The following is a 132,434-nucleotide window of genomic DNA, read 5'->3' on the forward strand; positions in this document are numbered from 1 at the left end:
ATTACCACAATTTTACAAAATGATCGAAAAGCTATTGAACAGCAGATTGGATTTATTAGTAAGAATGAATTACGAACAGCCAATACGGAGCTAACATTTCAACCTTCATGGCACTGATCAAAATTACAGAGGAAATTACCAACGCTATAGACCACAGAAAGTGTGCGGCTGCAATATTTATGGAACTGAAAAAAGCTTTCGATACAATTAATCACAACATTCTAATTACAAAAGTAGAAAGGTATGTAATCAGAGGGTTGGTTTTGAATTGGGCCAAAAGCTACGTAGCAAACAGGAAGCAATATGTGAAGCTAGGAGAATACACATCTGCAAGTTTAAATATTATGTGCGGAGTACCCCAGGGGTCAATACTGGGACCAAAACTGTTCAACTTATATATTAACGATATATGTAAAGTGAAGGTAGTATAATTTGCAGATGATACTACTGCTTTTTGTTCTGGGGAAAGCACACAAGAGCTAATGAAAACAGTCACAGAGGAAATGACTATACTAAAAAGATGGTTTGATAAAAACATTATCCTTGAGCCTAAGTAAAACTAAAAGAGTGCTATTTGTGTTACACTGAGCCGTAGGCCGAAAAAGGAGGAGCAGGTCACAGGCAGACATCAGGTAACAACCTGGCAATGATTGCAGGTCAAACAGCAGCTTAAGAAGGTAGGTAATTGTCCACAGGTGTGCTAATTAGCTCCTCCCGGTAGGCTGGGTGGTGTGCTGCAACACATGGCAGACAGAGGGCAGCAGAGCAGCACACAGAAAATGACAATTTGGTCATAGCAGAAAGGATACGAACGCACAAATACAAATCGACGGTGTGAATATTGAAAGGGTGAATGAAAATACATTTTGTGGGATCATAATAGATGAAAATATGTACTGGAAATCTCGTAAAAAATATACAACATAAGCTGGTGAGAAATACCTCAATATTGAATGAAGCAAAATTTGTCCATGATCAAAAGTCACTTCATACTCCCTAGCTTTCTCTGGCATTACGATATCTAACTTATTGTGTGGAGGTATGGAAAAAAAACTATAAAACTAAACACACACACTAACTAACTAACTAAATAAAAAGTAATCTTAATTCGCTAAATGTACTGCAAAAAAGATCAGTTCGGATAATCCATAACGCCGCGTATAGAAAACATACAAATCCTCTATTTCTAAAATCACAAATAGTAGAATTTGCCGATCTAGTACATTTTCAAACAGCTAAAATGATGCATGAAGCAAGCAATAACATGCTACCCAAAAGTGTCATTTACACCCAATATCACAATACTTTTCAACAACAGAGGACAAATATGATCTCAGGGAAAAACTAAACTTAACTTAAAACACTTACTGTATATGTGAGAACAACACTAAAAAGCCACAGCATTTCAGTATGTGGAATCAAATTATGGAATGGAGTGAGTAAGGAACTCAAACAAAGTACCAAGATGAGCGATGTCAAGAAACGACACAAACAGTTGATGTTTGCAACATACAAGGAAGAAGAGTTTTGAACCACTGTGTACAAAATGCTATGCCTAACCACTGCAATACTCATTACTCTTGTGAGTTCATTGCCAGTACTCCCCTATTATTACAACTAAGTTCAGTTATATCTATTTAAACGGATTATTATTTATTATTAAACTAATTATGTGATTATTATTATTATTGAGGATTATCGTTATCACTGTATTATCATTTTCCATTGTGTAATTCTCTCATGTATTAACTGGTAAAGACTGCATTGGAACACAGGAAGTGAATAAATGTATTGCAATTGATTGAAATGGATGAGGTGTAGGATTATATAAGCTTTCTGCGAATTTAACTATGTGATGTCTTCCATTGTAACTTGTATGAATGTTCAAATAAAATGAAACCATGACCATTACTATAAACTGTCTAGAGGTATGAATGTGAATGGTTGTTAAGACTGTATGTGACCTGTGACCTGTGATTGGCTGGCGACCAGTCCAGGGTGTACCCTGCCTCTCGCCCAAAGTCAGCTGGGATAGACTCCAGCCCTATATAAAATATTAAGGCAGAAATACAGTAAAACAACTACTTTGATTAGTGTAAATCAGAAATTGGTCTAATTTGGCACATATAAAATGTAAGATCATTTGTGTTGACAAAGTGGTGATGTAATAGACTATTTGCTAAAATAATACGCCCGCAGGAAAGATATGCAAATGTTAACAGTGAGTCATAAGTTCAGCCCAAAATAACATACTCCTTCTCCCTGTGCACCAACAATGGTCCTGCAGCCCGTGGCTCATCACTGCCCTTTACCTGTCGTTGTTCATCTCCAGGAGTCAATTGGTCTGCTTCTGCAGGGTGCAGAGGTAATTACCATTTGGCTATGACTAACGCCTGGCACGATGGTATGATTGCGTCCGCCGTCGTGATGGGATGTCAGGGACTTGAAGCTCAAAGCTCATTCAGGTGAGAGACCCCAAGAGAGTAGATAACGAAACAGAGAGAGAAATATTTTTTTATCTCCTACCTGGAGCGGCATATTTGTTGTTACAGTGTAGACTAGGAATCAAAATAATTCTCTCTTTTTGACTCTGTTCCAGTTTTGTGTGATTAAAAACGCTGCAGGAACAATTTCCTCCTATTCCAGTCGAATTCCCCAAGCGAGTCAGAGCTTTTCTTCCTTTCACACACACACACACACCAGAGACCTAAAAGAGATCTGCTGAAAAAAAAATGTTGCAAAGATGGCTGCATTATACCTTTGCATTAGGTCTTACATTCTCAAGCTTTACACATGCATACCAACAGGTGACGACATAAAACTGCTCTCCAAGCGAGTCAGAGCTTTTCAGCCTTGAGGGATAGAGAGAGACTGACCAAAAAGAGTCTTTCTAAGGTGATGTTACCTTGTTTACACTCGCATGCATTTTGCTTCCGCATTATCCCACAATTAGTCGTGGCAATGAGTGTCATTTATTTATTATCCGCCTAAAAAGCATGAAGAGACTAGTTTGCGCACAGTTTGCGTTCTGTTTACACATAAATTACACACCTGGCATGCAATTCATGACTAAAAAAAGGTGTGCATTAGCACAAAATGACCACGCTCCCACACAACTTATTTACACCTTGTCAAGTACTGTTTACGTCTAGTGCACGACATGTGCACTGTTCCTGCATGGGTATGCATTGTCATCGCCACTTCCTGCAACTGTAAAACAGTCGTGGCATTATTAGGTCTCACTGTGTCCCATGTGACCCCACGCACTCCTAGCTTCATTGATTATTCTATTTAAAAGGGACCTACAAGATGTTGAACTCCAGAGAAGAAGCTCTCTCGGTGCAGAAAAGATATGTAAGTCCATATTATCTCGCAGCAGCAGAAGGAGTTATGTGGAAAGAGTTGGAAGGAGGCATAAACTAGAAAAAAAGGAGGCACAGACAGTGTGGGTGAGTGAATGGCTACTAGAAGACATCACTTTGGGCATTATGATCTCATTATTAACAGAAATTCACAAGTTAGATGCAACAGGCTACAGAAATTACTTGAGAATTTCCCCCAACTTGGTCCATGAAGTGAAGGAAAAGTTAATTCACCATTCATGTGAACTAGACACGCTTTGATACGCACCGGCCGCATTGTTTTGTCACAGGTTGCAGTGCATTCACGTTGAATTCACAACTAGCTCACGGAAATTATGCGTGCCTCAAATGTTGAACAAATGTTCTAAATTTTATTTGCGCACGGGCATGCAGCCTCACACAGTTTACGTATATTTCACACCTGTTTCGGACATATTTACTCATTGGCGCGCAAAATTGCATACCACTGCGAGGACAAACTGCGTGTAAACGTGGCTTTAATATTATGCCTTTGTGACCGTATTGACAAATATACCGTTTCACTACACATTTATAAATGCATTACTACACTGAACTGAATATAAGCCTATTTTCTTCCCCAGAAAAAAGTCTGAAAAAGGCAGGTCATTTTCCCCCAAATGGAGTCAGAGCTTTTCTCCCCGTCACTCACACACACTGTGGCCCTGGAGAGATGGAGCAGCAACACTTTTATGTCGACTGTATTTCCTGTCTCCTCTGTAGCTTTTATTTTGGTGTTCTGCTCCCTACTTGCAGTTCTCTGTTCTTCCTTCCCAGATCATGTCACTTCCGGCCAGGGAGGAGTTTCCAAGTCACACCAGCGGCGGCTTAGCAATCAATACGATTCATAGCTGTCTACTGCCACAGCTCGTCACGGAATTGTCACTCTATAATGGACATCAACTCGTTGGACATTCTTGGACTACTTCTCGCCAGTGGCAGAGCCACAGAAGCACTCTTGTTTTAACTCTAAACTCCTTGGTTTACATGCCCACTCACACTGCTACAGAGAGCTTCCATTATTCACAGATTTATGTGCTGACTCACACTTCAGAATTTAAGTCCAAGTCAACATAGTGAGAAAACTTGACCAACTGACCGAAGTAATGGTGGAAAACTTTCCTACCGCTTGCAGTTCATGCAAGATGCAGTTTTAATGACAGCTCCTCCAGCCGTTAGGCTGAACTAATGTTCTGCCGGAGAGCTACAGCCACCCCTGGCCACCCCATAGCTCCGCCAGTGCTTCCCGCTACCTTGTCAGGACCTAGCCCTTTTGCAGTTAGTTGAGTATTAATTATTAGCCTACCTGTTCGCTATTTAGCCTCGCCCCCTACATGCTCTTGTGTGCTAGCTTAGCATGTAGCTTCACAGTGCCTTTCCTTTTACTTTTTGCACCGTCACCCTTTGTGTCCAGTTTCTTAGTTTTGTTGCTACTTTGTATTCTTTGTTTGCCTCTGTGATACCAGTAAAGACACTTTCGAATCACAAGCTCTCTTCATTGTCAGCTCTGCATTCTGCATCTTGGATCCTTGACTTTTATGCTAAACACCAAACGTAACAAACACACAGACCCGCCCAAGTGTCTCAGACTCAAAGGTGGTCACATTATGTATCTGCATGAGTCCTTTATTAGTGTTTTGACACTAATATAAGACGGTATTTTTTTCCTCGAAAAGTTTGACAAGTACTTATATCATCAAGATAATTTTCAGAGGAATGCCCCCTCTTCAAATCCAAAATTGTGTTCATTTTTAATCGCATTAGAAATTGCACAGGGGAATCGAATTATATAAGTAAATACATCTGTCTCTCCAAGCAAGTAATGAGAAAATTCCCTCGGTGAGTGGCAAGGTGAGATGTGGGAATTGACTGTTAACGCGTGGAGCTGCGTAAATCCAGCACATTTCTATTCATTTAGCTCCTCAGTGTGTCAGAGGAAGTCCTCAGAGATTGGCCTTGGTTATTCTTCTCTATCAGATGTTTAGTCTTCGCTTTGAACAGTAGTGATGAAAGGGAGCAACCAATGCTTCAGCATATTAAAAATGTATAAACAGGCTTTCCATCTTGCGCTCTGTCACTGCAATTATCAAGTAATTTGTGCTAGAGGTCTACAAATTGTTGAGTCTTGTTGGACTAAATAATAGGCAGCCCCATTTTCCAATTGTTAAGACAAATAGATGCTTTAAAGTGTCAGATTTCATGACTATACAACATGTATTTAAAAAAACACCAGCCTTTTGCCGTCATGAGACCTGTCTTCAGGAAGCATCGAAGGATTGAATGTTTGTTTTGCTTTTTCTTCAAATTTGATGTGGCTATCTTGCAATTATTAAAGGACCGACATCAACAGCCATACGGCACTAATTAAAAATGTTAAGAAGGACTGTTTTATAGTCTTTCTATTAATGGTGGTTAATTTCTTCATGCACTTGTGTGACACCGAGGCCATATTTATATTTATTACATTCTGTGGCTACATTGTCTCCTGCTAGGCTTATCCTGCAGTGTTTTTTGGTTCCTCGTTTTTGTCATTTTTTTCCTGACAGCCTTTGCTGACGGTGTTTTTGGTTTTTCTACTTTTGGACTCCTGTGTTGCTTACTCCATTACCTCCCGGTGAGGACACCCTTTGTTCTATTAAATATTTTGCGTTACTTCACGGACTGTGTTTCTCTGCACTGGGATCCACACACACGCATTGGCTAGCGCCAGACCTGACAATATTATTATTATACCTTTGCAATACACCTTGACCCATATATAAGACACAAATTTTTCCAGAGAAAAAAGTCTGGGAAAGACACGTATCTTTTATACATGTGTAACCCGCCCTGTTTCGCACTGCCCGCACCGGGGCTGGAACACAGGACCTTCATAATGGGAGGCGAGAGCGCTGACCACACGGCCAAAAGCCCGGACTGTCGACCGCGTGTTCAGCGCAGCTCTTAAGGCAGAGGGAGTGAGGTTAACCAACGTACACGAACACAGCCTCACAGGCTGGCATCCGTTACACATGCTAACATACAACTTCACCCCAAACGAGTCAGAACTTGTCTTCTTTTCTTCACACACACGTACACACGCCAATGACTGGAGCAATGCACCACGAGACTGGCTTGGAGAAAAGTCAAATGTGGTCATATTATACCTTTACATTAGACCTTTGTCAGGGGAGTCACTACAATTGTAGGCCCCATAAAAAAAAATCACATTGCCTCCATTTTTATTTTGTCATTTTTACCTATTTTTTGGGGCCCCTGCCAATGAGAGCCCTTCCAATTATCTTATCTTTCTCCCCCAAAATGGCGCTCTGCGACCAGTAGAGTAATGTCTTGTTTATAGCGGTTTCAGACCCAACCATGATAAGTAAGATTCCTTATTTAGATACAGAATATTTAAAATAAATATCTAAATAAGTTTTTTTTACATTTTTAGTGCACTCTAGACATGAAATGGCACCCCTATATTCACCTTTTCACTCCTATTACCCAATATAGTGCACATAGTAACAGAAAATAAGCCACTTAAGACATAAATAAGACTCACACTTGTTATGTGCGTTGCTGTAAATGAGTTCTGGTGCTAGGGGAGATGAGTGGGGGTTCACAGGAAGTGACATTGGGGGTTCAGAGTTGAGTTTGCCGTGGGTTATGGCTGCAACAGTAGCTCCTTTCAGGCATTATTGTCAGATCTGTGTTGGTTGCTCTGCTGCCGCCTGTCTGTTATGTGTTGCAGTACACTGCCGTTGTTCCAACAGTGGTCTTTCTGTTTACTGCAACTGATACATTTTCCTGCCTGGGTTTTTCCAGCAGCGACTTCTGTTTAGCTTTTTGGGTATTTTTCCCTGCTTGGCCTTTTGCTTGCAGTGTTTTTTGTTATTAATTTTTGGGGGCTTCGCCCCGTCCTTATGTTTTGTTTTTATCACTATTTTTGTATTTGTATTTTTTCTTACTGAGGACTCTTTGTGTATTAAATAACTTCTCGTTTGCCACTACGTGTCATTCTCTGCTCTGGGATCCAAACCAGGCTACAGCCGTCTCGTAACAATTATTGTGCCTGTTGTGAGATAATTCAAACATGCAATAAAAGCCTTTTGTTCCAGCGATCAAGTCTGGTGCTTGTGTGTCTCACCGAACATTACAGTAACATTACTGACACTGAGTGACCAGTGTAGAACACTACATATCATCACAGCGTCTTTAAATGCCTCTTCGGAAATGACTTATATTTTATTTTAGTTAATTTAGCCATTTAATGCTTGAAAATGCTTATTTAGGCAAAACATCCGTAATATTTGCTTATTAAATATGCATATTTTTTACTGTAATAATAGGTCGTATTCAACCACAAAACAGCATGATTTATTAATTAATAATAATATATTATAATAAAAAATTGACTTGACTTGACGGCTGCATTACCTTTGGCATAATCATTTTCATTTCTTGTATCTGTAATGTTTGATAGCAAATGCTAACTGGACGTAATACATGAACTGTATGCATGATTAACGCTACGTAGCCATTTTGAACGACACACTATTCAGGTTATGCAGACAACTATTGAGGAGTTGTGTGTGATTAACTTTATTGCCATATTGACTTGAATTATGAATTACTGATTATCAACTATTTTGATAACCTGTAAACTGTGAATGTGAAATACTTGTATTTAGTATAGTAGTTTCAAAGTTTACTGGTTAGATTTTATATATACAGTCAAACTTGTCTATAGCGGCCACTAGAGGGAGTCTGCAAAAGTGGCCGCTATAGACAGGTGGCCTCTATAGACAGGTTGGCGTCCAGTTTGAATGTTGACCAGTAGAGGAAAAAAAAAAAAAGAAAAAAAGGGGGAAAAAATAATAATGTTGATCAGTAGAGGGCACAGCGGACTGCGGATAAAAGTTGTACAGCACTACTAGGCTTGTTATTATCATGGTTCATGGTTTTAATCATGCATATGAGTCAAACAGTAGCACATCACATAGTACAATTCACAATTTTGCATGTCCAAAAAGGAGTAGGAAGAAGCAAAGCTTATTTAATCCTACCCCTCATCAGTTTCACATCAGTTGCAATACATTTATTCACCTCTTGTTCTTCCAAGTGCACTTTGTAGGTCTACATGACAATGTAGTGCAATCATAGCCAAGGTTTTTACTTACTAAAAGGAAGCTAGAGGCTTAATAATAACTGATAGAATATATCCAAGACCCACAGAACAAAGCTGTGCTAGTAATGTCTTACACTTGTTTTTTATATTTTACTTTTTATACGGCAGTGTCATTACAGCTTTAGCTCATCAGGAAGTGACGGGTAGTGACGGTGGGCGTCCCGAGCAGGAGAGCTAGGCTCAGTGCTAGCTGTGAGTTTTGAGAGAGTTGGGAAGTGTATTTATGTTGGCGTGGATGTAAAGTCCTGCAGTGTTCTCCGCTGTTAATAAAGCCATTAAAGTGCATCGGCGACGTGAGTCTCTGCTTCCCCACAACAAGCAGCATTACAGTATTGACCAGTGCACATTGTCTCACACCAGGAAATAAACGGTGTCACTTGTTACAGGCATTGCCTGGACAGCTATGTAGTGGGGCTTGTTTAACCTTTGCCTTGTGGGCAAGCAGGAAGGAGAGACGATGCTGAGAGATGTGTGTTTGCTAAACTGCTCTCTGGTGGCCGCGTTCAAGAAATAAAGTCGGCAGAAGCAACAGGAGAAGTTTAGTTTCTGACAAGTTAACAGACGAACGGAAAAGAAGACGGCTTTTTTTTGTGTCGAATACAGAAGATGAGGACTTTGATGGATTTGTGGATGAGGATTGATGAAAAATAACGTGAGTACATTCTAAAATACTTCAATTAAGTACAACCGAACTCAGATTTGCTCCCGCTGCCGCATGCATGCTAGCATATGTTTTTTTTTTAAATTGTAGCGTCGCTGGGAGCACGTCCTGTTCCCAGCCTAATTTGCGGTAATGTTTTGGTGCAAATGCTCTTAAAGTTACATGTTTGACCAGGAAATAGCAAGCTCAAAAGAAGACGGCTTTTTTATGTGGAACAACTGACAGTTTGTGTGGATCTTGTGAATGATTGTGACTGAGCTAGGACTCAGTAATTAAAGTCTACACACGACGGCTTCATTGATTGAAAAACAAAACTTTTTCGTGCATGAAGCTTCTACTTGAGTCGGTAATTTGGCCGCTATATGCAGTCAGATATTGACCAAGGGAGACAAAATGGGTGGCCGCTGGCCGCGTTGGACAGGTGACTGCTATACACAGGGTCTATAACATGTAAATTTGCTGGGGGGGATTTTTCAGTGGCTGCTATAGGCAGGTGGCCGTTCTATAAAGGTGGCCGCTGGTTTGACTGTATGTTATACGTTTTATAGTAAGAGGTAGATCAATTTGACTTCGTCCCTGATATACATGTACAATGTACACAAATACTCATATTTATAAATATACAAAATCTAGATATTTTCTTTACATTTTAAAGGTAGATGCCTGGCAATGAAAAATCTTGGTGAGGTGATGTTGCTGGTCATCTTTATTGTTGCCCGAGCAACATCACCGAATGAAGATTTGGAAGGACTTGCACAACAGAAAGCAGAGCTGGCGAGCAAACACAAGTGGACAGAAATGAAAAGAATTCGACCCGCAGACCAGCTGATTGCCAAAACTTGGAATGCACTTCCTGTGATATAACACACACTGCAGGGTGTGGGTACTGCCGTGATGACCATGTTTGGCTTCAACACCTACATGAAGCTTAACCTCACCACATATCAACCAGACTACAAAGCCATCAACTACAAAACAAAGCCATGCAGCACCATAAGCCACGTTAAGGGTAAGGGATATTCTATTTATTGATTAGCTTCAGCATAACATTATTAAAAATAATAAATGCAAAGACTCACTACATTCTAAAATGTTTGGTCTTGTCTAAAAATGCAGGCATTTAGTGTTTATTCAGTGTTAAAAAAATATTATATGGCTCTCACGGAAATACATTTTAAAAAATGTGGCTTTCATGGCCACAGCCAAAAAGGTTCCCGACCCCTGCTTTCGAGCTTCCACTTTATAAAATAATGCCACTATTTTGAAGCTAGCATTGAGTATGCCCACAGTGAAGACGAGAAAGGTACAGCATGTGTTGACTTTTTATGTGGCAATGATCTTTCCCTTGAAACCCATCATGAAGCTTGTCGTGTTTTGACAAGTTAAAAGTGGAACCTGTGGAACTTGAGGCCCGAACTGGTTCCTCTGTGAGTGTTTTGCACTTTTGAAGCAGTATTTCATCACCATGTGTCAGAACTTTCCTGCAGCCTGTAGACGAGTCGAAGAGGGTCCCCTTGGAAACGAAAGAGCAAAGTGTAAACTTCCTGCACAGGGGCATGCTTCCTTCCTGCCTCTCTACTTTCAATGGATATATGGAAAGATGACAGACAGTCTAAAATCTTTCTGTGGTAAAGATGGTAAAGGTGAGTGCCAGTCCACCCCGACGATGCTTGGTTCTCTTTAATGAAAGCCTGAGGAGGTGTAGCTGCATGGAGGCACGAAGAAGATGATTAAATCAAAGAGAATTGCTTGTCATATATGACCTGAATGCACCCACAGGAGAGGGTACAGGTGGGAAACACACTGCACATTTTCAGCCCCTCTCAGGTTGTAAGTAAAAAAAAAAAAAATAAAGACATTTGGATGTAATAAAACGGAATAAATGGAAAAAAAATAATAAAATAAATAAATAAATCTCTCATGCAATGTCCTTGTACAGATCTCAAAACAGCGTGGACAGCATCATCGTCTTAATGCTATTTTGTGGTCATTTGACATTATATAAAGGCATAAAGTCTGAATATTGAACAGTTACAATAAAAAAAAGCTACTAACAGTTGAAGCAAATGATGAATGAAGCAAAAAAAATGTTTACCCTTTGCGAGATACTCCGAATCACCTGGCGAGCTAGGAGACCCCTGTGATAGTATGATCATCATAAGGCTGGACACACTATGTGTTTTCGTTCAATAAACAACGGCACACAAATAGTGTTTTGAGGACAACACATTTTGTGATTGGCTTTGGTGATCAGCTTTGAAAGACATTTATTGGCATATTCCGATCACGTGTTTTGTACGGAAATTGGCAGATACTAATCGGTGGCCTATCGATCGGAGCATCCCTAGTTCACACTTGACCAAACGAACCATGCTATCAGAGTAAACGAACCAGAGTTTGTTTGAACTGAACCTCACATCACAAGTGTGACTGCTGCCTTAACGAATGAGGATGAAGTGGTCTTCTCCTTTATGGTTTTTGATGAAATTTTCACAAAAATGTTGCCTTGATTCTTGTACAATGTGTTATCGTACAATATTGCGCACAGTAAACTGTTTTATTTTACCCTTATTTTACCCAACAATAAGTTCCATCTGCTGCGAAAGGGGTAAAGGTGTTAACAAAACAGAGATCACAAAGATTTTAAGAAGTTTCTGTTGGTGTGGATCCCTTTCTGTCTCTCTCACCTCCCCGATGTCTTCGCCAACAAGATTCTTCTATAAAGGTAAAAGTGATGTTAAATCATTTATCCATTTATTTGTGATTTACAATTATTTCACATTGTTTTCTGCATGTACAACTACAAATATTCCCTATAAAATTTATTTTTGGGTGTCTTGAATGGATTCATTGGTTTGGCATTATTTACCATGGGAAAAATTGATTCAGTTTTCGTACGTTTCAGTTTTCGTAACAAATTAGTAACGAAACCCGAGGTACCACTGTGCAGTAATCCCTGCGGTTCTGGACCCAACCGCGAAAAGTGAATTTCCGCAAAGTAGGATTCCTTCTTTATAAATTTTATATTTTTGTAGATATGGCATAGAAAACATGTTTACGATCTTCTAATATATATATTTTTTACAGTATTAGAGCCATCTCCAAATGAAACAACAACCATATAGTCACTTTTACATTCATATTACCCAATATCATCAGAGAAAATAATGCATTTAAGACAGTTTGCCTTGTAGGGGAGAAGAATTGATGGCAGGAAATGACTTCCGGAGTTCAGAGTTGAGTTTTAGCTTGTTGTGGGCTATGGCCGCAACAGTAACCCGTGTTATTATTCTGATTATTACTGTTATGAGGTTATTATAAATGTGCCTGTTGTGAGATAATTTAAACCTGTAATAAGTAAGTCTGGTGCTTCGGTGGTTGTCTCACAGAACAATTACTGACACCTGGTGACCAATGTAGAATACTTGTCTTAATGGCTTACACTGTGTTTGTATTTTAGTTCATTTAGTCATTTTTATGCGAGAAAATACTTCATTTGGGAAAAACATATGTATAATTTGCTTAACTATGCATATTTTCTGACTAATACTAAGCCGTAGTCAACAACAAAACAGCGTTTATTGTAGTGAGGAACAACTGTATATTCCTATCTGAGTGACTGTCTGAGGCTAGACAGGGAAGTTGTTTGGGGGTGGGGGGAATGGAAACAGCTTTTTCCAGATGGTCAGAGCAAGACAAAAGCATATATATGCTTCACAGGAAGGAAGCATCTGCTTAAAGCAGTGTTCTTCTGTTAGTTTTAAACTATGGCTTTGTCAAGAAACGAGCTTCTCTCCTGGTGATGCAGCACAACCTGCTTGGAAAAAGAAACCAATCAAAGCTATAATGAGGAGCACAGATTGAGTATTTATTTTACAATCTATGCACTTCAAATGAAAGCGTTTCTATTCCGTGTGTTACCAGAGGGAATGGAGGTCCTGGGATGCTCAACACAACTGCTGACACAACACAAATCCTGAAAGAGCTGCCACTTGATTTACCAAAGCAAAATGTCACAGTAATTGTGAAGATTTATATCAAGGCTTAGAAAGAGCTGACGAGGTGGTGCTGTTATCAGATGTGACAAGAGCTATATGAGCTCAAATGAGGCCTGCTAAACTGACCACTTCTGCACAAGACAGAGCTGATTTGAACCTTCATTTTTCACCCAACTTTAAAAGCCCTCACGACTTCCAAGACAGTTGGTTTGGATTTACATGGGATCATGTAACATCCTCCAGCCCCTGTAACAAAATACACTCTGCAGTTCAAATTCATTTGTCTAATCTGGTAGCAGGAGTCCTCCTATAAAAGATGCTGCCGATGATATCTACAACAAACGATGATGTTTGAAGATAATGATCACATAAGGATGAAAATAACATAGGATGAAAATAACAGACTGTTGTATGATAGCAGAGAAAGGCTACTGTCGAGACAGCTGAGGCGATAGCAACACATTGCTAATGGTTGTTTGCAAATTCATTAAAGACATCTACCGCCGTCTTATATGTAGGTCAACATATGAGACGACCCTTAATATAAGACAACCACTGTTTTCCTTGACCTGTTATTTTTGCAAACACATGTCATATTATTTTAAGAACATGCCTGTCACTATAAATTTTGCTGGACGATAATTGTCCTATAAATGATTGCCGCTAAACCATATTATTGTCAACATTATTTTGAGACCATTTTTTCATTAATGTAATGATAATATATGGCATAATAATGTCAGTACACTGTATCAAAAGTTATAAACTTATATTTCCCAAGGGTATTTAATAGGGATGTCCGGTATTGGCTTTTTTGCAGATAACCGAAATGCTGATATTGTCCAAATCTCGTTTTCCGATTCAGATATCAACCGATACCGATATGTGTAACATCACATATCTATTTCTGGAGTAAAATTGATGTAAAGTCAATATACTCAAATGGGTACACTTGTTTTGTTGGCTACTCCAGCCATCTCTGAGTAGATAATTAATGTATTACATATTTTATATAAGAATACATTTGTGTTTCTTGTGCCTTGATTTATGTTGTTTTTGGAAAGATTGAATTTATTTTTAGTTAAAGGGGTATCGTTTAAAATAAATGAATTTGCTGATTATTGTTTTGACTGATTTCATGTTCTCATTTTATATTGTTATTTCATTATATACTTATTTATAACTACTATTGCAGTATATTTTCACATGGCAACGGCTTGAAAGCTCATAGTTGTGACTAGGGATAAGATACTCGTCTAAAAACGAGTATCCGTGACAGATAATGCATTTTTGCAGAGTACGAGCATGAAATGAGTACAACTCATCATTATCCGTAATCGTGATGAAGGAAAATCCTCATTGGGTAACTGCTTATGTATTCACTCTTCACGCTCTATGATTGGCCAGTCACACACAGCGACCGCCCCTCCCTAGACAGACTCGCTACAGCCAGAGAGAGGATCCATGTCTATCACTCTTTCCAATCCTTTCACTCTGCTTGCTTGGCTCGACTCCAGCTCACATTCTCTATTCAGTTTGTATGATATTTAAAGTTAGTTGGGAGGCTTGTTTCGTCACGTACGTGGTGCATTTGACAGCAGTTGTCAATGATAACCACCACTTTGCATAACAGAAACAAATATTGTAATTCGAAATAAGCCACATACCAATGGTGTGCATGTTTATACGTGAGCACATTCGAGACATGTTTAAATTCAATGCCATCGATCCCTTGCCAGTTATTAATGAAAACCACCACCGTGCGTAACTGAACCAAAAAACAACTTGAAATAATCCACAAAATGAAAACCCCATGCACATACACTGACATGTTGTATAACTAAAATGAGAAATCCTCCCACCAGTTATTAATAACTGCCACCTTGCATAATATAAATAAACATAACTACTCAACACACAAATCAGAAAACAAATAGTACTCAAGTGTTGGCACACATAAACTAAAGGTAAGCCAAATGCTGCTGATGAGTATAATGATCTTTATTAAAGGCTGACTGCACTCAAAGTAACCAAAGAAAAACACTCTTTTTACTTGTTTACTTGTACATGTTTTTTTTTTTCTTTTTACACCTCTGTTCCAGACAAGGAAAGGTGCAATCAAACCTTTTGTTGTGGCATTTTCAAAGCACAGATCAGATAAATAACTGGGTGCCATCAGCTGACATTATCAAGCTAGCCAAGAGCTGGATCAAGTTTTAGGGTGGAATTATTTGTGAAGGGCTCGCATGTGCTGTTGTTTGGTGACTAAAACTAGTTCAATAATTATTGCATTTAGGAAAAAAAACTATATTGCTAAAGAAAAAGTGGGTTAGATCATTTTATACACTAGAATGTTAGCGTCTTTCTATTTTATTGTGTTGCTGGTGTTAAATAACTGTGTACAGGTGCATATTTTTATTCCATACTCATATTTTCATCCTCCCAGCAGTGTGTTATTTCTTCAATTCAGGCATTCCACCTTTGAAAAGGAGAGCAGGCAAGCAGGAGACATCTGCCTCACTTTTAATGACTATCACAAATGTTGCAGTAATTCCACTCCGACTAAGAAACTTCCCGCCCCTTCAGCGTACTCCCAAATTACAGCAATGGAATGGGGTCATTTTTTTTCACCCAGCTTGGAGAATCGGAACAATTCCTTCTGTAGGCTTGCATCATGGAGGCTCGCAGCCAGTCCAGCAGCCAACAGGTTCTGTGCAAAGATGTGAGTACTTCTTTTTTTTTTAATATACAGTATATATATCATTTTATTATATTAAATTGTATTTGACATTTATCTCATTTTTGCACTCCTAAAAACTAGGTGTTGCTTTCTGGTTCAAGAAAAAGTAGACACCTGTAAAATATTGATCCAACTCCACAAATTACAACGATACAATCTGAATAACTCTAAAAGTAACCTCTATTTGCTTTATATCTACAATATCCTTGTGTCACTCTATTATAATCCATCCTTCTCTTATCCCTTGCTGCACACAATAGAGTAACCTTGGATGCTATATTAATACTTATACATTTGTTTTTTATAAAATTATGTGAATCACAAATGTTCTATGGGGTCATGCAAACAATGTATTTTTGAAACAATAGCTATGTGTTATTTTGAAAGAGGGAACAGAAGTAATTTTCAGTGTTGATTAATTTCATGCATTAGAGCTCAATGAAAGACACAACCTGGACATACTGAATACTCAATGTGATCGCTCCTCTCTCCAGTCAATGATAAACATCACCCAGTGTAACAGAAACAACAAACAATTCAAAATAATGCAGAAAGTCAAACTGGAATAGCGTGCTTCATTATACACACACTTGCACAGGCTCCCAACCTGCATGTGCTGTACCTCTTCGATTACTTCTTAACTATTTATTTCTTAAGTGTTGTGTATATGTACAGTGAGAGGTAATTTAACCGAAGTCAAATTCCTTGTTTATGTAAGCATACTTGGCCAGTAAAGCTGATTGTGATTCTGATTGTACTGTGTACTCAAAGTGATCACTTCTCCGGCCAGTTATGAATAATAACCGCCACCTGGAATAACAGAAACAAACAACTGTAAATAATGCACAGTCAAATCGCTACAGTGTGCTTGATTATACACAAGCACTTGCGCAGACACCCAACTTGGACATATTGTAAACTCAGCGTAATCGTGCCTCCCGCCAGTTATGAATAGTAATAGCCACCTTGTGAAACAGAAACAAACAACTATAAATAATGCACAAAGTCAAATTGCAATACTATGCTTATTATTAAAAAAACACTTGCATGGACACCCGACTTGCACATATTGTATACTCAGTGTACTCGCTCCTCCTGCTAGTTTTGAATGATAACGGCCACTTAACCGCACGTTACACAAGTGTGGCCCCGAGTGGTTAGCATGTTGGCCGCACAGTCAGGAGATCAAGAAGATCTGGGTTAAAATCTCCGTTGGGCATTTCTGTATGGAGTTTGCATGTTCTCCCTGTGAGTGCGTGGGTTTTTTTTCCCGGCTACTCCGGTTTCCTCCCACATTCCAAAATCAGGCATTTTAGGTTTATTGGAGACTGTAAATTGTCTATAGGTATGAATGTGAGCGTGGATGGTTGCTTGTCTACAAGTGCCCTGCGATTGGCTGGCACCCTGCCTCTCGCCCGGAATCAGCTGGGATAGGCTCCAGCATACCTGCGACCCTAGTGAGGATAAGCCGCATGGAAGATGGATGGATGGAATATTATTGTATATTTTGGGCTATTATTGTATATTTTTTAGATACATTGAGTGTTAAGTTGTTGTGTGATGATCTTAGCCTTCTAAGATGACACCGTGAGTCAAACTGTTATATTGAGTAATGACCTCCTGCGATTTCCAATAAATTGACAAGCTCGACATGACTTCCCTTATAGCTCGTGATTGACTCCTGTCAATGAAAGAGCTACCGTTTCCTCACTGACACGCGAGCGGCACGGTATTTAAACGATTACTAGTAGTTCAAAATACCTTGTGTAACAGAAACAAAAAACTTTAAATATTGCACAAAGTCAAACTGCAAAGTCAAACTGTGCTTGATTATACGAGCACGTGCACATACTCAACGTGATCGCTCCTCCTGCCAGTCATGAATGATAACTGCCACCTTGCATAACAGAAACCTCAACAATGCACAAAGTCATATCACAACAGTGTGCTTGATTGAAGTCGTCTTCACTGTTCAAATTTCGAGTGATCACACGATCGCAATTTTTCAAAATAAATGACATCATAAATTATTGTTGTCTTGTGGTTGACTACTAAAAATGCATATTTAACCAATTGTACATATTCTTGGCCTAAATTAAGCATTTTCAAACATAAAATTGTCTAAATACAAATATAAGGCATTCATAAGACGAATTCAACGACGCAATATATATTATTCTACACTGGTCAGTCATGTTACATTGATAAAACAATAGCCACAGCAGGACATATGCCATATTATAAAAATATTGTATTTATAAATAAGGAATCCTACTTCACAGAAATTCACTTATCACAGTCTGGTCTGGAACCAATTAACCACGATAAATGAGGGATTACTGTAAACAAACGCTTGCATGAGCGCCCAACTCAACATGGTCTCTATTCCCGCCAGTTACAAATGATAACTGCCATCTTGTGTAACAGAAAGAAACAACTCAAAATATTGAACAAAGTCACATTGCAATGATTACACTTGTAGAGGTACCCAATGTGGACGTGTCGCACACCCATAGTGATCAATCCTGCCCCTTATTAAGTGTTGTATCATGAAGTGGTGGCACACATAAACTAAAGCTAAGCCAAATGTTGCCTATATAAGTGGTGGGTGTGGAAAGATCATCCCAGCTGTGGATTTGATTTTAAAGTATGGTTCATCTATTCAAATGTATGAACACGAGTGCGTCCCGGTGTGATAACGTGTGCCACCTCTTGCTTGCTGCTTCTGTTGTTTTCCTGGGGAAGCGTTCACTCTCTGCACACTAACAGCAGGAGGCTGCAGGCGGTCTTCTTCTCTATACCTCTGGAGGGATTGTCTGGCTGATTCTCAACTCCAAAAACCTTTAAACAGTAGCTGGCGGGGGGGGACGCGTGCTCTTTCACACCGCTCAGGCGGTCGCCGTTGCTGCCTAGCTGCCTGCCTGCCTGTCTTTGTCTTCACCGGCCCACCTTCCTCTTGCTGAGACGACTCGTGATTGCAAACGGTAGACCGTTAAGTTTCCACTCTGCTTAAGTTGGCAGCGCTTATGCAAGCTGCCACGGGAGAGTCATACGTTCACTCTGCAGACCTGGTGGACACTTTGATGTGCCTCACGTTTTTATGGTCACTGTCACTGACATGTCACATCTTCCCAGAATACATTAATGGCAAATGCATTAATGGGTCTTTACCAAAGTCATGCTGGAGATCAAAAATTCCATTCATAATATAGGTAAATGATCTCTGCCACTGCCTTCAACTGGAAATACCGGACATCCCTTCAACTAAAACAATGCAAATGGCAGTGTATAGGATTATGAAATAGTCATCCCTCATTTATCACGGTTACAGACCCGACCGCGAGAGGCGAATTTCCGGCAAGTAGCATTGAATAGTACTAAAAGGAATATTTTTTAGTTAGTTAGAGTTAGTTAGAGCATACTAACCCTGTTAATGACCTTCTAAAAATGTTTTTTAACATTAGACATGAAATAACACCCCTATAGTTGCCTTTCTACTCATATTACCTAATATAGTAGACATGATAAGCGACAAGACATAATAACTCACACGTTAGCATTGGGAAAGTTCCTTGTTGTTGTAGTATCTCAGAAGTAATGTGGGTCAATCGTATGGCATTCAAGAAAAAATTATTTGAAAAAATCATCCATCCTCATTATGATGTTTGTCACTTGATTGATACACAGGACAGCCAGTCTAACATGAATCCGGCATACATCGTCCACTCCGACACTACTACTAACTTTCTTTACACCACGGAAAATGAAATAATCAATTTCGGGGTTAAACTGTTCCTATTATAAAAACGTAAGTAACTACACTTTTAAGAAACATTTTTACATTCTAATTCTAATACAAGAGTAAAAACTTTTGAGTAATAACTTCCTATTCTCAATAGTAATGTACTTCAATTCAGGGGGGTTTACAGGTTTTAAATCACCTAAAGCATCAAATCTTTCCAACATTCTTGTTATATAACAAATGATGACACTGCTCTTAATGCATAACAGGAGTTCAAACTCTGAAGCTTTGTGTGACCTATTGATATATATATTTCCCCAGAAAATCTGGGTTGTATTCAACATATTCCAATTTTAATTTCAGATAAGCATTTTTTCAAAAATGTGCTCATAAATGCTAACTGTTTTGTGGTTGATTGTGGCCTATTATTATTTAAATAAATATTTAACGTCACGTTGCACGGTGGTCTAGTGGTTTGCACGTTGGCCACACACAGTCACAGTCTGGAGATCGGGAAGACCTGGGTTCAAATCTCCGTTGGGCATTTTCTGTGTGGACTTTGCATGTTCTCCCCGTGCGTGGGTTTTCTCCGGGTACTCCGGTTTCCTCCCACATTCCAAAAACATGCATGTTAGGTTAATTGGCGACACTAAATTGTCCATAGGTATGAATGTGAGTGTGAATGAGTGCGATTGGCTGGCGACCAGTCCAGGGTGTACCCCGCCTGTCGCCTGAAGTCAGCTGGGATAGGCTCCAGCATGCCCCCGCGACCCTGTGAGGGAAAAGTGGAATAGAAAATGGATGGATGGATGGTCACTAGGCGTCAGTAATGTTACATTGATGAGACATTACCTTAATTTACCTTAACAGTGCATGGAGTCAGTCACTGCATATCCGACATGATAGAGTGAAAAAAAGTTCTCCTCCCATTGTGTGTTTTTGGCTTCTTACTTTGTCCTTTTTCCCAACTCTGTTTGAAACACTTAAGTTTAGAACAAATAAACTGGAGCCTAACTAGTTAGCTCGGTAGCTTGCTATATGCTATGAGCAGCGGCCGTCTCTTATGTCTCTGCAGCGATCCCCTAGCCTGCGCATTAGTGTTGCGCAAGGTGGCGTAAACAAAGAATAGTAGGAGTGTGAAGGTAGGCGTGTTATTTCATGCGTATAGGGCTCTAATAATGGTAAGGTGTTCAGGTATATTAAAGGTATTTAAAAGTCATTAACAGATTTTCGAAACTGTACTACGAAAATATTCAGTTTATTAATATTGAAGCCTACTTTGGGAAATTCACTTATAGCAGTCGTGTCTGGAACCAATTAGTAAATAGTAGATAAACGAGGGAGGGCTGTACACAAACAGCAGTGCTGGCTGGAGCTACATTTACAAACAAGTCAAATGCAAGCTCTGCTGAATGAATGCATGAATTTGACTGTAATAAAGTATCAGAATTTTCCCTGGAGAAGTAGGGTGCGTGTACAGATAAAAGGTGAGAACACAAATGTTTTTCAGTTGATAAAAAAATAAATAAATAGGAATAAGAAGTATTTTTTTAAAGTGAACTTTTTTTTGGTTATCCTCATTAAGAGTCAGCTCACCAGCCATGAACCCCATCGGACGTCACTGGTTAAATGGCAAAAAAAAGTCTCATACATCTCATTTTCCAACATTCTTGTCATGGAGGTGTAAAAAGCAGTTATCAAAAACAATTTGAAGGAGAGTCTGCTTACTCCCATGATCTTCTCGACACCTCTTTTTCAGGCTTCTTTTAGAATAAGCGTTGCAAAAAAGCCAAAGAAAAAGCAAAACACATACAGCTGACGCCTCACACAGAGTCTTTGGATGTGTTTTTCAAAGGATTTGAGTCCAGTCTTGAGAAGGCCAACTTTTGAGCTCGATTGTGTGTTTCTGTATTAAAGTAAGTCAGCAGGCTGTCAAACCTACTGCGGCTGAACAGTCACAATAGAAAACCAAAAGTGCAAATGAGAAGCTTTCATTTTTCTCCCCGCAGAAGGTCTGCTGGAACAAAAGCCCGCCTTTATTAATTTGTGCTGTCGGGCTGAGGGAATTGCTGACAGCGGGCAGATTAAAATTAAATTTGAGAAGAAGAAAAAAGAAATTAATAATTGTAACCTTTCTGTGTGGAACATGTTACAATCTGCTCGTCCCCGTGCTCTGTGGCGGTTGGAGGCTGCTGCTGCAGCGGAGTTCAGTCATCAGGAGCTTTAATGGTGGAGAAATCCTGTAGCATGCCAGAGCCAAAAGGTTATTACTTGTTTTAATATACTGAGGGACCAAAGAAGACAAAATTAGATATATCTTTAATGACTGTGTGAAGCTCCAGACATTCGATATTTAGCTTGCGATACGGTGTAAACAAACTTTAAATAACTTTGTTTGATCATCGAGTGCCAAGCTAAAATGAATATAGTCTTTCGCATAGCTTTCAAGCAGGGGTTCTAAACTGGGTATACTTAAAACTTATATTAGAGCAACATTTTTTGTTGCTTTACTGTATCTAATCTAATCTATATCTAATTTACAATTAAAAGGCTTGAGAATTTTATGTTGAAAATAATTTTAAAAATATATTTTTTTTAAATAGCATTTGTGGCGCCCACTATGGGTTGTGCAAGAATGTTTGACATGTTTTTGTTAGCCGCAGATCAGGAGTAGAAAAAGACAAGTACAGACCATATAATCATGGGGGAGTGCTTTTCACATGACCAGTGGAATTGTCCCTCGTTTATCGTGGTTAATTGGTTCCAGACCTGACCGTGGTAAGTGAATTTCCACTTAGTTGGATTCCTTATTTATAAATGTAATATTTTCATAGTTACAGCATAGAAAACCTGTTTATGACTTTCTAAATATGTTTTTTAACATTAGTAGAGCCTTATAGACATGAAATAGCACGCCTATAGTCAGCTTTACACTCCTGTAATTCATTGTTTATAACACATTGCGCAACTCTTATGCAACAGGGACTCAAGAACGCCACTAGCTAGCAAGCTGGTCAGCTAACAAGCGAGCAAGCTAGCGAGCTAACCAGTTCACATCAAATTTCACATCTACTAAACTGAAGAAGCCGAAAACATACCACTTTCACACAGAATGAGGAGAACTTTTTTCACCCTGTCATGTCGGACATGTCATGTCCGACTTCATGACTTCATGCAGTGTTAAGGTAGTGTAATTTAAGCTAATGTCTCAATGCCTTGTGTCATTACTGCCGCCTAGTAAGACAGAATACTACAGTACATAATACTTGTATTTGTATTATGTTTTCACTAATAGGATACCAGGTCTACCACAAAACAGAAATCATTCGTCATAGTCAATCTTCATATTAATTAATTTCTGGAAAAATGCGATATAGCGAGGGAGAAATAATCGAACTGCAATATCACGAGGGACGACTGTAATAGACTTGTAAAAATGCTGAAAAACACTTAAACCTAAATGCTTCCACTTGCAATGTGGGCAATCTCAGCCTTATACCAGGACAAACATAAAATGAGTGTACTGTAATAATTCAATTCAATTCAAAAGAAACTTTCATTCTTAATCTGACACAGTGTAACTATTTTGGTCATTTTTTAAATGTTTGTGTTAATTACAGTAATCCTTAAATTAATTGGTTCCAGATTGAATGGTGATAAGTGTAAGTGAATTTCCGTGAAGTAGGATTTCTTATTTATAAATGGAATATTTTCGTAATTAGAACATGGAAACCTTCTAAATTTAAGTTTTTAACATTATTAGAGCCTTCTAGAAATGAAATAACACCCCTATAGTCACCTTTACACTTGTATGATGCATTACAGGAGACATAATGAGAGAAAATTAGCCATTTAAGACATAAATAAGACTTGTGCTCTTGTGTGTTGTTGTAAATGTGCTCGGGGAGCTGAGTCGGGGGCCGGCCAGGAAGTGAAGTTGGGGGTTCAGAGTTGAGCTTTAGCTTGGCTGAAACAGTATCTCATTTTAGGGATCGTTGTGCCCGTGTGAGATACTGTAATTCAAAACTGCAGTAAAAGTCTGTTGTTCTGGCAATCAAGTCTGGTGCTTGTGTGTCACCAAACATTACAGTAACATAACTGAAACCAAGTGACCAGTGTAGAACACTACATATCACAATGTCTTTGAATGTGTCTTCTGAATGTTTTACATTAGCATTTTAGTTCATTTATGTGCATGGCTCAGATCAAGGGTACCCAAGTGTTACATTTAAAATTTCAAACTCGTGGATAGACCTTGGTAATGTTATCAACACAAACTTCAAACATTGCAAAACACACACCCAACATACCAGAGCTCGAGACATCTTCCATTTCCCATAGCACCCCTCCAAAGTTCACTCTTTCTTAAATGTAAAGTACATAACTCGGTGTCCACTCGGTGTTAGACTTTTGTTCAAATAATCTTATTTTACTCTTTTATATACAAAAAAATCACCTTAGTTGCAGAGTTGAGTAATTATTCCATGAATATATATCATTTTAATCATCATGGGGTTTGTTTTTCCATGGAATTATGTTCTTCAAAATTTTCATTGGCAGGCAGACACCAAGGTTATGTACTTTTCACTAATGATTACACGATAGTTATTTTTTTTTACACTGAGAATATTTGAATAAAACACATTAGAAACCAATTTCAGACATCATTCTTTAATTCTAAGTAGAAATCATGACAAAATTATCAGAGAAAATATTGTTAATTTCACAACAAAAGTAGACATGCTTTACATGTAACATTTCAATGTCCAAATACAGACACTTTTTTACAACATGGCCGTGCTAGCGCAAAATAAAAACATGAACAGGCTTAATTTATGGTTTGGTAAGCTTCCTCACTCTATAAACGTCAGAGTGATAGGGATAGTACACATTGTTAGAAGAACAATTTCAAATACTCCTCAAGTGAAGTTGAAGACGGCAAAGGGTACCCTTGATCTGAGCCATGCACTTATGCATTTTCTATGCTTGAAAACAAAACATTTGCTGATCTATCAATATTATTTAACTAATAATATTCAACAACAAAACAGCATGATTTATTAATTAATATATTTTTGTAAAACCGTGAAGCCGCAAAATTCAAAGTGCGAAATGGCGAGGGATTACCGTGTATTTTCTTACACACTGCTGTGCCTCCTCTGAAGTTCAGCACGTTTCACATTCAAAAGATGCTGCTTGAAAGTGATGCTTTTTCTTTTTGAGCAGTACAAAAGATTAAAGCTAAATCTCACCATTTGCAGGTGGAGGGGTCTAAAGAGAAGAGGGCCAAGCACCACATCTACCAGCGTGTGGCACTAATTATGGCTCTGGTCTTCCTCATTTTGTGTCTCTGCATTTTCAGCTTGGCCTATCTGTGGAGCCCCACCCTGGGAAAAGTAAGACAAAGCATAATAGTTCATTTCATTGTATGGCTTGGCAACCTTTCAGTGTACTTAGCAAACTGTGATTATGGCGTACCGTTACACCCCTACTATTCGGAGATGGAATATGACTTTTAGCATGTAATGTGCTGTATGACTTTGTCACACACAATGTGTGTAGTAACAACAAGATAAATTCAACTTTGCAGTGCATGTGTGACAGCAGCCTCATTGTCCCGACACGTGGTAAATGTTATCGAGATGAAAGTCAGATGAAAAACACCCTGAGTTTCCATTACAGCAAAAATCACACAGGTTGCATCAAAGCAAAACAACATAAGTACTCCTCGGGATGTATTCATGCCGTCTTGTAGAAGGGCGGGAAAAAAAAACATGTTTTTGCCTGTTGTATTTATCTACTTTTTGATCACACTGTCAATGTCTTCTTCTTCTAATGGAACAAGCTGACCACAGTGGCTGCAGCAAGACGCGCACAGACCTCCTGGCAATGTAATTGTCCTGGCAATTTATCTTCAAAAAATCCAATCCAATCACACTTGATGGAGAATATTTTCACTCAGCTGCTTTTCCCAAGGTGACAGAAGAAGAAGGGGAAAAAAAAAGCTATTTACCCAAACTAAAAGGAAAATAAATCAATAATCTGGCATCTAAAAATATGCAACACGATGTCAGCACAGTTGAAAAGGAAATTATTGAAAGTAACTGCGTTTACATTTGTGGTTCTATATTCTGGTCCAGATGCAACATTTTTGTAAGTGCCTAGTGTGCACTTTGGTGTGGTTTGCTTAGCTTTCACACTAGGGGTGGTACTGCCAATTCTGATACCAATCATCCACAAGTCAGATCAGCCGATACGGATCACATGGATTAACTGTCAATTTTTCAATGTAGAGTATTTAAAATAGGGTATCATATGGAGGGAAAAGTTAGGATAATTCCAAGGGCCCCTGACTGCAGGGGCCCCCAAAAATAAGTAGTTATTAAACAACAAAAAGGCGGGGCGAACGTGTATTTTTTTTTTTTCATGTGGCCCAGTATTCTTGGCTGCACCCCTGCTATTGGTTATATGATCTGAAAAAAAGTACCATAAAAAGCATCTTAATTTAGACAAAAACATATATTACATTGTCTGGTGGAGCTCTATCAGGGCTACGTCTGTGAAATTTTTCTTTCTAGGTAAGCACGTTGCAGAGTTCCAAGTGAGAGACCAGTAGGCAGAACCCGGTGTCTTCCACCTCTGAGAAAGGCTGGCCGTCTAGTCCAATGCATTCAGTTATTTTTCCTGTTTTTTGCTTAGCCTTCTGACTTACGGGCGGTTGTTGCCCAGCGACGCACCGTGAGCCTTGAAAACTCACCATAGTCTGACAAGTGCTTACTCTAAATGCCATATTCAATTAACGGTATTTAACAGGCTACCTCCCCGAGATATTTTTTTTTTTGTGATCGACACTGAAAGGCATTGATCCACATGTGGCCATCACCTGATTTCCTACGATATTGATCAGTGGCTGATTGAACCGAGCATCTCTGGTTCACACTGGTATTTTTGTCATGGGACCAAAGGCTGCACAGGAAAGAACATATGCATAAAGTATGAGGAGCTTTTGTGGCATAACTCAAATATTCCAAACCAAACTGGCATCTGCTGAGTTGAATACATAGGTTATTTTTATATTCTCATCGTTTTAGCAAATTAGATTTCACAAAAAGCTTCACCAAAACATACTTTTAAAGGGCACTATTTGCCACACACACAGAGGGAGCGAGCAGAGCAAAGAGACAGCACTTCCAATGCATTTTCTGTTACATATTTGGCATTTCTGCATGCTTTTTGATGTCAATTTAACACTGACCCGTGTCTCAGGTCCGTGTAGCGTTCACATATGAGCTCAAGTGAACCAAAATCACTTACAAGCGGACCATGACCCATTTCTCAAGCAGTCTAGGCCAACTTATTTGGTGCACACCAGGGTTCAGATGATTTGACCAAACGAACTACACTAGCAGAGCAAACACGCCAGAGTTCTTTTTAACTGAATCAAACAAAAAGTGCGAAACCCTAAAGCCCTAAATGATGGTTAAGGATAAGTACATACAGTGGGGAAAATAAGTATTGGATCCCCTGCTGATTTGTGATCATGCACATCATCTATCATTTTTATGGTGGGTTTATTGTAGCAGAGAGACAGAAAGTAAAATAATATCAAGAAAAAAATAACATGAAATAAAGGTTATAAAATCATTTGTATTTGATTGACAGAAATAAGTATTTGATCCCCAAGCTAAACGTTAGTTGGTGGAGAAACCCTTGTTGACAAGCAGAGAGGTCAGTCGTTTCTTGTAGTTGGTCATTATGGTTGCACACATTTTGGATTTTGGTTCACTCTACAGATACTTTCCAAACCCTGAAGGTTTTGAGGCTGTCACTTGGCATCTCGATGTGTCTGCTACTGCAGTCACTTAATCTTAATGTGCTTTGTTTGAGCCACTCCTTTGTTGCTTTTGCTGTACGTTTTGGATCATTGTCTTTCCAGAAGACACGTCCACTACACATCTTCAGTGTGTTTTATTCACATAACCAGTTGAGCTAGGGAGCACTTTTCTAAAAAGACGGGACCAGTGTGTGGGAGTCAGAAGGCTTCCTGCTTGGCAGGAGATCAAATGCTGGTGGAATTTCTTGTGGAAGATCAGACTTTCCCTTATTTTACAATGCAAATGTTGACAGGTATGAATCAAATACAAATTGATCTGTAACCTTTAATGTTATTGTATCTAGTATACCATAGTCTCTGTTACAGTAAACCCATCATAAAAATTCTGGACTACACATTTCCTTGTAAGGGGGTATACAAAATCAGCATGGGTTCAGACATTTATTTCCCCACTGTATATAATATTCTGTAATTGACCGGGCATAATGGTGAATTCCATATATGCCCTTTGCCGTGCTATCATTACTTCCATGACTTTTTTAATATCATAAAGATGCCAAAGTCTCCTCTAAGCTCATATTAAATAAAGTTCATCTTGACTTGCTGTGTGGGCAGTGTTGTCCACGTCCGCTGCTTTCAACATAGATATGAATCACCTTTGAGCAATCTCCTTTGTCCTTGTTAAATTTTTCATGCTGGAGGTAGTGCAGTCATTATTTCCACTTTAATAAGCTGTGATCATTCTCACAAGGCACAAAATGTGTTGATGGCAGAGGTTGCCAAGGCAATGAATAGCAAACCTGAGGATCCAGGGTTTTGCTTTAATGGGGTCTTTGGGGGTTGGGGGGTTCATTCTCTGGCCTCCTCATCAATCGAGCGTCATGAAGCCAATTTAAAGAGGAGAGCCAGGCTGTTCCATCTGATGGACAGGTGCTTCTCACATACAGTGAAAGCACAATTCTCCAGCTTGTCTCCTTAGCAAACCACCGAGGACGCCATTCTGAGATGGATTTACAAACAGGCGGACAGATGGATGGAAGGATAGGTTCTGCTGGATGGATTGGTTCTGCTGTGATAATGTGGCAGTCAGTCAGCACCGCGATTGGTGAGCAAGTGTAAGCTGCCAAAAGGTGGAAAGCAGCTAATGGCTAACATTTGGGTCTGTCCGACTGACTTGAGAGTATTCTCCGACAGCAGAATGTGTTTCAGGAAAATCGTTAGGAACAAAGATAATAAATCAGACAATAGTAACAATTTCCCTGCTTATGTCCTCAGGCATAAAGACAAGTACATACTATTGTTGTCAAAGACAAAGAAAATTTTGATGGTCACGCTATCTCCAATCGAACTTTGTGTTCACACTTCATGGAATGGTTCTGGTGTGATTTCTCTGACTGAACAAGTATGAATACTCATTTGAAAGCTGTTCCAAACAAACAAGCAAACAGAGAATGCTTGGTCAGTTTAACTAAAACAAAAACCCAGTAAAAACCAAACCACAATCTAAGCATAACAAAAACACAGGCACTAATTTTTAACCACTGTAAATGCTATCATTATAGCCGGAGCGTTTATTCACCTACAAGACAGTAGGTTCAGCTTCAGTTGGAAGCTGGCAACAATTGGAGGAGGCTGTTATTTCCCAAATGTGAAAGCTCATCAACTACAACAAATACATTTTTTTTTTACTTTAATAATTATTTGGAGTGCATGAGAAAGTGGCAGTAGGAGCAAACTCCTCATCTCGTATTAATACTGCTGATGAGTTGATTGTAAACAACAGTACGGCGAGTGTAATGATGCATGAGACACCCAGCGGCCGAGTAGCAACATTTTATGCAGCGGTAGATGAAACTGCTGGATGCTGGCCACTCATGATACTTCAATTCAAATGCAGGTACTGCCATCTTGTGGAGGTACATCAGGAGGTTGCCTACAGCCACAGCTGTTAATGTGTTTTGACTCGGCACTAATTGGAGACTAGGGATGGTACGGGACATGGTTTTACCATTCAGTCTCCCCTGCATCTGCCCCTATGGACCGCAGATTTGCGATACATTTTGCACTGTGTGAGCGCGCGAGCATGCCTGTCCTGGCTGGCCAAAAGCCCTCTCAGCAACATAATGTCTCATTTCTCACACTGTACATATTTAAAGTGAGGGACAGTCTGCCTAAGAGCGGACAAAAATTTGAAGCATTCAGCAACAGAGGATAGGACAGAGTATATATTGACGAGTATAGGCGACGACAGCCTCGCCCGTCTGTGTCAGATCCGGCTGATCTCCTCAACTAGGCCCCAGCGTCAAGGTGCAATCCACCTGTTTTAGAGCACTTCACTTCCAAAGATGAGTGTATAAGATGAAAGCAGTGTGCTGCCATTGTTAGTGGAGATGAGAACGATGCTGCACGCTGCACGCTGCAGCTATTAACACTACACTTCAGTTGAGGAACTTTACTAAAAATAAAATAATCATCACACTGTTCAAACGCTTACTGTTGCACTTGCAACTTCCGAAAAAGAAATACTGTAAACGAGGGGTGTCCAAAGTGAGGCCCAGGGGTGAGGTACAAACCGTACCTTGGGTTGCCTGTACCATGCATCCCCTATTACCCTGACAGACCCTGAATTGGTCTCTAAGGACAACTAGTGAGGACAAGCAGTATAGAAAATGGATGAATGAGTGGATCCTGCCAGTTGTTTGTGTTTGTAGAATGTACTCCACGGTTTGGTTTGGTTTGGTTTAATTTTATTTGAACATGCATTAAGGTTACAATGGAAGGAGTAGGAAGAAGCGAATCTTATTCAATCCTACCCCCCATTCATTCCACATCTTGTACAGTACATATTATTCACTTCCTGCATTCCATGTAATATTTTTGATATAATAATCAGTGTAATAATAAATAATAAAAAAATAAAAAACAAGCATGACAGAACAATCAGTATAATGATCAAGGCTCTTCTGCCTTATATTTACCAAACATCAACTGCTTGTATTGCATTTTGAATTTGCTCATCTCCGTACATCCATTCCGTAATTTAATTCCGCATACAGAAATGCTGAGGGTTTTTAGCGTTGTTCTCGCATATAAGTGTTTTAAGTTTAATTTTCCTCTAAGATCATATTTCTCTTCTTTTATAGAGAAATACTGTATGACGTTTTTGGGTAACAAGTTATTGTTAACATTATGCATTATTTTAGCTGTTTGAAAATGTACTAAATCAGCAAATTTTAATATCTGTGATTTTAAAAATAAAGGGTTTTTATGTTCTCTATACGCAGCATTATGAATTATCCTCAACGATCTTTTTTGCGGTATAGTGAGTGAGTGAAGATTGCTTTTAGAATTATTGCCCCATATCTCCAGTTGGCAAAACACTCCATCAACAAACACTCATTTAGTATTTCAATGTAGTTTTGATGTACAGTTCCGTCCCCCGGTCAAGTGGTTCCAGACTCAAATAGAAAACCTGTTTGATTGTCTAAATACCGTTTTTAGCATTATTAGAGCCCTGGAGACATGAAATAACACCCCTATAGTCACATTTACACTTCTGTTATTCGTTGTTTACACCACATTGCGCAACTCTCATGCGTTGGCAACGGGATCACTTCAGGGACACAAGAGATGGCCGCGTAGCATGCTACAGACATAACTAGTTAGCCTGCAGTTTATTTATTCTAAACTTAAGACTGGTTTTCAAATGGAGTGGTAATGAAGGACAAAGTAAGAAACCAAGCCAAAAAGTACCTGTTCCAACTTATATATTTTTTGCTAATAATAGGCCATAGTCAACAACAAAACAGCTATCATTTATTAATTAATTAATTTTTGAAAAACAGCTCTAGAGTGAGGATGCGATGTTCGAGCCACAAAGTGGCGAGGGACGACTGTACAGTGGGGGCTTTCGTTGTATACTGTGTATACCAAGTGTTGTCGTTCCGGTGAGTTTGAAAAGGAAGTAACATCAAATCCTTTTTATGTCTCAGACAAACTCAGCAAACTGATTTTGTTAAGTTTACCCAGGCTCTTTTAAAGACGTAAATCAGTCTGAAATGGCATGTTCATACAAACAAAACAGAAAGTTTCAAATGCAGACACACTTGACGATCAGTATCTATTCCACGAAATACCTGAAAGATATAGAATTATGTTAATTAAATGCATAAATATGAATATGTTGGCATGCTAAATCTGTGTTCATGTCTTTTGACCATGCAATTAGAATGCAATGAATGTCTTTGTATGAGACAACAGTGAGTCAGTTCAGATGACTGACGTCAGGGTGCTCACAGCAAAGCAATATTTCATTACAAAGAGGCACAGCAGCCTTCAGTGTATCCAACCGAGGGACAAAGGTCCATTATATCCTTCCACAAGGCAAGCAAAGTAAACGTCAGAAGGGTAGCAGCTCAAAATAGTTAAGATAGAAATACTAACATACACAAGGTGCATGGGGGGGATTCAGGTGGGCACATCATTGCAGACAATGATGCAGACAGAAGGACAACAGAAGAGCAATTGCAAGCAGAGAAACCTGCAGGGAAACGCACACTAGACGAGGCATAGGTGAAGCACATTACAACGGGCCAAGCAGTCAAAAGGTGAGGCAAACACTTTAGGAAGCAAAAGCGCAGAACTTGAGCTGACTAAAAAAAAAGGGAGAAAAGCAGGTCCAAAACTTAGCACCAGAAAAGGCCAGAATCATGCTGTGTTCATATCCAAATGGAAAGGAAAACATAGCTCTCCGACCACATGGTCATTTACAGAATCAATGTTGTAATAGCGGTCAGGAGTAATTAATACCACTAATGAGTTCATTAGTACTACTACAGTACTACAACTGCAGCATGCATGAGTTGCACACCAACAATTGAAAAGCAACATTTTAAAGTACATGCAGAGGTAAATAAATTTTAGTTTTGGCATCCCAGTGGGTATTTGCTTTTGCAGAATCAAGTTCTCAGTTGTTAAAAACTTTCATAGAAACACCAATCCATCTTTTGCTGTGGTTTTGGATGTGGATCTCTGTGTGAAAGAGGCTATGTAAACCACTCTAAGTGTATGTCAAAATAAAAGCATAACCATAGTCATTAGTACTTCAGGACCAGCTCACCAAGGTAACATGCTTTGTACCCAGCATTGTAGAAGCCCCAGAAAGGTAATTTGTTCTGTGCATTTCATCTCAAGATGACATCAGAACCATAATGGATCTTTTTTTTTAATTACCTGCAAACATGTGTTGTTACAGAACCTTTGGGAAGAATCTTCTCTGTGCCAGTGTGTGTGTGTGTGTGTGTGTGTCTGTGTGTGCACAGCATTGCATCAGCGTGTGCTTGTATGTCTGTGCGCGTGTTCTCTTTTGGCTTACGGCAAATTTTCTGTTTGCACTGCACTCATTATTGTTCTGGGCCGCAAGTCTCGCTGGGGGAATCAGGCCTCCTTGTGAATGAATCCTCCGTTATTGCTGCTTTACATCAGCAAGCCTCTTAAAAGGGAGTGTGGCTGCTAAAAAGTATGTTTCAAAAAAGTCCCAATTTAATGTTGATGTGTGTCTGCACACGCATGTAAGGCCCAGGCTTTAGAAATCAAATTTTTTCTATCATCAGATGTGATAAATCCCGTGCTATTTTTAATTCATGAACCACTTCAACGGGGATTATCTGCAGACCGACAGCCGGGCGGGGAGTAATTGTGGACCTGTAGATGAACCTTGAATGACTCACAGGTGCTTCTGCTGCTGCTGGGCTGTGTGGCAAAAACCTGCCTGACACACTAAACACACTAAAGTGATGCCAACGTTTCATTATTCAAATGAAAAATGCATCGTTCATCCCGTCCCAAGGTCGCTGCTGGTTTGTCGACGCTGATAGCCTCTTAAAGTCCTCGCTGTCGGGGGTCTGCTTTTGGTAATGATTCCATCGGTCACAGGTATATGGCCTCTAAGGGTTGTTTGTTTATTTATAGCTGGTATCCTGCAGATGTAACCATGTTACAACTGATGGGGGCGATATTTTTTGATGTGAGTCTGTCCGGGATATGAAAATAATCTAATGCCTTCTTTGTTGGACCCTATGTTTATTCAAGACAGGCCAGGAGGGACGTGCAGTTGTCCTGTGGATATAACTGCTGCCTCAAGCAAATAGGCAGTGGGTTTCAATCTGGGTTTATGCCTTCATGTGTGGAATTAACATGTACAGCAGGGGTGCTCACACTTTTTTAGCCTGCAAACTACTTTTTAAATGACCAAGTCCCAAAAATCTACCTACTGCTATAAATATAGAAAGTATATATATTTACTATATTTATTTTTTTTAAATATGAGTAGGTATTTAAACTAGCCGCTACAAGTGAACAGATAACTTTTGTTATAGATATAGACATCTTAGCGCAGAGTTAGTTCATCCATAATCAGAAAAATAAAGATTAAAGTTGCATTTTCGTGTGTAGCTTGAAACGCTGCGGGGGAGCAAGCGCGAATCAGGAGGGGAGCTTAATGTCAGCTGACTGATGTCATATGACAACTACAAAGTGACATTTACGAGATCGACCCAAACTTCCTTGTCAATCTACCGGTAGCTCGCGATCGACGTAATGGCCACCCGTGCTGTGCAGCATCTTCCTCCTACAGTACCCAAATATGTACAAGAGTAAATGAAGACCGCACATTACCCATTATTGGTGATTTAATAGAGAGAATAACTTTTGATATTTTAACGATAACAATAATATCACTATATGGTGACTATGCAGTTAATTCATCTTAGATATATCAAAATATTTTTCTTCAAGTGGATTAGCAGTGAAATCATGGTTCTGCAATTTTTTGTAATCATTTTATGTGCTTAAATGTTCACCTGTGTGAACATTTAAGTTAACTTTTAAGCACAGGAAATGATCAAATCAGTCACTGATGAGAAATGGAGAAGGGTTAAGATAGGGTGACCATATTTTGAACTACTACTAATCGTTTAAATACTGTGTCACTAGCGAGTCAGTGAGGAAACGGTAGCTCTTTCTTTGACAGGAGCCAATCACGAGCTATAAGGGAACTCATGTCGAGCTTGTCAATCCATTGGAAATCGCAGGAGGTCATTACTCACTATAACAGTTTAACTCACGGCGTCATCTTAGATAGGCTAAAATCATCACACAACAACTTAACACTCAAGGTATCTAAGAAATATACAATAATAGCCCGAAATATACAATAATAACCCATCCATCGTCTATGCCGCTTATTCTCACTAGGGTTGCGGGTATATTATTAATATAATAATATTCTATTTTTTTATCCCAGCTGACTTCGGGCAAGTGGAAGGGTACACCCTGGACTGGTCGCCAGTCAATCGCAGGGCACATATAGACAAACAACCATTCACACTCACATTCATACCTATGGACAGTTTAGAGTTGCCATTTAACCTAACATGCATGTTTTTGGAATGTGGGAGGAAACCAGAGTACCCGGAGAAAACCCACGCAGGCAACTGAGATTCAAGCCCAGATCTTCCCGCTCTCCTGACTGTGTGGCCAATATGCTAACTACTAGGCCACTGTGCGGCCCACAATAATATCCCAAATATACAATTAAACAATAATACCCCATAACACATTTCTTCCCAGCAGAGTGGTTCATTGGCCAATGACTGCCCAGAGTTGATAAACCCGTTGTGAGTTCTCTCATAGCTCATGATTGGCTCCTGTCAAATAAAGAGCTGCCTGGTCCTCACAGACTTGTGCACGCCACAATATGTCTTGTTATGACATGGATATGTGCGGCTTATAGTCCGGTACGGCTAATATATGCATAAATCTGTTTTTCTCTGTAAATTGAGTGCGGCTTAAACACTGGTGCATCTTATACACCTTAAATTACGGTACTGGCCAAATGAAAAACAATTACAACCACTTTCTGAATTTCCCCAAAGATTTATTAAAGTATTAAATTATCTATCTTCTAAGGAAAAATCAGGGTGGCCAGAATAGGACGTGAAAACAGGACATGTCCTGGGAAAACGGCGTCTGGTCACCCTTGTCACCCTAGTAAAGGATTATTTAAGATCTGCTGCTCCCTACTCCTTTTTGGACATGTTCAATTGTGTAAGTGCTAACATATGATGGTCCTTAATGTAACTTGTTAAGCATGTGACAAGCAAATAAAACCAATACCAAGTCAGAGAAGCATGTTGCTTCTGTTATCATTGTTTTTAGCATTAGCATTCGCAGCCTGCAAATGGCCAAAGTATTGTATTAATCCTGATTTGTTTTGCAACACTTTGAACATCTAGAGGACTGAAGTGAAACAGCAACTACCCAAAGTTGAAATTCTGTGGCAGACTAATACTACTGTATTACCATATTGACCCCAAAATAAGACCGTATTTTTTTTCTTCATCTTATATTCGGGGTCGAAGTAACCACCAACTGGTGGCACCAATTAAGTCAGAGCTTTTTCTCCTGTCACTCACACAGACGAGTGACCTGGAGTGATGCAACCACAACAGAGGCCCCCTCGAAAAAAAAAGTGTAAACAGTGCTAGCAGAGGAGGGGTTATTATGCTAATTTTAAGAAAACGGCAGAGTATGAAACAGAGTCATCAAACAACTGTTGAGCAGCTAAGAAACATGATTTCCTTTTTTTCCATTGCAATCACCCACTTGTTATTTCACTGATAGTGAATACATCAATATTCTATTTTTGTCTTACAATATGTTTTCCCAAAAACGTGGATGTCTTATCGTTAGGGTCAACGTATATTAAGATCAATATACTAAAATTTAAAAACAACCATTCTAAAATTGTATATTTTTTCATTATCAGGCCAGTTTCCACTAATACAGGTATATGCTACCTGGCCACTAGGCGTCCTTCATCCATTAAGACTGGGAAGTGAGGATGACGTAGGAAAAGGAGCAAAAAAAAAAACAGCAGTGTTGTTGTTTTAAATTGTTGCCAGTGGAGTGCCTGAGGTAAGAGCGCTTGATTGTTGCTGCCTGCTATACGGCAGAACGTGACAGCACTGCAAAAGCCCACCGTCAGGTATTTATTGTGGCACACAGCTGGGCTGAAAGAGTAATTTACGTCTTGAAGATATGCATCTTAATTACCAACACATCATTTGGTCAGCATCTCAGTATCAGTATAAGTATGATGTACATAGAAGCACACTGGGTACACAGCATGGTGGGTAAACACACACAAACGCTTCCCTCTTTTTTTTCTTCTTCGTGAACTCTATCTTAGCTTTTTCTCCCACACTGTTTCCTCTCTCTCTGCCTCATCTCACGAGTTTCACTGCCAAGCAGACTCCTCTGCTCTGTTGTACAATTTACAACCTGATTGAGCTTTCACATCCACTTTCACTCTCCCAGTAAGTCGGCAGCGCTCCGCTCTGCGGACAGAACACCAGCGCATTGTGAAATACAAAAAGGACAGCAAACTGGAAACGCATGGGTTTCTCCGGGACGGCAAAGCAGTGCAGGAATGTCATATTGCTGGAGCACTGATGAAGCTCTTGGAAATGATTTAATCTGTATTCTGAAAATAGGCCAATTAGTCACCTCACTCAATATGCAAAGGAGAGTAGCGGCATCTAAATCATCACCGCAGGTCTCTCTCTGCTACTCAATCTGACACCTCATGAAAAATAACCACAGCTCATTAGCCTGTTAATGTGAGAAAAATTGTTGCGGCTCCAAGGAATGTTAATGTCATGTAGGTATGTATATGAAACGTTTTCCAAAGCTGCACAAGAATCTTCTATTCTATGTATATTTTGAACTTGAGCTTGAAATGGAAATTCCATGGTTGTAATTCTTACATTATTGAGGTGTAAGTGAAGATACAATGAATCTTGGATGACGTTTGGCCTTTTCTTGATTGGTGATTTGATCATGTATATTGGAGGAAAAAAGGGCACAAAAACCTGACATTGTGTTGTTATTGACTGGCTCTGATATGAACTGTAATTGCATCCTGTAAAATGATTTGCAGTGCAAGTCATTGATGATGTGCTGTTTGCAAACTACAGTACGCACACAATTTCTGTTACACAGATAATATTGACCAAGTACAGGAGCTTTGGAAGTCCAGTAATAATTGTTAGCTTTTGTGGCCACTGCCGTTACACTTGTTATGCCTTGAACGCCTTCTGTTTCGCTCAACACACACCAGTTGCAGAACAAGAAGCTAGGCTATAGTTATGGGGCCAAATTACTCCACGTGAATAACAATTATAAAGTTAATTATGTATTGATATCTAAAATTCATGTGATATCCAATCATCACGACTGTTATCAATGATGGGGCAGAGTGGCTCAGGTGGTAGAGTGGTCGTCTCCCCACGTGAATGTTGCGGGTTTGATCCTGCATCCTGCCATGATAGTGTCAAGGTGACAGAAGTGTAGTGGCAAGATGCTGAACCCTGAAGCTGCGTCGTCAGTAGGTAAATGTGCTAGCAGTGTCAAAGCGCTTTAAGCGCCTCGAAGTGGATAAGCGCTATACAAGTGAAAGACCACTTATCATATATTTCGCTGAGTGCAAGGTTTTATTTTTCATGAACTTAACTTTGGAGTTATATTTTTAAATGTTTTTTGTAGGAGTGCTCCGATCAATCGGCCAGCGATCAGTATTGGCCGATTTCCGTGAAAAAGCACAGTATCGGCATATGCTGATACCTGCTTTATAACGCCGATCACATCCGCCGGTCAGCTACGCCCCCATTGCAGCATCCAGCCTGTAGTGACCGTCTCACGCACACTTTTCCTTCACAAAGCTAAAACAAGCATGGCTGCTGTCTGGTACTTAAGTGTCGTTGTGAGAGTGGTGTAAGTTTTGCACCCTGCAAAACAAGCGAAAAATGTCTCGCCGGGTAGGCGAGTTAAAAGCTTTAGTTTGGTGTGGCATTTGGGGGCAGGCACCTGGCAGGGGGTGGTGAGTTATTGACACTACCTAATGTAGCGCCCGTGTGTTCGTGGCAATCTGAGGTCTACGGCGGATAGCCCAAAAAGCGGTTGGATTCGTCATCCTGCCTGGGGGTTCTGCTGAGGCACCATCAAGCTGATCCCGCATCCAAATTCTCCTTAAAGAAGGTGCCTGTTCGTCTAATCCACTAGTGAGTTTGAAAAAATAAGTCAAATATGGTTTTGTCTAAATTTGATGGTTCCCCATTCATATTATATGGCCCAGCGGTCACCAATGTGGTGCCTGCCCCCCAAGGACCACATGAGGTGCCTGCAAGCCTGCTTTTCATTCAGGTTTTCAGTTAATAATGTGAGAACACTATAAAGAAATGCATTCTGAAGTACAAAATGTGGGTAATGTCCTGGTAAAACAAGCATATTTGCTTTGTTTGGGTTGAAATAAGCTATGAAAAGTTGCAAGAATGAGTAGCTTTTGGCCATTTTCATTTTGTAAAAATAGCTCTCACAAGAAAAAAACTTTCACCCCTGACACAGCCTATAGTAAATTTAAAAATGTACACTTAATCTATGTGATCGGTATCAGACTATTTTACTCATGGATGATTGGTATCGGCATCGGCAGCATAAAACCCTGATCGGAGCATGGATGCAAGGAATTACCATTATTTAATAGGAATTAGTTAATTAATAGGAAATATGTCAACATATGCAAAATTGAAAGTGCCTTTACTTTTAAGAAGGTCCTTAAAAAAACCTCGCACATTTGACTCTTAACAACAAACAATGTCAGCTTCCCAAAACCTGCTGTAAAAATATCAAATATTAACATTTTAATTTTCCACTTTAAATGAATCAATCTTTTAAACCTAAAGCCTGAAAAATTCTTAACTATATTTTGGGGTTTTGTAACCCTTTATAGGCCAGTATGTTTACATAACTCAGTTGAGAGTTGAGACGGCTCAATGATTGGCAGCAACACTGATTTTCATTGCATGCATTGTTATTTTTTCTACAGTGTCAGATTTAAAACAAAAACTCACACACAAGATCCTGAGGCCAAAAATGTCAGCTTTGTCATTGCAATCTTTAAAAAATATCACATACAGTCGTCCTTCACCACATTGCGGTTCGAATATCGTCCCCTCACTCAATCATGTTTTTTCAAAAAATAATAAGTGATCGCTGTTTCGTGGTTGAATATGCCCTATTATTTAAGCAAATTGTACATATTTTTTGCCACATTAAGCATTTTCAAGCATAAAAATGGCTAAATGAACAAATTAAAACACAGCATAGCCATTAAGACAAACATTTAACTTATTCTACACTGATCACTAGGTGTCAGTAGTTGTTCGCTGAGACCACAACCAAAACACCAGACTGGAACAACCAGCTTTTATTAAATGTTTTAATTATCTCACAACGGGCACAATAACTAGAAAAAGCCACGCACCATAGTTCCCTCCATATTGTGATTTACACCATACATATTAGTCCTACATTTATTTTGTATACATATTTAGATTACTTGACCATAAAAACATACCATGGAAGGGTTTGAATGACTTAAAGAATGCGAACAATGCGAAAAATGATAACATTAGCATGCTAACACCTAGCATAATAGCGCTAAGTGTTTGTATAAGAGCCTACCTCTGAAAATGCTAAAAAAGTTAGTATAATTATGCTAGCATATTAATATGCTAACGTTGGCGGCATGCTAACACCGAGCATGATAGCGCTCAGTGTCTGCTTAAGTTTATATTCATGAAAATCGCAAAAAATGCTAGTATGCTCATGTTAGCATGCTAACGTTAGCAGGCTAGCACCTGGCATAATAGTGTCTACCTATGGAAATGGCTAAAAATGCGAATATGTTAATATGCTAACGTTAGCATGCTAACACCTAGCATGATAGCAAGGTTAAATGTGCTCTGACCATGTTTTTATATGTACAAATGGTCCTCTCTCACAATGTTGAAGAATCCTTAATATGTGGTGTATTCCAATGTAACCTGTATGCATGTTCAAATAAATTAAACCATTCACGTTTTAAAAATTCCTGGATTCAGACGCTGATCCGGATCACCCAAAAAATGTAATCAGTTCTTCCATATCCCATTTCGGACAATTCCTGAAAATTTCATCCAAATCCATACAGAACTTTTCAAGTTATTTTGAACGCAGACAAACAAACAGATAAACGCTGGCAAAAACATAACCTCTGCGCTGCGCTTGGTGGTAAATGTTAAAAAACATATTTTCGAAGATTGTAAACAGGTTTTCTATGCTGTAACTGTCAAAATATTCCATTTATGAATAAGGAATCCTACTTTGCGGAAATTCAGTTATTGTGGTTGGGTCTGGAACCAATTAACCATGATAAACGAGGGATTACTGTATTCATATTTTCCACACTTTAAATGAGTCAATCTCTGAAAACGACTTCTGTCTGAAAAATACACATCAAAGATTATTACCCTTTAAACCCCAGTATGTTTACATAACCCTTTTTTGTTTTATTAAAAACTACTGTACATGATATACATTCAAAGGAGTATTTGCTTTGTCTTATTATTATTGTTAAAATGTTCTCAGCATTTTATCTTTTGTTTTTGCTGGTTCATCCACCAGTGGCCAACAAGGCCCCTCAGGGGAGGTGTTCAGCCTAGTACTTGTGGAAGAATGCAAACGGGCCCTCGAAGCACAGTCTTTTATATTTCTGTGGCACTGACTCTGCATGGGAGTTGGTACAGTTACTCTTGGAACCCTTTCTTGATGGTTCCTAAAGCTCCAATTCTAATTGGCATAAATGGAGAGTTTTTTTTCCATGTGATTGACTTCTAGGTCAAGATCTTTGTACTTTATTTTGTCCGCCTCTTTCTTCAAAATGTTATTTTCATCAGGGATAGCCACATTAAGCAAGTAACTAATTTTGCTTTTCTTGTCATGGAGCACTGTACCTGGCCGATTTGCAGAGATGGTACAATCTGTCAGGATGGTCATGTCCCACATGAGGACGTAAGCACTATCGTCAGCCACTTTCTCAGTTCTGTACTCGTACCACTTTCACTTGTACCAACTCCCATTTGCTGGCACAGTGCCCAGTGCAGGTAAGTCCCAACCTTGTTGTGTCTTTCCAGATACTCATTCGGGGCCAGTAATTTGCAACCAGAGAGGATATGACTGATGGTCTACTCTGCTTCCCCGCACACACACAACATATATTGCTGACCTGCATGCCCATCACATTCTTCTGGTGGTAACGGGTATTTAAGACTTGGTGCTGTGTTAGGGTTCCAGTTTCTTGTTTGAGTCCTGCACTCTACAACCGTAAGTTATTTGTCCACATAATGCATGTCAACATTGTTTGCAAACTGGTCATGCATAGTTGTCCTTTTAACATTGTATTTTTGCTGCCAGTGTACTGGTTTATTATTAGTAGTAGTCATAGTATTTTTTTTTTTCTAGTATCATAATTTAACCAAAAAAAAAAATCACACTTCAGGTCTTCAGGTCATAAAATGTCAGCTTCACAAAAACTGTTCTAAAAATATATATTTCTGTATTTGCTTATATTCATCACTGCACACAAATAGACCGAAATTAGCTACTGCAGATGTAAATCAAATTTAAAAAAATGTAATTTCAATACAAATTATTAGTTCTGTTGAAGTGTTGTTTTTTTTCCTCTCTCTCTCTCTGTGTATTGAGGAGAGAGACAAAAGCATAATTTTTCACCAGGGGTCTCTGACTCCTCCGAGCATGGTGCATCCTCTGGGGCTTTTTGTGTCTCTCGCTGAGATAATTTCGGGCTCATTAGCTGCCTGACAGGAACAAACAATAGCCTAGGTGAAATGTTGCAGGGTTTAATTAACAACAACGGCGTAATAAAGTAGACATTAATATCATGGAGCCCGCTGTCTAGTGAGATTAAAGTTGAAACTTCTGGTGACTCCAGAGTTTTCCTTACGACTTCTGGGGTTGATACCTTGAAATTATCATCAGTTTAATTACAGGCTATCATTGAAGGTTCATTTTTGAAGGTTAAAAATGTGAAACCTAATACATGTAGCAAGGGTAGTTATACTCTTGGCATACTTTGGTCAATAAGAGCATTGGGATGTCTTTGCGACACTCATCATTCTCTCCAGAGTGTTCCTCTTATCTTCATTGACATCCAGGAAAACATGGTGTAGCACAATGGCTCATTTTAATGGCTTCCATGAACATTTCATGCACCTTTTTCAAAGCACACAACCGTACTTTTCCCTGAACAAAAAGGAGTTACTGGTAGGTAACGATCCCTAGTCCACAATCTCCCGTTTGTTGCCGTTGTCACGGGTGGCCTCAGCCAATGTGCTGGATCCCAATAAGCAGAAAGGGTAAGGAGTCTGTGTAAGAAAAAACCTCCGGGCAAGCCACGGGAAAAATACAAAAACTCAAATCGCTGCTAACACAGACTAGCAGGGAAAAACTGGCAAAAGGTACAACAAAAAGTCACACTGCTGGAATAGCCAAGCAGGGGAGTAATACTCACGAGGTACAAGGTGACCAGAAAGCAATGGAAGCCGGGAAATACAAGATGCCGACATGAACAAGGAACAAGCGAGTAGCAAGTAACAATAGGCAGGTGTGTGCTGCTTAAGAAACGGCTGGTGAGTTGGCTGCAGGTATGTACAGGTGGCTCCTCCCCGGCCAGCCAGCCTTGCACTGCAAGCAAGCAGAGACAGGTGGCAGCAGAGCAGCACAACAGATCATGACAGCCATGTTCCCTTCTCTCCTCTCGAACATGTCAACATCTTGTATGTTTTCCACTGCAGAGAACCCCACTATTCATGGTTTTTCATCGGCAAAAACAATTACAAACAGGTACTACTTCTGCTCCACAGTCTCCACTTTGCTGCACTGCGCTTGGTCTCCTCTCGAATAAACATCTCATGACTGTCTTCTACTGCATAGAACCTCGCTATTGGAACGTTTTAGTTAACAAAAGCAAATACAGTGGAACCTTGATTAGTATCATAATCCGTTCCAGAAGGTCCGGCTCTAAACAAAATGTAAGCTAACCAAATCCATTTTTCCCACAAGAAATACATTCAATTAATCTGTTCCAGAAAGCCAAAAATGTTAAGACCAAAATTTTTTTTTATAGTTTTAGAATTACAGTTTTATTTGCAGTAAACACTTTGAAATGCATATAAATGATGAATTGAAGGGAGAAATGAGCATTTCAGCCTTACCTTTTACCTTCATTGAAGATGCGGCAGCGACATCAACTCGGACACCACCTTCGAGTTATTTCGAGTTTGTCACCTTCTTTATCAAATCGCAGGAACTTCCAGTAACTACGTTAGGCGTAACTACGTTAGAATAGGTGTTGATTTGAGTCAAGCGACTTGGACTCGAGTCACAATTCTGATGTCTTTGGACTCGACTAGAAAATATTGTCATACGCTTGCAACTCGACTTGGAATTTGACATCAATGACTCGGGACTTGAATCGGATTTAAGTCTGAGTCTGACTTGAAAATACTTTTTACATTTTCAGTGAATGTGATGAGTAAAATGTGTCCCCATTCAAATTATCCAACTGACGTGATCATTATCATGTAATTTCCAGCAAGACAACATATTTTCCCTTTGAATCTGCTTCACTGAATGCATCTATTAACGTCCAATCAGGTTGAACAACAAAGAACGAATGTGGGGATTACATCTAAGTGCACTGACTAAATCCTGAATGCTATGTCAGCACTATTTTTCTGTGACTAAGTCACACGGTCTTACTTATTTTAGAAATAAAACTATTTAAAAATTCATTTGTGGTCCTTTTTTACGACAACACAAGACTTTTAAAAAAAATCATTCCTCACAATATTTGTATTATAACCTTTGTGTGACCTCATGTAATAATGTATGTTGAAACGTTTGATTCCAGTAGAAACAAGGTGGTAGCTCTGTATCTTATCGTGGTGGAGGAGTTTGCGTGTCCCGATGATCCTAGGAGCTAAGTTGTCGGGGGCTTTTATGCCCCTGGAGGGTCACCCATGACAAACAGGTCCTAGGTGAGGAACCAGACAAAGAGTGGATCAATAGATCCCTATGATGAAACAAACCATTGGAAAACATTTTCCCTTGTGCAGCTGCAGGTCACCGAGTCTCCCCTTTGGAGCCAGGCCTGGAGGAGGGGCACGATGACGAAGTTCTGGTGGCCGGTCCTACACCCATGGGGCCCGGCCGGCCACAGCCCAAAGAGACGACATGGGTCCCCCCTCCAATGAGCTCACCACTCATGGGAGGGGCCAAAGGGGTCGGGTGCAGAGTGAGCTAGATGGCAGCCGAAGCGGGGAAACTTTGGGGGTCCGATCCTCGGCTACAAAAACTAGCTTTTGGGACGTGGAATGTCACCTCTCTGGTAGGGAAGGAGCCTGAGCTGGTGCATGAGGTTCAGAAGTTTCGGCTAGACATTGTCAGACTCATTTCAACGCACACAAGGGCAGGGGCTGGACTCGATTCCACTCTGGCTTTGCCAGCAGTGAGAGGCGACCGGCAGGGGTGGAAATTCTTGTTGTGCCCTGGTTCGTGGCCTGTATGTTGGAGTTTAACCTGGTAAACAAGTGGGTAGTTTCCCTCCGCCTTCGGGTGGGGCGATGGGTCCTGACTGTTGTTTGCGCTAATGCTCCAAACAGTCAAGACCGTGAATGATGTGCTGCTGACCTCGACTCGAGATGTGGATCGGTGGAAAGAGTACTTTGTGTCCCAACTATCATGGAATCACACTCCTCAGCCTCCCTGGTCTAATCAGGGGTTATGGAGAGGATCGTTGAATCTCGCATTTAGGAGGAGCAGTGTGGTTTTTGTCCTGGTCGTGAGATCCTGCCCCAAGTGGAGGAGTTTATCTCGGGGTCTTGTTCAGGGAAGGATGGAACGCGAGGTCGACAGGCGAATTTGTGAAGCGTCTGCAGTGATGCGGACTCTACATCGGTCCGTTGTGGTGAAGAGAGCGCTCATCTTTGAGTTAAGAAGATGCAGCAGTTCATCCATCTTGTTTGCCAGGTAGCGGACATTCGCTAGATGTAGTGGCGGGAGCGCCGTAGTTAATCCGACGAGCGCTCCTGCGCGCTTACTCCATCTGCGTCTCCTACACATCCAATAGTGAGCCGTTGCGCCTCCAACAAGAATCTCCACAAAACTGTTCGGATCAATGAATAACGGTGAAAAAACTCCAGTAGAGGACTGCCTAATTTTTATAAGTTCCTCTCTGGAGTATTTCAGCAGCAAGGGCTCACAACAAAATAAAACAAATATACCAAGACACCAAAAGCACAAGAGAGCTAAACACCGAGGCGGCTGTCTGCGGTGCCATCTTGAAAACCTTTGAATTGTGAATTTTATTCGACCTGGAACACTTCTCACCTGCCAAAAACTTGAGAGGACTCAACCCAGACTCACACTTAGTCTCTGGGACTTTGCTCCTGAACGTGATTCCTGTTCTTAGAGAAAACTTGTAATTTCTTCCAGAGGAAACTTTAATTTGGACTTCGATCAACCATGAAGAAAATTACGGCTATTTCTACAAAAAGGAACAACTTGAAAAGAAACTTGAGAGACGTGTAAGCACCTCTTCTGGCATGCTCTTCCAAGTCTTGGCTGCCTAGATCTGACTCTCCATTACATTCATTGTATTTGTCAAATTTAATAGATTCTTACATTGTTAAAATGGCATTTTATTTGGTAGACACTTAACAGTGCTTATGACTTGTAAGGATTTGACAATTTCAAGCCTATAACTTTGGAATTGACTCGACCGGCCTTGTTTTGACTTGAGACTTGACTTGGACTTGCACGTCCTTTTTGAGACTTCAGATTAAAGACTTGAAACACTGACTTGCTCCCACATCTGTTAGTTAGCAAAGAACTACAAGTCAGCTACTGACGAAGTAGAAGGGCGACAGAGCTGACTTGCGGTTTCTGTTTCTGAAGCTAATAGGCTGCTAACAAGGAAGTCTTGTGATAAAAATACATTAAGAACACAGTTGGATTCACGCAGTGTATTAAAGGGATAGTTCTGATTTTTGACATGCAGTTGTACGACATCCCCAACAGCAGTGGACTATTTCAACTGTGACTTACCCCCCCATGTGGTCCGGCAAGCCCAGTTCTGGTCGGATTTTTGTGACGAGAAACGTAGTTCTGCTTAGTTGCTGGGTCATTTATGTAAAAGTTTGGCTTCTCAGAATAATAAGCGTTCAAAAGAGTAATACATTTGCATCATAAAAATGCGTCCACAAAAAAATCAGACCTCACAAATCGCTTGACGTTACATTTGTCTCTCGCCGTGTCCCTGCGCTCTGTCGCCTCTCCATTCATGTGTATGTGATGAAGTCACTCGCATCTGTAACGCAGACCGATTTGAAAGGTCTGATTTTTTTGAGGAGGCATTTTTATTATGAAAACTCAAGCCGAGGCTAAATTTTGGCATAAACCGGAAAACACGCTAATTGGGACGTACGCTAACCGCGGCTCCACTGTACAGGAGAACCTTGCTCCCCTGCATTCTTGTTAACGTTCCAGCATCTCGTTCCAGTATGCGTTCGATGTGGCCGGGTTTTTGCAGACTGCAGAAGATAGAACTCCCCAAACCAGGTAGACCTGAGCCAATTCAGACTTTGCATGAATGGGTCTCAATTACACATTGGGATGACACAATAGAATTTGATATGATTCAACTTATTTTCAAATAATATAACAGAATAAACCACTCAAAAGTGCAATTCTTATGTGAAGATGTTAGAAATCCTTTTAAATCATAAATACAACAGCTCTAGCTCACCTCTCCTGACAATCATGAGTGGTGGGGGGCGTCCCAATTCGAGGCCGCTGTAGTGTGAAGGCCTTACGATGCCACGGACTGGATCTGAGTTCAAATCAAAATCCCGGGAGCGTGAAAACAAAGCGATATAGTGTTTAACACATGAAGTACTGTGTTAATACACATCATGGCATGTTAGCTTGTAGCGGTGGTTGCCACCAACACATTGAATCATACGTGTCTGCACTGTCTTAGGTCCATGAAATGACCAGTTTGCGTGGTCCCACTGTTTGATTTGACGAAACCTGTCTAGTGCGAGCATTGTTGGGATTAAAAGATTAAATTTGTACTAATGACTAGAGCAGGCCGTGTCTTTAAAAGTTGCAATTTAAATGTTCTCTAGTGTGCATCAGGCATTTAGCAAATTGCCAATAAGTGTTTGCTGGCTCCCATACTTCCAACTTAAGTAGTCATTACAGGTAAATGGCTGGAGGATTTCATTCAGTGAGGTGTATTCCTGTTTTTTTTCCCTGATCCATCATGTGGATGCCATGTTTCAGCTTTAGCCATGATGGACAATGGGTGTCTAGTGATGTGCTGCAAAATGTAATCAAATAATGTGCTTTGCTTTTGATTTGAATAGCAGGAGACATTCTTAATCTGTAAAAGCCCAGGCCCTGACCATTAAGGAGCACAATGTGTTGTGCTCCCCCAAAGGGTCTTCAAAGTATTATCTAAAAAAAATAATAAAGGCAGCGGTACTGACATGCAGCCCACTCAGGGGCCATGGCAACAAACCAAGAGCTTTTCATCATTACCCAGTGTACCTGCGTCCCTGCATCCAACCATCACTCGCCCTTTTATTGTGTCTTCAAGGCAGACATATCGTGTAAACACTGTTTGAACACTTATGGGGCTAGCAACTCTTTTAGGAATCATCTACCTTGTCGAGGGTATATGTGATAAGGAGTTGAGGAAGCTCCCATTGTGCAAATTCTAACCGTAATCCTCTTGCCTGTTGTCATGTTTTTGGAACTAAAATGTACCCTGTTCCCTCCAAAAGTATTGGAACAGTGAGGTCAATTTCTTTATTTTTGCTGTAGACTGAAAACATTTGGGTGTGACATGAAAAGACAAATATGAGACCGGAGAGCAACATTTCAGCTTTGTTTTCTAGGTACACTAAGTCCCCAACTTACGAACACAATTGGTTCCAGACGACCGTTCTTATGTCGAATTGTTCTTAAGTAGGGGAAAAGGTAATATTACCAACTATATAGGTACTACATGTACGTGTACATATACAGTATATGTGTATGTATGTAAATATGAGTTTGGATGCAGTAGTAATATTAAACGAGGATAATTAATGAAAAAAACAATTATAAAAATTATATAATAATACGTAATGATAAATGTTATTTACCTTTGAAGAGGAGTGGTCGAGCATACGTCCTTGTGGTGGAGTTGGAGGAGGAGATATTGAAAAAAAGGACAAATGGTCGTCGTCAGACTCTTCTAAAAGAGGTAGTGTTCTGTGGGTGGTGTAGAATTAAGCAGGCCTATTAACTCTTCATAAACTATAATCACACGCTCTGTCCGGGTTGTATAATTTAGCTTTCCATTTAGCTTTACACTGTATCTCCCCAGCGTCTAACTCTTCCTCTGTTGGTCCCAACGCTGCCTCTGTTGGTCCCATTAGCAGTGTCACAGTGCCCTCTACTGGTCAAGCATGTACAGTAGCAGTATAAATACTGATTGAGCGACTACAAGGCAAAATAAAATCAAATATAGACCAGTCGGCTTGTGTTCGTATCCACGAATGTTCGCTAGTCGGGTGTTCGAAGTTGGGGACCTAGTGTATTTACATCTGGATCAGATGCACAAGTTAGAAGATAGCATCTTTGTTTGAACCCACCCATTTCTCATGTGAATCTTTTTGCTCAGGTGTGTCCAATTTCATTGCATCAACCAATAAATAGCACTAGATGTCTATATTTAGTTTCAAGTTGGGTAGCCTTGGTTTTGTACATGTAGATTTTATTTAGAGATAAAAACAACATGAAAACCTGAGAGCTATCTATTACAGCGGTATGGCTTAACACGACACGTAATTAATGAAATGAATTAGTTACCCTGCGATTGGCTGGCGACCAGTCCAGGGTGTACCCCGCCTGTCGCCCGAAGTCAGCTGGGATAGGCTCCAGCATGCCCCCGCGACCCTAATGAGGATGAAGCGGTATAGAAAATGGATGGATGGAATTAGTTACCGCCATTAACGCGCTATTTTTGACAACTCTAGTTTTGTGTTAACATTTTTGAGAGTCAACCGCTGATGATCATAGACGGGTGATGTAACTTCCTTCTCTGGTTGCTATTTTGTTTGCTAGCTAATAGGATGCTAACAAGGAAGGATGTTTTCTGATTAAATATAAAGAATACAGTTGGACTCACGCAGTGTATTAATAACACAACAAGACGCGTGCCGTATTGTACACTAACCGGAAAATGCACGCAAACTCAGGCAAAGTGTGGTGTAAATTTTTGTCAAAAAACAGGCACTAACCAAGGTTCCACTGTATTTTTAGTGCTATTTTCACCTATAAAGCTATTTTTTTTTGCCCTCTGAACCATAAGAAGTTCAATTACCATCAGAATAACAAAATGTTGAGTACCTTTAATGTTGTTCACCTGGACAAATTACGGCCTTGCGTCTAAATGAGCCAATTTGGAGCCTTAGCGCTGCTGACAAGCTGCTTATTAAATGCCACTTGGCTTACCGGATCCCGGAGTGTATTGATTCATTTGGAATGAACCTGACATTAAATAAAAATCAGCGACAAGGAGATGTATTCACTCTGGAGGTCACTCCTCTTGTTACACAACTCAGAAACTTGGACATAGTCAGCACTTATGTTTGCCTCCGCATCGCGTCTCATTGAATACGACTTGGCCCTTTTATTACAGTAGGTAGTGGCATTCACATGTATGTCTCCACAGTAATAATTATTAGTGGGATGCGTTCAGTGCGACTGAAATAACGAGCAGCTTGGTCTACAGCTGGGCGCCGTGCTTGGCTCAGAAAGACATAAAGGTAACAAAACAATCAAGTACCGGGGGTAATGAAGACGGGGAGAGAATATAGCTGATCACAGTCAAAGCCAAGGTCTATTTCTTGCCTGACTTTATTTCCACTTTTAAACAATGAATTTACTTTATTTCCTATGTAAAACCACGAAGACACAAAAAGTAGGCTTCACTACACATCTTAAAATAAAAACTGAAAAAATAAAATAAATTTTAAAAAAAAACGGAAGCCCTCAGTCAGTCAGCTACAGACATAGGAAATGTAAGTTTGATCATTTTGTTTTTCTTTAGTGAATAGGCTAACCTAGCATGATGCTGCACTGTACTTCAGTTAGCTATGCTAATGTTGCCAACATTTGTGTCCTCCCATACCACTCCTTAATGTTATGTAGAATGTCATATATGGCATTTATTACTTTGCTAAAGGCACCCCCCGTACGCCAAAGAAGGTCAAGTAGTAAGTTTAGTTTAAGTTACTTAAGTTCAGTTTTAGTTTTTGGTTGTGTTGTACGTTCTGTGTACGGAATTCCAGTGTGTGTGAATGCACCTTGGGCTAAGTGTGATGAGTGGATAAGGAGCAATTGTGTTGTCACTGGAGTTGAGAGCTACGAAAATGCGTGTTCAAGCCTGCAAATATGGTGTTGGAAGTGAATACTGCAGTTGCCATGTTCGGGATGACAGTGTCATACCTTTCATACCTTACCTTTTATGGTATGAACATTGTTCTTTTAGCAAACAAACTAAATAGCCTTATGTTTGCAAATGTTCTCATTCATCCATAACTAACACGACACAACCACTTTTGGTTTCAAGTGCCTCCATGACCGGTGGTACAACCCATGTTTATTGTGTATGTCGTCAGTTTTCTCAGACAAGCGGTGTTAAGTGCAAGGATGATCAAAAACCCGACTGTGAGACTCGTTTTCCAAATGTTTTCTGTTGCCAAAACACTGCAGCCGCATAAACCAGCGTCCAAAACAGCCACCCCCCATAGCTTCTCTGCAACATCAGACTAATGAATGCTTTACAAATATGTCCAACACTTAACTGTGCATACTCCCTATCGCCATTTAAAGGATGCCTCATAATTACTGAGAGCACTGTGTGGATTTTGTAAATTAAAACTGCAAAATGGTATGAAAAGACGAAAGGACAATACTGTATGTGTTTAAGTGCATCACATGCTCCTGGCTGTTTCACAAAGACAATAAGACACTGAGCAAAAATATGTCCCAGTCCCCGAGTTAGTGTCATGATGCTGTATTAGCCAACAGCTCTCTAAGTTCCTTGTACCCCCGCCCCCTCCTGAATGCAACTCTATTACCGGTACAGTAGCACGTATCAAGGTGATTTATTGCCACCGAGAGCTCAAGTTGTTTGAAATGACTGCTGTGATTAGTCATATATGCTTCAGAGCGGGGAAAGAAAGGCGAACGGCGCTCCTGTAAATTAACAGCAGCTGCAGACTGTAGTGGACCACGGCGAGGTGGTCAAACATGTTGAGTGGTGAGAGTCGCTGGGGGACAAGGAGAAAGTGGGTCATTACGCCCCTTTCAGGTAGGAGTGGGTTGACAGGAAAGAGGGAGAGAAATTCAGAGGTTGCGGGATTAATTGATTTTTCCGCAGTGGAAATAAAACAGCAGAAGAATGATAGCCTGTAACCTCTGCCAAACTCCTGCTTGAGTAACTGCACATATGCTACATATATTCCACAAATTCCCCCCAAAGATAAATCCATGGTTCATTACACTCAGACAAAAATGTGCTTGTTGAAGAGCCTTTTTACTTGGAAGCATTTGGTTACCAAAAAATGAATGTTTTTCTTTATCTTGACATACTGTACAATTAATGAGCTTAATGAGATTCTCTGTGGTCTCTGTTATGTGTTGGTAAAACTGTAGAGCTCAACAAACGATGAAATCATGTCTTTAAGACATTCAACTCCATCCGCAGTCAGTGAAGTTTACAAACACTCGCCAAAAGTTATTTTTTAACCAATTTGTGTATTAAAAGAAAGTATCACTGGAAGAAAAACCTGCAAGAAAATATCACATTTTGGTATATTTCATGGCAGCGGGGCACTGTTTACTGAAATCTCAATTGTAACATTTACATTAAAAATGCTGTAATTTCTTTACTCATTTTATAAATACATTTTTATGCAAATGCTTGATTTGTACTTATATGACTAAATAAATCGAGTTTTGAAAAAAATATTTTGACATTTTTACATGTGCTTCAGTGTGATTAACAAGTTCCTTACCGTTTCTGTAGTTTTTCTGTGCATACACAAACAGTAATGGAAAAATGATATTGTATTGTGCACTCTATTACAATTTATGATGGTGAGGCTTTTTGTCAGATTTTTTTGTCACAGCTTACCGTTTTCAGTGTTAATGGGCTGACCAGGATGAAACTTAATGGTGACGTATGGTGAGAGCTAGTGGATGGACCATGCTTCAAACTCTGTGCAATACTCAACACTGTGTTCTTCAAGCATTTTAGAGTAACACACTTCACCTTCCGCAGAAACATAAAGTAGTTCTCCAAAGTTTATTGGTTAGAAAAAATAGATCATTGAATCGCAACACATCACGGACATTCCTCCATATTTCTGATTTTGAATCAGTGTCACTTCCGTTATTGTCTGAATTGTTGATGAAAAAACGGAGAGATAACACACAAAGTTCACATTGTGCGTCAATGCAGACGCCAGCTCATTTGCATATAGACTTCCTTGATTTAATCGTACTTACATTGTATGTGGACTTCGGCTGTTTATGTTTAACAAAGTCAAATCACTGTGTCTTCCAGTTCCTCTGCTCTGGAGGCCGCTGGGTTGTCCTGGCCAGCTGTCAGAAAAGGCATTTCTCCAAGCCGTGTCAACATAATCCACACTGCTTGCCTGTTCTAATTCCAGTAACGACTTACAATAATATATCAACTTGTGTTCACCAAGCTGCAAATTTTGAGGCTGGATTGTTATATATTTTTCGGTTTTGCTTCTCACAATAACTATGGTGCGTTCAAGGGCTGCTGAACAAAGTGCAAAATCTCAACGCTTGACGAATAAACATTAATAGTGAAACATAGACAAATATCTAAAAGTTGTATTTTTAGCATTGGTACATGGTAGGGATGAGCGAGTACACCACTATCTGTATCTGTATCTGTTCACCCATCTAAATGATCTGTATCCGTATCTGTACTCGGAATGGGCGGGGCTTAAATTGTTATTTTAAGTCTGAAATTGACATGGATTCATCAGAAGTTGCTATATTTGTTGTTTATTATTCAGCTATATTGTGTACTGCGTATGTGTGTAAGTCATGTGTAAGACTTATTAGCTTTTAGTATCAACTTTTCTACAACTTTCAGTTCTGTCTTAGTTACTTGATACTTTTTTGTTTTATTTTTCCAGATTTTTCTTGAACCACCACCAAAATCACCCCTAGTACAGGGTTCCTATGCAAGTATGGAAAGTATAGAATTTGATTTCATACTTTTCCTGGTCTGGAAAAGTACGGAAAATGGGAACTCAGTCAGGAAAAAAATATTTACATTTCTACGACTGTTACCACTGTTGTGTTTTCTAACGATGAAATGATGAATGGCTTAAAAAAAAAAAAAAGAAATGGATTGATCTGTTTTTTTAAGGCGCTTGCCAGGGCAGCTACTGTAAGATGTTTATACAAGAGCACACAGTGGGCGACACATCCTGGAAAACATTTGGGAAGATTGACAAGTTGAATGGCCAGATTTTTTCTCTTATCCTCATCTAACCCTTTGTATGGGCTACATTACCTACTGTAGCTATGATCACCTGGAAATTATATGGTGACATAATGACATACAGCATTCAGATTAATGAAAATAAACTATTAATTCCATAATTTATTTACATGACACGAGGGCTGTTATTTTCTTAGTCAATTCATCTGAAGCTTGTTGTTTTGATTAATCGAATAATTGGTTAGGCCCTCGACACACCAACTCAATATGAACACAACACAAATATATCAGAAAACAGGCAAAAATGTCTTAAATAGAAAAGATAATAGGTCTGTTTTCATGGGTGACTAAGGAAGTTAAAAAATAATCACATTTAAGAGGCTGAAATCAATCAGGATATTGACATTTTTAAAAAAATGACTCAAATAACAAAATAGTTGTCGATTAATTGGATAATTTATTAATCATCATTTAATTGTTGGAGCTCTAAAGATACACATCTATTTACTGAGTCTGGAAAAAGTATGGAATTTTGAAATGTCGAAGACCATCATCAGTGAGGTGCCAAGTGCTAAAAACAAGTACTGTAGAAAGAAGTAATTCACATGCAGTTACAGTATCAACATAACTGACATAATTAAAGCACTTATTTCCATTTCCCCCCCTTTTTTAGCTTGCAAACTTTTCTGTCGAAAGCCTTTCAATCGACCTTTCTTATTGAACCGCTAAGTGACAGCTGTTAGTGTGCTTCTTCACATGTACACAAAATGACATAAAAGAAAAATAGCAGAAGTTCCGGGCAGAGCGGCCCAACTTTTAATAAAAAATAGTTCCTTTCTCTGCCTTGTGAAAGGCTGTCGGTTGTGCCACCACCCAAGGTAACATTTTTTTGTAGGCTCTAAAAAGTGGACAGCTGGTTGCCCTTAAATTTGACAACCAATCAAATTTGTTTTTAGATGAAAGCACATCTTTTAAAGTATAAATTACGTTTTGAAAAGCACCTCCTGGCTCCATGGCAACACATTCACTAATCAAGACATGGACGGCAGTAGAGTGAATTCAGCTAATTCTTCAAATTGTCAAAGGCCTTGAAGAAATTGCTATCTACAGAGCCGTCCGCGCCTCAAATGAAAGAGTTCACATATTTCCCACTGATCTTTCACCAATGACCTTTTGCGCTATCCGATACCAATCTGATAGCAATTTGATCAAGGACAGAAGACCTGAAAGCATCCCAACACTGTGTCCAACAGAAAAATCTCAACTTTTCTATTTTGCTGCACATTAAAAAGGCGCACATCCAACCTTGTTGTGTTAGCAAGTGCCACCCCGGTTGTGTTAAGTGCACATGTCAGAACTTACATTTTACATTTTGCTTAAACCATTTTCTTACATGTCTGAGGTTAGATTTCTGTCGGGATAGATTTTCACAGGCTCCCTTATTCTCCTCTAGATATGTTTGATTAACGAAACTCGGTGCAAAAAGGTGAGACGAAGAAAATGCTTTTGTTCTCTTACTCCTGTGACTTTGGAAAACTGACCTTTAAGTGAAATGCTTTTGAGGGTTCAACATGTCTATGATTTAACACAAATGTGTATACTGCATGGTTTTCATAATTAATCTATTCTAAAAGGTCCAATGAAAACCAAAGCAATTTTTTTGTAGGAAATTATGTGAATCCAATTCAGTCACCCCAGAAATATGATTTTTTTTTTTTTATAGGGAATAACTATAGGTTTACATGCAGAAAACCATGTGGAATACATATAATTAACGAACAAAGTGGATAAATTTACATTTAACATCGCTTTTACGTTCTATTGAAGACCCTTGTTGGTGAACACGGAAATGAGTGGAGGGAGAACGGGGAAAAGATGGAAGAGCCACGTGGACGCTGTTTTACTAGAGTCCGTTACAAACATAAGAGTGAACACTTAGCGCTGCATGCTTGCACGCTTGAACTTTATTGTAAACTTCAGCAGGAGGTACAATCATCATTATACACACTGGCCCGGCTCACTTTCTGTAATGTGTCTCCCTTAAACCGTTCCTCCTGCAACCTGTGTTAAACTAGGAACTTTTACATTAGAATCCTACTGTAACAAACGACGAGTATTTCCTTGAATTCAACAGATTTTCTTGCATTTATCCGTGTTCTGGCAGTAGCAACTTTCTTTGGCGTCATGGTGGCTTATTTTTCAGCCGTAATAAAACAAGCACACACAACACTCCGAAATATGCAGTGCACTTCAACGCCTCATCAGCGCAGGGTGCACAGTACTAATGAGGAAGAAAGGAAACATAACTGAGTTGTTCATCGTTCTGTGTGTTCTATCAACAAATAAACCACACACATAATAAAGATGGTTCAAGGATTCCCTGGCCAGAACCAGTCTATACTGTCCCAACGCTAAAAGAACCACCATGCATTCCTCACAGAGATTGAGTCACCAGTGTTTGGGCGTATGATAACCGAGACAGTGACCAAAACCGAGACATGTTTTTGCCAATAATTACTGTCAAAAACCAGGCCGTACGAAAATCGAGGTTCCACTGTGTCTGCCTCACTGTGTTGGTGATTTATATTATGCAACATCGCACAATATAATTAAAGTCAGAGCAAAAGCTACATTTGGGATTAGCTGCCAATGGCTGTTTGTTTTGTAAGATCTTTCCCATTAAATCTGACATTTTGACATGTTCTGGTTTATTCGTAGAGAGGCTAATAGCAGCATTTTCCTCAACCGGTCTTTGGCATCAAAGTGATGCTTAAAGTAATTGCTTGGGTGGGTTCCCAAAAGCACTTGACCGCCCCTCTGCCATCCTTGCTTTTAATGCTACATACGCAACATGCTCAGCTGGTGATTTCAGTGTGATCTCAAATATTTCTTGAAGACCAACTAAGTAATTGCTGAGGTTTTTAAGATGTTACAACAGCATTAATAACGTGAAAATATGCCTACTTTTCCTGTACTTTCTCTTAAAACAATCAAAGCTTGGCAAAGTTGAATGCACCCTATTTCTAGCATCCATTCACCCCTCACAAATAAACTGCAGACGAGTTTGGCCCTAATTACAAAGCAGCACTGTAGCAGTGCCTTATAAGTGGTTATATTCAGACGGACTTCCTTTATGTCCTTTCATTACATACCAACATAACAAAAATATAGCATAGGAGTGAGACTGGCTCTTGAAAAGCAAAGCTACTTCTGGACTGATCTCAGTGAGCTAGCACCACACCATAATAGCCCTACACATGTAACATCAACAAATAGAAACTGTTTCAACTCTCGGATACACAGTTACTGTGGACTGTGAAAGCAGTATTCAGCAGTACTAAATAAAACAGCTGCCATTCACCAGTAGGCTCTGATGCGCAGCAACAAACAACAAAACACAAATTGGCAGACATAGCATGGTCTCTTATTCGTTTGGCAAATGGTAACGCGGTGCTTGGCAACCCATAACATCAGCATTAATAAGATGCAAGACACATGACGCATGTTTGTCTTATATTCTCTAGACATGACTTGAAACCACTGATGAGAATCCAGTCGTTTTTGTGATTGTGATGTAGTTTTGAAGTCTTCATAACGGAGATGTAAAAACTGTTGGCGTGATTCAAATCTTAAGGGAGGGGATTGTCAAAGCCTTGAGTACAGTTTGGTATGTACACATTTTCAATTTTTTAAGGGTTCCGAAATACAGAATCAGAACATTCAAATTATTAGTACTCCATTTTATTAAACCGCTGTATGACTTGCTGGCATCAGCTTCGTCCAAGCACGAATAAACACAGACCTGCCAACCTTGTCATTTATGAGTCATGTGGGCCTTTCACGCGCCCCCAACAGGTCACTGCACCCCCTACAATTGAGCCCCGCCCCACTATTTGGGAAGCACTGCAAAACACAGGAGAACCGTTTCAACCTTTGACCTTTCAACATTTGGTAAAACACTGCAGTTGGGTTTGATTGGGCAGGATTTGTGTTTCCATTGTCAAAGTGTATGAAAGGTGCCAAAATAACCGACATCAGTGTTTGTACCTTTCAGCTGGGGAACCAAACAAAGGCACGCATGTGCCTAAAGTGTGGCACTAGACATCCAGTAGTCCATTACCATAAGATTTTCGTGTCAATTTCAGCTGACTTCTGATACAACAATGTAATATTTCCAAAGCTACTGCTGGTGGCCACAATCCAGCATCCAGTGGAAGCATTGGAAGACCAGTGTAACAACCAGACATGCAGTGACATCAAATGAAACAGCCCCATATTGAACTGTCGACTATGGGGCGCTGCATTCACTGTCATCGTCTTCAAAGAGATTAGTGCCACACACTGCCAAAAGCCTCATTTTACCCCATAGCATCTGAGTTGATGACACATTAGTGATTGACCAGTACTCTCTAAATTGAATTTTCCTGAGATGGCGACAGTCCAGAAGTAGCCGCTTGTATTCATCTGGCATCACCAAACAGCAGGCCGCATGTGTTAGTCGGCTGCAGAGCGCGTTCATACTCCATTTATCTGAATCCTGCAGGCCTTGGGAGTTGACAGGCTTGGTAATTAGTGTCCACACGTATAATCCCCCTGGTCTTGAGACCCCACACTATCAGATCCAAATTACCTCATGAAAGAAAGCAGATCATCCCGCAGAGTCTGACATCAACAAAAAAATATGTGTGAACGCCATCTGTTTCTGGGAAAATCTATACAAGGTATGAATTATTTCCCTTGCAGTTCCTCATTTTCCGGCCGTATCTTCGGAAGAATCTACTGCTGCTGTTTGGCTTTAATGTGTGCTACTTCTTCTTCATTACCTGTAATTATTCTGTGTTGTTTTGCTGATAAAACTTCAGTCTGTGCGAGTGTCTTTAATCATCATTATACAAGGGTTGGTTTCATTAGTCTGCCAGAAACAACTGTGTGCTTGCATTTGTGGAGGTACAAATGTGCACGGGTAATTTACAAAAGGTGTAGCAGAGGTGTTCTATTTTTTGAGGCTGTGATACTCCAAAAATGTTTTTTTTTTTTTTTACACTGCGGTAACGGGGCAACATGTTGTAGTTCTCCTTTGGGTGCCCAAATGAAAAGACGTGCCATCTGAATATGTGTGCTGCGGGCAGCTTGACAGCACAAGTGGAGGCGAGGGAACCAAAGAGTGCCCTTACTCTGATTTTTCATACTTAGCTGTTTTGACTCCTAATTCCACTCAAAAGCCTGCCTATTTTCTTTCGCAAACATCATTTTTCAGAAGTTTACAAAAGTTTGCAAAAAGAAGCAAAAAAAAAAGGCAATGTATCATTTTTATCCTGGCAGAGAGACACTATCAGTCGCAGTTAACTAAAGCTGTTTACATAATAGCTAAGCATTTTTATGTTTTGCATTTTATTCCCTTACTGTACCGAAAGTCAACTAAACTGTAATAACACCATCACAATTGGTGTACTTTAGGAACCGAGGCTGTAGACCATCTCCCAACCTGGGCCAATATTTCTAATTAGGCATGAAAGACCTTTCAGTCCGCTTTACCTCGGATTTTTTTATTGTGGGCGGAATTCCCCCATGCAACACAACATGAGCTGCAGCAGTGAGATGCATTTCTCTCTTTTTATGGCGCGCCTATCTCTCACAGATATCTGGAGCTGAGTGTCAGATAGACGGCATGTTATGGTGATGGTTATGGTTCAATTTATTTGAGCTTGTATACAAGTTACATTGGAATACATCACATATTACAATTCAGTTCCACATGTCCAAAAGGAGTAGGAAGAAGTTAAGTCCCCACTCAATGTCCCTCCCCCGCTCACGCTTGACAAAGTTGCCCAGAAACACTTAGCACGAACCTCGTGGCAGCGAATAGTGAATAGCACGGGTAAGAGGTGTATCCAGTCGTTATATTTTCCACGACCCAAAACTCAATCAAACTCAAATCAAATATATCAAATACATGCAAAGATAAAATTCGCCATACATGAAATTTGAAAAGCATAATCAAAACCAGCTAGCGTAAAAAATAAAAATAAAAAAAAAAGTGGAAAGGACCTTAGAAGGACTGAAACCAAAAGGACACAATGTTCACCGGCGTAACTGTCTAAGCTGCTGCCCACCTCAATCCATCACAAGGCTGCCTATGGCTCCCGAGAGGGCCCGATGCACCGCTCTGCCCCCACGCCACCTTTCTCTCCCACGGCTGCATGCCTTACACCCACCGCCGCCGCAGCCGCTACCACCACATCACCCTGCGGTGAGTGACAGGCATCTAGTTCCGCCTGACTGCAGCCTCTATCTTCTTCCCCTCAAGGACAACGAGGAGGACATATTGTCATCAACTCATCTCTCTCACTCCCACGTCTGCCGCCTCCTCCTCTTCTCCATCGCTGAACATATGCACACCGTCTCTTGCTACACACACACACACACACACACACACACACGAGCACCCAGCGACCCAGTCACCTGTAACAACATCTATATGACCTTTTCCTAATGTCCCCGGGCTCGGCACTAACATTCGCACAAGCAACCGGCAGGTTTGGTAGCGCCTGCCGCTTTTCATTCACTGCTTTCATTGAGAGTCTGCAGTAGAAAAAGCATCTTACCCATTGTTGTTCAAACCACTTCAGAGGGAAACCTTGAGTCGAGTGAATGAACAAGGCATTGGCTGTGAGGGCTTCCACGCCGATCACTTCACATGTTTTTTATTGCTGTGCACACCAGTCCTTTGTGTCGTCGTGTGATGCGAGCGAGGACTAGCTTGTCCAAGTACAATGTTCAACATGACGAATGAGGTGACGGGGGCCCTCTTGAATTTGTATGCTGTTTCTTATTAGTATTCTTTCCTAGGATTATTGTGTGAATGCTGAAAGCATTCACACATGTAAACATGGACCATTTTGTGGACTCTTCTTTTCTTCTTCTTCTTTTTGGCGGGTTAAAAAAAACTTGTGTCCACACTGTGTCGGATTAGTAAATAGTTGGATCCAGACGGGAACGATTAACTGGATGAAAATGATGTAATACATAAGGCACACCTACCTGTGGTACTGTAAACAGACACGGATACCCATTTCCACTGTGACCAGTTCCAAGCTTTTTTGGAGCTTTTTATTTTTTTTTTAGAGATTTCCCTTTCCATTGTCATCGTTCCACAATTGGTTTGAACAAAAGGGGTGTTTTTTGGTTCAACTTTGACTCCAAAAGCTTGCCGGGCCGAGTGAGTGAACTGTTTCCATCACGAAGTGGGCGGGGTTACCTCAATTGCAACAATGCAACAATGGAAGACGCTATGAAAACATGAATACCAGAGGAAAGCCGCTATCTCTTGTCCATTTGGACATTCGAAGGAGTGCCAAAGAATTTTGAAATGTCGACAAGAACCCTGCCAATACTAGAATGCATCAGGAGGTGAGATGGCTGCAGCAGGATTTTTTTTTTTTCGGTCTTTCGAACAAATAGATAACAAACATTTGCATTTTGCACCTTCATTTTTACATTTCTGCACCTTTATATTTATATTTTTAACACTAGGTAATGTGCATGGCATGTGTGAAAAATTTTAGTGAGTCGTGTGTTTTGATTAAGAAATGGTCAACATTTAAAATTTCCTGTGATTTGCTGATCGGAGGCATAACCCCTGTGAAGTAATGACACGGCTCCCCAGGACAATGATAAAAGGAACTGGTGTCGGAGTCAGTTCGCAGGCAACACTGGTTCCACCCGGGCGCAAACTGAATCCAGCACTAACACCAAAGTTCGCTACACTGGAAAAGGGGTAAAACACAAAAACCACACGACACCAAAACTATAGAAGAAGAAAGAACGCATGCACATAAAGTCTGTTGTCTTCCGCTTTCCAAGGCTCGTCGAGACTTACGACAAAGTTCAACTACTTCTGTGAGTCATTTTGGAGTATAAGACAAAAAAAATATCAGGAGAATGTTGACTGGGGTGAGTCATGCCTGTCAAAGTATTCTATATTTTGTCGGCTTGTCACTTCTGGTCACGTGATAGCGATGGGATGGTAATGTAATCTTTTTCAGAAAGTAGAGGTTTGCTTGTCCACACGGCAACGACAAGCCGGCGTTTTCAGATTTTCCCACTTTGGAAGCTGTTTTCAAAAAACACAGTTTCAGGGCACCCAGAACACCGTTTCTGTGTAAATGAAAGGCTGAAACAATAAAATACTTTGCCATTTTGACCTGCAAACGTTTCCTTGTGGACAGCCCCTCAGTCGCAGGACCAGCCAAACTATGACAAAAAAGTGTGAGCCCATAAAAGACCAGAAGCACAGGTTGTTTTTTCTAAGTAATATTATGATGCGGGCGGTGTGTAATTTTATCTGTAGCTTATTCCATGGCGGGCCGCACGGTGGTCTAGTGGTTAGCCTGGAGATCGGGAAGACTTGGGTTCGATTCTCCCTTGGGCATTTCTGTGTGGAGTTTGCATGTTCTCCCCGTGCGTGTGTGGGTTTTCTCCGGGTCCTCCGACATTCCAAAAACATGCAGGTTAGGTTAATTGGTGACTCTAAATTGTCCATAGGTATGAATGTGAGTGTGAATGGTTGTTTGTCTATATGTGCCCTGTGATTGGCTGGCGACCAATCCAGGGTGTACCCCGCCGGTCGCCCGAAGTCAGCTGGGATAGGCTCCAGCATGCCCCCGCGACCCTAAAGAGGAGAAGCGGTATAGAAAATGGATGGATGCTGTTTTATAGCAATAGTTCTGTGCCCGTCAACATGAATTAAGGCATTCTTTTACCTCTACGTAGTCATGCTAATTGTTTTAGCACACTGCAATGTGCCGTCTGAGGTTGCAGCGCTGGTGAGACAACAGGGAGTAATCCATCGACCTCGGGTTAGAGTCATTTATGAAAAGGTCGCAGTGGGTAACTTTATATGATGACAGCAAACTCTTTTTGATTTGGGAGAATGTCAAAAATCCCCAAATCGTGAAGCGAGATTTCAGAGAGAGCACTACTACATCCATCAAACATTGACGTTTAGATTTTCAAGGCAAAGATTATTTATTCAAGCAGCTAAACATGCTTGGGATGTCTGCGAACATTCAAAGAATAGACTATAATTAATACACTGATGGATAATGTAATTAACCAATGGGTCAAATGGCTTCATTTCATGGGAAAGGGGTCACTTGTTAAAATTAACCCATTGTTCATTACTTAACTCTGATTGCTGGATCGCTTTAGCATGTACAGTATGCTGTATGTGTGTGTATGTATCATCTATATACACCGCACTTGATCTCGCGGGGGTTCCCTTCTGGGCGCCCGGCAAATGTCAGGATTAGCTTCACAACAGATATGTGTTAATTCCACCACAGGAGATATGTCATGTTACACATATCGATATCAATATCCGGTATCGGAAATTGGGAGTTGGACAATATCGGCATATCGGTTATCCTCAAAAATTTCGGACAATTTCGGACATTACTACTTATTATGTATTCACTCTTCACCCTCTGTGATTGGCCAGTCACACAAAGCGACGGCCCCTCCCTAGACAGACTCGCTGGTGCTGCACTCAGCGTCGTCAGTGTCTGCATTGTGTCTGTGTGTTAGCGGCGGTCCTAACCCAACGTACTTGCAAGTTCGTGCTGTGTACTAGCAAAAACGTGGGCAAAATTTGGGCATCTGTACGTGGTGAGTACAGCCTCAGACAAGCCCTAGCACTTTTAGTAAAATGAGGAACTTTCGCTGCGTTCGGGCTGCGTTGCTATAGCTACAGATACGTGGGATACGTGAGCCGCTCTGTTGCCAATGAGTGCACAACGCACTGACTTTTGTATGGTAGCCTAAACAAGCAACTGTAATATCACAGAGGTGTAACCGAGCGCTTCAAAGGGATATAAAAGTCTTTGTTAACACAGAAGTGACACGGTGGCCTTTCAGAGTCCTTGTACAAAAAGTGTAACATGAATTGGAAGGGTTTTTCTCACCTGCCCACACAGTTATGATTTCCACATTGGCTTTTTAAATGTCCCCCAGAACAGTGGCACTTTTCTGTAACTTGATAGAGGGAACTTTACATTACAGCTGCTTGAGTTCAGTGCTGCAGGAACAATAATAACTAGCATCTTCAACAATGTATGCAGGATGCATGTTAAGCACGGCTCGTTTGGGGTTTGGTCCCCAAAGCAGATGGCGACGCTTAGTGGCAAAAAACAGAAGTCTTTAATGCCAATGAGCCACAATAGTGAGTGGAACAAAAGGATACGGAAAAAAAGAAAGAATACAATCCAACGAAGGTTACGGGCAAAGCCACACTAAGGATAAACGAAAAACACTGCAACAAAGGTTAGCAGGAGAAAAAGGCGTGGGAAACAGAAAATACTGCTGAGTAATAATCTCAGCAGGCACCGTGGAAGCACGGGTTGGTTGACCGCTGCTGGAACAGTCGAGCAGGGTGAATACTCGCAACCGAGAATCGCAAGGTGGACCAGTCGGGATGCGCTACGGCGTGTAAGGTACAAGGCGTGCTGAAGAGCAACGAGGTACAATCTGGCAACAAGTTCAAGGGTAGAGTGTAAAGACATGGTGATGATGATGCTATGCAGGTGTGCGCCGGTGGCTCCGCCCAGCCGGCAAGGTGGCTCAACGCAAGACAAGGTAGAGAGGCGGCAGCAACAAGACAAGCACAGAACGTGACAATGCAAGTCTTAAAAGTTTGTGAAGCAAGCGCAACTGCAATTATGTTGCACAGCAGCAGCTTGTGAATTTTTGAAGCAGTTCAAATCAAACTTTGGTAATATATTATTATTACTTATTATTTTTAACACAGGAGGTGCAGATATTCAATGAATAAAATACATTTTAAAAAAATCAATAAAGCTTTCCCAAATCCATCCCCCAATTCCACAATCATGCTAATATAAAAGAACGCCAAAACACTTACTCATAGTTCGGTCTGTACCTCAGTTTTAAGGTCACAGATCGGTCCATTGTCAGTACAGTAAGGTAGCAAAATCCAAAACATAAAACAGCATAGCCTTTGTGTCACACTCTTAATGATTTTCAAAATGCAACATAAAAAATTCTCCAGTAAACACAATTGAAAAAAATAAAAAAAATAAATATGAAATCATATAATAGTTTAATGTGCAAAAGTAACAGTTTCAACAGTCCACAATTCAGACTGTTGAAACTGTTAAGAAATTAAAGTCCCTTATTGCCGTATGTGTAGCATTAATAGTTCCAGATTGTAGCACCATTCCCCATCATTACTAAACAATGCGGACAATTTTTTTTTCCATCTTACCCACTTTGTTATTTCAGCAGCAAGGCCAAGTGCTTCCAAACAGGAAACTTCAAGGGTTTTCAAGCTCTGGCACTGCATTTGTTGACATCAGGGGTGTACAAACCTTTTCCACCGAGGACCACATACTAAAAAATGGAAGGATGCAAGGGCCACTTTGATAGAGCAACACATGTAGATATGCTAAGAAGTTAAAATATATATCTTTCAAGAAAGCACTAAATCTCAGCTTTGTGATGTAGATGGAAAAGCATTTTATTGGTATGAACTACCATCGTTTTTGCTCATTTTTGCTGATGTTTATTTTTTTATTTTCCAAATATTTAAACTTTCTTCTTAAATAATCAGCAATTTTCTTTGTGTAATATTTTGATTTCATTCCCGTAATATTTGGACTTATTCCCATATCATAACCTTTTCACCAACCTAATTTTCCAAAAATTACAACTTTTTTTTGTTTCTCATATTACAACCTTTAGAAAAAACATATTTCTTTAATATTTCAAATCTATGCTAGAAAAAATGACATTATTTTTCCTCATACTATGTGACTTTTGACTTTTTTCCTCTTAATATTTTGGCTTTATTCTCATAAAATTCCATCAGATTTTTCTAATTTTTGGTGTTGTTTTTTTTTCCCCACTATTTCAAATTTATTCTCGGAAATTTACTTCTCGTAATTATGACTTTTTTCCCATAATATTTTGACTTTATTCGCGTAACAATACAACATTTTCCCCAACGTAATTGTCCAAAAAACAGTACTGATTTTTCCATTTTTGCTGCTGTTGTTTTTTGTTTTTGGTTGTCTTGTTAAATTCTATTGTTACAATGTGCCACAAGCCATTAAAAAAAACAGCAGCGGGCCGCACTTTCAACACCCCTGGTTTATAGAGTAGACGCGTGACAAGGCAAAGAAGGCAAAAAAAACCCCCCCAAAAAAACAAGGCACTTCCTGTCCCTCACTTAATGTGTACGGTAAAGGTACCCAGCATACATGCTCCGTAGCAAAAATTTTGATGACAAATGCATGTACTGTTACACCCCTAACAATATCCCATTATGACTCTACTGTTCTCTAACCAGACAAAAAAACATTGCTATGTCCTGATGCAGACACCAAACAATGAGCATTTAAAGCGAAAGCTAATTTTGTCTTTGCAGCATCTGAGGACATTTAAAATGTGTCTGATGTACATAAATCCTAACAGACTTCTTTTTAAACGTATTCATTAATAATGCGTCTCATTGGTGGGCGTCTGATTTAGAAAGGAAGAAAAATGAAGATGGACTCAGCGATATATTTCTCCTCACAAACACAACCCCCCTTGCATAAATATTAATGGCGCATTTTCAGCTGGTGGGCATAAATCGTTTTTCAAACAGGGAATTTTAACTGCCATCCAAGCGTGTCGGCACCGCTTTAGGGCCAGCGTGAAGAGAGAGCTTTAACTATTTATTTTAGTTACTTGAGGAAAACACTGATCAATAATCTCGTTCATCTTTTCCTGGAGCAGCATTTTAACTGTCATTTTGCCTCAACTTGTTTTGGCATTTTATTTATCCCTTCAATTTATTGCAAAATTATGGCCTTATTTTTTTTGTGATTATTCTTAACCTTTCAGGTCTACGACCATGACTACAAAGCGGTGCTGGACGGCGTAGAGCGAGACGGCCTGATGGAGATCGACCCCATTCGACAGGTTGAAATATTCCGGATCGGAAATGGGAGTGAGGAAGTTCTTGAGGTGCACGACTTTAAAAATGTAAGTAAAGGGATGTCATGTGTTCAGACTTTTTCCAGATGTTGCCCATTTAACTGATGATATGGCATTGTGTCAATCAACGGGAATAGCCTAAAAATGACTTGCGTTTTCAGGATTACTGACATACACACTAGTCAGACATCAGTACGCGTTTTGACACCATCTATTTCGACCATCTTGATCATCTTTGACATATTTTTCAAGCAAAATTGCAACATATCTTGACAGTGTCTTTTGCTTTTTTGTTTTTGTGATGTTACCACACAACAGGGATGGTTGATGGTAATGACCATATAACAGGAAATACTACAAGTTTATGACCAATCAGAAGCATAGTAACTAAGGGGCTGTGTAGAGGTCAAAACAACAAAGTATTTTATCGTTTCAGCAGCTCATCAACACGGAAACGGCATTCTGGGTTCCCTGAAACTGTATTTTTTTTTTTTAAATAACGGATTCCAGAGTGGAACAATCTGGCAACTTTGCCGTATCCTTTCCATGTAGACAAACAAGCCGCTACTTTCTGAAAACAAAGACGTCACCACCCCGTCACCGTCATGTGACCAGAAGTGAGCGTTGCCGACAAGCTAACATAGTATCTGAAAAAATATGACTGGTAATGACTCAGCCCTGTCAACATTCTCCTGATATTTAGTTGCCTCGTGCTCCAAAATGACTCGCAGAAGTAATTCCACTTCGTCTTAAGTCAAGACAAGCCAGCTAAGCGGAAGACGACAAACTTTATGCGCATGCGTTCTTTCTTCCATAGTTTTGGTGTCACATGGTTCTGTCTGCGTGTGCCTTATGTATTACATGGTTTTCCGCCAGTGAGCCATTCCTGTCGGGATGCGACCATTTTCCTAATTCAACACAGTGTGGATGCAAATGTTTTTCAACCTGCCAGAAAAAAAAACAGGAGCGCTCCCATGTGGACAGTAGGGGTGTCACAAGACACCCAACTCACCAATGAGACCATGAGTTTGGGTCGACAAGAATGGGACAAGACGAGATTTTAACATGAATTTTATGAAAAGTACAATGAAAAAATACGACGGGACAAACAAACTTTTATTTAACCGATTCACAAAAGCATGCAGGGGTGTTTTCAAATTCTTATTGTCCGACAAATTGACGCTAAATGATTTTATTCACTTTAGAGACCAAATGAACCACCGTCATGCTAATTTATAATAATAATAATAATACATTATAATATAACAATACATAGTACAGTACATCATAATTTTCCTGTAATATGTGATGTTTCACTCTGTAAAGTGGCGAAAATGGCGTTTGTGACATGTATTTTCTCATAGGCAATTCGTACTGTCTGTTATCATCTTATTTTATTTCTGCAATGAGCCATTTTCCCCTGGGCCACACTTTGGACACCCATGCGTGTTTCACCAGGAAGGCAGGTAGGTGCGAAGCAGGAGTGTGTCTGCTTCACAGTTAGAGGTGAAGATCCTGCGCGGCGGGTACTTCACCTTGTGCACCGCTTGTACTTAATTACCGAATAAATGCATGATGCAAGAAACACTTCCTGCCTTTCACTTTTAATGCATACCCCTGCTTGCTAAATATAGCGACCCTCCGCTAAATTGTCAACACAGTTCTCCTCTACGTATGAGCTGTCTTATGAAGCTGAGCTATGGTCTCCACAGTAAGCCCTCATGCTTTGGGCAGCCCCAGTGCCGCTCTGGCGGTCAGGAGAACCAGAGTATCGAGCAGAGGGAGCCACCTGCTGTGGCCACCATGGTACACTGTAGTCAGAGACCTGCTCCGGGCAGACCTGGTGCTGCCATTGTTAATGTTGATGGTGATTAATGGTAACAGTGATTAAGGCTGTAGACAAGTCCGAACATTACGTGTTTTGATCAGATAAATCTTAAGTAACTTTGATCAAACGTGGAATTACTACAGCTTTTGCTTGGATATTAACATGTGCCGCAGCTGTTCAACTTCGATTGAATAAACATCCACACGTCACTCGCTGACGCTGGGACCACCAAGGTAGGTTGGATTGCAGGTTTTAAAGTGTGTGTAAAGCGCTTAATGTCAGCTTCCAATAATGCTTAGCACACTACCACTTCCTTATTACGTTTATTATATTTCATAGTAGTGGTGCCATAGTTCAGTGGCCCAAAGCAGTACAAGTGTCAATAAGTTACTGATTCACCTGATTGTGAATGGTTATTAGTCTCTAAATGTGCTCTGTGATTGCCTGGAGTGCTAACTGGGACAGGCTGTTGGCTTGCTGGGACGGATGGGCGTGTCAATAGCAACAAAAGAACAGTATTAAAATTAAGAAGAATGGAATTTACCCCACTAAGTCAGCTGCTTTTAATATTAAAGTGACAAGACTCACATTCCAGGCATACGCAAAAGAGTGTTACAATGGTGACAGTTTAATGCTGGAACAGACTCATTCCCTGAAATTATTTTCCAGGACATTTTCAGTCGCTACAGACAAATCATAAGGATTAATACTCGCAACACTCTTAGTAGTGTAGTCTCTTAGTAGTGTAGTGTAGTCTAGTTATGCTAGTTTTTAGGGGTGTTACAATTAGAGTTGGGCATCGTTTGAATTTGAACGATTCCGATTACGATTCCAATTCCTCGTTTCGATTCCGGTTCCTAACAATTCTCGATTCTAATGCTTTTTAGAGGCAGGGTCATAAAAGTTTGCATGGTTTAAATGAGGGTACTAACCAGAGTTCTTTTTGGATGAAATGTCTGAACTTATCTATAAATTGTTCAATGATATGAACTTTGTATCAACTTTACTATGAACTTCTTACAGGGCTATTTTCAACCAGCATATAAATATCAAACCATTCAACTTGAATATAAATATTATGAATTTTCTTTTTACAGGAGTACGCTTTCACAAAAGATGAAAAGTAGACTTAGAAAGTAGACTAGAAAAGTAGTATACTTTGTTTGCTGCCTCAAGCTATTTTTAATGAAACCATTATTTTGTGAACACAGGTAAAAAGGATATAGCCAAAACTGCTGTTATTTTGAAGGCCCGAAGTGTCTTGTGTGAGTTGAGAAGGTCCCTTGACTGTTGCTAACGGAGACGTACTGTGCAAATGATAAACGTCCCTAGCTGTAGCCGTAGCTCCCGTCCTTTATGTACCCCGAACATCCCCATTAATTAGCATCCTGTTGCCGTTTACACTGGCACGTGACAGACGTCATTTATTGTTTGACTTCCCTGATTCTGACTTAGAGGAAGCACATCAAAGATGAGGTACACTAAGTCGACGTGCGAACATTCGGAGATATGAACACAAGCCGACTGGTCTATATTTTCATGTGTTTTGCCTTATAAGTCCATATTTATACTGGTACATGCTTGACCAGCAGAGGGCACTGTGACACTGCTAATGGGACCAACAGATACAGGAAGACGAGGAAGAGGAGAGAGGAAGGCTAAGAGTTTTATGATACAACCCGAGAACACATTCGACTTAAGAACGGTCGTCTGGAACCAATTGTGTTCATTAGTTGGGGACTGTAGTGTGTTATTTCTACACCATGAACATTAATCATGTTGGTGGTGCACCCTCCTTTGCATGATAGCATTGTGTCGCAAATGTTGGACTGAGCCGACCCTCTTTTTTATGAAGTTAAGCCAAACTTTTTAGCCACTTTGTCTTCGCTGGTGCTCGCCGGCTTCTTTATTTCTTTGGTCGGCAAGTGCGCATCGACTCGAGGAAACGAAATAAAAACATTTGAACGACCTCAGGAGAATCGGAACGTTAGTCCCGGTTCCTATCGATGCTCTAAACTTGATGCTCAACACACAAAGTTCACAAGAGGAGACGATACACGAGATTGGGCCTACGAGAATGAGAAGAGAAGAGATTTTAACATTACTTTTATACAATGAAAAAAAATCTTTAAAAAAGTATATGCCAGTATACTGCAATCTACTGATTTATTTTCTACATTACCTTGCTTTGCTCCACACGAGGCTACATTATTCTAGATTCAAGATTCAAGAGAGTTTTATTGTCATGTGCATGGTAAGACAGCAGTTATGCTATGCAATGAAAATCTTATTCTGTTCATTCTCCCAAGAAAAGGAAGAAAACACAAGAAGAATAAGAACATAAAAAACATAAACATATATACCAATAAATTAAGCAACAACAACAGAAGAGACATTAATACAAATAAATAAAGTGCTATGAGTGTGTGCGTGTGTTGCGTGCGGCATGTGTGAGTGCTTTGTTGAGAAGCCTGATGGCCTGTGGGTAAAAGCTGTTTGCCAGCCTTGTGGTCCTACACTATTACACTCTGTGTGTATGCTAGCGGCCCCACCTCCACACACCGAGACAATGCGACTGTATGAATGACAAAAGGGTTCACTCCGTTCATGCCGTTGTTCTATGGAACAAACACACCAAGGTGCTGAAACCAATTCACAGAGTGAACTCTCTTTCTGCCTGCTTGAAGGTGGGAGATGAGGAAAACAAACACGCATGTGTAATGGATGCCAGCCTGTGAAGCTGTGCAAGTGTATGTTGGTAAACCTCACTCCCTCTGCCTTGAGAGCTGCGCTGAACATGCTGTCGACAGTCCGGGCTTTTGGCCATGTGGTCAGCGCTCTCGTCTCCCATTGGGAAGGTCCTGTGTTGAAGCACGGCAGGTTACACAAAAACTTGGCAAAATATTCAGGCTGGCAAAATTATGAAGTTCATTTTCATTTATTGTGTGAATTTATTTATTTCCATCCTAGGTCTAGTGCCCATAACACAGTTTTTTCCTGAATGAGAAGTCTTGTCATGTTTTAATCTTGAAAGATCTTGTGACACCCCTACTAGTTTAAATCCTTAACGGGCTCTGAAAAGTTGCTGAATCTAGCAACAAAGTCATATGTAAGCACTGGGGCACAGAACTGCTCTAAGTGGAAAAGCAAATTTAATTGGCTGGTAGCGCCACATCGGGCGTTGTGCGGGCGAGAAGCAGAGAAGCGCAGTGTCCTAATGTCGCCTAGAAGAAGGTCATTTTCGAGGATAACTTCATTTCCTGGACCTTTGACCTTTTTTTCAAATTTTCCGTATGTTTTCCATGCCTAAAACATTTTCCAGGTTTTCCAGGATGCGTGGGAATGCTGACATTCAGTCTTTTTTTTTTTAAGGGAAATATTATTACACACAAAAATTCAACATATCTCAAAAGACTGCGGCTCAGTGAGCATCTAAGGAACTAAGCGTTTTGTTTTTTCTATGTTTTTTTTATGACACTGCAGGATACCACTGATGATACAAAGCGTGAAAGTGTGATGATAACCAGAACCTATTGCAAGCTAAGTAGTAGCACAGCCACTAAAGTGATTCATGTGTCAATGGCGACGAATGCTGATAAAATAATAATTTCAATTAATGTGCTCAACAAAAAAAAAATAAAGTGATGAGACTCAGCTTCCAGGCGCACGTAAGGTTTTATAATGGTAATGGTTTAATTTTGTTTGAACATGTACATAGTACAATTCACCAGTTCCTACTCCAAAAAGGAGTAGGAAGAAGCAAAGCTTATTTAATCCTACCCCCTCACATCAATTGCATTTGTTCACTTCCTATATTCCAAACTCTTTGGCCATTTTAAATACATCGGAAAATGATAAGGTAGTATAACAACGTGGTGCAATAGCAGTCAAGGTTTATGACCACTGTAAATAAATTTTAAAAAGTCATAATAAATAATAATAAATATATAATAATAACTGATGAAAATGTAATAGTTGACAAAAATATAGTTGGATGATGAGTGAGTACAGGCAATGTACTCACTAGTGAGTGCAAGAGCGGTTGGCCATAGCATTGTGTGTACACAGTGGTTCGGGACTCTTTTTCCTTGTACTTTGTAAACAACATTCCGCATACTGATGTGCTAAAGGTATTCAGCATTGTTCTTGCTTGTGTGTTGTTTAAGTTAAATTTTTCCCTCAGGCCATATTTCTCCTCTCTTGTTGAGAAGAATTGTCTTACGTTTTTGAATAGCAGGTTATGGTTTGCTTTATGCATAATTTTAGCAGTTAGAAAGTTTACCAAATCAGCCAACTGTAATAATTGTGATTTTAGGAATAAAGGGTTTGTATGTTCTAAAAGCGGCATTATGGATTACCGTAGCTGACCTTTTTTGTAGCACAGTTAGCGAGTAAAGCGTACTTTCATAGTTGTTTCCCCACATCGCCACACAATAAGTTAGATATAGTAATACCGCAGAGCAATAAAGATGTACAATATAATAATGGTCACAGCTTGGTGCTGAATGAATTAAAAGTATTCCAAATTTGTGTTCAACCTCTGTGTATTACTTATTTTCTAGCAGTAGGTCAGCTAGAGTCTATCCCAGCTGGCTATAGAGACGGGCTATGCCTTGGACTGGTCACCAGGTAATCAGGGCACGTAGAAAAAGATAAGGGTCTCCAGTTAACCAAACATGCATGGGTTTGGACTGGTTTATTTAAGAAAACCATAAAACAGCAATCTCAGCTGAAATTGGAACTCAGTACCACTTTGGTTTGGTTTGGTTTGGTTTGGTTTATTTGAACATGAAGGTTACAATGGAATACATCTCATGAATCATCCTTTCACAGTTCCACATGTCCAAAAGGAGTAGGAAGAAGCAAAGCTTATTTAATCCTATCCCCATACATTCCACAACTAATACAATACATATCGTCCACTTCCTGCATTCCATTTTAAATTCAGAATAATAGTCGCTTAATAATACTACAAATAAACCTGCATGGTTGGCCAACGTGGGCCAAAAGACACCTATTGCTGTCACGAGTGTGAATGTTAATGTCAGCCCCATGAGTTGCTGGTGCCTCAAAATAGGGCGTACCCGCCTCTCAACCGGGAATGGCTGAAGTTCCCTACAAACAGGATAATTGGTGCAGATAATGAGTGAGCGAATGACCACAAATTCCCGTAATAACTGCTTAAACACACAGTCATTAGAGGAGCTAGGCTTTACTGTTTAAATGCACTCACTGCAGCCCCAAGAGGGGGGTTGTTCTTTCCCTAAAAGACTCATTCTAAAGTAGAAAGTTGTTTGCCGTACAAACACCATTAAGAGAGCCCCCATTTGTTTTCTCACACCACACGCTTTTGTTGCTGCAATTTTGTCTGCAGCAAAACTCATTAACTTACCTTTCATTTCGAAATCCCGCTCAAGTGTGCTGGAGGTTACACAAGCAGGACCTCAGACAAGCAAGCCACGAAGCTCACACCATTATTTACTGTGAAATGTGGCTAGATAAATCTCAAATCAAATAGAAAAACACATTTAGTTGTCAATGTTTTGCTTACAATAGAATGTTAACATACACAATGCACTTTTTCCATTCCCTTTCTCGCCTTTTCTATGTTTTAACACTAAGCTGACTCACACACACACACACACACACATATATATGCCTCCTGCTTGTTCCACTTCCTGCTAGTGAAGCAAATCCCCTGAGGAGACTCAATGCTCTTCCATGAAGAGTAGTTAAGCAGCAAGAAAGAAAGCACAGTAATTCAAATCTTATTCTGAGTAAGACAAAAGAACAATGGGAAGGACCTGATATAAAATACGCTAACAGGCAGCCGCATGCTGATGGCAAAATGGATTTGAAAGAGAAAGGAGTGTAGCTTGTCATGAAAATGACCACGCTTAGCCAGTCCAGACGCGGTCGGCATCAAGCCTGAGGGCAGTGTGGGCATGCCATCGCAACTCTGAGGGCCACAGATGAAATCCACCTGCTGTTCTTTCACAACAATTCAGGACTTGTGTAAACAGTCTAGGGGCAAACAAAATACATCCGCAAAGCAAAGCATCAGTCATTCTCACATTAGACCAAAGTCATTATCATTCATAAAACTTTATGTTATTTTATTTATGTTTGAGGAAAGGAAAAAAGAATATTGCACAGTTAAAGGCCTCCTGTTTTGCAAAATAAACTTTTAATGATGTTCTAACAATAATCTGTGTCACTAAAGCATGTTTATGTATGAGCACGAATGTGAGAAAAATCTATCATCTCTCTTACTTGTTTGCTCAAATTTTGGGAATTTTTGCTCACTTCTGAAGTTGTGGCTTTTCATAACGTCATGACAGAAACCTCCTTCCTCATGGACGTGATACCGTCTCAAACACGCCCTAGCTAGATGAGCCCCGTGTATGCCCACCACTCCACAGAGGACAATTTAAAAAATAATAATTAAAAATAGGCTTCACTAAACATCTTAAAATGAAGCCTGAAACACTGCCAACAATGTGTCAGTCAGCTACAGACGTGGGAGCTGTAAGTACGATCATTTTGTTTTTCTTCAGCCAATAAGCTAACCTAGCATTATGTTGCTGTTAAACGAGTGTAATGTTAGCACTGTAACTCACATAGCTGTGAGTGTTGCTGACATTTGTCTCCTCCTGTCCCACGCCTTAATGTTACGTTGTTGTATGTGATACTGTATATTGAATTAATTATGAATTAATTAACAAGTGCAGTTAGTGTATATGTAAAAAGTGGATCAAGTGCATAATAGAGAGACACAGGCTATGTTCACACTGCAGGGTATAATGGCCAATTCGGATTTTTTGTTCAAATCCAATTGTTTATGTGGTTGATCACATTATCAATAAGATGCAACTTATTAATGTGAATGCAAAGTTCCGTGTTTATGGAAGTAAAGATTGCTGCGGAGGGTGTTCTCCCTGATTGTGGCAATTAAGGATTTTGTGCAATAGAAGTCAATATTGTCTTATCCAAATGATTCCAGGAAGAAGATTAAGAAGAGGGCAAGAATTTTGGCTATGGCAGTTCTTATGGCAGAACTTGCTGTGATAGAAGGAGTGGTGGGACATTGCCGTGAGCCGCATCACTGACACTTTTGAAAAATAATTTTCAAATGACAAGTAGAACTTTTGCCAACATCGGTGAGTACCATTATCCAAGTCTCACACGGTAAACCATGCATTTGTTGGAAACTTTTAAATAGTGCAAAAATGTGACTCTCTCTCACATCTAAACAAACAACAATGATCCATCCGACCTTTAAGCCGGGTGACCTTTGGTCTTGTCTTCAAGTCTACTGTGCAGGAAATAAAAAATGCACACAAGTGACATTAGAACAGTTGACTTCAGGAGACATGTACTACGCTCCAAAGATCTCAGATTGTTTTCCTATGTATGTCATGGATGCTGTGGCCTCCGGCCACTGACATCCAGATTGTTCCCACCGCTATACGGTTGGCAAGTCAGCATCTGTGTTGCTATACGAGGGTGCACGCGCAACACCACTGATCCTTAATGTGCTCATGTCACCAAAAAAGTTTGAAAAAAACAATAACAAAATGAAAGTATTCACATAAGAAAACGGTTTTGTCATACTGCTGTCGTCCGCCAGTAAACAACAAAATATGAGTGAAATGAACTTGTGATTATCACAAGCTCCACAGTGAATTTTCTAAACTGTGACGTCACGTCAAAAGACAAAATCGCTGTTTAGCTTGCTTTGAAATTTGGCATGAAAACACATATTATTATTCTAAGATGTGTAGAATATTTATGGTGGAATCTTCTGGGTTTTTGACGTTTTATTTACTTTCATCTGCATCAGTGCTTCTCTTTTCCCCAGTTTGGCTCGAAAAAAGATAGCCGGGACAGCTGATGGTAGGAGCACCCTTTGATAATACGCATTCAGTCCCAAACTGTAAACTTTATCGGAGGCGCAGTATCAAAACAAATTCCTTGAAATGTGCCAAAACACAACAACAAAGAATCTGACGCAGCTAATAGCGTCTTTTGGAAATGTTAACAGGCTTACTTCGTTTGCTCGAGTGTTCGATCAAAACGCTGCCACGCAACTAGTGGGCATGTAACCCTGGTCTCATGTAGTTAATTTATAAATACTGGAGTGATTAATACAATAAGACTGGGCCTGAGTTCGTGTGGTTTGTACACAAATATTTGTAATGTATATTTCTGTCCAGTTGTAATAAAGACCTCTACAACTGTATTTTAAATATAACAGATGAACATAAATTTATTTACAATATTTACACCCAAAATTCAAAATGACCCTTTTTGATGAAAATAATAAATTCAAATAAAATGTCCACATTATCAAACAAAGTTTCCCAAATAAAATACCAGATCAATTTGTATGTTCTGAGTTTTTCAAATGACCTCTTGGTCACAATAAAGTGAGCAAAAAATAAAGCATAACAATAACTCAAAGTGTCCAAACAGTACCACTATTTAGTTTCCTTGTTTACACCCAGTTCAAACTTAGTTCAACCAGTTGCAGGCCTGTGTCGTTGCTTGGGTGCAGTGAGGCCTACAAACCAAAATGGCCACTTCACTCACAAAATAAAAGCACGTGCACAATAAGTCAATTGGGTACTCACGAATCCTTAAGAGTGGTTAGGGATACCGATGCCGATGCAGTCTTCAGATGCTCTCTTTGATGTTAGCACACTTAGCATCCAACAGCAAGGCAAGGCAGAGCAACACCACTCAGCAGGCCCTGCCCAGAATCATATCCGAAATACCGCAAACAGGACAAGAACACAGTTCAGCAGCACAGCAGAAACAGCCGAAACAGCAGGGCCCATCCACCGGGTAAGCATCATCTCCTTTAAGCACATAAACTCCATTGAGCTACCATGAAACACTGCATCATGTCGAATTAGCGTTAGCTTTAGCTAGATACACATCACAATGCTAAATTATGATACCAAGGCCTAATCACCTGTGCGATTGCTAGGCTAACTAGCGATTGCTAAATGTCATTACGTTTCCATACTTTTACAGCTACAACAAGTAGTTATAACATATATTCACCTTTTGCAGTTCACAAGACGTTAATATCAGGACCACGGGTAGTCGACCTTTGATGATACTTATTTATTACTACTTAACGATGTCTCACTGTGCACTCTCCCGACGATAACGTCTCTCTACTTCCCGCTCCGTCTGTCTAACATGCACTTTCTCTTAGTCCCGCCCCAACACTTTGGATTGGCTGTCACATTTACAGAGACCCAATGAAAATACAGAAATGAAATGATTGACAGGCGAATCTACTAACAAGTTCGAAAAACAACAAATACATGTTGCACATCAACCACACTTTCAAATAACAGATATCGCAAATGACCATAAAACGTTATTTATTCAACTATTAAACTGTGAATAGCTTAACTTATGAAACTGTACATATGAGATGTAAATATTTTAACCATTTTAAATATTATGAACTCCTTTAATGCATTATCACAATAAGTAACTTCCTATTATGCACTGTATGCTGGATAATTTTATACAGGGCTACAGGCATAATATAAAAAATATGTATAACAACATATATATAACATATATAACAAAATGGATGGAAATATCTGTGTTCGTGTGCGTTCCTGCTTGAAATGTTTACTTTACCATAGTCTGCAGGACTGTGAAGGACTGCATGGTGGTCTAGTGGTTAGCATGTTGGCCACACAGTCAGGAGATCAGGAAGCTCTGGGTTCAAATCTCCGTTGGGCATCTCTGTGTGGAGTTTGCATGTTCTCCTTGTGTGTGAGTGGGTTTTTGCCGGGTACTCCGGTTTCCTCTCATATTTTAAAAACATGCATGTTAGGTTAATTGGCGACTCTAAATTGTACATAGATATGAATGTGAGTGTGAATGGTTGTTTATCTATATTTGCCCTGCGATTGACTGGCGACCTCGCAACCCTCGTGAGGATAAGCGGCATAGAAGATGGATGGATGGATGAAGGGCCGTGAATGTGTCCTGACTGCCGATTGGACAAGCCAGCAATAGGGAGAGGGAGACGGCTGCTGGTATATGACAATGGTTGTTGTGGCATGGTTGTTTCGTTTCAAAAGTGATTGTTGATCGAGCACCTCTTCGTCATTCAACATTCGGGCAAAAGCTACAGTATTTTATTTCCTCTCAAAAACATCACAATCCGTGAGATGTGCAGCCCGGAAGAGTTTGCAGCTGTGGAATGGTAGGGTTCCATATTTCCCAGCATGCTTTGTTGTAGTTAAAGTGATCATTTCTGACTGATTTCTGATGTAAACAATGTATTTCATGGGTAGTTACGGGTGGGAGGGTTCTCCCAACGTCACTGGTTTTAGTGACAAGAAGTATAAAAAGGGTGAATATATTCGAGCACACATCTAACACAGGAAATATGCCTTTCAATGTTATTTTTCACAGCGAAAATAACAACATTAATGATTGAGTGATTAACACAGAGATTTAAGATCTAAAATCAAAAGTGTTTAAGTGTTTAAGTGTGATTTAAGTGTTTTGGTGAAATTAGCACTTTAAGGGTAAATGGGGGGTTGGAGGCTATATGTTAAACCTCAGAGTGTGGCTGGTGGACTAAGGGCCCCACCAGGAATTCTGGGCCCCATGAAAATAACAACAACAACAAATAACCTTGTTCCCCCCCCTACAAAACGGCTAGAAAAAAATGGGTCACATATTGACACCCTTTTCGTGTGCCTCTCTTCTCTCACCTTTTTCTCTTCCCTGTTTTTGACTCCCTGACTTTATTTTAATAGGCACTAGTAGCATAGTTTCATAGTTTGTGCACAGTGAAGGTAGTAGTGGACCAAACCATTTCATGTAGCGGGGGTTGTACGGTGGTGTTCAGTCAATAATGAAGCTTACGTTTGGTCAATGTGGATATTTAAGTGTTACTACCAAATACAGTAGATGTTTGAATCGTTTTCTGATATATATTTTTTTTAATCATAACCAGATACTAAAATTATTTTTATTATTTATTTCACTGGAAGTCAGGGGCCCTTGGAATTGTCCTCACTTTTCCCCCCTTTATGACACCCCTGGGTAGACTGGCGAATCTTGCTCAAATTTTACAAACGTGAATGTGCTTCTCAGTGCCTAAAAGGTGTGTACCACATTTTGTGTCTGTAGAGTGCATTGAGCTGTGTGAGAAATTTCAAGTCAGTTCCAATTATGGGGGTCAAACTAGGATTTAACAACAGCGCCAACATGTGGCGTATTTGTCAGAAAAATAATAGCACAGGCAACAGAGCAGGGGTGCATGTTTTTACAAATTTGGTGTGTAGTGTTTTAAGACTTGAAGAGTCGACCGTGTGGTTTCCTAATTTTTTCACAACATTAAATACTGAGATATAATGTGATATAAAATGAGCGTAGCTATTTTGAAATTAAAATAGAGCGGAAAGGAATATGCATCTCACTGCAGTCCAACTTTTTTTTCCTTTTTAGAATAAGACTTGCTGACATTGCTTTAGATCTTTACTCACAGGAGCTGAACGATGCATGGAATTGTGCCTTCCATCCTGTTAAATAGACGCACAAGAGCATCTCGCAAGTGAATTTCGATATTTGTGTATGTCGTCTTTTTCTAACATCGCCTCTCAAAATGACATTGCTTTTCCATTTTTCATCGCTGCGTTAATGTGTCTCTCTTCATTTTCTGGTCGACCAAGCCCAGTAATCATTGCATCTCATCAAAACATTGCCCTTTGCTTTCCCGCCACTGCTCAGCAATACGGCGGAGCCAAATTAAACAGAGACTCATCACAATAAAGCCAGGCATAAACATCATGCTTCTGTGTTTGAGACCATTATTGCTCCATCCTTCCCCGCGCAGATGAAATTACAGGCTGTAGATTACGACAGGCTTCACTTTGTATCACATCTTGCGCGGGTGCGATCTGCTTTTGTGGTTGATGGCGGCACCACCTTGGGAAAAATAAATGTCAGAGCATGGTCAAGTTAACTGATTCAAAAGGAGATGTCACGGCAATCGGCGTGTTGCTGCAATTAAATTGAAATGGAATCAAGTTCATTTTCATTGCGGCGACGCTCATATAATTTCTAGGCGGTGCCATTGTGGAGCAGATGTAGATCCCACTGTCTGTTCTAATATGGCGTGATGAATGAGCAGCTCTCTGCAGGAAATAAATTGCATACAATCTGATTTTGCAAGTGTGTTGCAGATGCTCATCCCCGCTGAATATCTTAATACTTGTCATGTTTGATTCGGTAAAAATGAACTAGAGTGCGTTTGCTCTGCTGTGTGTGAATGTGATCATCCGACTGAGACCGCTTGAAAGATGGGTCTCGGTCCACTTGCAAGTGAACTCTGTCACGGTTCGGTTCAGCTATCCATCCATCTTCTACCGCTTATCCGAGGTCGGGTCATGGGGGCAGCAGCCTTAGCAGGGCGGCCAAGACTTCCCTCTCCCCAGCCACTTCATCCAGCTCCTCCTGGCAGATCCCGAGGCGTTCCCAGGCCAGGTCCTGGTTATTCCCCGAGGCCTTCTACCACTCAGACCTGCACAGAACCTCCCAAGGGACGCGTCCAGGAGGCATCCTGACCAGATGCCCAAGCAACCTGTTTGCCACATAAGCGCAAACAACAGTCAAACTACCCTCTCATTCACCACGTTAAACTCCAACATACAGGCCACGAGCCGGGGCACAACAAGAATTGCCACCCCTGCCCGTCATCCTGTCCTGGCTCCATCAATGCTTTTCCGCTCGTAAATACCACCTAGCCACTCTAGCGCGACATGGACTGTATGTGTGAATGTGTGCGACACCATCTCCACTTGTATTCTATGATACAATATTTAAAACATAAATGAATCAAATATTTTTTAAAAAGTGGTTAGCTATCAAGGCACACATTTCTATTTTTTAGTGAGCATGTTTATACATTTTTCCTAATTTATACCACATTTTAGCTTGGCAAAATCTGTTTAATTTAAAGGTGGATACAATGACTAAAAATGATCAAGTTATGTCAAAAATGAATTGCTGTAATTCCAGATGGATACTACAGCATGTTCGCCTCTCACTGCTGGCAACACCAGAGTGGAATAAAGTCCAGCCTTTCTCGAGAGGAATGGACCCGCATCCGGGCAAGGGAAAACGTGGTCCAATGGTTTGTTTTATCATAGGGGTCTATTGAGCCACTCTTTGTCTGGTCCTTCACTTAGGACCTGTTTGTCATGGGTGACCCTACAAAGACAAAGCAGTCTAATCTTTTTTGTACGCCCCAGTTTTTGTATGATTCAGTTTTCGTCAAAAATTTTGCCTAGGTTTTCGTTTGCTGTCTCTACTTTCATATAACAAACTGCAGTGGAGCCTTAGTTAGCATCATTAATTAATTCAAGAAGGTCTGACTCTAACCGAAACAGACACTAAGTGAGTCAATTTTCCCAAAAGAAATAATGAAAATCCAATGAATCCATTCCAAAAAGACCAAAACGCCAAACATGTCCTTCTAGTTTTACAATTGCAGTTTGACATGCGGAAAACAATTCAAATTGCATATAAATAAATATAAATGGTGAATGAAAGGGATAAATGAAAATTTAAGTTCCTTTACCTTCACTGAAATGGTGATTCTTGACGTGACTGTCCCCAAAGACAAGATGTGGCAGTGACATCAACCACCACCACCTTCCTGTTTTGAGATGAGTTGTTGGTAATAATGAAGCCAAAGAAAGTTGTAAGTTCCAGTATTTTGATAAAGAAATTGAGAAACACTGTTAAATTCAAGAAATAACTCATGACAAAACAGGAAGATGGTGTCCAAGTGGTGTCTCGCTGCCACATCATATCTTTGGGAACAGTAGTCTTCAGTGAAAGTAAAAGTAACCTTAAATGTTCATTCATCGCATTCATTCGTCATGTACAGTATATGCATTTAGAATTGTTTTATGCATGTAAAACTATAATTATAAAACTATAAAACCGCGTCAATCGATGATGACATCATAGCCGGATGATGTAACTTCTGGTCTCGTTGCCATTTTGTTTGCTAGCTAATAGGATGCTGACAAGGAAGGATGTTTTCTGATTTAAAAAAAATATTAAGAATACAGATGGACACACGCAGTGTATTAATAACAAGACGCGTGCCATATTGTACGCTAACCGGAGAATGCACGCAAACAGAGGCAAAATTGTGGCGTAAATTTGAGGTTCCACTGTAGTACATTTGTCCTGTACTGAATCGTTCCGCAAAATCTTGTGCCCAAACAAAGCAGTCTATGCATTGCTGACTCACTGTCCGTGCCATGACTCCAAAGAAAGTTGCAAGTGCCAGTAATTTGATAAAGAAGGTGAGAAACACTGTTGAATTCAATCTCAACAGGATGTACAGGAAGTCTGCAAAAACCATAACTCCCATCCATGTGTCATTTATAATTATTTTTGCATTGTTTTCTGCATTTAAAATTATTATTCTCAGTAAGATGTATTTTTGTTAATATTTTTGCATGCCTGGAACGGATTCATTGGATTTACATTATTTCCGATGGGAAAAATTGCCTCGGTTTTTGTACGTTTCGCATTTCGGCAGACCTTTTGGAACAAATTCATGATGAAAACAGAGATACTGTATATTTAAGACGTTTTTTGTGACATCTGAGCCAGTGAATATTGCATAATACAAAAATAACGTAATAAAGTATTCAACCCAGCATACGGCATTTTGGTTTGTGATATTTGAGTTATGTGACAAAATCTGCCCAATCAAGCCCTTACTTTATTCATATGTTATTCACTACACGGCTTTTGTTTGCATGACTACACGGCTTTTGTTTGCAAAAATATCAGTGTGAACGTTTTTTGGTGTGGACCAGAGTTCCTAGCCACAAGTGTGGATTCAGCCTTAGATTAATATACAATGGTGCAGGGAGAATTAATAGATCTCTCTGTTTCTTGGCATGTCAGACTGAACGGAGGTGGAGGATCACCAGTGAGGCTGAAGAGAGTGACTTCCACACTTGACTGCACACATGAAGAGAGTGAGAGCAACCTGCGACTGGCTAATTCAATGGGGGCAACGCTGCAGAAAACACTTCATTCGCAACATTGTCACTCAACTCTCTGCGGCGTGTATGCTATGAAGTGTTGTACAGCCACGGTGGAGCTCCCGTGCCATTTTTCTTCTGTTCCACTTTAAAAAGCAGGAGCTCTGCTGCAACGGGCCATAGTCAGCCATTATATAACATGCTGCAAAAAACAGTGTATGATTTTGCTACAACAGCGGGGCGAACATACTATCCTTCTATGTCAAGATAAAAAGAGGATTACTTCAACTTTTATGAAGTCCTCGGAGGTTCATACTCCATTTATGACAAAATATGATGCAATGATCATCAAATATATTATGTATTACAATCATGTATGAGTTAATATTTGTATTATTACCTGTACAGATTATATTTAATTTTAGAATTACATGGTAATGTGGTGATTTAATTGTAAAATCAATGTGTGTTGGTCTGATGTGCTCCTGACAGCTCTCCCTGTCCTTTCTCGGTTGTATGGGACAGGAGAACCATAGCTTCCCCGAGTTGCAAAGAAAACAGGAAAGTGGGTGTGGCTTTGGGGCACAAATTATTTGGACCCATGGATTCAACCTAGCAACCGGTGGTCGGAAAATGTAAAATGACCAGGGACCTCGTCTGTAAAAATGTGCCTGGACTTCTGACTAAAAGTCTGCGTATGCCAGAAACCCAAAATGTGCGTACAGACAAAAATATTCAGTTATAAAAAGTGGTGTACTCACACATTTGCACAATTTGTAGTTCATCGATTCCACCTTCAGTCAAAGTGTGCGTATGCAACCACGCCCTAAGTCACGCCCTTTCCACGCCTCCACTTCACCATAGAATGTCATCACAAAGTGACTCATGAATGTGGCGTCCACATGTTACGATGGCCACTGTCATTCTGAATCAGGGCTGGTGGGAAGATGACAAGGACGAAGAAGCAGCCTTTCACGGAAATGGAGGTGGAAATACTGGAAAAAGTGTCGTGTTTTCAAGACACAGCAGCGGCATAACCAATAAAACAAAGACTGAGTGACAGCACATCCACTGTCATTGGTGTGAATGAAGCAGAGCGATGTTAGTGTGGAACTTTTTCATTGCCAAAACAAAACTCGCCAACCATCTGTCAATTTCAGATTCACCATCTGAGATGTATTTTACATTGTCATTGGTTGAAGCAAAACGTTACAATTGCAACAAAAAGGGAGACATTTCAGCTTCTCATGGCTCCATCCAAAGATGTCTGCTCCTTTTCAGCTTAGAATCATCCTTAAACTCTCCCCACCCCCTTCAGGTCAAGTAAAGGGGTCTTTGATATCTCCATTTAGACTGGGTCACCATGGCAACGCATCCTGTCCTGGCTCCATCGATGCTTTTCCGCTCGTAAATACCACCTCGCCACTCTAATGTGACATGGACTGTATGTGTGAATGTGTGCGACACCATCTCCACTTGTATTCTATGATGCAATATAAAAAATAAAATAAAATAAAATAATAATGAAATGTTTTTTTAAAAAGCGGTTATCAAGGCACACATTTCTATATTTAGTGAGCATGTTTCCACATTTTTCCTAATGTATACCACATTTTTGATTAATATAAGCTTGGCAAAATCTGTTTAATGTAAAGGTGGATGCAAAGACTCAAAATGATCAAGTTATGTCAAAAATGAATTGCTGTAATTCCAGACAGATATTTTAAAAATATTTAACGTAATGATGACATTAACACCATCAAACTATTGTAGAGGGTTAACCGTAACCCTAACCCTGCACTCCGTGCACTGCAATGATTCATTAGCTGCCCCTGTACACCAGCAGCTATGTCCAATGAAATGCTTTGCTGGGACGAAATGCATGATGGGAAGTCGTTAAATAGTTTTTGTTATTGGTACTTGTATTGTATATTTCTTGGCTACCTTTTGAATTTTAAGTTGCTGTGTGATGATATTCGAGTTCTTACTAAGATGACACCGTGAGTCAGACAGGGAGTAAATTGAGTAATGACCTCCTGCAACTTCCAATGGGTTGACAAGCTCATCGTGAGTTTTTTCATAGTTCATGATTGGCTCCTGTCAAAGAAAGAGCTGCCTGGTCCTCAGAAACTTGTGCCCCACCATATGTCATTTTATGCGGCTTATAGTCCGGTGCGACTTATATATGCACAAATCTGTTTTTCGCTCTAAATTTAGTGGGTGGGGCTGAAACACCGGTGCGTGTTATAGACTGGAAATTACGGTAATTTAAAAAAAAGCAAAATAACAAAACAATTACTATTACGACTTCACGAATGGCTCCGTTTACCATCGTTTCAGCAGACTGGAGAGACTGGAGACTGACAGACCAGTGTGCCACTGCACAAGTGGAAGAAAAAGTGGTTCCCACCAGCCGTGTATCATTTAGACTAGATCTCATTTATTTACTTACTTTCCACTGTGTTCCTGTTATTGATGTACATTACATACCTCCGTTGACTGAAGTATCAAAAGTATCGACATTTTAATTTGACAATTGATCTTTCAGTGTCGATCCACACATCACTAATATCCCCTTGAATTACATTTTCAGCAGGGCCAAATGGTGTATATATATATATATATATATATATACACTCCTGATCATAATCTTAAGACCAGTTGAAAAATTGCTAGAATTTGCATTTTGCACATTTGGATCTTAATGAGGTTTTAAGTAGAGCTACAATATGTAAAAGCAAGAAGGGGGAGTGAGACAAAACGCATTTTGAAAAAGTAATTTATTGACATCACCAATTAAGCTGATCAAAAGCTTCAAAAATTGGTTTGGGCATGCTTGATGCAAGTGTTTCCAGGAGGCTAGTGGGAACATAATGCTCAGGATCTAGAATGACTGATTTACTGCGCCCAACTTCAGCAGCAATGGCACGCTGCGAGAGGCCTTGCTCCACAATCCGACCATGTTGAAAAAGAGGAGGGCATGACAGTGTGAATGCCTGACAGAAAATGAACATTTTGAGCAGGTTTTGGCTTTTATAGCCTGTGGTCTTAAATTTTTGATCAGCTGATAAACAACCTATTTCAGTTTAATTGTTGTTTTCAATAAATTACTTTTTCAAAATGCTTTTTGTCTCACTCCCCCTTCTTGCTTTTGCATATTGTAGCTCTACTTAAAACCTCATTAAGATCCAAATGTGCAAAATGTCTTAAGATTTTGATCAGGAGTGTATATATATATACTGTATATATATATATATATATATATATATATATAAAATCTAGAACCGCCCTACCTGTCAATAATCAGGAGAGCTGGGGGGGATGCATCAAAGTTGTGATGTTTCTTCTGTAAGTGCCTCAGCAGGTTACAGAGTATTCCTTTGAAACAGCGTTTACTTCGTTACAGAGTAAACGCAGTTGCTGTCCCAATTTTCACTGCCTACTTTTCTTTTTTTAAAGTCAGGAGTGCCATATTTTTTATTAAAACACGAGTCGTCGTCTTCTTCTACTGCTGCTTCATTGTGACGAGTACGTCTCACTGTTGCCCCGTGCAGAGCGGCGAAAGCGCTGCATGAATGAGACTGAATGGTTTCACTATGTGTGATGTTTGGTGGCCCTTTGTAGTTTGTAAAGCTTTTACGTTTGGGCCGCATGTGTGCTATACAATCACAACCTTGCCATTTTCCTTCTATTCCGCTTTAAAGTGCCCTCTTGGGATGGTTAACAGCCATCAGTTGTATAATACACTACAAAAAATAAAGCATTATGTATTAACGTCAGCTCAAATGGGCACCTTTCAATGTAACTGCCTGACGGAAAACGCACTTCGCAGGGACTTAATGAATGAAAGATATATCAGAATTTCTGAGCGCTGCCTTTTTCCTTCTTTTCAAAGGGACTCACTGGGATCCGCTTTGCCGAACATCAGAGGTGCTACATCAGGAGCCAAACCAGGAAGCTGCCCACGGTGCCAGAAGTGGAAGCTGAATATGGCGACTTAGAGGTACGGGTCCCTGTGTAGCCCTCCAGAAACGGCCATGCATATTGAAGGGAGATAACCAGAGTGGAACACTGTGGGCGCTGCACAAATCCTCAACCTGTCCGTCCCCATCCTGTCCCTCTTACTGGGCTGTATGGTGCCTGTGGAACTGTCAGCTGCCCACAAGCCCACAGCCGCTTTGTGGCTCACATCAAATGGTGTTTGCTGTCAATCTTGAGCCAATATTAATTTTTAATCATGTCCTCCAAAGGCTCCACTCAGATAGCCTAAAGGGGGGAGTGTGCAGAAGAAGCCTGACTGAGAGGGATGACTGTAATATACTTTTTTTTATTTTTTGTAAAAGACGTTTTCTTTTCGCAAAGTTTAGAGGGATTCATTTGACTTCTCGGGGTGTTATATCGCTGTACGGTGAACCCGACTGCAAAAGAAATGGAAGAATTTCAATCAATCAAACTTCCCAATTTTTTTTCCTCCATGTCACAGTGCAATTCATTGAGTGGGCTGTGTGTTCAAAGAGAAAATCCGTACTTTGCATGCACCCATTTCCATTTTACCTTGTAGCTGAGAAGAAGAGCCTGGCAAATGTATGCGGCAAAGACACTCAATTCAAAACACAGAAGGCCAAATGTCGGCTCAAGCAAAACTTAAGTCTCAGTTTTAACTTGAAGAACACGAGCGGCAACAAAACACGCTTTCGTTTCCCTGTCATCGTGGTCATGTCAGATCCATGTTTACAGATTAATTGCTTGGCCAGCACCATATGTCCACACCATTTCTGTCGTCTTTGTGCACTTTTGTAAGTGTAAGTGGCTTAAAAGGCTCCATCGTGAATCATCTGAAGCCAAGACAGTAAACAGTGTGAATTTTGTTAGCTTTTAGTATGACTGCTATGTGGAAATGTGGGGGATTCTGGTCCAGGTTCAGTGGAAACCACAGTTTAGATGGTCTTTTTAAGCCAAGACTCACGGCATGTTGTAGTAAGTACCCATCTCATGCTGGGAAAGTCTGATTCACCTGGAGTATTAGCCACGTTCCAATTTAAACAAGCGGTACAGTTCTGTTCAGTTTGGTACACTTTATACATTACTATCCATTGATGAATTGGAAGTGAAGAAAATGAATATGTTTCTTTCATAAAAGTACTGTCAGAGGGAGGATTCAAAGCCAAATTTCTTGTTTGCAGGTACTGTCATCACACCGTACTGTACCACGTTGCATTCATTTTCTGGAATTAACTGGATAATATGCTATGGTGTCTCACTATCTAGTTGACCAAGCTTGGTCTGGGCTCTAGCAAACCTACGTTCCCACCAAGCTAACAGAACAGAACCACTGTGTCGTAGGTCTGTGCTTTCAAAAGCTACAGTACGTTTCCACCCAGTGGGGGATTATGGTTTGGCACGACTTGTCAACTGCAGATCTCTGACACTACTAAGCTACCAAACGACCAAGCTATGGAGGAGCTACTGTCATAAAATTGAGACAAAATAAAACGTACTACTTGGCTACAAGCGGCTGTTGATTCAGTCTCAAGTAGTTTGCTGTCTTAAAAAGCCAACTTGACGTCAACATAGGAAAGTTAGCTACACACACAGCACTACAGCACAACTCCCCCAGACCGCATTATTCCAATCAATACGACACTGTCATCAAAACAGAAGTTCAGAACATTCACAGGTACATCCTTCCTATTCTAATGAATGTAAATTTCACCAAATGCCCGTACCTAGTTCCTGCTGGCTAGTTGGAAAAGCAAAATGGCTCTTGCAGGCAAAATTGTTTTTGAGGGCAGATTCAGTCCTTACGTGACTTACAACTGCAGTGGAACCTCGGTTTTCGCACGCTCCAGTTTTTGTAGGATTTTATGTTCGACAGAAATGATTGCCACACATGTCTCTGTTTTCGTACACTGTCTCGGTTATTGTACGGCCCAACAGTGTGCCCAACAAACTAGTGGAGTGCCCAAACAAAGCCTCCACGCATTGATGACTCATCACTGTGAAGAACGGATATAGAACGCACAACAGAATGATAAACAATTTATATCTTTCTCCCTCCTTTCTCCGTTTAATCACTGCACCTTGCTCTGATGAGGCCTTCAAGCAAACTGCATATTTCTGAGTGTTAAAAGAATCCTTGCTTTTGTTTTTGTTTAGGACATCTGTGAAAAATGACAAAAGACGAGGTTCGACTGCAAAAACAAACAAGAAAATAAAACTAAATTTATCATTCAAAAAGAACTAAGCAAAGTCTTCGGGGTTGCTTGCAGAATGTCATTTCAAGAAGACAAAAAAAATCACAAATTATTTTAGGCATTAATTTTGTGTGTTTCTGGAGCCTGAAAAAGCTAGCATTTGAAATTGATAGTATTACTGTTTCAGTCTAAACACTTTTTTTTACATAGGTTGTCCTGTGAAGGGAACTTTAGGACATGGCTAAAGTTGTTGTATATGTTTACAGTAATCTCTCCTTTATCGCTGTTAATTGGTTCCAGGCCCAGCTGTGATAAGTGATTTTCCGTGAAATAGAATTCCATCCATCCATCCATCCATCTTCTATGCCGCTTCTCCTCACTAGGGTCGAGTGTATGCTGGAGCCTATCCCAGCTGACTTCGGGCGAGAGGCAGGGTACAACCCTGGACTGGTCAAAGTAGAATTCCTTACTTATAAAATTTAATGTTTTTGTAGTTAGAGCCTTGAATACCTTCTAAATATGTTGTTTAAACATTATTAGAGCCCTCTAAACATGAAATAACAACCCTATAGTCACCTTTACACTCTTATTACCCAATACAGTGGACATAATTACAGAAAATAAGACATTTTAGATATAAATAAGGCATAATATACGCTCACATGTTAGCATTGGGAGAGTTCCTTGTTTTTTATGGGCAGCGTACTTCCCGCGGCTGTGATGTAACATTACTGACACCTTGTGACCAGTGTAGAATACTACATGTTGTGTCTTTCGTCTACTGAATGCCTTATATTTGTATTTTCGTTCATTTAGCCATTATTGCTTGAAAATGCTTAAATATTCATATTTTTGGACTTATAATAGGTCGTAGTCAACCACAAAACAACTATAATTTATTAATTATTATTATTTTCTTTGAAAAAACGTGATTAAGTGAAGCGGCGAAATTTAAACCACAAAGTGGATTACTGTATATGATTTTTTTTCTATTTTTTTTTTTCTCAGCAATTATTTTAAGTGAAATACGTAATAGTGGCAGAGATACAGCTTGCAGGTTTATCCAACCAGTTTTCACGAAACTTTGTGGAGTGTTGACCTCAGGGCCAATGAAGAACTTGATAGATTTTGGTGAAAATTCTGCTAAAGGTGCAGATGCAGGAACGGCATACAGGCCATAATGAGAATCAGGCCGCACGGTGGTCGAGTGGTTAGCATGTTGGCCAACACAGTAACAGCCTGGAGATCGGGAAAACCAGGGTTTGATTCTCCCTTGGGCATTTCTGTGTGGAGTTTGAATGTTCTCCCCGTGTGCGTGTGGGTTTTCTCCGAGTGAGGTTAATTGGTGACTCTAAATTGTCCATAGGTATGAATGTGAGTGTGAATGGTTGTTTGTCTATATGTGCCCTGCCATTGGCTGGACACCAGTCCAGGGTGTACCCCGCCTGTCGCCCGAAGTCAGCTGGGATAGGCTCCAGCATGCCCCCGCAACCCTAATATAGAATATATTATATAGAAAATGGATGGATGGATGGCACTGCACATATGTTTGTCGTCCTGCATGAACCAGGAAGTAGCAGTGTTACCATCTACCCATGTTTAAAAGTCTTTTCAATTTCCACCCCACAGTGTTCTGCTCCTAAGGATGCTTTTCCTCCAACTTAACACCGGATGGCATAGGAGAACTCCAGTAACTATCATGGGGGCTGTGTTTAGATAGTATCTAATGACCTTGGCCTGGCCTCACCAACAATAGACTGAAGCCTCTGATCCGTCCCTCTGTGAGAATCCTCCCACGTTTGACCCGCAGAAGTTCCTCCTCAAGTGGTGGAACACATGAAGCTCACAGGGGTTAAAGCAGAGCACTAATGGCTCCTTGCTCAACCCAGCCTCGGGCTTTCAGCGAGGAGGGCTCAGAGCAACCGCGGCGAGCTTCAGAGTGCCAATGAAAAACAATGGAAAAATGGTGGAGAAACTGCATGCGGCTGATAACAAAAATCCAGCCCGTACGAGGGCAACGCCAGGTGACAAACATGAATTGTTTGCCAGCGCACCCCCCACACCCACCTTTTCAATTTTCCTCTTCCAGGCGACGTCTGAGGGAGTAATCCCTGAGCTTCATTTCAGTCTGACACACAAGTCGCCTTCTACCTCCCTCACTGCCTTTATTGTCAACGAATGCTGCTTGCTCCATTTAACAGTCGCTTAATATGGATGACCAAAGCTCACCCGGCGCTAAAAAACCTCCCACTCAGACGACTGCATACACGAGTGAATAGCATGTCCATACACAACAAGGTCCTGCAAGAATGGCTGCTGCTACTACTTCATCCTCTTCAGACTGCACCAAGACACCAGAGCAGAGCACAACAAAAAGGTGTGATGACAAAAGTATCGACCAAAGTAGAAGTCATCCATTTAAACAACATTCAGGATTTTATAGGGTGAAGACACCACTCAGTCCACGCACAAGTACACAAGCTAATAAGATCCTATACAAGAGCTGGATTAAAAAAACAGCATTTTTACAAACACAATAATACATATGAATTCTCAAAAGGTATTACTCTACCAATATGTTTATTATTGCGGTTGTAGTTTGCACTAGAGTAGAACTTCATTGAATTCATCTAATGGAGTAAATTAGGGCAAGATGCTGTTTGAAACCAATGAAAACCACCACAGGGACAATGCAAGTTTTTCAGCCTTAAAAAAGAGATTTTTTGATGAAAGTCTTGTATTCAATCTCACCAGATGATAGCCACTGTGCCAGGAGTAGAGCACAACAACAAAATAAGGTGTCGTGACAAAACACTGAGGATTTTATAGGGTGAAGACAAGACCACGCACACAGAGCTGGATAAAAAAAAAATGTTTTTACAAATACAACAATGCACATACATTTCCGAAGGTATTAATTTACCAGCATGTTTAGTATTGTCTTTGGAGTATGCAGTGGACTAAAATTAAAAGGTATGATACTATTATACCTAATTAGGGTAAGCAAATGTAACGCAAACAACCATAGTGCAGGTGAATCAGCTTTGAAGGCAGATTTTTTAATGAAAGTCTTGTATTCAATTTCAGCAGGCGGAACAAGTGAGTGAATATTCTGCATTTTACACACACTAGACAACCGTAGCAAAACGCAACATCATTAACCACTCACAACCACAACCAGAGACATTTGGTATTGTCAACAAACAAACTAGAGCACAAACGCTTCGACAAAACGCTTCTGCATTATTACCAAGCTCTGCATGATGGAAACTGTGCCACAAAGTCTTCAAAGTAAAAGTATTGATCTTTTCACTCTCACTTTTAAACGCCAGTAAAACAAAAGTGGTGCTTTGCATTGGCAGCAGCCAACTGGACACTAGCAGAAGCTTTGTCACATTAGAATAACATCAGACTGTATGATATATTTAGTCTGTTTATTTAGCTTCATTTGGAAGATGTTGTACACCTGTAAATCTTCAATGTACAGTATTATGTATTCTCAATAATATTTATGAATCATTAATCCTGTGTTTGCTTTATTCAAGTGTTTACGTAGGACTTTATCACATGGATTCTGATTAATTAATTACAGAAAAAAAGTGCATTATAAGAATATCACAATTAATTGTGCTTTTCTATTTGTGCGCTCCAGGCAACTTTTCTCACCCTCATTGATTCTGGCACGCCGATAACACTGATGCACAAAATGCATCGTGTCACATCAGCACACCAGTTAGCCAACAACAAAGAGTTTTTCGTTTTTTTTGAAAACCCGATGGAGCATGATTATGTGCAAACTGTGCAACAAAGACTTATCACCAAAGCACTTGGCCTACAATATCACCTTAATCCAAGAACGCGATGCAGCTAGCAGCTAGCTAGCTAACATTAGAACGTGGTGTAGCCAAGATAAGGAAGCCCATGTTTGACAAATGAACTCACTGCAGAAATGCTTTCAAGGAATTGAAAGGGCTTCAGTATACAAAAAGGCCTTTTAAAAGGTTGTGAAAGCCTTATTGATATTATCAGCTCAAAGTGCAGCTTAAAATCATATTGCTATATTTGCATGTTGTTAAAAAAGTGCACAAACCTGTTTATGTGGTAGTCTGATGATTCAGTTGTCTTTCGTGCATGTGTATGGTTCAGTTGTCAACCACAATCAATTTTAACTGAGAAGTATGTGTCAAATATTGTTTGATTTCAAACGTAATTAATTGAGATGAATTAATTTGATGGGGTTTTCTGCAAGATCTGGGTTCGAATCTCCATTGGGCATCTCTGTGTGAATGGTTGTTTGTCTTTATGTGCCCAGCGATTGACTGGCGACCAGTCCAGGGTGTACCCCGCCTCTCGCCCAAAGTCAGCTGGGATAGGCTCCAGCATACCCGCGACCATAGTGAGGATAAGCGGCATAGAAGATGGATGGATGGATGTGTTTTCTGCTTACATATGCTGCTGACACATGATAAAACATGAAATACTTAGTGCATTAAGTACAAGTGACTATTAATGGGTTTAGAGTGAGAGCAGGTTTAAAATTGTAGTACTGTTATGACTTCTGCCATCACGGTGGCAGAATCATAAACGCGTCACGTACAATTCATAGCCTTGTGTGTCACATAAAAAAGCAGATATGTTCAGTGCAGCTCCTGGGTGCCATGATAAAACAGTTGTTAATCTCTGGCAAAAAAACAACAACATAGCAGCACTTTAAACAATGTGTCACGCACAATGTTTCCCCAGTCGTCTCATGCTAGCAGGAGAGGGTAAATTCATTAACGACAGTACAAGCAGCGTATAATTAAGTCAACAGCACCGAAGGCGCAAAGTCGCACATACACCGGCAGCACACTTCGCCAAACAAATTGCCGTTATTCCCAGGGTTCAGTAGTTGATATGAAAAAAGTTGCCTGTGTCCTACTAATACATGATTAGTCAATAGCCAAATAGAAAGGCCTTGGAGAAGTGTGCATAAACCAAAGCACTGTAATCATGTTGTCTTTGTTCTTGTCAACTGGCATTTAGAAATCCCTGCCCCATGCTAAAAGGCTGACCTTTTAGCACGCCTCCCCCCGGGTGCACACACACACACACACACACCCTTTACAAGTTATTGCAGTCATTTCTCAACTGTTGAAGCCCAAGTCATGTTGCTAGCCTCGTGTCGTGACCTCCATTTACTTTACGAACAAGACTTCATGCGGCTTCAGCGGTTAAGAGGTCCAATTAGAGAGTGTCCGCTTTGTGTTCCTCCAGTTTGACTTTAATTTCAAGCACTTGACCGGCTTAATGATGCCAGGGTCCCTCCCACTTTTCCCTGCTGCACCCCCTTTAGCCCTCCACCCAGAGCTCTTATACTGAAAAAAGGGCGATGAGATGTGCCAAAAAATGTCATTAGAGTGGAACTTTCAAAGTCAAAAATGCCCCAAAAGCAGTGCAATGTGGAGTTCAAGTTGAAGATATTCGTTCAAAAGTCAAGCAAAACTGGAAACATGGCATTTGAAATTGTCATGAGAGAAGAATATTTAGCTTTATTTTTGGCTTTTGTGTGTGTGTGTGATGACACTGCAGAAGTGGCCCAGTGATGGCAAAAAGAAAATGTGTGATGATAACCACAGAACCAGCAGCATAGAAAATGTCCGTAGCATAGGAGCAATACAATTAATTCAATATCAGTGTCATACACAAATTAATTTCACCGTAAATACAGGTATAAATTATTTTATTTATTTAAAGATGCTACCGTAAAAAAATAATTTCAATTGAGAAATTATAATACATAATAGATTCATTTACAGTAAATAGACGTATTAATTAATATTTCATTTCAATTAATAAATAAATGGAAACATTTTATTTAAAAATTAAATTAAATTTGACACTCTTATTATTCAAAACATTATATAAATTTTTGACATTAAAATAATAATATTATATTTTACCGTATATATTCTACACATTTACAATTCCAGCAATGCCTATAAAACGCCACTAGGTGACCGTAACGCTCTGCAAACGCCTTCCTGTTCCTTCTCCATTATGTGTCAGGCATATTAATAAGGATAACGCTTGGTAATTTTACTTTATTTTACTTTCAATGTACAGTGTTTAACTTCGTTTTTAAACCCTTGCATGACAGTTAAGACTGTTAAAATGTTACTTAAACATTGCCTTCACAGTTAATCAAGCTTTTATGATGGTGACATCCTAGTCACTATAGCAAGGGTGTCCAAAGTGCGGACCGGAGGCCATTTGTGGCCAACAGGTCATTTTTTATTGGCCTGCAGCACATTGTAAAAATATAGTTACAAAGAACAAAATAATAAGAAAAAGAGAAAAAGGGGATAATGTAAGAAGAGAAGGTTGAAATGTTGCTGCTACTGACGTGCAGGCTGTATTTATATTTAAATATATACAGACCAGAACGGCGTATTTGAAGTTCTGTCCTTGTTTGCAACTGCGGGTCACAAGCGTGACGCTCGATTACAAACACAGCTCATTTTTAATGACGGGGGGTGAAGGGGAGAAAGGCATGTGCCCCCATATAAATGGTTCCTGCTCTCCTGACTATAGCCCCGAGGATCCCAGCGCAAGCCTAACTAATGTGCAATTAAGCTTTAAACTGAGGGAAAAGCACCTTGTAAAAACATTTGTCAAGTGAACTGTTCTTCTGCTGTCTGGCGGGCTAATTAACGAGGGACTGCGAAGAAGGGGTTTGTTGTTTTGTGTGTTGGTGGTGTTTGTTTACATATACATGAAGAAAATCAATATGTGCACTGTGAGGATGGAGGATTACTAATCCCTGTCATATGTCTCTATTAGACAACACTGACGTGTAGCTGCTATCATTAAGCAATAATAGTTTACTTTACAGCTCATGAACTACAGTACCAACAAATTAAGCCTGGATGCCAAGCCATGCATCGTAGCGGAGGACGGAGGAGGCGAAGTGGTGAAGAAGAAGAGGAGGAGGAGGAGAATGCAAGGCTTTATTGTGTCTGTCACATTAAACCATTCTGTCGCCACACTTGTAGTAATGAAGATGACTGCTAAAGTCATTTGAAAGTCAAATCATCGCTGTCTGTGAATTTCAATGATGTGTAATAGAAAGAGCATGCCGCAGGCTTGATGGAGGGAGAGGAGGAGGAGGAGGGAATCAGGGCAACAGGAGTCAGGAAGTCGATGGCCTCACCTCACACATAGAGATGATAGACCCCAAAGGATCTTTTACACTGAGATCCCACAAATATTGATAGATACTCCATTAATCTGTGAGCGAAATTCACAGTTGCAGCTGGTTGATCATGCAAAGGTGATAAAAATTATAATAATAAACAAATATCCTAATAATTAAAAACAAAGAAGCAACAACCGGTGCAAAAATAATGAAATATGCACTTCACACCCCTATGTTCCTGACACCACCTCCAAAGGGGGAAAATTGCCAGGCCAACTTTGTCCCCCCCCATTCCGTGTCAGTGTGATTTATGATGGGGAAATTTGTGGAACGAGTGACAATGAGTAAGTCTCATTAGCACAGAGATCCTGCAAAATTACTGCATCAGAGTTGTAAACAGTAGCAGTGGCATTAATAACGCATTCTAAAAATGCGTTCAACACAACAGGGTGAGAAAACTGGATCTCAGCTCCAATTCACAACCTGATCAGGTATGGCAAAATATCTTGTCAGCGTCCTTCCGCTTTTAAGGCTGTAACCCCTTTAACACTGCCTGTAGGATCCACTTTTTTCTTTGTTGCTTTTCTGTATTCATGTCACAACAACGGGTGGACAAAGTCAACCTGTAATTTTCCACCTTCTGAGGTAGTATCAAAGCCGGAACAGAGGCACAATGCCGGGACTGTGGTGTAAGTTTAACATTCAACACTCAGTTTTACGGCCCTGGCCCTGTTGAAATCAATTGTGGCTGTCTGACAGGTGTTTTCTATTTATTTAGACGTCACACCTCATCTAATTGTCATATTGCTGGATGCTATGACGCTGTGTAAAAGCACAGCTATGGCAAATTCTCACTTCTCTGGGTCCCGTGTAAAAGGCACAGTCAAATAAGTGTTGCTGTTATGTGAAAGAGGCTTACAATGCAAAATTGCTCAGTCAACTTTGTCCTCCTACTGCGTGTCTGAGCTTTTTATACAGGAAAATGGTGGAAAAAGGCAGCTTTTCCAGACAGTGTATTAATGAGCCAGTAACTGCTATTTGGCTAACTGTGTGTGTATATTTGTGCGTACTAACAGGTGGATGCAGTGGATATCAAGGTGGAAGACTCCCAAGTGTGGATTCCAGCAGAGGAGCCCATCGTTGACCCGGCATTCCTCTTCCAGTCCAAAATCTGGGAATTCTGCCAGGAGCTGCCTATCCACTGGATCCATCCCTCCCCCCTCAGTGGTGAGGCATAAAGAAAGGGGAGGGGTTGTCTTCTCAGTCTAAATGCTCACTATAAACAACTTGACTGGAGGGAATGTAGATGCTTGTCCATACAGGATAAAACCGCTACAAAAAGAACAAACCATAAATGCTCCAATTACACATTTATTGATTAACCACAGTCTGCTATAGCCATGGGGCGTGGTCTACAAACTCAAAGAATGGTTGAGCCTCTCTCCACATTGCTTTCCAAATCTAAATCATGGAATTGATCAACTGGTCTCTACACGCAATTGACAAAATCTTCTTGATGAGAAGCTCGGGTTCGGGGAAACCTGTCTGCCCTGACGGAACGTTCACCGCCAGTTACAAGATGGACAGCTGGGGGAAGTGGAGGGTCATGTGCCTGGCGATTCTTTCTGTTGAGGACATCAAAGACATCTACATATTCGGAACCATGGTAACAGGTCTGTTGCTGATTGGTTTAGGCACTGCCCTAGTGTATTACAGAATATGGAAGATGGAGATAGCAGTCCAACGTGGCCAGCAGCTGCCTGTCATGATTGATGGATCGACCAAGAGACCAGAATGGACAAACAGAGTAGCCGAGTGTACCCCCCCAGTCCTGTTCCCTTTTTGCTATTTTGCTCATGTAGTTACCTGTTGGCCGACCTTTGTTCCTGTACATTGTGAATACCTTTGTTAGCTTTTTGCTATTTCTTGCCTTTTTGCTCCCTGAGTTCCTTTTTTCCTGTGGCTTTGTCCAACGCTTTTGCTTCTATTTTGTTTTTGTGTTTTTCGCATTTTTCCACCTTGTGTAGTGCAATTTATGTTACTACATTTTTGTAAAGCTCTTCTTTTTGTTATCTCTGCTTTGGGGTCCAATTCCGTCTTCCACCCGTTTCATAACAGAACGCCCTGGCCAGTATGGACTCGGGAAAGGCTGAACACTTCCACTTGGCTTTGTTGCACCAGGGCCAGTGAGTTGGCAGCCACGACAAGTCGTTATGGGAGATCATGGAGACCCTTATGAATTTGATAGCCAATGCAGGAGCCCTGGAACAGCGCATGGAGCAGGCTTGCTCCTACTTTAGCTCTGCTGGCACTGTCCATCATTCTGGCGTGGTGGTTAGCCAGGTATAGCCGCCACTCCCCTTTGTGAGCCTAGCATTCCTCACACTCAGAGTTTTTCGGCAGAGTCTTTTGCCTGTGAGAAATGTCTTCATCAGTGTTCACTGTTTTTGACCAGCAGCCCTGTACCTATTCTTCTGACCAAACCAAGGTTGTTTTCATTATGAGACTGTTGTTCGACAAGGCTGCCGCCTGGGCTGTCACCATAAATAAAGCTTGCCCTGACGTCTCTTCCCTTGTTTTTATGCGAGATGAGGAAAGTGTTCGACCATCCAGTGAGGTGGAGGGAAACTGGGAAGTGTCTATTGGACTTTAAACAAGGAAGTTGCTCCGTGGGTGCCTGCTCCATTGACTTCTGGGTGTTAGCGGCAGAGAGCAGCTACGATAACATCGCACTACGGGGGATTTTCCATTTAAAAGATGAGCTGGCTATACGTGATGACACTGCCAACCTGGACTAGCTCATCGACTTGGCGGTGCCAATGAACAACTGTCTACAGGAGCGAGACAGGGAACACGCCTAGGTGCCTATGCAATTCGGAGGGAGACGTCTCAGCAACACAGAGTGGTGCGGACGCAGGAGGCTTCACTTGTGCCTATAGTGTGGTAAGCCCCATATTTTTTGCATCCATGGCATTCCTTTGGACTTGGTGTCTGAGGGCCCCAGTTCATGTCACAAGTCTGGAAGGGCTTTTGTAAGGCATTGGACACCACGGCCAGTCTGTCTTCAGGATACCACCCGCCTCCCCCTCCTCCGCGCATGATCGATAGTCAGCCAACATACAGACCCTTTCCAAAAAATTTGAATGTCATGGAAAAGTTGTTTAATTTCCATAATTCCATTCAAAAAGTTAAACTTTCATAGATTATAGATTCAGGGCCCATAATTTAAACGATTTCAAGTGTTTCTTTGTTTATTTTTACGTAATTTGGGCTTCCAGCTCATAAAACCCACAAAAACAGGAATTCAAAAAATTAGAATACTGTGAAGAAATCACCATTTACTTCTCAGTTTTTGCATGAAAAAAAAGAAAGAAATTAGGATCACATCAAATCAATCAAAATATGGTACTTTCAAAACGATATGTCAATCTTCAATACTTGGTTGGGAATCCCTTTGCTTTAATCACTGCCTCGATGCCACGTGGCATTGAAGCAATCAGCCTGTGGCATTGCCTGGGAGTTATGGAAGCCCAGATTTCCTTGATGCTTGCTGTCAGCTCTTCTTTGTTGTTGGGTCTGGTGCCCCTCATTTTCCTCTTGAGAATACCCCATAGATTCTCAATGGGGTTTAGGTCCGGTGAGTTGGCTGGCCAGTCAAGCACTGTGATGGCATGGGCATCAAACCAGGTTTTGGTGCTTCTGGCGGTATGGGCAGGGGCCAGGTCCTGCTGGAAGATGAAATCTGCATCTCCATACAGATCCTCAGCAGAAGGAATCATGAAGTCCTCTAAAACATTCTGGTAGACTGTTGCGGTGACCTTGGATTTAAGAAAGGAGAGTTTACCAACACCTGCACCGGACATTGCACCCCAAATCATGACGGACTGTGGATATTTCACACTGGACCTCAGGCAGCTTGGGTTCTGTTCCTCACCCGTCTTTCTCCAAACCCTTGGACCTTGATTCCCAAATGAAAGGCACACTTTACTTTCATCGGAAAAGAGGACCTTGGACCACTGGCCAACAGTCCAGTCCTTCTTCTCCTTGGCCCAGTGGAGACGCTTCCTACGTTGGCTCAGGTTCAGAAGTGGCTTGACCCGAGGAACCCGACAGTTGTAGCCCATCTCCCGGATGCATCTGAATGTGGTGGTTTTTGAAGCTGTGACTCCCGCCTCATTCCACTCTTTCTGGATCTCTGCCAGATTCTTGAATCTTCCCTGTTTGATAATCCGCTGAAGCCCACGGTCATCTCTTTTGCTGGTGCATCTTCTCCTGCCACATTTTGCCCTTCCTCTAGACTTTCCATTGATATGCTTGGACACAGCACTCTGTGAACAACCAGCCTCCTTAGCTATGAACTTTTGTGGCTTACCCATCCTATGGAGGGTATCAATGATGGTCTTCTGGCCAGTTGTCATGTCTGCAGTCTTCCCCATATTGAACCCAACTGAGACAATTGAACCAAACTGAAGCAATTTAATGACACCTGGGGAAGCCTGTGCAGGTGATTTGAGTTTAGTAGATGATTAGTGTGTGACACTCAGTTTAAAACATTCATGCCCTGCAAAATTTGGGCTGATTTCTTCACAGTATTCTAATTTTTTGAATTCCTGTTTTCGTGGGTTTTATGAGCTGGAAGCCCAAATTATGTAAAAATAAACAAATAAATACTTGATATCGTTTAAATTGTGGGCCCTGAATCTATAATCTATGAAAGTTTGACTTTTGAATTGAATGGAATTATGGAAATTAAACAACTTTTCCATGATATTCTAATTTTTTGGAAAGGGTCTGTACATGGTGAAGGTCATTCTTGATGTCAGATAGAGGGGTAAGAGGGTGCAGTACTTAGTGGACTGGGAGGGTTACGGGCCAGAGGAGCATTCCTGGGCCTCCCGCCTGGATCCACCCAGACAAGCCAGGTAAGCCGCCAGGGGGCGCCTCATTTGGCCTTTATTAGTCGTTCTTGGACTTACCGTAGTCGCCAGACTGTTGTTTCTCCTACAACTTTTGTTCCTGTGCATTGTGAGTACCTTTGTTAGCTTTTTGCTATTCCTGACTTTTTGCTCTCTTCGTTTCTTCTTTGCTGTGGCTTCGCCCATCGCTTTTGGTTGTACTTTGTTTTTGTGTTTTGCCTATTTTTCCACTCTGTGTAGTGTACTTTTTTTGTAAAACTCTGTCGTCTCTGCTTTGGGGTCCAATTCCAGCTTGCAGCCATTTTAGAACACATTCCAAATGATTACCAAGTTATAAAGTTATCACTTGTTGTGAGTTTTTAAATTTTGGAAGCAGTACCCTCTCTCCAATTATTGTCTGCTTCTAATTAAAGCCCCATCCTCTTTAAGGATTAGGTAAATAAATGCCCCAGCTATAATTTGCACACTAATGGTATAACTGTAGCAGTAAAAGCACTACTATTATTAGATTCGTTTTTTGCTTTTCCGTCAGCGTTTGAGCATTAAAAACAGTACCTAAGTGTGTAAACATCCCACCTCTGTTTTATGGCTTAGATTCGGACCTGCAGGAGGAGGTTGATCACCTGGACGCCCCCGAAGCAGAGGTCAAAGGCCATCGCTTCACCCGTGAAGTGGAGTTCCACGCTCCCGTCAACGACTACGTAAGTGTCGCTCTACTGCACCGTGACATCCACGGAGCCCCGCCGCAAGATACAGTGGAGCCACTTCAATTAGCTCCGGCTCATGCCTCCACTTTGTCCCCCGTATAAATTGCTCGCTAATTGATGTTAAAACTGACTTTGTGCACCAGAGGGCACAGCAATTGCTCTATATATCTGTTTAAGTAAGGCCAGTTCATTGAAGACTCCCTTAATGTTCCTCCATTAATTGAGAGGAACATCCAGCCTCTCTCCAAGGCAGCAAATTGTGCCTAAAGCACCTCTTAGTGCCTTTTCTCACTTTGCTTTTTTCTCTCTCTTTGAGGCACACACACACAGGAAGCGCACTCAAGGTCACTCGCTGCTGCACAGATAAGATACATTTATTAATAATGCTTTAATTATAACACATGAAGGGGAAAGACAGACGGCGTGTTTTGCTGCGCTGCATCTCAACCACTCAGCAGTGCGTGATTAATTATCCAGAAAAATATATTACACACTGACATAAAGGAAAGCACACTACAAACCATAGCTGACACACAGTATGCACACACACATTCCACATTTATCACTAACACACCAATAGCCACTACAGCTAAGGCTGTCTCCTCAGATCACACAGAGAAAGAAATGAGACTTCCTATAATGATGACATTTATCAGGACCAGCTCCTGCTCACAAATCCTTGACTGAATGTAGTTAGAACTTGATTGTATTTCCCCACATTATGGCTATAGTGGTGCAAAGAGACTACCAAGCCACTATTAGAGCCCGTTAAGCAGAACTCCACTGTAAACACCAACTTTACAGATGCCATGTATGCGCTACCCTACTACTCTACAACTAAAGACGTCTGCCACATGGAGGTATCTGTCATTGTAACGTTGATTACGACCACCTCGTGGCACTACTAGGAGAAAACAGTAGTTGTCTATTCGAGGCGTGGTACAAAGTACAATACTATGGAAATTCATTGGGAAAATGCATCTATTAGAGTGGAGGACACAATACAAAAAAATAAAATTAAAATTGAAATGATTTTTTTTCCATATCATTGCTTCAAGTGACGGTAAATGTACACATTTTTTCACATGACTATGTATTTGTGTGTGGAAGTTAACTCTAACCTCACACTCAGTTTGAAATTTCTCTCACAGCAAAATGCACTCTTCAAAAAACCCATTGGTAAGTTTTCGGTGTACAGTAATCCCTCCTTCTCGCGGTTAATTGGTTCCAGACCCGAACTCAATAAGTGAATTTCCGCGAAGTGGGATTCCTTATTTATAAATCAAATATTTTTGTAGTTAGACCATAGAAAACCTGTTTACGACCTTCTACATGCAGTTTTTAATATTATTAGAGTCCTCTAGACATGAAATAACACCTCATAGTCACCTTTACACTCATATAACCCAATATAGCATATATAGTCACAGAAAATAAGCCATTTAAGACATACAGTGATGTGAAAAAGTGTTTGACCCCTTCCTGATTTCTTATTTTTTTGCATGTTTGTCACACTTAAATGTTTTAGATCATCAAACACATTTAAATATTAGTCAATGACAACACAGCTGAACACAAAATGCAGTTTTTAAATGAAACCTTTTATTATTAAGGGAGAAAAAATGTCCAAACCTACATGGCCCTGTGTGAAAAAATGATCCTACCACATTCTCATCATGCACACCAAGCCAGTCGACCTACTGAAGGAAACTGTGGACCAAAAGACGGCAGGGAATGCTGTGTGTTTGCAAGAGTGCACCATATACAGTGGGGCAAAAAAGTATTTAGTCAGCCACCAATTGTGCATGTTCTCCCACTTAAAAGATGAGTGAGGTCTCCAATTTTCATCATAGGTATACCTCAACTATGACAGAAAAAATGAGGGAAAAAAATCCAGAAAATCACATTTTAAATGTGCCATTAGTACAGGTAACGAGTGGAGGACAGAGAAGCCTCTTCAAGAAGAAGTTACAGGTCTGTGAGAGCCAGAAATCTTGCCTATGTGTATGTGTATGTGTATGTGTATGTGTATGTGTATGTGTATGTGTATTTTCCACCATAATTTGCAAATAAATTCTTTAAAAGTCAGACAATGTGATTTTCTGGATTTCTTTTGTCTCTCACAGTTGAGGTACACCTATGATGAAAATTGGAGACCTTGCTCATCTTTTAAGTGAGCGAACGTGCGCAATTGGTGGCTGACTAAATACTTTTTGCCCCACTGTATGTCACACACAACTCATGTTAAATATCCACACAATCCATCTGAAAACACACACACAAATACACTCACACTCAGTGTTTTCTCCCCTGGGCATGGTGCACATTTGTAAAGCATGACACCTGTTTGGCTCCCTGTGACAGGCTGTCAGATATATGAAGATGACCTTTGACACGTGCATGCGTACCACACACTTTGTGTCCCAGGGAAACTCCAAAAGGAATTAAGTGCCACCTGACACGACTGAGGGGATGGTGCTGCCACCCTTGACCCATATCGCAAGGCTCTCAGTGCAGAATGACATCACCCACACAACCTCTAATGTAAACCTGTGTGTGTGTGTGTGCGCGTGGATGTGTGTGTGTGTGTGAATGTGTTCTCCTGGCCTGTCACCTCCCAGCTCCTGTTCAAGCATAACACTGAAAATAAGCTGTAGAAATTCCAACGCATCAGCGCAGGAAGCCTCCAGAGAAATCTTTACAGTGGCGCGCCAAAGCTGCTTATCACTCGGGTGAACCGATTGAGTTTTTTTTTACAGAAATAAATAGCTATCGCCTTATTCAATTACATCCACCTCATTGTGGAGCACTGTGAAACGCATATCTGAGATCAGACTTTATATTTTGCACCAATTCAAAGCAGCGCAGTGAGCGTGAATGTTATCGCAGCTGTTTTTGATCCCAGAATGAAACTGCAGTGGCGCTGCGGTGCATTTCTTTTTTTTTTTAATAAGACATACAAGCATTATGCTTATGATCACCAGTGTGTGTACATGTGTGTGAAATAAAGCCAGGCAAGTGTGTAGATGGGAAACGGTGCTTTGATACATGGCAAGGAATGACACACATGCTAGCATTAGCGCACCCTGTTGCTCTGCAGTATTACAGTCTACAGTCTCCAATTGGCTGCAGCCCAATTTTCTTGCTGCCCTTAGTCTCCCCTCAGATCAAAAACAGTATGCCCCATTAGTAAATATACTGTGGTGTGAAAAAGTGTTTGCCCCCTTCCTGATTTCTTACTCTTTTGCATGTTTGCCACACTTAAATGTTTCAGATCATCACACAAATGTAAATATTAGTCAATGGCACCCAACTGAAGACAAAATGCATTTTTTAAATAAAACTTTTTATTATTAAGGGAGAAAAAAAGAGATGAGAGAGTATATATTTGCATCACTTCACCGATCTAAATTATCCATATCCGTATCCGTACTCGGAGGGGGCTGGGCATAAACTGGAAGTGAGCATGGTTTAACGGAAAATGGTTGGGGCTTTTAAGTCTGAAATTGACATGGATTGATAAGAAGTTGCTATATTTATTGTTTATTATTCAGCTATATATGTACTGTGTATGTGTGTAAGTGATCTGTAAGACTTTATTATTTAATTATTTTTTTATGATCTGTGTGAAGTTGGTAATTCATGCAAAAACATCCAGCGGTGGCAAACAGGGAAATAATCTGTCAGCCATTTTCACTGTAGTTTTCTCAAAAGCACCGCGTTCACTACTACGAGCAGTGCTTTCCAACTGACTTTATAGCACCAGCTAAATTAGAAGCAAGCAGATGGAAAAAAGAAAAAACACCGGCAGTGACCGATGCAACACGAGCTGTTTACAGCTCTGTCTTGTCAAATGTACCGCGTATGTAAAGAAATAAGTTTACCAAGTAACTTTAGATATGAGCTAAGTTGAGGAAAACCTAAAAAAAACCTGTCTGGAGTGGAGGCAGTGACAACGCAACACGAGCCATTTTCAACTGTCTTGTCAAGTGTACGCCTTTCTAGGGAGGGGCGGTCGCTGTGTGTGACTGGCCAATCACATGGCCAGTCACGCTGCTCGTACTCGGCAAAAATGCATTATTCGGATACTTATCTAGTGTCCGGCTCATCACTAGTTATAAAGTTGTTTCAAAAGCTTTGGGACACCAGCGAACCACAGTGAGAGCCATTATCCACAAATAGCAAAAACATGGAACAGTATGTGAACTTTCCCAGGAGTGGCCGGCCAACCAAAATTACCCCAAGAACGTAGTGACGACTCATCCAAGAGGTCACAAAAGACCCCATAACAACATCCAAAGAACTGCAGGCCTCACTCGCCTCAGTTAAGGTCAGTGCTCATGACTCCACCATAAGAAAGACACTGGGTAAAACCAGCCTGCATGGCAGAGTTCCAAGATGAAAACCACTGCTGAACAAAAAGAATATTAAGGCTCGTCTCAATTTTGCCAGAAAACATCTTGATGATCCCAAAGACCTTTGGGAAAATACTCTGGGGTCTGATGAGACAAAAGTAGAACTTTTTGGAAGGTGTGCGTCCCATTACATCTGGTGTAAAAGTAAGGTTGCATTTCAGAAAAAGAACATCATACCAACAGTAAAATATGGTGGTGGTAGTGTGATGGTCTGGGGCTGTTTTGCTGCTACCTGATTGACTTGCTGTGATAAATGGAACCATGAATTCTGCTGTCTACCAAAAAATCATGAAGCAGAATATCCGGCCATCTGTTCGTGACCTCAAACTGAAACAAACTTGGGTTCTGCAGCAGGACAATGATTCAAAACACACCAGCATGTCCACCTTGGAATGGCTGAAGAAAAACAAAATTAAGTCTTTGGAGTGGCCTAGTCAAAGTCCTGACCTGAATCCTATTGAGATGCTGTGGCATGACCTTAAAAAGGGGGTTCATGCTCAAAGACCCTCCAATGTGGCTGAATTACAACAATTCTGCAAAGATGAGTGGGCCAAAATTCCTCCACAGCGCTGTAAGAGACTCATTGCAAGTTATCGCAAACGCTTGATTGCAGTTGTTGCTGCTAAGGGTGGCCCAACCATTTATTAGGTTGAGGGGCCAATCACTTTTTCACACAGGACCATGTAGGTTTGGATTTTTTTCTCCCTTAATAATAAAAAGTTTCATTTAAAAACTGCATTTTGTGTTCGGTTGTGTTGTTATCGGTTCGCAGCACAGTGTGAAGCGGCCGGGATGAGAATCAGCACTTCCAAGTCCAAGTCCATGGTTCTCACCCAGAAAAGGGTGGAGTGCCATTCCAGGTTGGGGATGAGATCCTGCCCCAAGTGGAGGAGTTTCACTACTTTGAGGTCTTGTGGTGAAGAGAGAGCTGAGCCGAAAAGCAAAGCTGTCAATTGTCGATCTACGTTCCTAGATTCATCACGAACCATGATTCATTGCGATTCATCACGATTGAATATTTTAATCGATTGACGGCCCTAGTTTTGACTAATAACAGGCCTCATTCAACCACAAAACAGTGATCGTTTATCAATTAATACATTTCTGAAAAAACGCACTAAAATGAGGGTGCATTATTCGAACCGCAGGGTAGCAAGGGGCGACTGTATAATTCTCTATGTTGGCAGTCAAATTCCTTCATTCATTCAGCAGACCATATTTGGCAATTTGGCATGTGAGCACTAGCTGCCAAAAAAACGCTGGCCTTTTCTCTCTATGGAAGGACGGCAGCGACAAACACCTTCCCACGGCCCTTCAAGGAGAGGTGGAGTACTACAGCGTCTTGGTGTATGACATTTCTGTATTTTATTGTCCGATTAATAAGAATAATTATGTCATACTTAAAACCATTACACAGGCTGTAGAAAGCCATGGTGTAGATTAAATGTTTCTGCAATATTATTTTGGCGACGTGCTGGCAAACAAAATTCGACATGTGCCATCTAGCACTCATGAAAGTGCACTAGACAGTAGGCTTAGCTCGCACACTTAAGCCAAGAGGAGAGGCTTGACGCAGCCTCATGTCACCTTTCTACAGTGTATTTATGAGGAAATGTGCAAATTCAGCAATTTTTACTTCAGAAAAAAAAAATACACTTACCAAAATATACGTTTAAAACACAGTTCAATTGACAAATATTAAAAAACGCCTGTGCTATCTATGCCCGACGTATGGCAACACAGCCTACGCCTGTGGTTTCAACACATCGAAGCCCAGTTTCGACTGCGAGGAATAACACAGGATGTGACAAAGTATTTCCACGTGTTTCATATCGTGGAAACATTATTGCACGCAATTTCAGTGGTTTTGAAACTGTGACTTTTTCATACCATGGTATGCCTTGAAGCCGGTAACGAGCCTATGCAGGAAACTGTTATATTTCAGTATTTAAGAAGGAACGTTGCCATCTACTCTCCTGGTATGCACATTACAGCATTTTCAACTGTTTCTGTTCTGTATGCCAAAGTTGTATTCTTGATGTGAAACTTTTTCAAAAACACAAAAGAAAAACTGTTGTTTTTAGCACATTGATGCGGCGCAGATGTGTTACTGAATGTTGGTGCATGTGTGGACACGTTTGCACGTGTGCACACATCACACGTAGCAAAGGCAAGCTAATGGCTCTTACTCTTCATTAACGCTGCTTGTTTGTGAGCGACTGCCTCAGATTTCCCAAGGTGAGCCATTCTTATCACCGTGACGTTCCCACTAGAGGAGCCGACTCAAAGCCGCAGTGATTAATATGTGCCCCCCGTTTTAAGAGGCTACCTCTGATTAATTGTCTTTAAGGTACAATGCTGCCTTTTGGCTGTTTGTTTGATTTGTTTCCTGGTGTGCCGTCATTTGAATAAAACATTTTCTGTCTCATTCTTTTCTTCACACAGCAGCACTATTTCGTTCAGAGAAGCAAGCAGATAAGATTATCGTTGGTCCATTGACGGCTTTGCTGTTGTTTCCATAACAGATTGTTGACAGCAAGCTGATGACCTGAAACTTGACTGAAACAATAAATTATTAAAATCCTACCTCTGCATGTCACGGCGATAAATCAAATACGCCTAACCAAGATATCATCCGCCATCACAACATTTCTATGTCATTTCCAGTTAGCAATTTTACTCCATTTATCAATTTGCATCAACAGGTTTTTCTTTTTTTTTTTCAAACTAATGCTCGTGGGAAAAAGTAACAAGAACTACAGAAATGAAAACAAAAAGAAATATTTGTGTACAGTTCTGTGACTTATGCGGGTATTTTTCGAAACAACTCTAAAGGCCACTTGAAGATTCACAAATGATCGGTAGGTATACTATACAGTATAGTAGCTGTAAAAGAAGGACGAAGAGTTCCCATAAGGAACAAACTAAGTGAGGGACAGGAAGTGTAACTGCCTCGCGATATACCTGTAGTCACAGTCGTACCTCGCTATATCATGGTTCGAACATCGCTCTATCGCGATTTTTCAAAATTTAAGTAATAAACAATCCCTTTTTTGTGGTTGACTGTGGCCCATTATTGTCAAAAAGTCATATTGTTCGTTGAAAAAATTATCTTCCCGTTCCGTGTGGAAGTGGTTTTAGCCTTCTTACTTTGACCTTACCCACTCAGTTTCAAAGCTATTCTTAATCTTAGAAGAAATAAGTTAGTTAAAAATAACATAAACTAGTGAGCTCGGTAGAGCAGCAGCCGTCTCTTGTGTCACTTCAGAGATCCCGTAGATGTGGATCGTGTCATTGGGCAAGAAAGAAAAGTACACAGGAAAGACAGTTTTGGACAGTTGCTTCCACGTGTTGACAAAAAGGCCAAAATGCATTCATGAATTACTGTAATTAAATAAATGGTCTAACAGTCTAATTTACCTTTTAATCTGCGTTCTATTGTTGTTTTTAATGTGATTTTGTTTTAGTACCTTCAAAACCACAAAACAAATACAAGGTTATATTGTTATTTGTTTAAAATTTACTCCCACAGCACTTGGTGGTGTCATCCTGTAGGTCTTCCCCTCACCCAATTCCCACACTGAGAAATCCCACTGTCTCCGTCTCGTCCCAAAGATTCTCTGCCAGGTTTTTTCCGAATCTAACGCGGATCAGCGACACAACCTGATTGTCTCCGTGGATCCATTTACCGAAAGAGATTGAAATCCGACGTGGACCGAGGGTGGTGGAGTTTAAGTAGCACTTCTCCGAACCCCATTAGGCTTTGCTTTTGATCAAAGGCCCGGCCCCCACAAGTCTTCCAGGGCACAAACCAGCCAGCACAATGGAAAAAGCCAAGGGCCATTAAATCTACCTAATTTACCTTTCGTTTGGACTCCAATTGGCCCCTCTATAAATTCAGAGGCAGCCAGCGAAGAGCAAATGAAAGAATCCTTGTTAGGCGATTATTAGGCTTGCTAATTGCTGCAGGAATGTGACACATACTTAAAGTCAAGGTCAGGGGGCGGGTGGCAACGCTCTAATTTGAATGCCGTATGGGAGGTGGGGCCGACATTGGCGGGCGCCATCGTGGGTGTGTGGGTGTAGGAGTTATGAGGTCAGAGAGGAATGAAATAGTGTAATTATGCTGGTTACAAGGCATGTTAGAGCGCTTTGATGGAAGACGGCGCTGCTCCAGGATGGACAGGTTAGAGATGTGCAGCTGACGGAGCCGCCACTGCTGGTGTCAAAGGTGTTAGACCATTTTGCTCTCTCTCTATCTCTTCGTCGGAGCCATCATGCATGTCATAGTGTTGCATCGCGTTGCATGATCATGGATAAGCTTTCTTTACACTGGACTGGATGACATTTGTGGGTTGTGGTCAAAATGCTTTGGAAGGCATGCTAGAATAGTAATATAGATATGCTCAAATTTTTCTAGTCTTTACACAAATCGGTTTTCGTACGCCCCACTTTTCATATGATTCGATTTTCAGCAAAAATGATTTCTAAAAATACGTCTCGGTTATTGTATGGACAAACTGTGCACCTAACAAACTAGTTGCCAGAATTGAGTACCCAAGCAAAGCATCCACAAGTTGGTGACTCAGTCTCTGTGCAGAATGGATAGTGGTTCTTTTAGAGTTGGGACTCTACAGTAGAGAGGGATGCCACGAGATCTTGCAAAAATGTGACGTTATTTCTTGTTTAGGAAAAAAGCTGTCTTGCGAGAACGGGCAGCCAGATCCGTGTTGACAATTTAGCAACATGGTCGCTTTATTTAGCGCGTACGGGGAGGTGAGCATTAAAATGAAAGACAGGAAGCGTTTCTTGAGTCATGCATTTATTCGCTAATTAAATACAAGCGGTCAACAAAGGTAAAGTATCCTCTGTGCAGTGCACCGTAGCACTCCTGTTACGATTGTGCAGAAGTGCAGTCGCCGTGCAATGCCAGTCTGAAAGCTGCATGAACAGAGACACTCCTCCGTCACCTGGCAAAACCTCGCCTTCCTGGTGAAACAAGTGTAGCCCAGGGGCCATCTGTGGCATGCGGCTAAACGCAGAAATAAATTAAACAGCTACAAGATGGAACTATTAATGCTGCACTTCAGCCAATAAAGAACTTACATATACTACCTGGAACTTATTATTAATTTCTGAGTGTTAAATAAATCTGTGCTTTTTTTTTTTTATTTAATATGGCCGCAAAAGGAGTTGCAAGTGCCAGAACTTTGATAAAGAAGGTGAGAAACTATTGACTTCAAGGGAGAACTCATCGCAAAGTACAAAGGTAGCATCTGTTACAACAGGATTTGAAGAGTTACAACCCCTTACACAGAGATGCGCCCTGGTTTTAGCAAATGTTGGTGGTACTGACCGAGCCTGGTGTCTGCCCCCCCTGCAGAGAGCAGTAGGTCTCGAGCTGGACAACCGCCTGGACGAGCGCGGCTACTGTTGCCAGTACTGTCAACAAGGCTACCGCTTCTGCCGCCGCTACCACGTGCCCCTGGGCGGCTTCAACCCGTGGCCCTACTACTACCGAGGAGGCCACGTCATCTGCCAGGTGGTCATGCCGTGCAACTGGTGGATCGCCCGCATGCTGGGGAGGGTCTGAGGGGCCACTGTATGCCAACTGGATTGTTGTTGTCCACGCTTTGATCCATCCTTTCACACCACTTGTGAGATGAAAGTGGACCGTAGGCTGTTAATTACTGCCTGAGCTGAAAGTTGGCTGGTAGCGCGCCGGTCAGACTAAATGGCCCCCACGACATTTGAAGTCTCTGTTCAAAAGCATCTGCCATTTATCCTCATGAATATGATTTTTATTCTGTTTAATTTGTGCTAGCATGTTAGCTTGGAACACTGATGTCAAATATTTGCGGAAGACATCGCATGATCTTTATTTCATGGGTTGAAAAGTACTGTAATGTAGGATGTATACTGTAATGTATGTACACACAGTACAAAGTAGTGATAACATGTTTGTTGAGGACTTTTTTTAGAGTTGCTTTGAGTTGCATTGAATGCCTTTGAAGTTGATTCTGGTAATGCATGCTAGCATGTCAATATACATTGTTTTTACAATATTAATAGGAACATTTAAGTAGTACTATCTATGAATATTTTCTGTCCCTTCAATAAAAATTAAAATGAGTATTCCTTGCCCTTTCTTTCATCATTCTACATTCATTGTCCAAAATTCTCTTGAGAATTTAGCATGAAATTGTAGCTAAAATTAGATGTAATTTATGATTAAACTGCAAACAATTCAACTTAATGCTGCATCAACTGAATATTTCTGTGTTGAACTAACAAAACGCAATTGTACAGAACAGGATAACATAAAAGTATGACATGAAATCAACTTTTGGTTTTATCTTTCCAGTGTTTTATGTTTATAAATTGAGGTTTTGAAAAATTTGAAGCACTACACCTCACATTTTGCCATGATTTCAAATAAGGACATGCGCTAAATGGAAAAATTTGATAATTAAAAAAATGAAGCTTTTACAAGTTACCCCAATCACATCCATCCATCCATCTTCTATGCCGCTTATCCTCACTATGGTCATGGGTATGCTGGAGCCTATCCCAGCTGACTTTGGGGTACACCCTGGACTGGTCGCCAGCCAATTGCAGGGCACACATTCACATATTCACACTCACATTCATACCTATGGACAATTTAGAGTCTCCAATTAACCTAACATGCATGTTTTTGGAATGTGGGAGGAAACCGGAGTACCCGGAGAAAACCGCACACACGGGTAGAACATGCAAACTCCACACAGAAATGCCCGAGAATCGAACCCAGGTCTTCCCAATCTCCAGGCTGTTCCTGTGTTGGCCAACGTGCTAACCACTAGACCACCGTGCCCCCCCCCCATCACATATAAACCAAAAAATGTATGAAAGCCGACTTTCTCCAAAAGTACATCCAGACTAGCAAACACATTTAATTACAATTTGAACATTATCAGAGCATGTTAAAGGTAGTTTTAACATGAAGATGTATGATATCCCAATCAGCAGTGTAGTGCATCAAACACGACTTTCCCCCACACTTCATTCTGGGGTCTCATCTCTAAAAATGTGCGCGGAATTCTGACTAAACATCTGTGTACGCCAGAAACCCTAAATGTGTGTGCGAACAAAATTATTCTGTGTTATAAAAAGTGGCGTATGCACACATTTGTGGTTTATCGATTCCACCTTGAGTAGAAGTGTGTGTACGCCGCTCCACCTCAAGTTACGCCCTTTCCACGCCTCCACTTCACCGTAGAAGGTCAATGCAACCCTCATGAATGTGGCGTCCATATTTAAAGAGCCTCGATTGCGTTGTTACGATATCCGCTGTCATTCTGAATCACGGCTGGTGGGAAGACGACGAGGGCGAAGGAGCGGACGTTCACGGAAATGGAGGTGGAAATACTGGGAAGTGTATCATATTTGGAGGACACAGCAGTGGCATAACCAATAAAACAAAGATTGAGTGACAGCACGTCCACTGTCGTCGGTGTGAATGCAAGGCGAACAAAAAAAACGATGGTCTGACATCAAGGCACACATTCCATTTTTAGTGAACATGTTTTTGCATGTTTTTCCTAATTGACGCCGTATTTTAGATGAATATCAGCTTAGCAAAAACTGTTTAAAGGTGGATGAAATTTAAGTAACGTAATTCTAGACAAATATTTTCTAAATATTTAACATTATGATGACATTAACATCATCATAATATTCGGTATATTCTAGTTCTTTTATGAGGGTCTAATGTTGTGTGTTACAACAAAACAAAACCCCATCATTTGTGGAAAAGGAAACAAACTTTACATGCGGCCCTGACTCCATCCGCACAAATAAAGGCCGTGGTAAGACAAATGAATGTTGCTATTGATGACATACTTGACATAAGCAACGAAGAACTGTTTTATTTTGTTGATAAATTGTCCAAAAAAAAAAGCGAGCAACGGAACGCCGTGACAACATATTTGCTATGTGTCTTGTAAACCCTAGAGAATTATTGAATTGACAACTTGATGTTTGTTATAATTGACATTATCATAATATTCTCATGATGGCAAAATGAAATAAAAATATTCAAGCGCTGCGTTGAGTTTTTCATGTATCTTGTAGTCCCGAAATTGCACTCGTGCGTAATGGTGTTGATGATACTTTGGAACTGCCACCGCGACTACCAATCTATTTGCAGTCTCCATATGTTGATGAGCGCATACAATATAAGTTATTAGATTTCATTGACAAATGATATCTGTCCGCGTCATGTAAACTAGCAACGCTTTCCACAAATGTTTTCAAGTCAATAACAGCGTGATGTTTTCATGCAATGATGGATAAACATTTATTGGCTTCCACACGTTTATTTCTTACATATGACCAACATAATTGTAGTCAATCACTAGACAAGAATAAAAACAGCATTAGAGCAACATGGGGCATCCTAAACAGTATTATCGGGAATGGTTCTAAGAAAACAGATTACCCTCATTATTCCACAGATGGAAATGCCAAAAATGATGATATGAATGAGGTGGTTGAAAGGTTCAATAACTACTTTGTAAATATTCGACCAAATCTGGAAGAAAGGATCCCAAATTTATTCACAGTGGAGGAAGGGAATGCAATTATAGACAGGAATCCCAACTCCATCCTCACTGATGTGGCAAAAAAGGAAATCATTATATTGTCAAAACAACATATTGTAAGAAATAAATATTTATTAACAATAAAATACATTTCTCTTGAATGTGAATTTCTCCTGGAGATCAATAAAGTAACTATCTATCTGTAGAGCAAAAACATCAAGTGACTGTAACGGAATTGACATGGAAACAATTAAAAAAAACGGTCATTAATGACATCGCAGAACTGCTGACATACGTCAGTAATCTATCATTTTAAATTTTCAAAAATGCAGACAAACATCAATTCACAAACTACCGACCAGTTTCCTTATTACCACAATTTTCCCAAATCATTGAAAAGCTATTGAACAACAGGTTGGACAAATTTATGGAAAACTTCCATGGCACTGACGGAAATAACCGAGGAAATGACCACCGCTATAGACCACAAGAAGTGCGCAGCTGCAGTATTTATGGATTTGACAAAAGCTTTCGATACAATTAATCGCAAAGTCCTAATTCAAAAACTAGAAAGGTATGGAATAAGAGGGTTCGTGTTGAATTGGCTTCAAAGCTATCTAGCCAACAGGAAGCAATACGTGCAGCTAGGAGAGTACACATCTACGAGCTTAAATATATCATGCGGCATACCCCAGGGGCCAATACTGGGACCAAAACTGTTCAATCTATATATTAATGACATCTGTAATGTCACGAAAGACCTAAGCTAGTATTATTTGCAGATGATTTTTGAATGAATGAATTTTGCTCTGGAGAAAGCACACAAGAGCTAATGTAAAAAAAAGTCACAGATAAATCAACTATGCTAAAAAAATGACATTGACAGGGTGAACGAAAATACATTTCCGGGGGTCATAATAGATGACAATATGAGCTGGAAATCTCACATTAAAAATATACAACATACAGTGGCAAGAAATCCGTCAATACTGAATAAAGGAAAATTTGTTCTGGACCAAAGATCACTCCATCCGCTCTGTTGTTCACTGATATCTAATGTTCATGTTAATGTTAATGATGTGCATGATATTTATTGTTCACTGACCATATCTAACTTATTGTGTGGAGATATGGGGAAATAACTACACACTAGGTCCCCAACTTACGAACATCCGACTTGCGAACATTTGGAGATACGAACGCAGGCTGACTGGTCTATATTTTCATGACCATCACAGGCCATGGCAAAGGAGTGAGGAGAGACCAAGCCAGTGGGGACAAGATCTGAGCAGATGAGCTCAAACTGTTTTTCAACAGATTTGAGTCTGCCCCTCCTCCATCCCCTACCCATTCACCACTCTTCACCCCCACATCCACATCCCAGCCATCCTCTACCCCCCTCTCCATAACTGATGATCAGGTGAGAAGTCAACTAAAGAAGATCAAGGCAAGGAAGGCCCCGGGACCGGACGGCATCAGCCCAAGAATCATCAAGGACTGTGCTGACCAGCTCTGTGGAGTGTTAAGGCACTTGTTCAATCTCAGCCTGAGCCTGGAGAAAGTCCCGGCCCTGTGGAAGACTTCCTGTGTGGTCCCGATACCAAAGACACCACGTCCTAAGGAGCCTAACCACTTCAGGCCTGTTGTCTTGACCTCTCACCTGATGAAGACCATGGAGAGGATTATCCTGCAGCACCTGCGACCCCTGGTGGGCACTCAGCTGGACCCCCTGCAGTTTGCTTACCGGCCTCGGATCGGAGTGGATGACGCAGTGATCTACCTGCTGCACAGATCACTGCTACACCTGGAGGACAGCGGGAGCGTTGTGAGGGTCATGTTTTTTTACTTCTCCAGTACCTTTAACACCATCCAGCCGTCACTACTCAGAATGAAGATGGAGTGTGTGGGAGTAGACCAACACCTGACTGCATGGGTTATAGACTACCTCACCAACAGACCACAGTATGTGAGGCTCCGTCACTGTGTGTCTGACATGGTACTCTGCAGCACAGGTGCCCCTCAGGGTACGGTGCTCTCCCCTTTCCTCTTCACCCTCTACACCTCGGACTTCACACACAACTCCACACAGTGTCACATCCAGAAGTTCTCCGATGACACAGCCATTGTTGGTTGTGTTTCAGAGGGGAATGATCTGGAATACAGGACGGTCATCAGGGACTTTGTCAGCTGGAGTGAGCTTAACCAGCTGCAACTCAACACCAGCAAGACAAAGGAGATGATCATTAACTTCCAGAGGAAAACATCTCACTTCACACCAGTGAACATCCAGGGAGCGGACATTGAGTTGGTAGACAGCTACAAATTCCTGGGTGTTCACCTTAACAACAAACTGGACTGGTCCGTCAACACCCACGCCCTCTACAAGAAGGGCCAGAGTCGCCTCCACCTGCTGAGGAGACTGAGGTCCTTTGGTGTGTGCAGGACTCTCTTACGGACCTTCTATGACTCTGTGGTGGCCTCAGCCATCTTCTATGCTGTGGGCTGCTGGAGAGGGGGCAGCACGGACAGGGACAGGAGCAGGATCAATAGGCTGATCAGGAGAGCGAGCTCTGTCTTGGACGGTCCTTTGGACTCCGTGGAGGAAGTGGGGGAGAGAAGGATGTTGGCTTAGCTGACATCCATCATGGACAACACCTTTCACCCGCTACATGACACTGTTGTTTCCCTGGGCAGCTCCTTCAGCAGCAGACTGTTACACCCACGGTGTAAGAAGGAGAGGTTCCGCAGGTCCTTCGTACCGACCGCTATCAGGCTCTACAACACCTGAACCTTTTTGTATTCACTATGTCACTATGCATTCTTTCCTTGTGTATCTTGCTTGCTGCTGTAACAGGTGAATTTCCCTGCTATGGGATTAATAAAGTACTACTACTACTACTACTACTATTTTGCCTTGTAGTAACTCCATATTTAAACTGCTACATGCTTGACCAGTAGAGGGCACTGTGACACTGCTAATGGGACCAACAGGTAGAGGAAGACGGTGGGCAGAGAGTGTAAAGGAGAAATGGAAAGCTAAATTGTAGCTGTACGATACAACCCGGACAGAGCGTGTGATTAAAGTTTATGAAGAGTTAATAGGCCTGCTTAATTCTACACCACCCACAGAACACTACCTCTTTTAGAAGAGTCTAACAACGACGACCATTTGTCCTTTTTTCAATAACTCCTCCTCCTCCTCCACCACAACCAAAGACGTATGCTCAGCCACTCCTCTTCAAAGGTAAATAACATTTATCATTACGTATTATTATATCATTTTTATTACTGTTATTTTCATTAATTATCCTCGTTTAATATTACTACTACATCCAAACTCATATTTAAATACATACACATATACTGTATATGTATACACGTACATTTAGTACCTATATCATGAGTAATATTACCTTTTGTTGGACATACGAACAAATCGACTTGCGAACGGTCGTCTGGAACCAATTGTGTTCATAAGTTGGGGACCTAGTGTAAAAGTACACTTCACTCACTAACCGTGCTCCAAAAAAGGTCAGTTAGGATAATCCATAATGCCGCTTATAGAGAACATACAAACCCTTTATTCCTAAAATCACGATTATTAAAATTTGCTGGTGAACTTTCAAACAGCTAAAATTATGCATAAAGAAAAGAATAACCTGCTACCCAGATCGCATACTTTGCGTGGAAAACGGTGTACACAACTACGCGAGCTTTATAGATGAGACCCCTTCTCAGTTTTTGGCGTTGAGGAAAGTAGTTCCGGCTTGTTAGTGGGGTCAGAAAAGTGAAGTGTCGTGCTTCTGAAAACAATATGCGTTCAAAAGAGTAATACAGTTGCATCACACAAAAAAGTCAGACCTCACAATCGCTCAGCGTTATTTTCTCTCCCTCTGTATGACTGCGCGCTGCCGCTTGTCCATTCTTGTGTGTGTTTCACTGTGTTTGCATGTGCGGATGACCTCAGCGAATGCATTACTTTTTTGAACGCATATTGTTGTGAGAAGCAAAACGCTTTGCTTTTCTGACCCCACCAACTAGTCGGAACTACTTTTTTCAACGCCTAAAACTGACCACGGGGCGAAGTGGGGGGAAAGTCACTGTTGACGGGACTGTCATACAACTTTGTGTCCAAAAAATCCGAACTATCCCTTTAAAGTATTAAGACGAAGGGGACGGGCTAAGAGGTAGAATGGGGATTCAGCCTAAACCAGACTTGTCACAAATGACAACGGGGGAATGAAAACAAAGAAACTCTACGAGACATTGTAACATCCAAAAAACAACACTTACATTGTGCAGCGGGCCACACATGCAATGCATCGTCACAATCTGTCAAGATGGAATTATAATTATGAGACAAACTTGTATTTGATGTACAGTCATCACAACACCCAAGAGAATTGTCTGGAGGAGCGCTACAGTATTTCAACGTTAAACAAAGTAAAAAAGAAAAATCCTCCTTGTGTCATTGATGGCTTTGAATGTTGCCTGATGTCTTCCAATTAAAATTTCATTGAATAATCAAATGTTGTGTTTCAATCATTAATAAAACACCGAGTTCCCCTCAAAGAGTCGTACCGTCCCTCGGGTGTTGAGTAAGAGCTGATGCGTTGTGCGTATGAAACTAACGCAATCCAAGATAACAGGCCGGTCTCATTTTGCACGATAAGCAAAATGTATGAAATAAAAATAAGGCCGTCAAGAGGGAATAAAAAAAAACATGTCTGTGTTCTCCAAATGCAAAACAATGCACATGTAATGCCTTTCATTTGTTGAGTGAATATGTAGACTCATCTTGGCTCAGTGCTTTATAGGCATGTCACTCATATCAACGCAATTTGGCAGTGGGAAGGATTTTGATGAAAAAAGACATATTAGCTCATGCAAATGCGTATGGATTGAGCTCAGGCCGCGACCATATTGTTATTTTGAAATCAATAATGTCGACGGCCCCGAGCAACATGTCAAGTAAAAAGAATAGCGGCACAATTTAACAAATGCAATAATTGCGAGCATACTTCAAATATCCTGACAAGTGCATTGCCGAAGCCCCCTGAGGCACTTCTGGAAAGTTCACATAATCAGCGTGCTTCATTTCTCAGTCTTTCCAACTCATCACTGCAAATATTATTAAAGCATTCTGCATGCTGCTGCCGCTCTCACAATGGCAATTGGGAAAAAAAATGTTATTTTTCCACAAGAAGCTGTGTTGCTTGTTAGTTGTCAGTCTCCCCAAAGTCTCCCAGGACCTTGAGGACTCTTTTGTGCCGTTGTGCGAGTAAATTGCTATGGAAGCCATGAGAGTGCTTTTTGAATGGGATGCTGAATACTGCTTGATACAGATATTGCAGATGGCTCACTGAGCGCTCCTCCTGTTGTCTGTTGGGACACCAGTTCAACATTAACCACCAAAAAGGCTCAAACCCCGAGCCCACACAATCAATCGGAAATAATAACCATAGCAGTAGTTTCATTCAGGGTCAAACCATCTCAAAAATATAAGCTTCCTAACTGTCATGCAAGCGTAAAAAGAAGTTCACGACACTTTAAACCATCATTGTGCATGACCTCGCCCAGTTAGGACAATTCTAAGAGCCCCAGACTGACAGGGGTAGTAAATAGATACAATATTTTTGCTGTCTGGTTGTTAAATATAATCAGGAAACGATTAAAACAATCTGTTGTAATTGGTAGTAACAGTTAAACATCTACATTGGCCAAAAGTAATCTTCCATATTGACTGACCACCTCCACTATAGCTACATGAAATGGTTTGGTCCACTACTATCTTCACCGTGCTTCCTAACTGCAGTTAGTCGGCAGCTAGGATAGAGCAGAGTTAAACAATGCTGCCAGTGCTGGTAAAGAGAAAAAAGGAAAGCGAGAAAGGTGAGAGAAGCAAACGAAAAGTTTTTTGTTTTTTTTTGTAGCCTAAGCCAGTCTGTGTGTCATGGAAATGAACCTGTTAGCTTAATGTTCACAATGAAATAACCTAGCGTGTTGTTGGGAGTTAGCAGGTTGTGTTAGCCTACATCTCACTCCTTTTTAACCAACATTTAATCAGCGGAGGTAAATGTTTAGCATGTATTATTAAATCCCCCCTTTACCCCCAGCAAATGAGTCAGCATCATGTCTCCCCATAACTTTCCCCCTCCCTGTTCCGGTGAAGAAGATTGGCCAGTCACACACAGCGACCGGCCCTCCCGAGACAGACTCGCTACAGCCAGAGAGAAGAGCTACGCCTGTCACTCTTTCACACACAAACACAATACAGACAGTGACTCTCTGCTTGGCTCGACTCCAGCTCACGTTCTTTATTTCAGGTTTGTATGACACGTTACGTACGCGGTGCATTTGACAAGACAGAGCTGAAAACGGCTCGTGTTGCGTCGGTCACTGTTTTTTGTTTTTTTTTTTCGTCTGCTTGCCTCTAATTGGCTGGTGATATACAGTAAAGTCAGTTGGAAAAATGTGCTCGTCTCGGTGCTTTTGAAAACTACAGTGAACAAGGCTGACAGATTGTTTCCCTGTTTGCCATCACTGGATGTTTGCATGAATCACCAACTTCACACAGATCATTAAAAAGAATTAAATCATAAAGTCTTACAGATCGCTTACACTCATTCACAGTACACATATAGCAATAAACAATAAATATAGCAACTTCTGATCAATCCATATCAATTTCAGACTTAAAATAATGTACCAATTTAAGCCCCACCCATTTTCGGAAGCTATTACATATTAGAAGTCATGAAATGATTCACTATGATAGTGAACAGAATGACAATAACTGTAATGCACACAATTGTAATAACTATCATCATGATGATAATGAAACCAACAACATAATAATACCCTGGTTAACTAGTGAGTTATGTGGGGCCCACAGGGGCGGGCAGAAACAAGACCAGCCCCCAAGAGCCAAACCACAAAGCCCTCCCTCCAGGAAGACCAGCAAGGGGCCGCAGAGAGGCAATCCCAACCAGAAAAAGGGCAGCCCGGAGGACAGCCAACCCCCGAGACTGGCGAAAGATCACACACCACAAGGGCAGACGGGCACCGGGGGCCACACACCAGCAGGCCCAGAGATGCCCCCGCAGACGGAAAGGAGCCCGGCCCCGGCGGAAGCAACCCAGATCCCAAGCTGAGGAGAACGTGGACCATCTAGGAGCAAGAAAACCCCAGCACCCCCATCCCAACGGCAGGACATTACCAACAAGGCAGACAGAGGCGCAGGCGAGGAGAAAAGCCAGCAAATGAGCGAAGGGGCGGGGAAACAGGCAGCAAGGCAACCCACCACACCGCGGGGCAGCAAATCCCCGGAGAGGGAGTGTCATGCCTCCAAACCGCGGGGTGGCCGTGCACCAGAGCCAAGAAGTCGAGACCAGCAGCAGAACAGCCGCCGGACCCCACCAGCCACCGGAAGCCTCACCAACCCTCTGCCCCCAGAACCGACGGTGCACCACCCATGCACCAGAGCGCCCCCAACAAGCCCGCAGACAGACCAGTGTGAGGCAAAGACGAGGAGAACAGCCCAGTAAAGCACAAAGACCAGCGGCGACAAACACTCAAGTGCCCAGCAGAGCACCACACCGCGGCAGACCCGGCCCCAGGGCACCCCTGCCTGTCACCCAGTGAGTGATGTAGGTTTATCTTCACTATGAGCCAGATCCCGTACTAGCAAGAGTACTCGATAAACACCGGCCGCTTTTCCTCCTCTGAACTACTTTGATACCCCCAAATTCCCTCCACGTCTGACAGTCAAAACAATCAATCAAAACCGTGAGAGACTCGTTCAATTCCCCCCAGATGTGAACACGTTGCTCACCGGTGTCGCTGGTCACAGCCGCTCGTCACCTCCGTGTGCGGGGTTTGCTACACGTTGGCGATGAGTTTCGCCAATCGCAGTCATTTGTCGCTGTGTGGCGCCCAGTACAATCTTTTCTCTGAACAACGAACCCCTTGCTTGTACTGGTGGATGGTGGCTCTGTATTCATTATGAGCTTTTAAATTGATTTTGTTCCTGTCTTAGTTTTACGCACTACATAATAAATAAATAGCATTTGATCGCTGTAGTCTACGATGCGCCCCACCAACCACCACCACCCGGTCCGCCCAAGGTTTGTGGGAACAGGAGCCGGTCCGTGGGTCCAGAAAGGTTGAGGACCACTGCTTTACATGACAGGAGTGTTCTGCTGTTTTTAAGGACCTGCTACAAAAAACACTAGGCAAAGATCCTCTAAATGTGACAGGAGCACTTTGCTATTTTAGGGACATGCCTGTGTTTAGGGACTTACAGCAAAAATGCTAGTCAAAGATCCTCTATATGATCGGAACATTCTTCTGTTTTTAAGGACCTGCTGCAAAAGACACTAGTCAAAGATCCTTTATTGGACAGGAACACTGCTGCCTTTAAGAACTTACTGTAAAAATACGAGTCGAAGATTCTCTACACAACAGGAGAGTTCTGCTGTTTTTAATGACCTGCGCAGTACGATTAGCCAAAGATCCATTGCTCTGCTGTTTTAGGCACCTCTTGCAGTAACGTAAGTCAAAGATTCTCTATATGACAGGAGTAGTCTGCTGTTTTAAGGGACCTACTGCAAAAACACTAATTAAAGATGTTCTGTATGACAGGAGCGCACTGCTTTTTCAAGAATCTACTGCAGAAACTCAAGTCAAAGATCTTCCACGTGACAGCGGCATTCTGGTGCTTTTCGGGACTTACATACTAGCGAAAATGATACATTCTGCTGTTTTTAAGGACCTGCTGCACACTAGCCAAAGATCCTCTACAACGCTGAAGAGTTCTGCTTTTTTTAAGCACCTACTACAAAAATATAAATCAAAACTCTTCTATATAACAAGAGCGCTCTGCTGTTTTTAAGGGCCTGCTGCAAAAAACACTAGTCAAAGATCCTATATATGATAGGAGCACTGTGCTGCTTTTAAGGATGTGCTGCTAAAAAAAAAAAAATAGCCAAAGATCCTCTATATGACCGGAGCGCTTTGCTCTTTCTAGGAACCTACTAGACAAACACGAGTCAAAGATTCTCTATAAAACAGGAGCACACGGCTGTTTTTACTAACCTACTACTGTACAATAACACTATCCAAAGATCCTCTACATGACAGGAGAGTTCTGCGGTTTTTCAGAATGCAACAAAAAACACTAGTCTAAGATCTTCTATATAAGAAGAGCGATCTGCTGCTTTTAAGAATTTTCTGCAAAAACACTAGTCAAAGATCCTCATGTGACGGGGTTGCTCTGCTGTTTTTAAGGACCTACTGCATAAGCGCTAACCAAAGATCCTCTATAAAGCAGGGGCTTTCTGCTGTTTTTAGATCAAAGATCCTTTATATAACAGGAACACTCTGCTGGTATTTAGCACATACTGCAACAACACTAGTGAAGATCCTCTATGTGGCAGGAGAGTTCTGCTGTGTTCACTGACTTCTGCATTCACACAAGTTAAAGATCCTCTACGTGACAGGAGAGTTGTGCTGTTTTTTAGGACCTGCTGCAATATCACTAGCCAAAGATCCACTTTATGGCAAGAGCTCTCTGCTGTGTTATGCACCTCCTGCAGAAACGTAAGTCGACGATCCTCTACATGATAGGAGTGCTCTGCTATCTTCAAAGAACTACAGCAAAAACACTAGTCAAAGATCCTCTATATAACAGCTCCAGGAGTGTTGGTGGAGTGTTGGTGCTGTTGTGTGTTTAAGAAGGTGTATGAACTTGCACGGTGGGTCCAGAATGCGTGCTGTCTGCATTAGATATGACGCTGTCGCTCTCAACTCAGCGCAGACCAAACAGAAAGCTTCTATTTCATCCCAGGGTGGATGTTTGCGAGTTTTGTTGTTTTTTTTTTTATGAGAAGAAGAAGAAGCAGGATGGACGTCTCTCGTCTAACAGGTGAGCGCATTCAAAGGAGGTTCTCATCCTCCTTGAGGATGGACGGACCGCTATCATCAAGTGAAGCGCTCAAGCAATTTAATTCCTTTTGTTACTTATCGAGAATAATCCCCGGCTCTCGTTGAGATGGAAGTGTAGCTACCTACCTACGTATGTATGAGGAGGAGGAGGAGGAGGAGGAGGAGGAGGCGAGGGGTCTGCATTCACGAGTGACCTGAAGGAGAGACAGCGCCTCTCCACACAGGAGGACACGTGTTGACAGTGCCATCTTCAGTAGACACAGGTGAACAACAACACGGCACACCACACACGTTCACAAGAAATACTCTAGTATTTAGTGCAAATTATTGGACTCCAAAGCTTAAAAAGTACTCCTATGTCCAATAAAAGCAGTGCATTTGAAGGCACGAAGCAATTCTAGCATGAAAGGTACAATGATGTACTTGGTTTTACATGGCCCGCCATGCCCTCTGTGCAATCCAAATCAAATCAACCATCCAAAGGTGGTTTTTTTTTCAATCTGAATAACAACAAACCTGGTTTTATTTACATTGTTTTTTTGGGGGGGGGGGCGAAATGACAATTCATCGGTGTAGTACAGTGTTCTTACATCAAGTGCTCAAACATATTTTGCTTTTTTTCTGTCAATACTACCTCATACGTATTTACCATACATGTATAGTATATCATTTCCAATATTCATTTGTATTTTTTAATTTATTCACTCTGGTGTTCTTGCGCACAAGTGGCGGTACTTGTTCTGAAAGAGACGCTACACGCCTCACTGTGAGGCAGTAGAACCACGTGACGCCTCTCAGCCCATTAGTGAAGAGGTGTAAAGCATGTTATGTCATAAGGTTATAATTAAATGTAATGGATAAAAAAAACCATTTGACAGTGTTAGCCTTTTCTTGAGTAATTGTACATCTTTATAAAAATGTACATACTGTATATTTACGTATTTTTATGACAAAATTTGAATCTGTTTTATTTGAAAAGTAATTAATATCATTGTATATCAATTATTATATATAACAGAGAAGAACTGACAGAGCAAATAAGGGCACAAACACCAGGTTGCAGCTCGAATATTCTGTTAAAATAGCGTTAAAGAATTTAAAAAATTGCTTCAGTAAAACATCCAAGTTGTCTTAGAAGAAGTTTTGCCTCCAATCCTGTCATTCAAAGACAAGGTGAGACAGTCAGACTAGATAGGACAGCTGTAGTCCGACAGCTTGGTGCAAGATCCAATCTATTTATCCTCTCAAGGAGTAGGCAGATCCAGACAGGAATGGTTGGCTCTTCAGTGGCCTCAAATGATGATCGTTTGGATACAATGGAGTGGGGCCTCTGCCCGCCAACGATGGTTGTTTTGGTGGTATCACCTTCATTAGCATCCCATTCAGATGTAATGAAGGTCCCATCTGAAACCAAGGTGGCTACGCCTTGTTTATTTGTTAGCGTCTAAATGACTGAGTCTTTTAGGAAGAGATGAACAGGATGGACAGCATTGCATATGGGAGAAAGATGGTGTCGTAGCCCCCCACCCCCCAGCCACCCCCGCCCCCCATCCAGAGATGGTTTGTCTACCTTAACGTAGATGGCTTCTCTCACTCCTCTTTCAAACCATCCTTCTTCTCTGTCCAGAATGTGTACATTCTTGTCCTCAGAGGAGTTCTTTCTCTTTGAGATGGGGTGTCCTGCCTTTGGGGTGTACCAACCTCTGTCTCAAAGTGTTAGCGGGTTTGAAGTGTACTGGTATGTTGTGTTTGTTCAAATGCTTCTGAGTTTCTCAGATAGACCTGAGACATACAGGATGACAGTGTTATTATGTCTAATACTCTTTTCCTCCTCATCCACCTTGCTTTTGTTCTTTCTGGAACGAGATGCACTTTTCACAAACGACCAGCTGGGGTAACCACAGGTTTTGAGGGCATCCCTTAGGTGCTTATGGTCTTTCTCTTTGGCCTGTGGGCTGGAGGGAACATTATCAGCTCTGTGTTGTAGAGTTCTCATAGCTTGTGTTCCAGTGGGTGGTGTGAATCAAAAAATGCATTGGTTGGTGTGTGTGGGTTTAAACACCGACATGGAGGCCCCTGTCCTCTGCAATGTGGACGTCACAGTCCAAAAAAGCCAACTTATTGTCTTTGACATCCTCACGTGTGAACTTGATGTTTTTGTCCACTGAGTTAATGTGCTCGGTGAAGGCTTGCACTTCTTAGCTTCTGATTTAGACCCATGTGTCATCCACATATCGGTACCAGTGTCTTGGTGCTGTTCCCTTAAAGGAGTTCAGAGCCCTCCTTTCCGTGTCCTCCATGCAGAGGTTGGCCACGATAGGGGAAACGGGTGACCCCATAGCACAGCCGTGCTTTTGTCTGTAAAAGGTTGCCATGAATTGAAAATATGTGGTGTTGAGGTGAAGTTCAAGCAAATGACGTATTTGTTCTGGGTTGAGTGTGGATCTGTCTCGGAGGGTGTGGTCAAGGTCCAAACGTTGCCTCACAGTTTCCACTGCATCCTGGTTGGAATACAGGTGAACAGGGACGTGACGTCGAATGAAACCATAGTTTCATTTTTGTCCAGTTTTCTTGACAGCGTCCATTGAGTTTTGGACGTGATGTGGTGTTTTGCTAGGATGTTGGCCACATACTTCGAAATATTGTAAGTTACAGAGTTAATGCTGCTGACAATAGGTCTGGGGGGGGCCCCTTCTTGTGTATTTTTGGAAGACCATAAATGCCAGCAATGGTCTCTTGTGGATATAAACAGTAATAAAGTGCACAGCTAATCATTGCTGACTTCTCTAATGTTTGCAGGTGCTCTATGATTTTCTTCTTGTACTCACTGGTTCAGTCAATCAATAAATGGGGGCAATCACTTTTTCACACAGGGCCATGTAGGTTTGGATTTTTTTTCCCCTTTAATAATAAAAAGTTTCATTTAAAAATTGCATTTTGTGGTGTTGACTAATATTTAAATTATTTTGATGATCTGAAACATGGGCCGCACGGTGGCCTAGTGGTTAGCATGTTGGCCACACAGTCAGGAGATCGGGAAGATCTGGGTTTGAATCGCTGTTGGGCATCTGTGTGGAGTTTGCATGTTCTCCCCGTGTGTGTGTGGGTTTTCTCCGGGTACTCCGGTTTCCTCCCACATTCCAAAAACATGCATGTTAGGTTAATTGGTGACTCTAAATGGTCCATAGGTATGAATGTGAGTGTGAATGGTTGGTTGTCTATATGTGCCCTGCCATTGGCTGGTGACCAGTCCAGGGTGTATCCCGCCACTCGCCCGAAGTCAGCTGGGATAGGCTCCAGCATACCCGTGACCCTAATTAGGATAAGCGGCATAGAAGATGGATGGATGGATCTGAAACATTTAAGTGACAAACATGCAAAAAAATAAGAAATCAGGAAGGGGGCAAACACTTTTTCACACCACTGTATGTGTGTGTGTGTGTGTGTGTGTGTGTGTGCGTGTGTGTATGTATTTGTATCTAAATATAAGGATGATTGAGTTTTTTAAAGTTACTAATGTAAAAAAAATGTTGGAATACAACAATTGTCTGGGTTACATTTGAATATACAGTATTAGTGGTTTATTTAAACGTCTATTCATGTCTGTGTTGTCTATTTAAATGAGTATTTCAGTGAGTGCCCCATAGAGGATAAACTAAATATAACTTTTTATTGTTACATTTTTTTCTTGGCTATAGCAGAAATCACGTTTTTACGACCTGCTATCGAGTCCCTTTTGAGTGCTACTGAAATAACCACATTTGGTTCCTTGCCTGATAAGTGGCGTCTTTGCATTGTTAAATAATCTCTTTCCAGCTCCACGCTGGAGACCCCATCATGTCAGCCATCACCTTTCAACTGTTCCCACAGTGAGAGGCGGTGTGGCAAACACCAACGCTGGAGGCCACACTGAAATAGTCCCTCTTCTTCCCCTCGGGGGGGCTGGTGCCATCTTGTTTCTGACTCATTAAGTAAGAGAATGGTGTAGTCGCTTTTTATCATTTGACTCATCCATAAAAAAAATCACCATCTGGCAGCCAATCGATGAACCCCTGAACTTGCAGATCTTGTGTGAGGACCTTCCAGGCAAGATGGTGTTCGTGCACAGCTGTGCAGCACGTGGGAGTGGACACATAGGCAAGCCCCCACTGCCAGACAGCTTCCTCGGGCACCCACGCACATCCGCGATGCAGCAGCACACCACAATACGCACAGTAGAGAATCAATCTAAGTCACACGGCGGTGACAGACTCTTCATCCGTGAGCGGCGTGTCACATGCTAATGTATTCATCCGCCCACAGCTAGCGCAGAGAGGCTGCTCTTAAACACAGTGCAGTCAAAGTCTTTGCTGGTGCTAAATGGCGCACATCCAGTCGACTTTTCTCGCTTAGGGTGCTTTCACACTTTCACATCCGAGCACCTTGGTTCGAGTCATTAGCTCGGTGGGAACACAGGAATCAAAAGCATAAGGTAGTGAGCGGAAGAAGCAGTTGACTTCCCGAACAAGCCTTTGGATTTGCTTCGCTTTACTGTTGGTGAATTCCGTTCATTTTGTAAACTCAGTTTACTCTGAGTCACTCGCTGAAGTCATTAGGTTCACTTGAGTCACTGGACTGGAATGAAGTGAATCAAATCCTCTGACTGGCTCAAGTCAGTGAACCACTTGAGCAGAATCATTCGAGTCTGCGGTGTTTCTTTCTCGAGTCAGTTCACCAATTCCATGAGTCCTCTCAGTCCACTAACTCAAGTCAGTGAGCGAATTTAAATGAATCTTCTGAGTACAAGAACTTGAGTCAGTGAATAAATCAAAATAAAGCGTCTGAGTCTGCGGCGGGTTTGCTTATTCAAGTCAACGTGCTCATTCAAATGAGTCATCTTAGTACGCTAACATGAGTCAGTGAATTCATCCCTATTGAAAAATAACTGATGTGAGTCAGTGGTGTTTCAGGTGGATCCGTTAACTTGAGTCAGTGAACCAATTCAGCAAAGTTATCTGAGTCCGCTCATTTGAGTCAATGAAGCATTTCAAATGAATCATCTGAGTCAGCTAACTCGAGTCCGGGAACCAATTTAAACGAATCACCCGAGTCCACAAACTCAAGTCAGTCAAAGGTTGTGTCTGCAGCCTAAAAAGTCTGCATTTGCGGGCTGCATGACATCATCGCGCCACGCGAAGGCTGTCCAAGTTAGAAAGTCCGCAAAGCCTCCTCCAAATGAGTCGTCTTTCTCCACTGAGAAGAAGTCTGCATTCATCCATCACATCCCAACATTCTTCGCGCACTTCCGTCCAGCTCTTAAAAATGTCAACATTACGGGATGGAGCCCCAGGACAGCCAGACATGTGGTACCACCATAGAACATCACGGATGGCATCCAAACCTTTGCCTCGTCGTCCTCCTGCACTTCATCATTATTTCACCAACTTGATACTGTGCAGGATGCTAACATTATTTTATTACATCAAGTCACACATGTGATCAAATAATACATACTGTATATTAATACTTAGAAATGCTATACAAGTATCGTCCCTATAGTCAAATGATCCTTAAATGATCTCCATATACACATTTTAAAAATAATGTGTTGTTGCTGATCAGTGTTCAGTGTACTGATGAGCGAAGTAGACGTCACGTTTAGCTCTGAGCTGAGAACCTTTCTTTTTCTCCTGTAAAACCTCCATTTAAAAAACTAATAACTTTGCTTCTATAATGTCACAGTCTGTTTGTTCTCCTTCACTTTTAGTTAGGTTTTCGCTCCCCTTTTGCGATTGAAGGCAGATATCATTCGGTCATGACGTCAGGTTAAACATGCGAACACATGACACTACCAGGAAGTGGTTCACGAGGCCGGTTCGGGACTGGAGGAGAAGACGTTTGGCCTCCGTCGACCGCGTAGGCTACTGGCCCGGTCGGCTGCAGACCCTTAAATTGGACACAGCCACTCAATCCAAATGAATCGTTTGAGTCTACTAATTGAAATCAATGAACCAATCCAAATGAGTTATCTGAGTTCATCTGATCCCAAGGTGTTGGTGAACCGATTCAAATGAAGGATCTGGGTTACTGGAGACCACATGGGGGCCTCATGTACAAAGACTTGCGTGGATTTCCTACTGAAACATGGCGTACGCTTACAGAAAATGGTGTCCGCACAAAAAAATCCTGTTGTATGAAACGGTGCAAAAGCATGAATCCAATCACATTTCCTTCGTACATCCCGATCAACGGGGAATTGGGCGCACATGTTGGAGTACCAGAATCCTCCCTGGGCACGCCCATATTGAAATATGCAAATTTGTATAAATATGTCCGGCACGTGCGATTCTGCTGTCTTTTGGCTCATGAAACAAAATGAATTGTTCAGGAAAGAAGGGGAATGTGAGTTGGGGACGCTCCTGCAGCAGTGTCTCGGGCTCAGGGAACTCTGGTGTCCATCGTACCGCCGCTATCAGACGTTCCCGTGCGCAGCAACCGCCATCTGCTGATGTTGGCCCAACCGGCCGCATCCTCACCCGTGC

General features: G+C 40.9%; 1 protein-coding gene and 1 long non-coding RNA gene across 2 annotated transcripts; one reads left to right on the top strand and one right to left on the bottom strand.

Annotated features, from left to right (window-relative positions):
- The first annotated feature begins 15,843 nt into the window (after positions 1 to 15,843).
- Positions 15,844 to 113,453, top strand: tnmd (tenomodulin). Its single transcript, XM_054792778.1, has 7 exons — positions 15,844 to 15,931; positions 24,953 to 25,087; positions 66,992 to 67,132; positions 87,870 to 87,977; positions 98,422 to 98,572; positions 102,856 to 102,962; positions 112,767 to 113,453. Exons 1-7 carry the CDS (start codon positions 15,884 to 15,886, stop codon positions 112,974 to 112,976), a joined length of 900 nt encoding a protein of 299 aa, XP_054648753.1. The 5' UTR covers positions 15,844 to 15,883; the 3' UTR covers positions 112,977 to 113,453.
- LOC129190251 (uncharacterized) lies at positions 71,292 to 78,106 on the bottom strand. The gene is made up of 3 exons (XR_008572965.1): positions 77,982 to 78,106; positions 77,546 to 77,773; positions 71,292 to 77,475 (listed from the first exon to the last, which is right to left on the bottom strand). It is a non-coding gene; the product is annotated as an uncharacterized LOC129190251 (long non-coding RNA).
- Positions 113,454 to 132,434: the final 18,981 nt, after the last annotated feature.

This window comes from Dunckerocampus dactyliophorus, chromosome 11, assembly GCF_027744805.1.
Source record: "Dunckerocampus dactyliophorus isolate RoL2022-P2 chromosome 11, RoL_Ddac_1.1, whole genome shotgun sequence".
Classification (NCBI taxonomy): domain Eukaryota; kingdom Metazoa; phylum Chordata; class Actinopteri; order Syngnathiformes; family Syngnathidae; genus Dunckerocampus; species Dunckerocampus dactyliophorus.

Bases quoted from the DNA above. Each gene is read 5' to 3' on its own strand.
- tnmd (XM_054792778.1), top strand. From the start codon at position 15,884: ATGGAGGCTCGCAGCCAGTCCAGCAGCCAACAGGTTCTGTGCAAAGAT. The intron at 15,932-24,952 runs GTGAGTACTTCT...CACCATTTGCAG, and splicing joins AACAGGTTCTGTGCAAAGAT to GTGGAGGGGTCTAAAGAGAA. The intron at 25,088-66,991 runs GTAAGACAAAGC...TTAACCTTTCAG, and splicing joins GGAGCCCCACCCTGGGAAAA to GTCTACGACCATGACTACAA.